Consider the following 144,179-nt stretch of genomic DNA (forward strand, 5'->3'; position numbering starts at 1 on the left):
AGTTAGTTTTACTTCCTGACTAAAACATGCATTTTAGAATTTGGCTTTTTTATTTAAAGTGAAAAATGAAATGTTTTATTATCACCAAAATAAGGCAGCATACTTGATACCAAACCAATGTGATTTAAAGTTTCAGATGGTTCCAGTTAATCATTTCTACTTTTGGCAGCATTCTGGTGAGGGTGGTTTGATATTACTATAATTAAGACTGTATCTGAAGATGGATGGTCACTGAAATTTCAGGCCTACCTGTTTGCCAACAGGTACATGAAAAATAACTTCAGCTAATCGTGGGTATCTGACCAGAGTGATCCAGATATTCAGCTTCTAAAATCGTTACCAGGAAGTTACATCCAATTTTTTTCTAATCAACATGCAGTGCCATGGCTGGAATCTAACAGGGGAATAAATGTGAATATGACAGAGATATAACTTCAGGAAACTGACATCCTTGAATAGATGCAATAAACTCTGGAAAGAAGAAGCAGATTTCCTGAATAGTTCTCACTTGACTGAAGGGGTGGGGGATATATAAATCACTAAAAATAGCCAAATATCCTTTTCTGCATAAATTGGCTCTTGTTCTGAGTTGTTTGGAACTCATCACTCCTTCTCTCATTCAAACATCCTGAATAGGGCCATCCAGAAAAAGGATTGGCAGTTGGGGAGAGAAGAGAGGAAAACACTGAGATGTCCATTTTTTTCAATCTTATAGCTATTTCTCTGAACCTCTTTATTGTGACTTACAGTAGGAACTATTATAACAGGAACATGCTTTTGTACTGTGTTATCTGGGTGGAGCAACATAAAGACACAATCAATAGAAATGATTACTTTGATATTTAAATTTGAGGGGAGACTAAAAGACATGATTGAAATATACAAAATCTTGAATCATCTAGATGCTGAGTCAGTTAATCGTATGTATTGAGCGCTTACTATGTGCAGTATAACAGACACATTCTCTGCCCACAACAAATGTAGAGGCTAAAGGGGGTAGACAGACATCAATATATAAAAATAAATGAATAAGTAAATAAATGTAGATATTAATGAATAAATTACAGAAGTGCTGTTGGGCTGGGGATGAATAACAACAATAACAATGGCATTTATTAAGTGCTTACTGTATGCAAAGCACCGTTCTGAGTGCTGGTGACGTTACAAGGTGATCAGGTTGTCCCACAGGGGCCTCACAGTCTTAATCCCCATTTTACAGATGAGGTAACTGAGGCACAGAGAAGTGAAGTGACTTGCTGCATCTCTAAGTAAATCATAAAGGGAGCAGGCAGAGTGACACAGAAGGGAGTGGAACAAAAGGAAAAGAGAGCTTAGGGATGGCCTCTTGGAGGAGATGTGCCTTCAATAAAGTTTGAAGGTGGGGAGAGTAATTGCTTAGTGTAGTGCTCTGCACACAGTAACAATAATATTATTGCTGTAATTGTGGTATTTGTTAAGCACTTATCTTGTGCCCAGCAAGCACTGTACTAAGCTGTGTTGTAGACACACGATAATCATGTGTTACACAGGTTTTACATAGGGCTTACAGTCTTCACATGTATTCCCATTTTGCAGATGAGGGAACTGTGACCCAGAGAAGTGAATGACTTGCCTAAGGTCACATTAAACAAGTGGCAGGTAGGGAATTAGAATCCAGGTCCTCTGACTCTCAAGCCCATGCTCTTTTCACTAGGTCACGCTGCTTAGCTCCAAATAAACGTTGACTATTGACTGATTGATCAGGACAAGGAGCTTAAGAAATTGTTGTCCAACAAATTACAGATCAGGATAAATGAACATTCGTTGTAATTTGACAGTAGTGCAGTCCAAACAAACTAAAGGAAAGACTTTACACAGTAGGCAGAAATAATATTGTTTTTATTACCACAGAAAATCATTCAGGTTGAAATTATTAGCAGGCTGAAGGGTGTTGGTTTATATCAATCCATGCATGAACAGCACTGAAGGTGTTGCAATTAGGAATGTTAGAAGGTGGAAAGACCAAAACATTAGATGGGATGTTAAAGTGAGCAACTATTACAAAACATTATATTTGACCCAAAGTAGAATGCAAATCTGCCATGTAGGGGGGTAATTTAATAAAGGAAGGGGTATAGTTTGTATCAACTTTAGAAAGGTATGTTTGAAGGGCTTCCCTACAAAGCCCTACTGAGAGCTCACCCCCTCCAGGATGCCTTCCCAGACTGAGCCCCCTCCTTCCCCTCCACCTCCTCCCCCTCCCCATCCCCTCACCTTACCTCCTTCCCCTCCCCACAACACCTGTATATATGTATATATGTTTGTACGTATTTATTACTCTATTCATTTTACTTGTACATATTTATTCTATTTATTTTATTTTGTTAATATGTTTTGTTTTGTTGTCTGTCTCCCCCTTCTAGACTGTGAGCCCGCTGTTAGGTAGGGACCATTTGTATATGTTGCCAACTTGTACTTCCCAAGCACTTAGTACAGTGCTCTGCACACAGTAAGCGCTCAATAAATACGATTGAATGAATGAATGAAAAGGTATGGAATAAAGCAGGTCAATAACCCCAACAACTTAATTCTGCTCTAGTCAAACTTCAATTTGAGTCTTGTGCCTAATTTTGGTCACTGCCCCTCAAAACTAAGTTGGAGAAACTAAAGAGATCCCAGAGAAAAGTGACAAAAATGATTGAAGGGTACAGGAATTATGGTTGTTTAGGTTAGAGAGGGTGAGGGGTGATTTAAGACTTTCTCCAACTATATGGGGAGTTGACAATACTGGACAGCTTTCTGGGTCTTCTGAGAAATGGACAAAATGGAATGGTTTAAAATTAAAACAAGAGACTTTGGTGTGACATAAGAATATATGCCTTCCCAATCAGGAGCATTGAAAGGGGGTTTTCCAGATCAGATGAAGTATATAACTTTCCCTAGACATCTCTAACAAAAGAATAAACACCCACCTTCTTTGATTTATTTAGTTAACACTTTACTGGAGTCAGAGGCAAGATTATTTGAGGTCCTTTTTAGCTCTATGTTTCTACACTATATCACTGAATTTATTTCTCTTATTCTTTTGCAATGTCTCCCATTCTAATTCTCCATACCACAACCAATTTGATACCCTGTGGCAAGGAGTTTTTCTCATGTGGTTCCCATGACAGAGCTGTGTTGGAAAAAGCATTGCTCCTTTGTTGGCTTGCTGTTTCCGAATCTTGTTCTTTGTCATTGGCAGTGTCAGGACTTTTCTTAGTATTAGTTGTCTTAGACTTTCATTCTCAGGAGGTACATGTAACATGGCAATTTTTGACCTGCAGTCCATCAATCAGTCAATCAATCACATTTATTGAGCACTCACCATGTGCAGAGAACTATACTGAGCTGTTGGGAGAGTAAAGCACTTGGAAATGTACAATCAGTAGTATTGTATAGTACCATACTTTCCCGAACAGTACAGTGGAATTGGTAGACATGACTGTACCTCACTGTGAGCAGGGACTGCGACTACAACTCTTTCATACTGTACTCTCCCAAGTGCTCAGCACATAGTGCTCAATAAATACCATCGATGATGGTGATGATCCCTGCTCACAAGGAGCTTACAATTTCCAATATTATAAGTGTGTGCAAGAGACAATTTGGACTACTAGTTTCCCAGGGGGCTTTTAGCCACACTTGCCTCCAGAGGTAAACTTCACATCTAGTGGTGTCATTTGTAAACATTCATTCATTCATTCATTCATTTGATCATATTTATTGAGCGCTTACTGTGTGCAGAGCACTGTACTAAGCACTTGGAAAGTGCAATTTGGCAACAGAGAAGGCCAATCATGCACTGAAAGTCATGCCGACCACCTTAATCTAGTTTCCTAGTTTGCCTAGCTGTACCTCATTTGAGAGTTTCTTACCTAGGTAGCAAAATCTGAAGATGCCAACGAAATGTGTAGTTTTTTTTTTTCCATTGTTTTCCCTTTTTCCCCCCCATTGGATCCAAACTGAAGCTCATTTGCAGCACAGTCATAAAGTAGAATCAGTCAGTCTGTATTCAGGACTACCAAAGGAAGGCATGGAATCAGGAACTCCAGCCAGGATCCAGTTGAAAGTTCTGTGTAGATCCATGTTCCTCTTTGAACCTAACTCCCAAATCAGGTGAGACTGAAGCTAGGATTTAATTAATAACATAGTGGGCAAGGATCGTAAAGAAGATACTAAAATAAAAGACTGCAAAATAATGTTAACAGACACAAAGATTAATGATGGTTAGAATAGATTTAGATTTGATTAATAGAAATCAAAGGCATGTACTAAGCCAAGGGCTACACTTTTAGAAAAGGTTTGGAAACAGGATTTAATCTAAAATAATCCCCAAATAAAGAGGATGACCAAATCAACCTGTTAGATTTCTGTTTACCCCAGAGGAGCTTGAGTAGAAAGAAATATATTAACATAAGATCTCTTCTGTGCTGAGCTTCAAGGAGGGGAGGTAGGGGTACATAAAGCAGCTAATCAATGACAGTTACTTAGCATTTACTATGTGCCCAGAACTGTACTTTGCGCTCGGGAGAGTACAATACAATAGAGTTAGTAGGCACAAACCCGGCCTTTGAGAAAGTTACAGTGAAGTATTCTACGTCCCAAATGATAGCTGTCTCCAACTCCCTCACTTCCCTCTCCACTATTTCTGAAAGAACACGAAGCCATTCCCAGAGGTAGACCTTTCTCCCTACTGGCTAGGTTGTCAGTTCACTTCTAGAATATTCCAAATTGCCCTGGGGTGGATATCTGACCCACTTGTCAAATCCGTGATCTTGCTAACCAAGAGCAAGTTATTTCAAAGCCTTCATCTTTCATTTAATTGTTCTCCATAATTATTTGATGATTCTGCAAAAGAATTCATGATAATTAATAAACCTCGGTGGTATGTTTCTGAACAGTCATTAGCATGTGGCGGTTCCTGATAGACTGATCTGAAGATTTTTAATAAGGCTCTTGTTTTACCGAATTTAAAGAGTTTCCTTAAGAAATAGAATTATATTCTACCGTTACTTTCATGATCTTTTTTTGTCAGTAGTTGATCAATAGCATTTGTAGAGCACTTTCTCATCATCATCAATCGTATTTATTGAGCGCTTACTGTGTGCAGAGCATTGTACTAAGCGCTTGGGAAGTACAAGTTGGCAACATATAGAGACAGTCCCTACCCAACAGTGGGCTCACAGTCTAAAAGGGGGAGACAGAGAACAAAACCAAACATACTAAAAAAATAAAATAAATAGAATAGATATGTACAAGTAAAATAAATAAATAAATAGAGTAACAAATGTGTACAAACATATATACTTAACTTTCTGGGTGCAGAGCACTGTGCTAAGCATATGGGAAGCCCGTGGGAAAATATAGGAAAGTCGAGTTGGTACAATAGAGTTGACAGATACGATCGCTTCCCTAAAGGAGCTTATGCTCTAGCTGGGGATAAGTAGCAGAGTTTAAAGATATGTACATAAATGCTATGGGGTTGGGGGTGACATGAGAAAAGCAATGTTGCCTGATGGATAGAGCATGGTTCTGGGGGTCAGAAGGATATGGGTTCTAATCCTGGCTCCACCACATTCATTCATTCAGTTGTATTTATTGAGTGCTTACTGTGTGCAGAACACTGTACTAAGTGCTTGGGAAAGTGCAATATAACAATAAACAGTGACATTCCCTGCCCACAATGAGCTCACAGTCTATACTGGGAGAGACAGACATAAGTACAAATAAAGAAAATTACAGATATGTAAAAGTGCTTTGGGGCTGGGAGGGGGGTAGAGCAAAGGGATAAATGAAATTATAGATATATACATAAGTGCTTTGAGGTTGGGAGGGGGGAAGAGCAAAGGGAGCAAGTTAGGGTGCCGCAGAAGAGTAGGAAATGATTAAAGGTGGGGCTTAGTCTGGGAGGGCCTCTTGGAGGAGATGTGCCTTCAATAAGACTTTGAAGCAGGGGGATAGTGGTTGTCTATAGTCAGCTGTGTGACCTTGGGCAAGTCACTTAACTTCTCTGGGTCTCAGTTACCTCATCTGTAAAAAGGGGATTAAAACTGTGAGCCCCCTGTGGGACAACCTGATCACCTTGTAACCTCCTCAGTGCTTAGAACAGTGCTTTGCACATACTAAGCGCTTAACAAATACCATTATTATTATTATTATTATTAGAGTAGAGAGGGTGTTCCAGGCCAGAGGCAGGACAAGGCCTATGAGTCAGCAGTGAAAGAGATGAGATGGAGGCACAGTGAGAAGGTTAGCACTAGAGGAGTGAAGAGTGTGGGCTGGTTGTAGGAGGAGAGAAGCGAGGTGAGGTAGGAGGGGGCAAGGTGGTGGACTGTTTTAAAGCCAATGGAGAGGAGTTTTTGTTTGATATGGAGGTGAATGGTCAACCATTGGAGTTTTTTGAGGAGCAGAATGATGTGTCTGGAATGTTTCCGTAGAAAAATGATCCAAGCAGCAGAGTGAAGTGTGGATTGGAGCGAGGATAGGCAGGACGCTGGGAGGTCAGCTTGGAGGCTGATGTAGTAATCCCGGTGAAATAGGATAATAATAATAATAATAATGATGGCATTTATTAAGCGCTTACTATGTGCAAAGCACTGTTCTAAGCTCTGGGGAGGTTACAAGGTGATCAGGTTGTCCCTCGTGGGGCTCACAGATTTAATCCCCATTTTACAGATGAGGGAACTGAGGCCCGGAGAAGTTAAGTGACTTGCCCAAAGTCACACAGCTGACAATTGGTGGAGCCGGGATTTGAACCCATTACCTCTGACTTATTTTATTTTGTTGGTATGTTTGGTTCTGTTCTCTGTCTCCCCCTTTTAGACTGTGAGCCCACTATCGGGTAGGGACTGTCTCTATGTGATGCCAATTTGTACTTCCCAAGCGCTTAGTACAGTGCTCTGCACATAGTAAGCGCTCAATAAATACGATTGATTGATTGATTGATTGACTCCAAAGCCCGTGCTCTTTCCTACTGAGCCACGCTGCTTCTAGTGATTGTATTAATGTGGTAGCAGTACGGATGGGAAGGAAAGAGCATATTTTAGCAATGTTGTCAAGGTGGGACTGAGAGAATTTGGTGACGGACTGAAGATGTAGGTTGGATGAGAGAGAGAGTCAAGGATAATGCCAAGATTACAGGCTTGTGAGACAGGAAGGATGGTAGTGCCATCTACAGTGATGAGATTGTCTGCTGTGTGACCTTGGGCAAGTCACCTAACTTCTCTGTGCCTCAGTTACCTGATCTGTAAAATGGAGATTAAGATTGCAAGCCCCATATGAAATAGGGACGGTGTCCAAACCGATTTGCTTATATCCGCCCCAGCACTTAGAACAGTGCCAGGCACATAGTAAGTACTTCAACACCATAATAATCTTTATTATTATTATGAATATCAAAGAGCTTAAGGGGTACAGGCCCAAGTGGGTAGGTGTTGCAGAAGGAGGGAGAATAGGGTGGGGAAATAGGAGGTACTGAAAGATTAAAAAACAAAAATCACTGTGAAGTCAAGTTTGTCTTCCTTCCCTCACATCTCCCTGAAAGCAAGCAGCCTTTCAGTAAGGGAAGGGAATGGCAAGTTGCCTTGGAAGACTGTGGCGTAATGGGGATGGGGCAGGCTCCTGACTCCACCCCTTCCCTGCTTTGTGTCCTTGGGCAAATCACTTAACTGCTCTGTGCCTTATATTCCCCAGCTGTGAAATGAGTACAGGATACCTGTTCTACCTCCCCTTTGACTGTGCACCCCATGTGGGAAAGAGACTGAGCCTGATATGATTGTATTGTATCTACTCCAGTGTTTAGCACAATACTTGGCAAATACTATTTTTGAGAGGCTTAACCCCTCCATAATAATGATGATAATGATAATAATAATAATAATAATAATAATGTTTGTTATTCGCTTACTGTGTGCCAAGCACTGTTTTAAATACTGGGTAGACACAAGATAATTGGGTTGGACACAGGTCCTGTCATTCATTCATTCAATCATATTTATTGAGCGCTTACCATGTGCAGATCACTGTACTAAGTGCTTGGGAGACGCAGTGAGGCTCGGTGTAAGGAGCACGGGCTTTGGAGTCAGAGTTCATGGGTTTAAATCTACACTCACTCCCTTGGTGACCTCATTCGCTCCCACGGCTTCAACTATCATCTCTACGCTGATGACACCCAGATCTACATCTCTGCCCCTGCTCTCTCCCCCTCCCTCCAGGCTCGCATCTCCTCCTGCCTTCAGGACATCTCCATCTGGATGTCCGCCCGCCACCTAAAGCTCAACATGTCGAAGACTGAGCTCCTTGTCTTCCCTCCCAAACCTTGTCCTCTCCCTGACTTTCCCATCTCTGTTGACGGCACTACCATCCTTCCCGTCTCACAAGCCCGCAACCTTGGTGTCATCCTCGACTCCGCTCTCTCATTCACCCCTCACATCCAAGCCGTCACCAAAACCTGCCGGTCTCAGCTCCGCAACATTGCCAAGATCCGCCCTTTCCTCTCCATCCAAACCGCTACCCTGCTAATTCAAGCTCTCATCCTATCCCGTCTGGACTACTGCACTAGCCTTCTCTCTGATCTCCCATCCTCGTGTCTCTCTCCACTTCAATCCATACTTCATGCTGCTGCCCGGATTATCTTTGTCCAGAAACGCTCTGGACATATTACTCCCCTCCTCAAAAACCTCCAGTGGCTACCGATCAATCTGCGCATCAGGCAGAAACTCCTCACCCTGGGCTTCAAGGCTCTCCATCACCTCGCCCCCTCCTACCTCACCTCCCTCCTCTCCTTCTACTGCCCAGCCCACACCCTCCGCTCCTCCACCACTAATCTCCTCACTGTACCTCGCTCTCGCCTGTCCCGCCATCGACCCCCGGCCCACGTCATCCCCCGGGCCTGGAATGCCCTCCCTCTGCCCATCCTCCAAGCTAGCTCTCTTCCTCCCTTCAAGGCCCTGCTGAGAGCTCACCTCCTCCAGGAGGCCTTCCCAGACTGAGCCCCTTCTTTCCTCTCCCCCTCGTCCCCCTCTCCATCCCCCCGTCTTACCTCCTTCCCTTCCCCACAGCACCTGTATATATGTATATATGGTTGTACATATTTATTACTCTATTTATTTATTTATTTATTTTACTTGTACATTTCTATCCTACTTATTTTATTTTGTTGGTATGTTTGGTTCTGTTCTCTGTCTCCCCCTTTTAGACTGTGAGCCCACTGTTGGGTAGGGACTGTCTCTATGTGATGCCAATTTGTACTTCCCAAGCGCTTAGTACAGTGCTCTGCACATAGTAAGTGCTCAATAAATACGATTGATTGATTGATTGATTACCTGGAGAGTTTCTGGTACTCTACCAGTCTCGACTACTGGAGGGATGGTCAAACAGAGGCATACCCATTCCATTTCTAGCTTGGGCAGTGACTAGAGAACGGAAGACAATCTACAACAAGTCAAAACTCCCTGTGCTGGGTAGCAGCGACATGGGAGAGAGTCAAGCATGGAGATTTAGGTTTACTGTACAGAAGGAGACAGTGGTAAACCACTTCTGTATCTTTACCAAGAAAACTCTATGGATACACTACCATAATGATTGCAAATGGGCGTGGGATGTTCGGGAGAGATGTGCCCATGGTGTCACTATGGGTCAGAGATGACTCAACAGCATAAGACAACACAAAGAGAATTAACATTTCTACGTCATTATATGACTAAGACTGTGTAACAGGAATATGAAGACACATAATGTTAATGATGGATGCTCTCAGATATTTGCTGCAGTTCCACTGTCACTGGGTTTGCCTTTTGCCAGTTGTCCGGACTACAGTAAAATAGGGGCTGGGGAACATGATTTCAGAACTTGAGGTTCAGTAGAGTGTAAACTCCTTGTAGAAGAGTCAATTATTTGTTTAGTACTTCCTATTTGGTTAGTGATGCATCATTGACTGAGGTGCTTTTTCCTGTGTCCTGGTATTTCTACTACTGCAAGGTGCCGCTCTGCTAAATTACCCTCAGGACGGAAATGTACCACTGAAACTCTTTAGCCTCCCATTGCTGTTAGTCCTGGTCATTATCAGTGTATCTGAGTTTTGTTTCCCTTGATGAAAGTGACACAGAACTAGCTCTCTAATTAACTCTGGATAGGTAATTGCACTCAAGAAGACCATGAAAAGGTGAACCAGAAATTTATATTGATTTTATTTATTATGGTATTTTCAAGTATTTATTATGTGTTTAGAACTGTTCTAACCTCTGGGGTAGATTCATAATAATAATAATAATAATGATGATATTTCTTAAGCACTTACTATGTACCAAGCACTGTTCTAAGTGCTAGGAGAGATACAAGGTAATCAGGTTGTCCCACGTGGGGCTCACAGCCTTAATCCCCATTTTACAGGTGAGGTAACTGAGGCACAGAGAAGTTAAGTGACTTGCCCAAAGTCACACAAAAGACAAGTGGCGGAGCCAGGATTAGAGCCCATGACCTCTGACCCCCAAGCCCGGGCTCTTTCCACTGAGCCATGCTACTTCTCTAATGATGATGATAGCATTTATTAAGTGCTTACTATGTGCAAAGCACTGTTCTAAGCACTGGGGGGATACAAAGTGATGAGGTTGTCCCATGTGGGGCTCACAGTCTTCATCCCCATTTTACAGACAAGGGAACTGAGGCCCAGAGAAGTGAAGTGACTTGCCCAAAGTCACACAGCTGACAAGTGGTGGGGCCGGGATTTGAACCCATGACCTCTGACTCCAAAGCCCGTGCTCTTTCCCAATGAGCCACGCTGCTTCTCTAATCATGTTAAGTTGGTCAGAGACACTGTTTTAAGTAGGAGGGAGAATGGATATTGATTCCCCATTTCATATTTTAGGCTGTGAGCCCACTGTTGGGTAGGGACTGTCTCTATATGTTGCCAATTTGTACTTCCCAAGCACTTAGTACAGTGCTCTGCACATAGTAAGCGCTCAATAAATACTATTTATGATGATGATGACATTTGAGGAAACCGAAGCACAGAGAAGTTACGTGACTTGCCCAAGTTCTCACAACAATCATCTGGCGGAGCAGGGCTTAAAAACCCATATCCTCTGGCTCCAGACCCATGCTCTTTCCACTAGGACATGGTGATTCCCAGGAACAATATAAGAAGTTATTAGGCTAACTTTACTTTCGTATCTTTACTTTCTTGAATATAACTGATTTTGAGGATGGTGTAGCAATTTCATACAGTGAAATTACCATATTATTGATGAGTTTCATATTAAATTACATAATGAAATTAGTACAAATATGGCAGAGTGAAAGAATATTTGTCCTAAATAGCTTTCTTTTTTGATGATAAAATTTTCAAATGGATCCTCTAATCCAAAGATGAATAGCCTTTTTGTTACTGAAATCCAGTGAAATTCAGTGAAAAACAGTACTGGATGTGTCTGAGCTAAGACACCAAAGTTACAAATGAGGGCAAAAATATGAATGATGTGGAAAGGAAAAGAAAGATCTCTCCTATCTACACTGCAGAAGAAAATCCTTGATACAAAAACCTCATAAAAACGCTAACTGTTGCCTATCTTTTTCAAATGCTCCGATTTAGCACAAAAAGTTCATTTTGGTAAAATTGCATAAAGAGTATTCTCCTCATATTCCCTTTAATCTGTGCTTCTCAGTGTGAACTTGGAACCAATAAAACTAATCTATAAAAAGACACTGAATTCTCTAGCAAATATGATATTTGGAGAAGGATGTGATGTGGGGGAGAAAATAGCTTGTTTTCCTTATTTCTCAGTAGTGAAATCAAATGTACACATTTTCCCCACCCCATATGCATCCATTTCTTAATTCTGTGAATGCTCTCAAGCAGCAGAGTAATGCGAGAGATGCTGAGAATATGATGGTAAGAGATGGCAGTACTGAATGTCCCTTGATCATTTTCCATCCTTTGCTTGCCACTCAGGCTCTTCCGAACCTTTCTTGAGAAACCAGATAGGAAGGATTGATTTTTCTAATTGTGAACCTGATGTGACCCATTCCTCCTGTACAGGCGAGGGACCGGGATTTGTTTAGGTGAACAAACAGGGGCTTGCGCACCAAGCCACTGAATCTCAGACTCGAGTCCAGGCATTTACATTTAGACTAGGAATACCTGTTCGTTTGAGGAATTTAACTGCATTGACTGAAGTCAAAAAACATGATGCAAAGTAATCAAAGACACATAATTAACTCTGAAGCAAGGGAAAGCCATGAGATAATTTATATTGATTCTTAGCAGTAAGCCTTTCTCAAGATAACAAGCATTGTCTTGTTCCCTGAGATGGAGGGAGATCAACTAATCCACAATTACCCTATTCATTTTAGTATATTTGAACATAAGTAGCGTGTAAAAATCCAACTGCCCTTATCTATCTCTAACTTGCAAGGACTGGTGTGAACACTAATGAAAAGCAGCTGTTTGATATTTTGGAACATGTTTTTATCTAAGCTTTTTTTTTTTAAAGACCTGCCAACAACTGTCTAAAAACCATAAATATAAAAGATAAGAATGCTAATTCATAGAGAAGATTATGAAGTCTACCGTACTGAAATATTAATTGCAGGACACTTTACGTTTTATATCCCAATTTCTGTCCTTCTTGGTGCCAAATTCTTATAAAATGGCTAGTACCAAACTTCTTTTGCAATTAACATAGGTGATTTTTGTCAAGATTCCAAAGCCACCAGAAGTGAGCAGATTTATATCTCATCCTCAGCCTCTAGAGAGTGTACTTGATTTGGATGTCATTTTAGATATCCAATTTGTATAAGATTTTTCTCTCTGTGTATAATACTCAGGTAGATAAAATCCCTGGAATTGAAGTTATTGTGTGATTGGGTCTATCTGAAAATGGAGAGAGCTTTGGGAAAAAGATTTCAGTGGGAGTCGGAAGAACCTGAGTTATAATCCCAGCTCTGCCACTTTGCCTGCTGTTTGACCTTGGGGAAATCACCTAACTTCTCTGTGCCTCAGTTACCTCATCTGTAAAACGGAGATGAAGAGAGTGAGCCCTATGTGGGACATGGACTGTGACCAAACTGATTACATTGTACCTTCTCCAGCTCTTAGAACAGTGCTTGGCACAAAGAAAGTACTTAAATACCAAAAAACAAAACAAAACCTTCTATTTAAAACCAATCTGGAGAGCTAGATTTCTGAGCATTGAGACACATGCACTGTACACATAAAAACAGACTTTATTGACATTTCTGGAAGTGGAAATCATGATCTCTGAAACTATATGTCATCCAGCGTTTAAATTATCCTATTGTTCTGCTCAGTATTATTTGATGGTCTATCTAAAGGCAACCCTTGAAGCAAGTGCATAGTGGAAGAAGCATCAAAGCCTAAAGATAAGGAAGGACTGGAAAGCATGGCCTATCATCAGAGTATCTGGGTGAATTTCTCAACACCTGGGAACTCTGTATCGGTATCAAGACAAGCAGCTAAAATAACAGAATGATTTCCACATGGCTCTAACCAACGATTGTTATGGCATTGCACCATTTCTCAACTACTTCTTAGAGCTACATATTGGCATTGTGCCATTATGCCATTAAAGAGAGAATTTCTTCATTTTCTTAATGCTGGGATTAAGACATTGGAATCCAACAACAGTGGGTTAGATAACAGAGCTGCTTTCAGACACATAGATTCCATAAGCCCACTTCAAATCCTAGATAATTCTAGTAGCCCTAAGATGGGCCCTGAAATTCTATTCTAAGAGTTGGGGTGTGAATATAAGGGTAGTTCCTCAAACATCCCAGAAGAACTCTGTTGCGGCGAGATAAAGAGTTAATGTTCAAGAGACTGCATGATCAACGTGGGTAGGCATTGCGTCTTTTCCATTGTTACATACCCTAATTCAGGGGATGGCCATTTTTTTTCTGCAGAAGAGCCCAAAGAAATGAAATATCTGAACTGTTGGTAGCTATAGAGTTGGGAAGCAGCATGGTCTAGTGGAAAGAGCATTCATTCATTCAGTTGTATTCATTGAACGCCTACTGTGCGCAGAGAACTATACAAATACTTGGGAGAGTACAATACAATAATAAACAGACACATTAACTGCCCACAATGAGCTTGCAGACTAGAGACAGATGACAGGCTTCAGAGCCGGAGGACCTGAGTTCTAATCCAGTCTCTAAGTGTCCGCAGTGTGACCTGAGCAAGAACTTATCTTCTCTGTGACCCAATCTCCTATACTGTAAAATCTTCTCCCTCCTACTTAGACTGTGAACCCAATGTGGGATAGGGGCTGTGTCCAACCTGATTAACTTGGACCTACCCCAGCTCTTAGAATGCTGATACACAGTAAGCACATAATAAGTGATAAATAAGGACACAGTTGGAGCAGGATGCTGTAAAATTATTTCAAACGTGGATGGCAAGAGTGCAAGAGGATTGGGGAGGTAAGGGAAAATGGCACTGAGCTGGTTTCACCTACACTGCCCAGAAACTATAGAGATATTCTGGGAGATGACTGACTTAGTCTGGGTTCTAGTCCTAGTTCTGCTACTTGCTTTCTGGTGACCTTGGGCATGTCACAACCTCTCTGTATCAGCTTCCTCATATGTGCATACTTCATCAATCAGTGGTACTTACTGACGGCTTACTACATGGAAAGCACTGTACTAAGTAATGGAAATAGCAAAATACAACAGAGTTGGTAGACACATTCCCTGCTCACAAGAAGCTTACAATCTAGAGGGGGAGACGGAAATTAAAGTGAATTACAAATATGTACATAAGTGCTATGGTGCTGAGGTTGGGGTGAATATCAAGTGCTCAAAAGGTACAGATCCAAGTGTATAGGTGAAGCAGAAGGAAGAGGAAGTAGGAGGAATTGAAGGCTGTCAGAGAAAGCCGGTTGGAGGAGATGTGATTTTAATAGGGTTTAGAAGGTGAGGAGAGTGATGGTCTGCCAAATATGAAGAGTGTGAGAGTTCCATGTCACAGTGGGATTCATTCATTCAATCGTATTGAGTGATTACTGTGCGCAGAACACTGTACTAAGCACTTGGGAAGTACAAGTTGGCAACATATAGAGACTGTCCCTACCCAACAGTGGGTTCACAGTCTAGAAGGGGGACACAGACAACAAAACAAAACATGTAGACAAGTGTCAAAATAGTCAGAACAAATAAAATTAAAGCCATATGCATATCATTAACAAAATAAATAGTAAATATGTACAAGTAAAATAGAGTAATAAATCTGTACAAATATGTAAACAGGTGCAGTGGGGAGGGGAAGAAGGTAGAGCCGGGGGATTGGGGGAGGGAGAGGACAAAGGGGGCTCAGTCTGGGAAGGCCTCCTGGAGGAAGTGAGCTTTCAGTAGGGGATGTGAACAAATGATCAGCAGCAAGACAAACAAGATTGAGATATAGCGAGTATGTTGGTGTTAGAGGAGTAAAGTGTGCAGATTGTTTTGTAGTAGGAAATTAGGAATTTTTAAGATAAATGATCCAGACAGCAGAGGGAAGGATAGACTGGTGTGAAAGAGAAAAGAGGCAGAAACAGTCAGCAGTGTGACCTAATGTATAGAGCATGGGCCAGAGAATCAGAGGGACCTGGGTTCTAATCCCAGCTACAACACTTAATAATTGCGGTATTTTTTAAACACTTACTATATGCCAAGCACTATACCGAGCACTGGAATGAATACAAGCAAATTAGGTTAGAATTGCCTTGGGCATGTCACCAAATATCTCTGTTTATCAGTTCTCAACTGTAAAATGGGGGTTAGGACTGTGTGCTCTATATGGAATAGGGACTGTGTCCAAGCTGATTAGTTTGTATCTACCCCAGTGCTTAGTCATGCCTGGCACATAACACTTGAAACATACCATAAAATAAAAGGGGGGATTTCAGTGAGGAGGCTGATGCTGTTGTTGAGGCTGGATATAATACAGTCTCGGTTCAGGGTAGTAGCAGTTTGGATGAGGATGAAAGGAAAACTTTTAGCAATGTTGTGAAAGTAGCACTAACAAGATTTATTGACAGTTTGAATGTATGGTTTGAATGAGAGAAAATAGTCAAGAATAATGTCAAAGGTATTGGATTGTGAGACTAAAAGGATAGCGGTGTTATGTACAGTGATGGGAAAGACAGAGGAAGGACATGATTTGGATAGGAAGCTGAGGAATTCTGTTTTGGACTTGTTTGGCTTGTGGTGTCAGTGAGACATCCATGAAAAATAGCCTGGAGGAAGGAGGAAATGTGAGAATTGAGAGGAGATAGGTCAGTCCTGGAGTGATAGATTTGGGAAATATCTGGGAAGTAAATAATCGTCGAAGCCATGAAAGTGAATGAGTTCTCTAAGGGAGTAGGTGTAGAAGGACAATATAAGGGAAGCCAGAACTGAGCCTTGAGGGATTCATACAATTAGAAGATGGAGGCAGAGGAGGAACCTGTGAAAGAGATTGAAGATGAACTCCCAGACATATAGGAGGAGAACTAGGAGAGGCACTATCAGAGAAGCCAAGGTTAAATCATGTGTCTAGGAGAAGGAGTTCACACAGTCAAAGGCAGCTGAGAAGTCAGGAGGGATTAGGAAGGAATAGAGGCAGTTGGATTTGGCAAGCAGGAGATAATGACCTTTGGGAAGGCAGTTTTCATGGAATGAAGGGGATGGAAACTAGATTGGAGAGGATCAAGGAGAGAACTGGAGGTGTCAGATGTGGACAATGAGCTCCAGGGGTTTAGAGAGGAATGGTAGGAGGGAAATGGAGCAAAATCCAAAGGGAGGATTTTGTGGCATCAAGGGAGGTTGTTTGTTGTTCTTTTTTAGGTTAGGGGTTGCATGAGTCTGTTTGAAAGCAGTGGAGTAGAAGCCATCGTAAAATGACTGTTGAAGGTAGAGGTCAGGGGAGAAAGAAAGGAAGGGGACAAGTATCCCAGCTCTGCCGCTCATCTGCTGTGTGACCTTGGGCTAGTCACTTCACTTCTCTATGCCTCGGTTACCTCATCTGTAAAATGGGGATTGAGATTGTGAGCCCCACGTGGATCAGACACACACACACACACACACACACACACACACACACACACACACACATATTGTACTCTCCCAAACACTTAGTACAGTGCTTTGCACACAGTAAGTGCTCAATAAATATGATTGAATGAATGAATATATTATATTCTAGACTGTAAACCCAGTGTGGGCAGGGATTGTCTCTATTGCCGAATTGTACTTCCGAAGCGCTTATTATAGTGCTCTGCACACAGTAAGCACTCAATAAATATGATTTAATAAATGAATATATAAATATATATGAGCATATATATATATATATATATATATATATATACAATCTCTCTTAGTAATATGTTCCACTGTTTGCAAAAGCAGACACATTTTAGTTTCTGAATATCCACAATCGAGTGTTGGAGAAAATAAAGCAGTCAAATAATAAAGACCCTTACTTCAGGGCTTTTGGATCTTTCCCTAAAATTAGCTCTATTTCTTAAGAACTAGATCTGATATGCAAAATATGTGATCCCTGGAGTCAACAAATAATTCTCAAATGAGAAACCGAGCTATGGGTGATGATGACTTTAAGCCATGCCTGGAATTGACAATGTAGGGAAAAGAGCTTTTTTTAGAAATTTGCATGCTTGGGAGAAAAAATAGCAAAAGTAAAAAGGCCATAAAGAACCTTCAGGTTGAGCAATTCACCCGGGTACAGGTGTACATCAGGGTGCTTTGTAATCCTTATTTCTGTACCCGGGCATAAGTCCTGCCTCCCTTGCCCCCCTCCTATATTGTGAAATCTCACTGGGTTAGGAGTGGTGACTGAATCGATGTCCTTATAATTTCTCTCCAGTGCTTAGTAGGAATGACATTCACTTAGTGAATGTCACACTTAGTGTCACACTATAAATACTAAGTGAATGTCATCCCTACTAATACAATTACAACTATTACTACCACTGTGACTATTTTATCATGATGAGGGTACATGATAGGAGTGTGAAGTGCCGAAACCATTTTTGATTGGATTTTGGATATCCCTGAGCACCCCTTTCTGATCTTCCTCTACTCAGTTGAAAGGGTTGACTTACAACACGGTTATGAGTTGCATCCTTCCATTCACTGCTGCAGGCAGGATCTGATTCATTTGGAACAACTGCCAAACATGTAATGAAGTCCAATGCAGATGATTGTCAGGGAGGAGTACTGAAGCTTTCTAGCAATCCTCCCTATTCCCAAGTAATACTGAAATCGTAGTGAGACATAGAGACTGAAACAGAGATAGAGATTGCTTTTGTGGAGAGTCAGAAGGTCATGCTTTTGGGCCTTGGAGTCAGAAGGTCATGAGGTCTAATCCCAGCCCCACCATTTGTCCGCTACGTGATGTTGGACAAGTCACTTCATTTCCCTGGGCCTCAGTGCTTTCATCAGTAAAATGAGGATTGAGACTGTGAGCACCAAATGGGACAGGGACTGTGTCCAACCTGATTTGCTTGTATCTATCTCAGCGCTTAGAACAGTGCCTGGCACACAGTAAGCACTTAACAAATACCATAATTATTATTATTTTTCTGAAATATCAAAATCACTAACCTTCCCTCTCCCTGTTGCACCTGCTGTGGGAAGAGTGGGAATTCGGTTCATTATAATAATTACGGTATTTGTTAAACGCTGCCAAGCACTGTTCTAAGCACCAGTGTAGATACAAAGTAATCAGGTTGTCCCACATGGGGCTCACAGTCTTAATCCCTATTTTACAGATTAGGTAACTGAGGTACTGAGAAGTTAATAGCTTTCCCAAGGTCACCCAGCAGACAAGTGGTGGAGCTGGGATTTGAACCCACCATCCTCCGACTCCTAAGCCTGTACTCTTTCCACTATGCCATGCTGCTTCTCTAATTATTCATTAATTCATTAATTCATAGCATTCATTAATGCTATGTTTGCATGAACCCGCATCCTCCGACTCCTAAGCCTGTACTCTTTCCACTATGCCACGCTGCTTCTCTAATTATTCATTAATTCATTAATTCATAGCATTCATTAATGCTATGTTTGCAGCTGCCCATTTCCTTGGAATACAGTACCACCGAAGATGGGTAGAGAAAAGGAGGCAGGAGGCTTCAGGAAAGGTAGAAATGCCACTTATCCAATGTCCTATCTCCCTCTTCCCAGGCTCCACTCCCTTGTCTCTCAGTCAGCGACTACATAGTTTAAACCACTTAGTGGTTGAGACACGAGATATTATACAGCTTATCCATTCATTTTGGAGGACTTCATCAAATAAATGGCTCATAGTTCAAAATGTTGATAATCATTTGTGGAACCCCTGATGATACTGAGGAGGAAAGCACTACTACTACTTCATCATCATCATCATCAATCGTATTTATTGAGCGCTTACTATGTGCAGAGCACTGTACTAAGCGCTTGGGAAGTACAAATTGGCAACACATAGAGACAGTCCCTACCCAACAGTGGGCTCACAGTCTAAAAGGGGGAGACAGAGAACAAAACCAAACATACCAACAAAATAAAATAAATAGAATAGATATGTACAAATAAAATAAATAAATAAATAAATAGAAAATACTTGAGAAAATAGATATGAAAAAGAGTGCGCTTGGGAGAGAACCCAAAGAATCACCTGCCACACGAAGCGTAGATACCCCATCAGATACAAAGGGTGACAAGTATGAAACTTCTGAGTTTCTAACCTCTTCCTTTTGTCATTTCCAATCTTGGTTCTTGAACTGTCACCTTTACCTGTCCCAAACTCACCTCTTTGATGAATCATAACTTTTTCAATCTGTCCTCAATTTTTTACTAAAATTAAACTGATTGGAAGTTTTTTTCTCTCTTTCCTTTATACCCAGAGCCCTAAATTGAGTGTGAAGGGTAGGAAGATTTATCCCCTGCTAAAATGGGAGATTTCTGATTGAGAGAAATTCATTTCTTTTGTTCAGGAAATGGAATTCTGCCTTTTTCATTGCAAAAAGGATATGTTTATTGGTGCCAATCCTAGATAGATTTCATAAATAACTTGCTAATACAGCAACATAATTCCTCACAGCGTAGCATCCTGTGGCCACTTGGGGTGAATACCAGATGCTGCAGAAAATGTAAGTAGGCTCTTACAAGCCGCTCTCCTAATGTGACATACTGTTGAAAGGATAAGCTTTCTCTGGGAGCGTACTTCACACAATGTTTATATGACCTCTCAGTGCATTAACGACAGCAGGTAAATTATCAGGTTTTGTCTAACAGATGCATTGACTTAAGGATGCAAAGAAAGTAGGTACTAAACACTGGGCTCGCCAGCTGCAACATAAACACACCTATAGTCAAACAAATGAGCTAAATACTTAATTAAGTTTCCTTCACCTTCCAAACAGTGGTGACTCCAAAACTACAATCAACCTAATCTGTTCAACTTTAATTTTTGTCAGCGTTCCCTGTGTTTGTTTTGTGTCAGACATCGGGCCGATATATTAACACTCCATTTCACCGCCCCTCATCCACCTGTCCTATCTTCCAAAGCTGCCAGCCAGCAGGCATTTACTGGTGTTTTCCAAGAGAATACCAATAAACCCGGTTTACCAGTCTTTTAATTGGAGGGCAGCACTAGGTAAATCCAAAGGCAGATCTTTGCATAAAGTTTTCTGAGGCTAGCAACAATGGAAATAATAATGGCAATATCTCCAGCAGGATTAGCAGCTGCTGTAGTTGCTATAGGCATTATTCCAGTCCTGAAGCAAACAAGACTAATATAAATATAATAATAGTGCCTTAAATGTAATTTTAAAGAGTTTCTGTTTGATATGGAGATGGGTGGGGAACCATAGGGATTTTTGAGGATTGGAATGAGGGCACAGAACAAATTTTAGAAAAATTATATGGCCAGCAGAGTGAAGAATAGACTGAAGGTAGGGAGAGCCTGGTAGGAAAGAAAGCTAGCAAGTTTATTTTGGGAAGCAACATGGCCTTGTTGAAAGAGTATGGTCTTGGGTGTCAGGGGATGTGGGTTCTAATCCCGGCTCCACCACATGACTGTTGTGTGACCTTGGTCAAATCACTTAACTTCTCTGTGCCTCCAATCAATCAATCAATCATATTTATTGAGCGCTTACTGTGTGCAGAGCACTGTACTAAGCGCTTGGGAAGTACAAGTTGGCAACATATAGAGACAGTCCCTACCTATCTGTAAAATGGGAATTAAGAAAGTGATCCCCACCTAGGTCTATGTCCTATCCAATTACCTTGTATTTACCCCAGCACTTAGAACAGTGCTTGACTCCTAGTAAATGATTAACAAATACCACAGTTATCATTGTTATTATTATTGCTATCAATTAAAGGTTCTAGTCCTAGCTCCAACACATGCCTGCTGAGTGACCTTGGGCAAGTCACTTCACTTATCTGGACCTCAGTTCTTTCATATAATAATAATAATGATAATAATAAAGGCCCATTGTTTTTTGTGAACTATGAAATTCAACCTTGCTGGGTAAACAATTCTCCTGGTTTGGGGATTTTGTTTAAGCCCCGAGGGTTCAGGAGAGGGTTCCAGGTTAGAGTGGCTAAGTAAATAAACATCTTTATGGACAACAAAATACAGTTTCACTGAGGTTTATTTCCAAATGGGTTAACTGCCAGATGATATAGTTATAGTAATGATGACGACATTTATTAAGCACTTACTATGTGCAAAGCACTGTTCTAAGCGTTGGGGAGATTACAAGCTGGTGAGGTTGTCCCACCTGGGGCTCACAGTCTTCATCCCCATTTTACAGATGAGGGAACTGAGGCACAGAGAAGTTAAGTGACTTGCCCAAAGTCACACAGCTGACAACTGACAGAGCCAGAATTTGAACCCGTGACCTCTGACTCCAAAGGCCTTGCTCTTTTCCACTGAGCCACACTGCTTCTCTAACCAACCTGACTTGAAAACCAAAGACATGTGGCAAATCTGACTACTCACTAAGCCTCTCCCCAATCAGACTACCTGTAGTGCTTTACAGCCATTGGTATTCATATGAGGCTAGTTAGTTCTTAGAAATTTCACCATCTCTTACCATATACGAAATTTGAATGAATAACAGATTGAAGTAAGTTTAATCCATCATTCTAGTTTTATTAGAATGGACATTTTGGTGAATAAACCATCTGTCAATACCAGGTCTGAGAGAGATATCTGATATTTTGTCTTTTCAAGTTCATCTAGCTTCTTTTGGTTTTTTTTCCCCCAGGCCAATCTTACAAATTCCTTTCTAAATACTGCTTTCTGAGATCCAGAACATGCCACATCTCTTTTTCTTTCCTATTAGATCTTTTCCTTCAAATAATTTACTCGCCTTAAGGCAGAGGACTGGACCAGATAATCTTCAAGGTCTCCAGGATTTTCTGGCATTCTAGGGAATGCAACAACAGCTGGCTTTGGTTTTCTAGGGTTCTTCCGCTGTTTTTATTTTTCATGCCCAAGGGATGTGATAATCTTTGCCTTGAATCATCTATTCCCTCCCTAATTTAAGAATTCTGGGGAATGAAATTACTGTCAAGTCCTGTTGTTTTACCTTAATATTCTTTGAGCTCAAGAGGTTATGGACAAATTTGCCTTCAATGAAGGTTCTATCATATGTCACGTTAATATCCCTGTCACTTCATCATCTGTTGCTGGAGTTACTCTACTGAAATTTTCAGAGTGGTTGGTTTGTAATTTTATGCAGTTCAAGAAAAAATTCTTAGTGACCTCGTGTCTAATTCAAGTCCATTTTCTCGGTACTGAATCCATAGCTTGACCCTTTGAATATGGCACCAATAGAGAACATAACTTCATGTTCATTCTTACAATAGTAAATTCGCATTTTTTTTCTAATGTGCAGAATGAAAAATAACATCTGTAGTGCAGGTTCCTGAAGAAATTTTCTTCCAGATTAAGTCATTTACTTTACATGCCTGAGCCTCACCTACAATTAAATTATGGTCACGATCCCATTTTGCTTTTTGAGGCTCAAAATAAGGAAATAAGGAAGCGCTATTGAGAAAATTGTTGTACACTGTACTTCACATGGCAATTTGCAACCTTCCATGACAAATTAGATAAGGTCACCTTCACTTCCATTAAAAACATTTGTATTTGTGAGCATGACTGAATACTTTCAATCTCACATCCTTTTTCTTTTCATTTCATAGGTGTCAAAGTTTGCAACCTCCAGCTTCACTAAAATATACAAGCTTGTAGCTAATATTGTTACATTATTCCCTTCGTGGTGATATTTGATGCACTGCTGGAGTTTACTGCATTGCCAAGTGCTCATTTTTCTATTCATAGAGCTATAAAAAGGAATGCATCGTGCTGAAGATGTCATAAAGTCATTTGGTAGCTTATATCTGATTTAAATTAGCAGTGTTACATAATTATTGGGATCTGGCATTCATGTTCTCCATTACACCATATGGAACAAAAACCTAACTTCAGCATTTTAGAGTAAAGTAGTATTGCTTCCAGTGAATACCCCTGAAAGCAGTTCGTCTGAAAATATACTGCTGTTTTTAGAAACAGTGCAGCCTGGTGGAAAGAACATGGGCCTGAGAGTTGGAGGACCTGGGTTCTAATCTCTGCTCTGTCACTTATCTGCTGTGTGACCTTGGACAAGTCACTTGACTTCACTGTGCCTCAGTTACATCATCTATAAAATGAGGATTAATACTGTGAGTCTTATATGGGGCAAGGACTCTGTCCAGCTTGATTACCTTGTCTCTATCCCGGTGCTTAGTATGGTGCCTAGCACATAGTAAGAGCTTAACAAATATCATTAAAAAGAGAATAATTAACTTGCATGACACAGTATGCACTCAATAAATATGATTAATGAATGATTAATATTCTGAGTCCAGTTTTCTCCCTCCACTTTAAGAGGACATGAGCCATGTTTCCTCTTGGGCCTAAAGTACAGAATAATGGATAAAAAAAGTGACATTCACTCCCTATGATAATTACCTGGATTTCATTCATTCATTCATTCAATCGTATTTATTGAGTGCTTACTGTGTGCAGAGCACTGTACTAAGCATTTGGGAAGTACAATTTGGCAACATATAGAGACAAGTACCACTCTTATTATCGCCATTATTATTATTATAATTACTAATAGGGAAGCAGCGTGGCTCAGTGGAAATAGCCCGGTCTTGGGAGTCACAGATCATGGGTTCAAATCTCAGCTCTGCCAATTGTCAGCCGTGTGACCCTGGGCAAGTCACTTAACCTCTCTGTGCCTCAGTTCCCTCATCTACAAAGTGGGGATGAAGACTGGGAGCCCCACGTGGGACAACCTTCATTCATTCATTCATTCAATCGTATTTATGAGCGCTTACTGTGTGCAGAGCACTGTACTAAGCATTTGGGAAGTACAATTTGGCAACATATAGAGACAAGTACCACTCTTATTATCGCCATTATTATTATTATAATTACTAATAGGGAAGCAGCGTGGCTCAGTGGAAATAGCCCGGTCTTGGGAGTCACAGATCATGGGTTCAAATCTCAGCTCTGCCAATTGTCAGCCGTGTGACCCTGGGCAAGTCACTTAACCTCTCTGTGCCTCAGTTCCCTCATCTACAAAGTGGGGATGAAGACTGGGAGCCCCACGTGGGACAACCTTCATTCATTCATTCATTCAATCGTATTTATGAGCGCTTACTGTGTGCAGAGCACTGTACTAAGCACTTGGGAAGTACAAGTTGGCAACATATGGAGACGGTCCCTACCCAACAGCGGGCTCACAGTCTAAAGGGAATCTAGTAATTCTAGAAGGGAATTTAGTAATCAAGGTAAACCTTGATTACCTTGTATCACCCCCAGCACTTAGAACAGTGCTTGGCACATAGTGTGCTTAACAAATACCAACATTATCATTATTATTATTATTATTATTATTAATAAGGGTTTCTGGTCCCTCAGGGGCCTGCCCTCCCCGAGACCCCCGGCCCCTCGCCCTCCCGCCAAGACCCCATCCCCAGCCGGTCCCTGGGTGTTTCCTTTCACTAGGATCCAGGCTTCTGAACTCTGGCTTTGATTATGTTTTAATGAGAATCAAAAAAAATCATATAAGCGGTAAATAATTCAACATAATATCTAGCCCATTCCATCCCTTTGGGCAGATGAATAACAAAGTCATTCAGTACCAATGGCTGTCTGTTGATGATGATGATGATGATGATGATGATAGTATTATTTACTGAGCACTTTGTGCCGAGCATTGTGCTAAGTATAGGATAGATTCAAGATAATTAGGTTTGACATAGCCATTGTCCCAAACAAGGTTTATTGTATTTGAGTAAGGGAAGACAGTAATAATAATTATGGAATCTGATATTCATTTACCGTGTGCCCAGCATGTTACTAAGTGCTGGGATAAATACCATATAAATAGATTAGACACAATCCCTGTTCCATATGGGACTCAGGCTAGGGGGAAGGAGAACAGGTGCTTAATCTTCATTTTACAGATTGGGAAACTAAGGTAGCGAGAAGTTAAATGACTTGCTCAAGGTCACAAACCGGCAAGTGGTAGACCCTGCCCTCTCCCTCACTTTCCCATCACTGTAGACAGCACCACCATCCTCCCTTCTCAGAACCCCATAATCTTGGCAATACACTGACCTCATCTCTCATTCAACCCACATATTCAATCCGTCATAAAGCCATGTCAGTTCAACCTCAACAACATTGCTAAAATCTATCCTTATGTCTCCATCCAAATTGCTACCTTTTTTATCCAAGCACTTATCCTATCCTGCCTTGATTACTGCATTAGCCTCTTGTCTCTCCCTGCTGCAGTCCATACTTCATCCTGCTGCACAGATCTACAAAAACATTCAGTCCAAGTTTTCCCACTCCTACAGAACCTCCGATGGTTGTCCATCCACTTCTGCCTCAAACAGAAACTCCTTACCATTGGTTTTAAAGGTCTCAGTCATCTTGCCCCCTTCTACCTTACCTCCCTGCTTTCATATTATGACCCAGCCCACATACTTTGCTCCCCTAATGCTTAACCTAATCACTCTACCTGGATCTCATCTATGTCACTACTTACCTCTTGCCCGTGTCCTGCCTATTTCCTGGAACGCCCTCCCTCTCCAGATCTGGCAAACAATTACTCTCCCTACCTTCAAAGCCTTATTAAAAGAGTATCTCTTCCAAGAGGGCTTCCCTGACTAGGACCTCATTTCCTCTTCTCCCAATCCCTTCTGCATCACCGTTGCACTTGCACTTATATTTGCATTTGTTGTTCACCCCTCCCTCAGCCCTGAAGCACTTAGGTACTTATCCATAATTTATTTTTATTAATATCTGTATCCCTCCGATTGTAAACTTGCTGTAATCAGGGAACGTGACTACCTATTCTGGTATATTGTCCTCTCCCAAGTGCTTATTACGGTGCTCTGCACACAAGTGCTCAGTAAATATGAAAAATGGATTGATCGATTGGACAAATCTACGTATCAAGTGATTGCCATGATCTGATTGGAGTGAAAACCTTCCCACACCAGGAACACAACCAGAGATCATGGGTACAGCCCCTTCTGTGTCTCGCTTTTCATGGAAGAAGAGAGTCTGTTTCCCAGATCCCCTGACTACAAATCCTGTGCTCTTTCTGTAGGGGAAGCAGCATGTCCTAGTGGAAAGAGCATGGACATGGGTTCTAATTCTGACTCTGCCACTTGTCTGCTATGCCCTTGGTCAAGACACTTAAATTCTGTGCCTCAGTTTCCTCAACTGTAAAATAGGAATTAAGACTGTGAGCCCTAAGTGGGACAGGGCCTCTGTCCAACCTGATTATCTTGTATCTACCTCAGTACTTAGTATAGTGCCTGGCACATAGAAAGCCCTTAACAAATACCACAATTATTATCATTACCACAAAATCATAGACTCTGGGACCCAGGGGCATGGGGGGAGGGTGAAGAGATCAGTTTGGATGCAGCCTCATGCTCTTGTGGCCTCCATAGCCCAGACTGGAACCCTGACTCTGTTCCTGGTCCCATAAGAGGTGAGGAGGAAGAGAAGGACTGGTCCAGAGTTCAGGAGGTCTCTGGAGGTTCCTCCAGAGAGGAGAAGCAAATTCACAGGGCTACAAGAGGTGCATTGACCTGAACCCCAGACTTCCCACACTGACTTGGCTGCAGAGGGAGTACCACATTGCCCGTATCCCTTTATCGTCCCCTTTTTTCTTAGTAGTGCCCAAACCAAGGCTTAATACACTTGAGAAAGGAAGTAGTCACTTCGAAAAGCACCTTGAAAAAGTAGTCAATATTTGTGGAATTTACTGAACAAGAGAAATACTGTCCTTGTGGATGACTTGGCTTTGTGGCACTCAGGAAAGTCGTGACTTAGGTTGAGGCTACGAAAGTTTAAAAAAGAAGAATCATTCAAACGTTCCCAGGGATAGGGATGACCTGTTCCCTGCCCTGAAACTTCCTTTGGGAACAGCATTAGCCATTAATTCCAGGAGGGAATGAGGACTAGCCTGGGAGACAATACAGAGTGTATGATTGTATAATCATCATCATCATCATCATCAATCATATTTATTGAGCGCTTACTATGTGCAGAGCACTGTACTAAGCGCTTGGGAAGTACAAGTTGGCAACATATAGAGACAGTCCCTACCCAACAGTGGGCTCACAGTCTAAAAGGGGGAGACAGAGAACAAAACCAAACATACTAACAAAATAAAATAAATAGGATAGATATGTACAAGTAAAACAAATAAATAAATAGAGTAATAAATATGTACAAACATATATACATATATACAGGTGCTGTGGGGAAGGGAAGGAGGTAAGAAGGGGGGATGGAGAGGGGGACGAGGGGGAAAGGAAGGAAGGGGCTCAGTCTAATGTTCTTCAACAACCCCTTCTCCTGGAAACATTATCTAATCTTGACTTCACTGACATTGTCCTCTCTTGGGTCATCTCCTACCTATATGGACGCTCATTTGCAGGCTTCTCCTCTGCCTCCCATCCTATAAATGTAGGAGTCCCTCAGAGCTCAATTTTGGGTCTCCTTCTATTTTCCATCTCCACCCACTCTCTTGGGGAACTCATTTGCTCCTATGGCTTCAACTACCCACTATATGTGGATGATTCCTTAAACTACCTGTTTAATAGATAGCCCTGATCTATCTGTTTTTCTGAAATCACGTTTCCTCCTGCTTTTAAGACATTTCTACTTGACTGTCATGCAGATACCTCAAACTTTACATGTCCAAAACAGAACTTCTCTTCCCTCCCAAACCTTGCCCTCCCCCAATATTCCCATCACTGTAGATAGCACCACCATCCTCCCTGTCTCACAAGCATGCAATCTTGACATTATTCTTGATTCATTTCTTTCATTCAATCTATCACCAAATCTTGTTGGTTCGACCTTCACAACACCACTAAAATCTTCCCTTTCCTCTCCATTTAAACTGCTAACTGCTATTAATCCTATCTTATTATCCGGTCCTGCCTTGATTAGTCCATCAGACCTCTTACTGACCTTCCTGCCTCCTGTATCCCCATTTCAGTTCATTTCAGTTAGGAGAAGCAGTGTGGCACAGTGGAAAGAGCATGGGCTTTGGAGTCAGAGGTCATGGGTTCAAATCCTGGCTCCGCCAACTGTCAGCTGTGTGGCTTTGGGCAAGCCACTTCATTTCTCTGTACCTCAGTTACCTCATCTGTAAAATGGGGATTAAAAACTGTGAGCCCCTGTGGGACAACCTGATCACCTCATAACCTCACAGCACTTAGAACAGTGCTTTGCCCAGAGTAAGCGCTTAACAAATACCATTATTATTATTATTATTATTATTGTTATTACTTCACTCTGCCACTCGGATCATTTATCTGCAAAACCATATTTCCCCACTCTTCAAGAACCTTCAGTGGTTGCCCATCCATCTTGGCATCAAACAGACACACCTTACCATTGGCTTTAAAGCACTCAATCACCTTGCTACCTCTTAACTTTTCTCCCTGATTTGATAATGATTCTACTTGTTAAACATTTTCTATGTGCCAAGCACTGTTATAAAATCTGAGTTGGTTACAGGTTAATCAGGTTGGACACACACTCCCTGTCCCTGTCTAACTAAGGGGGGAGTAGGATTAAATCCCCATTTTACAGATGAGGTAAATGAGTCATAAAGAAATTGTGATGTGCCCCAGGTCACAGAAGAGGCAAATGGTAGAATCAGTCCCATGTTGTTTCCAATGGCAATCAGCTTCCATGCTGATTTCTTACTTCCATACAGCCCGCATACTTTGTTCTTCTAAAGCCAACCTGCTCACTGTACCTAATTTTCTTCTTTGTCACCTCCAAGCCCTCAGCCATGTCCTGTTTCTGCACTGGAATTCCCTTTCCCTTAGTATATTACAGTCCATCACTCTCTCCATCTTTGAAGCCTTATTAAAAGCCCATCTCCCCCAAGAGGACTTCCTCAACTAAGCCCTCATTTCCTCTTTCCTCCTGCTTTGTACATCACCCATGCATTTGTATTTCCACACTTCGTTCACCCTACGCTCAGTCCCACAGCACTTATTTACATATCTGTAATTCATTTATATTAATTTCTGTCTCCCCCTCGAGACTTTAAGCTCCCTGAGGGCAGGGAACATGTCTACCAACTCTGTTGTATTCATTCATTCATTCAATCGTATTTATTGAGTGCTTACTGTATGCAGAGCACTGTACTAAGCGCTTGGGAAGTACAAGTTGGCAACATATAGAGACGGTCCCTACCCAACAGTGGGCTCACAGTCTAGAAGGGGGAGACAGAGAACAAAACAAAACATATTAACGAAATAAAATAAATAGAATATGTACAAATAAAATAAATAGAGTAATAAATACGTACAAACATATATACATATATACAGGTGCTGTGGGGAGAGGAAGGAGGTAAGGCGGGGGGGATGGGGAGGGGGATGAGGGGGAGAGGAAAGGAGGACTCAGTCTGGGGAGGCCTCCTGGAGGAGGTGAGTTCTTAGTAGGGCTTTGAAGGGAGGAAGAGAGCTAGCTTGGCAGATGGGCAGAGGGAGGGCATTCCAGGCCAGGGGGAGGACTTGGGCCGGGGGTCGACAGTGTGACAGGTGAGAACGAGGCACAGTGAGGAGATGAGTGGCAGAGGAGTGGAGGGTGTGGGCTGGGCTGGAGAAGGAGAGAAGGGAGGTGAGGTGATGGAGAGCCTTGAAGCCGAGCACTTAGTACAATGCTCTGCACACTGCAAACACTAAATAAATACCATTGGTTTGTGTGAAAATATGTGTTTGTGGAGTACAGATGTTTGAGAAGAATAAATGGGGTGAGAAATGCAGATAGCTACTTAGAAATATGGAAATATCACAAATAAGAAAATGTCATGTCCTGAGTCCTTACTGTCTGCAGAGCACCGTACTAAGCAGTTGGGAAGTACAAGACAACAATAAAGAGATACATTTGCTGCCCACAATGAGATTACAGTTTAGAAGGGGAGACAGACATTAAAATAAATGTTACAGATATGTACATATGCACATATGGTAATAATAATAATAATGGTATTTGTTAAGCACTTACCAAGTTCCAAGTGCTGTTCTAAGCGCTGGGGTAGATACAATGTATTCAGGTTGTCCCACATGGGGCTCACAGTCTGAATCCCCATTTTACAGATGAGGTAACTGAGGCACAGAGAAATTAAGTGACTTGCCCAAGGTCATACAGCAGATAAGTGGAGGCACAGGGTTTAGAAACCACATCCCCTGCCTGACTCGAAGTGTCCCTGTTGCCTCTCCAGAAACAACAACAAAAAAGAGTAGTGTTTTCACAGAATGAACTAAGTTAATAATAGTTTTGTGCATGAAGGATTAAAGCCAATCTTAATTTTCCTTTAGGATGTTGTGGCTTGATTTTGGTGCTCATTATCATTTTCAGTTAATTGTTAAAAAAAGATTAACACATAACCCAATTCATTAGATTGTAATGAGTGAATTAGACCCGGAATAAAGAGGTAAAATGAACTAATATACTTATCTTGAATTTGTGGAAAAATTTAACATTTTCTCTTGAGAAAAAAAATATTTGTTTTTATGTTTCTTGACTGCTCAGAAGCAGAATAATTCAATTCATCCCATTAGCCATCCCTCTGTACATCTATTATTTAGTTTTTTTTTTGTAGAGAGGGACTCAGTACAGTTTGAGTACTATGGTGAGATCCTGCAGAATCTCCTACCTCATGAAGGTTCATAATATCCTCTCCACCCAAACAAACAGATGGTTTTGAGAGGTTTCTGAGACTTGATGATATCAGGCTTATTCCCAGCATCTCTCTTTTCCTACAAGGGAAACCAGTTTCTCCTACCCTTCCTAATTGAAGACTGCCTGCTATCCAGTGATGAATTCATTGGGCTTACAACTAATGGTGCCACCAACCAATAAAAGTCCAGTTTCTCTTGCTTAATTGTTCATTTATAATACCAACACAATAATTTAATTATATCAGCTACAACATTCCCCACACTGCTCATTCTCCATGTACAAGAGGTTCTACAGGATTCACAGTGGTGTTCTGACTGATCTTGATCTACAATGTGACAAAATCATTCCAGTTTGTTCCAGCATTGGTTTAAGAGGACTTAGATTCTAATCCGGTCTCTGCCAGTTGCCTGCTGTGTGATTTTAGGAAAGTCACTTAACTTCACTGTGCCTCAGTATCCTCCACTATGAAACAGTTATTCAGTGCCTGTTCTCCCTCCTACTTAGAGACCCATGTGGGACAGAGAGTGATTGACGTGTACCTATGACAGCACTTAGAACAGTGCTTGATAAATAGGTGCTTAAAATTATCGTTAAAAAAGTGCATGTTGATTACATCCTTGGGTTTGGTTGTTTCATTTATAGATCGAGTCCTTAGTACATGTTTCCAACTCAGACAGGAAATTATTTTCAGTGAGATAATTTTAAAATTTATGTGGATTACTTGGATATTTTTTGTTTAATTTGATATGTTTATTTATATTTTTACCCACTGTGTGATGATGCCTAGAGTAAATTGTATATGAAACAAATGAACTACCTGGAAGAAGCAAAGGACATTTGCTACTAAAATGTAGCATCACTAAAGGATCACTTGCTACTAATACCCTTCCTAACCTGTGTGTGGGTGAGCGATAGTGAGAGTAGAAAAAGGAATTGGTTTGCATATCACTGTGAAAATGCAGGTGGAAGGAAATGGCCTCTGTGATACCTTGATGAGGGTATGGTGATAGGTACGGTCGAGGTGTGGCACGAAGTTTGAGAAGCAACATGACGTACTGGAAAGAGCACAAGCTTGGGAGTCAGAGGATGTGGGTTCTAATCCCTGCTCTGCTACATGTCTGCTGTGTGACCTTGGGCAAGCCACTTAACTTCTCAGTGCCTCAGTTACCTCATCTGTTAAAGGGGATTAAGACTGTGAGCCCCATGTGGAGACCTGATTATCTTTTATCTACCCCAGTGCTTAGAACAGTGCTGAACAAATAGCGTAATTTTTATTATTGTTATGTTCTTATTTTTTGAAGGACTAAATTTTTCGTGCAAAATATAGAGGGAACCTTAAGGACAAGAGCTCATTGTGGGCAGGGATATGTCTACCAACTCTGTTAATATTGTGTTCTCCCAAGTAAGCTTTCAGTATATACCATTGATTGATTTATGGAAAACATTCTGCTTCACTGAAGGAAAGATAAATCACTTCTAGTTGAATTCCCCTACTAGCACCCTAGTGTGAACAGGGAAGGCACAACAATAAAAGCTGATGACTCACTTCTGATAAGATCTTTATTTTAATAACATTTCTTTTGACTCGCCCACCTTTATTTTCCACACAGAACAACAGCTTTAACTGTAATACTGTTCAGAAAACCTTGTTTGGCTCCAGGTTTTGTTTTCCAAGATGTGCTATGGAAACAGATTTCCAGTCACCTACTGGCTTATGCCAAAGATTCAGCAACATGTTGTTTTAAACCACATACTTTCTGACTTTGATTTATAATCAAGTACTTGGTGCACTTTTGCCATTTCTATTGCAGAAGGTAAGCATAATCTGGTGACATGCTTCGTAGTTTTCACATGCCAAAGAATGCTGTTAAAGCAGCTGTTTAAACAGACTAGAGAGTTAGAAACAATCCAATGTTTTCTAAGAAAAGGAGATTGCAAATGGTTTTCATTTCTAGTAACAAGGTTACTAAACTGATACAGGATGATATAACAATTGCAGAAAAATTATCACATTAAGAAGAAAAGTCTCAGTTGCTGATTTTTGTAAGTTTTGGAAACAAGGAACACTGCAGTTTGTAAATTACAAGGCTCTTCTCTCAAACATCAGATCAATCAATCAATCAATCCATCATTTATTGAGCGCTAACTGTGTGCAGAACACTGTACTAAGCGCTTGGGAAGTGCAAGTTGGCAACATATAGAGACGGTCCCTACTTAACAATGGGCTCACAGTCTAGAAGGGGGAGACAGAGAACAAAACAAAACATTAACAAAATAAAATAAATAGAATAGATATGTACAAGTAAAATAAATAGAGTAATAAATACGTACAAACATATATACATATATACAGGTGCTGTGGGGAATCGAAGGAGGTAAGGCAGGGGGTGAGGAGGGGGAGAGGAAGGAGGGGGCTCAGTCTGGGAAGGCCTCCTGGAGGAGGTGAGCTCTCAGTCGGGCCTTGAAGGGAGGAAGAGAGCTAGCTTGGCAGATGTTGGGAGGGAGATCAGCTTCACTGTGTCGTAGTGTCTGACTCATGGAGGGAGGCTTGATTTTGTGGGTTTTCTTACAAGATTCAGACACCAGTTTAAGCCATGTCAATAAATGTATGCCTGCACATGGAATAAACACTTAGTACAGTGCTCTGCACACAGTAAGCGCTCAATAAATACAATTGATTGAATAGATTTCATTCTGAAGAATTTCCATTGCCTTTCAATGATGGTGTGTTATCACCCAAAGATGGGGTGATTTATTCCATGACCACAACCAACATGTGACTTGCAATGATCACTTGGTGTGCTATCCCTTAGCAGTGACCATGGCTCCATCTCCATGACCTAACTCTCACTCTCCAATCTCCCTGTTAATAGAAGTAAAATAATAATAATAATAATAATAATGATGATACTCGTTAAGCACTTACCATGTGCCAACCACTGTTCTAAGTTCTGGGGTAGATATAAGCTAATCAGGATGGACACAGTCCCTGTCCCTCATGGGACTCACAGTCTTAATCACCATTTTCCAGATGAGGTAACTGAGGCCCAGAGAAGGGAAGTGACTTACCCAAGGTCCCACAGCAGACAAGTGGCGGAGCAGGGATTAGAACCCATGACCTTTGAACCCCAGGCCTGTGTTCTATCCACTACACCATGATGCTTCTGGGAAGGTTGGTTTGTCTCTCATAGATTCCTAACAATGTTCATGAATCATCGGAGTGAACTGTTGGCTAAAGTTTCCCAGCACGCTGCCTGAAGCTGTCTCCAATTCCATTGCCATACAGTTATATGAAGATCTTCTTTCTATAGGAATAGATAGAAATTTGCTCCTGGTAAGGTTCTATAGGAAGTTAAAAAATACAGAAGAACGTTAGTGATTATCAAAGGTATATTTTTGCCTAGGAAAACCTGACTGAAATAAGGTTTAAAAACCGAAGCAGCGTGGCTCAGTGGAAAGAACCCGGGCTTTGGAGTCAAAGGTTATGGGTTCAAATCCCGGCTCCGCCACCTGTCCACTGTGTGACTTTGGGCAAGTCACTTAACTTCTCTGGGCCTCAGTTCCCTCATCTGGAAAATGGGGATTAAAACTGTGAGCCCCCCGTGGGACAACCTGATCACCTTGTATCCTCTCCAGCGCTTAGAACATTGCTTTGCACATAGTAAGCGCTTAATAAATGCCATTATTATTATTATTATTACACTGCCTGCCCAGATATTGTGAATACCTGCTCTGAGTCCCAGAATGTACATTCATTCATTCAATCGGATTAAGTGCTTACTGTGTGTAGGGCACTATATTAAATGCTAGGGAAAGTACAATACAACAGTAAACAGTTGTTGTATTGTACTTTCCCTAGCATTTAATATAGTGCCCTACACACAGTAAACAGTGACATTCCCTGCCCAGGACAGGCTCGCAGTCCAGAGCCGGGGAGACAGACATCAATACAAATAAATAAAATTACAGATAAACACATAAGTTTTGTGGGGCTGGTAGTGGGGAGGAAGAACAAAGGGAACAAGTCAGGGTGATGCATAAGGGAGTGGGTGATGAGGATAAGTGAGGCTTAGTCTGGGAAGACCTCTTGGAGGAAATGTGCATTAAATAAGGCTTTGAAGGTGGGGAGAGTGAATGTCGGATTTGAGGAGGGAGGGCATTCCAGGCCAGAGGCAGGATGTGGGCCAGGGGATAGCAGTGAGACAAGCTAGATGGAGACACAGTGAAAAGGTTAGCACCAGAGTAGCAAAGTATGCAGGCTGCATTGTAGAAAGAGAGAAGTGAGGTAGGAGGGAGCGAGTTGATCGAGTGTTTAAAGCCTATGGTGAGGAGGTTTTTGTTTTGATATGGAGGTGGATAAGTAAGCACTGGAGATTTTTGAGGAGGGGGGTGACGTGTCCTGAACATCTTTATAGAAAGATGATCCAGGCAGCAGAGGGAAGTATGGACTCGAGTGGGGAGAAACAGAAGGTTGAGAGGTCAAAAAGAAGGTTGATGCAGTAATCAAGGCAGGATAGGATGAATGATTGTCTTAACGGGGTAGCAGTTTGGATGGAGAGGAAAGGGCAGATTTTAATGATGTTAGGTGCGACTGACAGGGTTTGGTGACGGATTTAATATGTGGGTTGAATGAGAGGGGAGTCAAGGATAACACCAGGGTTATGGGCTTGTGAGACAGGAAGGATGGTGGTACTGAGGACTCTTACTTGCACTGCTTGGACAGGGAAGACATCTGTTTCAATCTCATCTTGTGGAATAAAAAATTATATAATCAGCTTCATATTCTTAAAATTTCTTCATATAATCATACATAAGCTATAGTGGAGTAGACTGTAAGGTCATTGTGGGCAGGCAACATATCTACCAATCATGTTGTATTGTACTCTCTCAAGCACTTTTTAAAGTTCTGTGCACACAATAAGTGCCGAGTTCTAATTCCAGCTCTGACACTTGTCTGTTGTGTGACTTTATGCAAGTCGCTCAGCTTCTCTGTACCTCAGTTCCCTCATCTGCAAAGCGGGGATTCAATACCTGTTCTCCCTCCCACTTAGACCATAAGCTTCATGTGGGACCTAATTATCTTGTATCTACCCCAATGCTTAGAACAGTGATTTCTTTTTTTTTATTCATTCATTCATTCCTTCAATCGTATTTATTGTGCGCTTACTGTGCGCAGAGCACTGTACTAAGAGCTTGGGAAGTACAAGTTGGCAACATATAGAGACGGTCCCTACCCAACAGCGGGCTCACAGTCTAGAAGGGAGAGACAAACAACAAAATGAAACATATTAACAAAATAGAATAAGTAGAATAAATATGTACAAGTAAAATAGAGTAATTAGTACGCACAAAGACGATCTGGGCAGCAGCGTGAAGTACAGATTGAAGTGGGGAGAGACAGGAGGATGGTAGATCAGAGAGGAGACCGATGAAGTAATCCAGTCGGGATAGGATGAGAGATTGAACAAGCAGGGTAGCAGTTTGGATGGAGAGGAAAGGGTGGATCTTGGCGATGTTGCGGAAGTGAGACCGGCAGGTTTTGGTGACGGATTGGATGTGAGTATTTTAGAGTATTTGTTAAGTGCTTACTATGTGCCAGGCACTGTACTAAGTTCTTGACATAGTAAGCACCTAACAGGTACCACAATTCTGCTTATTATCATTATTATTATCACCAAGTGGGCCCTCAATAAGGGTTACTGCTCTGACTGCTGATACTTGTCTAACGGAGAGGGAAGCTGGATGCCTTAGTGGGAAGAGCACAGGCTTTAGAGCAAGAGGACCCAAGTTCAGATTCCAGCTCTGTCATTTGCTGCTGTGTGAGATCTTGGGCAAATCACTTAACTTCTCTGTGCCTTAGTTCCCTCATCTGCAAAATGGGGATTCGTTACCTGTTATTCCTCCTTCTTATTCGGTGAGCCCCATGTAGGACCTGATTATCTTGTATTCCCCCTATACCCCCCACCCTTGTGCTTAGTTCAGTGCTTTCTTTTTTATGACATTTGTTAAGTGCTTACCTTGTGCCAAGCACTGTACTAAGCTCTTGACACATACTAGGTGCTTAACTAATAGCACAGTACTTATCATTATTATTATCATTTTTACTTGGTTGTTCTGAATTTTCCAAGCACCTTGTTCAGTGCACCACATAAAGTGGCCTCTCAAAAAGAGTTACTACTCTGATTGTTATTACTAGACTCATAGAGAGTGAAACTGAATGCTCTAGAGGAAAGAGCACAGTTCCTAGAACAAGAGGATCTGGGTTCTGATCCTACCATTTGCCTGCTGTGAGAGACCTTGGGCAAATCACTTAACTTCTCTATTTTTTTGTATGGTAATTGTTAAGTACTTACACACACAGTGTAATCACTGTACTAAGCGCTAGGGTAGATTCAAGATAATCTGGTTGAACACAGTCCATGTCCCACAGGAGGCTCGGACTTTTAATCCCCATTTTACAGATGAGGTAACTGAGGCACAAGTATTGAAGTGATTTCTCAAGGTACTTTGTACCTCGTACAAAGGTACCTTGTACCTTGTACAAAGGTAATTTGTACTTCCCAAGCGCTTAGTACAGTGCTCTGCACATAGTAACCGCTCAATAAATACGATTGATGATGAATGGCAGAGAAGAGCCGGGAGCCAGGATTAGAATCCAGGTCCTCCTGTCTCCCAGGCCCATGCTCTATCTCCTAGGTCATGCTGCTTCTCTGTGCCTCTGTTTCCCCATCTGTAAAACTACAAGCCCCATAGATTTTGAGCCCCATGTGGGACAGGGACTGTGTCCAACTTGATCATCTTGCATTTTCTCTAGTACTTAATACAGTGCTTGGTACAGAATAAGTGCTCAACAAATACAAATACCATGGTCATTTTTCTTATCATTATTTCAGATGCATATATATATGTATTTAGATTAGAGGTTACTTGTAAACCATGAATAGAATTTTCCAGAAATCAAGTATTGCATATTTTTGCCTGAAAAAGTTGGGTAAAATTTTGGACCCACTACATTAAACCTTGGAAATGGGTTTCTAATAGAAAAACCAATTGACCATTAGCTAGATTAATGCTAATAGTATCTGCTGCTATAATGATACATGTATAATGAATAACTGATTCACTCCTGCTGTGATTAAAGAGAGGTGACTAACCTCCATTTTTAGCCCCCTCTGGGGTCTTTGTGCACCATGTTTGTGGGTTATTATCAAGGGTTTCTATGAGCTGCAAAATCTTTAATCCAATGGTTTAATAAGTACATAGCCATACCCTCTCTCAAAGCAATGTTTCTATGACCTGTTTTACCATGGGATTCCAGAACATAACCATAGAAAAATCACAGCTTGGACTTTTACAAATAGCCTGCCTTTAAAGAACAAAAGGAAAGTCGGTTATAGCTCAAAATACTGAGTGAGACAGAACAGTATTTTAACTGGAAAGGAGGTTCAGTTTGATGGAGCAAACACTTAAAACTCCCAGTCACAAAACACAGCCAAGGGAGGAGAAAACGAAGAAATATCAACATCATATTTGGCAAGGAGGAAGTGGAGAATGAGACCAGCCTGGGGTTATCTCTTCTCACTCAGTGGAGCAGAAAGGAACCGATCCAAAACCGCCAGGTGTGTAAGGCTCCACCATCTGGGGTTCAAAAGGAGGAGAGAGGAGAAAGGGGTGAGCTGAAAATTTTTTCTCCCACTTCTTGCAGTTCTTCTCCTGAATGCTTATATAAATCAAAAAGCCGATGTAAATGGATCGAAGTGGTACCGTGGCCAGATGGTGACGCGAGGAAGGAGAGAAGAGCTTTCAGCTGGCAATCACTGCCATCCGACCATGACAGTACGACAATGCGGGGAGCCGTTGGAATGGAGAATGTTTTTTGGCTGCCATATGGAAATCCAAACATGGCGGCTGAAAGCCTTTCACAGTTTAGGGAAAATTTTCTCACTTTCGATGTGTTATATCTTTGGGTTTGTAAAAGCGACATGTTCTTCTACCAATTCCTTATAAAAATGAATGGCAACATATATGGTAAACTATACCAATAATTGTAATTATTAGCATCTATCTCTTTCCATACTTAGTGGCATCTGGTTGGGGGTATACTTAGTCAACTAGCTGCTATCCAATTCTCATAAAATTCAAATTATGCAGATAATGTCAATCATGAGCTAGTGGAAATGGCTCACGCCTGCAGGTTAGAGAAGCAGCGTGGCTCACTGGGAAAAGCACGGGATTTGGAGTCAGAGGTCATGGGTTCAAATCCCAGCTCTGCCAATTGTCAGCTGTGTGACTTTGGGGAAGTCACTTAACTTCTCTGGGCCTCAGTTCCCTCATCTGTAAAATGAGGATTAAGACCGAGAGCCCCACGGGGGACAACCTGATCACCTTGTAACCTCCCCTGCACTTAGAACAGTGCTTTGCACATAGTAAGCGCTTAAGAAATGTCATTATTATTATTATTATTAGGAGCCCTGTGTTCTAATCCTGGCTCTACTACTTGCCTATGTGTGACTTTGGGCAAGTGACTTACTTCTCTCTTTTTTATTTTTCTCATCTCTAAAATAGAGATTATAGTCCCTCTTCTCCCTACCCTTTAAATTATGAGCTATCTATGGGACAGGGACTGTGCTTAATCTGATTATCTTGTATCACCCCAGCATTCAGCATATTGCTTGGCACAAGCCAAGCCCTTAACAAGTACTACCATCATTATTATTGGTCCCAAATCACAGGAGTATTTGAGTGAACTACAATTCTTATGTGAACACTCAAACAAGTTTAAGTATTTACAGAACAACTCAACCTGGGCCTTGGAATTCTCCCATTGCATGGACCATTTTTAGATCTAAGATCTGCACTTGCTTTTATAACATTTCTTCCAATCTGCGTAGTCTTTTTCAGGCATTTTTTCCAAAGCATTTTCTCATTAACCACCACCCTATGTCCTCACAAGATCTCTATGAGCTAGGGAAAGACAGATGTGATTGCCCCCATTTTCAGATGAGGTAAATGAAGCTTGTCTGCTGTGTGACCTTGAGTAAATCACTTCACTTCTATGTGCCTCAGTTACCTCAGCTGTGAAAAATGGAGATGAAGAGTGTGAGCCCAATATGGGACAGGGAATATGTACAAGTAGATTAACTTGTATCTACCCCAGCACTTATAACAGTGCTTGGCATAACAAGTACCATAATTATCTATTATTATTATTATTATTGAGTGGTTAGGTGGCTGGCAAAATAGGAACTAGAAGCCAGGTCTCTTGACTCATTCATTCATTTATTCATTCACTCAATCATATTTATGGAGCACCTACTGAGTGCAAAGCTCTGTACTAAGTGCTTGGGAGAGGACAATACAACTCCTAGACCCATGTTTGTTCTGCTTCTCCTTGCACATACCATAGACTGGGAATGATATCATTCAATCAATTAGAAGTATTTCTTGAACATTTACCATGTGCGGAGCTCTGCAATAAGCACTTGGTCTCCCAGTACAATGGAATTGGTAGACATGTTTCCTCCCACAGCGAGCTTACAGTCTAGAGAGAGCTAACTGTCCAGAGTGCTATGGTATGTGACCCCAAAGACAGCCATGAAGGATGGGGGTAAGGAGAAAAGTAGAAGATGAGCTCACTCCTCTGGGGAATAGGAAAGGGAATAGGGAAGCCGCATTGTGTAGTGGAGAGCACAGGCCTGGGAGTTAGGTCATGGGTTCTAATCCCAGCTCCACTGTCTGTCTGCTGTGTGACCTTAGGCAAGTCACTTAACTTCTCTGGGCCTCAGTTACCTCATCTGTAACTGAGACTTTTTAGCCCCACGTGGGACACAGACTGTGTCCAACCCAGTTTACTTAAAGCCACCCCAGTGCTTAGTACGATTCCTGGTATATAGTAAGTGCTTAACAAATGCCATTATTATTATTATTATTATTAGCATAAGGTCAGTGTTGCACCTCTTTGCCAGAGCCAGATTGATCGTGGTCATTAAGCATTTGCTATGTGCTGGGCACTATAAGCTCTTTGTGGCAAGGGAATGTATCTGTTTATTGTTTCTAGACTGTAAACCTGTTGTTGGGTAGGGACCGTCTCTCTGTGTTGCCAACTTGTATTTCCCAAGTGCTCAGTACAGTGCTCTGCACACAGTAAGCACTCAATAAATACGATTGAATGAATGAATGAATTCTCCCAAGCACTTAGTACAGTGCTCTGCACACAGTAAGTTCTCAATAATTACAACTGAATGGATGAATGAATATTACTGTGCAATCAGATTGAGCACAGTCCCTGTTCCACCGTCAAAGAGGAAAGGAGATTAGCTATCAAATATCCACTTTACAGTTGAAACACAAAGGTGGTAAAGTGGCTTGCCCAAGGCATCACAGCAGGCAAGTAAGTGGTGGAGTTGGGATTAGAACCCAGTTCTCCAGACTCCCAGTCCTGTGCTTTTTCCACTAAGACATGCTATTTTTCTAACAGAATGTGTAATTTATGATACCGAATTTGGAGCCTAAGAACTCTGCCCATCCTGATATTTCCTTAGTTCCAATTCCTAGTCCAGGACCCCTTCTATCTTCAGAACCTTATTGTAAACATGCAACATGGTGACAATAAGGGAGCAGGGTATTTGCTCACATTAATCCCAACTTTCCCCAAAGTCGACATCCCAAACTGTGACTTTTGGAAAGCACTTATTATGGGCCAAGCCTTGCACTACAATCTGATAATAATTAACAGTGATAATTGTGGTATTTGCTAGGCACTTACTTTGTGCCAGGCACTGTACTAAGTGCTGCGGTGGATACAAGCTAATCAAGATTGGACACAGTCCCTGTCCCACATGGGGATCACAGTCTTCATCCCCATTTTACAGATAAGGTAACTGAGGCACAGAGATGTGAAGTGACTGTCCCAAGATCATGCAGCAGACAAGTGACGGAGCCAGGATTAGAGCTCAGGTCCTTCTGACTCAAAGGCCCAAGCTCTGTTCACTAGGCTACACTGCTTCTTGCACAGCTTATTAAATAAAAAAAGAAATAAACAAAGGAATCTTAGAACCAAGCATCCCTGTCAGGGTTGCACCTGTAGAGTTTCCAGTACTCTACCAGTCTCGGCTATGGGAGGGAGAATCAAGCAGAGACCTACCCATTCCATTCCTAACTTGGGTAGTGGCTAGCGAGTGGAAAGCAATCTGCTACAAGTCAAAACTCACCTGTGCTGGACAATAGCGGCACGGGAGAGAGTCGAGGGTGGAGACTTGAGTTTACTGTGCGGAAGGCAGCAACGGGAAACCCCTTCTGTATTTCTACCAAGGAAACTCTATGGATCCACTACCAGAACGATTGAAGATGGAGAGCGGGGCGTTTTGGGAGAGTTGTGTCCATGGTGACCCTATGGGTCAGAAATGACTCGATGGCATAAGACAAGACAAGAACCAAGTGACCGGCTGCTTCTGGAGACATAGCCAGGTTTGGACCATATGTCCAGCTAGCTTTATGGCAGAGATTTAAGCCACCTCTTATATTGTGAGCCCCCTAAGGGATAGGGACCATATCTAATTCTTAACTGTGTATTCTCTCCCAGCATATATAGTAAGCACTTAATGAATACCGTTACTACACCTCTGATCTTTCTATATTCAATCAATCATATTTATTGAGCACTTATTATGTGCAGAGCACTGCACTATGTAGTTGAGAGTGTACAACATTAGAGAGTTGGTAGGCACGTTCCCTGCCCGCAAGGAGTTTACAGTTTAGAGGGGGAGAAAAACACTAAAATAAATGACGGATATGTACACACCTGCTGTAGGGCTCATTGGAGTTACAAATCAAGTGCAAGGAGAGGCAAAAAAAGGGAGAGGAAGAAGAGGATTTCAATGTATAAATTACAACCATTATATGGGGGTGTCCAGAGAGTAATAATCTTTTTTTGTGGTAATGTTAAGCACTTACTATATGTCAAGTGCTGGGAAACATGCAAGCTAATCAGGTTGGACACAGGCCATTTCCCACATGGGGATTATTGCCTCAATCCCCATTTTACTGATGAGGGAACTGAAACACAGAGAAGTTAAGTGAGTTGCCCAAGGTCACACATTAGACAAGGGTGGAGCTGGAATTAGAATCCATCCTTCTGACTCCCGGGCCAGAGCTCTATCCACTAGACCATGTTGCTTCTCAATTAGCTTCGTTTTCTGGGTACTCATTCTTCTGGTATACTGTCAGCCCGTTGGTGGGTAGGGACCATCTCTATATGTTGCCGACTTGTACTTCCCAAGACCAGGCCAGAGCTCTATCCACTAGACCATGCTGCTTCTCAATTACCTTAGCTTCTTTTTCTGGGCACTCATTCTTCTGGTATACTGTGAGCCTGTTGGTGGGTAGGGACCATCTCTATATGTTGCTGACTTGTACTTCCCAAGAGCTTAGTATAGTGCTCTGCACACGTAAGTGCTCAATAAATATGATTGAATGAATGAATACTGTCATATAAACATAAAAGTACTGTTTTTGAGAAGTTTAAATTGGCCTTTAATATGTCTACTCTCTCCTAGTCTGGGCTCTGTAAGGGCTACACTGAGCTTTCCAATATTCTCTGTTCTCCCATACCATAGTGCTGTACTTGAGTCATCTGCATAGGAAAAGACCCCTTCCCTATGAAAAAAAATATTTTCCTTTTTCTGTTCTGCAGATAATAAATATCAGACCATTGAACATATAGCATAGCAATTAATTTTGTTTTGACCTAACATAAACCCCTGGTTTTCTTCTGAGAGAAGAAGAAAAAGAACATTTGAGAATCAGAAGATGGTACTTCAAAAGACTGAGGTTGGAGGAGTTTATTCAATTTACAACAAACTAAAATCATACACAAAAATAATATTGATTCCCCTACATTTAGAATAGTCCACTGAGACAGAACATCTATCTATTTTTGTTAATATCCTTTTGCTAAACAAAATCTTCCAATTCCCCGGAAAATAATAATAGCCAAAATGAAGATTTTAATGAATTTTAAAAATAGGAAAGAACACCAACACAAATATAAAAGGTTGAGATTTACACAGTGATATTTAGAGATATGGAGGTTTAAAGCTGCAAATACAAAATGTGATTGTCTGATTACCAAAGCTGCTCACCCCCTGTTTGGACACATCAGTCAGTCAATCAGTGGTATTTATAGAGTGCTTATGATGCACAGAGCACTGAACTAAGCACTTGGGAGAGTATAATACAACAGAATTACCAGACACATGGGCAGGGAATGTGTCTGTTTATTGTTGTGCTCCTCAAGTGCTTAGTTCAGTGCTCTGCACGCAGTAAGTGCTCAATAACAATAATAATGATAAAATAATAATTGTGGCATTCATTAAGCAATTACTAAGTGCCAGGCACTGTACTAAGCACTGGGGTAGATCCAAGCAAATTGGTTTGGATGCAGTCCCAGTCCACACATGGGGTTCACAGTTTTGATCCCCATTGTACAGATGAGGTAACTGAGATCAAGAGAAGTTAAGTGATTTGCCCAAGGTCACATAGCAGATAAGTGGCGGTGCCGGGTTTAGAACCCATGAGCTTTTGACTCCCAAATGATTGAATGAATGAATGAAAGTTCCCTGTTCATAAGAAGCTTACAGCCTAAAACGACTATCCAGATAATAGAGCGGGAAAACATCCACTGGAATTCAGAGCAATGCATCAGATTAGGAATTTTGTCATATTCTCCCTGTGGGAATCTCAGCATTCTCTGGAGGAGAAGAAGAGCTCTTCTGCTATTGACAAATTTCTTCCAATCAATCAATCAATCAATCAATTGTATTTATTGAGCGCTTACTGTGTGCAGAACACTGTACTAAGCGCTTGGGAAGTACAAGTTGGAGAATATTCCATTATTTTCTGTGAGGTATAGGCAAACACCAGCTCCTTTGTACCCTGGGTTTTGTAGTTTTCTTATCCTTTTCTCCACTGTAATAATCTTGCCAAACATGTATCCAATGTTGTTTGAAAGTTTTTTAAAGCACACTGCTAAATCTGTGACCTCAATGTTTAAAAGAGAGTATTTAAAATTTGATTACACTAATTAGCACTTGTTAATATCATTATTTTAATGCAACAGTGAGATACAATTAAACAGTAGGTTGAATCAATGGAATTAGTTGGGAAGATCATTCTCACCACTGAGAACGCATCTAAGAAATGTTGATTCAGCCAATGACTAAAATTACACATGTCGAAAGGAAGACAACTTTAGAATGTAAAAATAATATGGTCACATCGTGTCATTACTTCTTGTGGATGATACAATAGTATATAGATTTTCCTTTTCTTCTTAGTATGCTTGCTTTATTGAAGTGTAACTTGATTATTTTTATAATACATCAAATTGGCATTTTACTGGTCTAGATGCTATGTTATGTTATAGTGCTTAAATGAAAACGTTGTGTGCTTGGTTTTACTGGATTTGCATCATTTTAACTGATGTAAAACAAGTCTTAATACTGATAAACTCCTTTTTAAAAATTGCATTGGTGTTTATAAAATGTTTTCTATGGGGGCTTTTAGACTTTTAGACATTTTCCCCCTTTTAGACTGTGAGCCCACTGTTGGGTAGGGACTGTCTCTATATGTTGCCAGTTTGTACTTCCCAAGCGCTTAGTACAGTGCTCTGCACATACTAAGCGCTCAATAAATACGATTGATGATGATGATGATGATGGGGGAAAGTACCTGTGCTAAAAGCTGAGAGATATGCAAGTTAATCAGCTTTGGTCCACTGTGTCCTACACTGAGCTCAATATACAGGAAGCAGAGAGAACAGACATGATCTAGATTATGCAGATAAAAAGATTAAGGTTCAAAGGTTCACAAGATTCTCATCTTTAAAATGAGTAAACAGAATCCCAGACATATTAAGTGATTTACTCAAAAGTCACACACAGCAGTCCAGTGACAGAATTAGATCTCGAGCCTAGATCTCCTGATTCCCAATCAATGGTATTTATTGAGCACTTTCTGTGTGTGGAGCACTGGCTTAGTGGAAAGAGCACAGGCTTGGGAGTCAGAGGTCATGGGTTCTAATCCCAGTTCCACCACTTGTCAGCTGTGTGACTTTGAACGAGTCTCTTAATTTCTCTGTGCCTCAGTTACCTCCTCTGTAAAATGGGGATTAAGACTGTGAGCCCCATATGGGACAACCTGCTAACCTTGTATCTTTCCCAGTGCTTAGAACAGTGCTTGGCACATGGTAAGCACTTAACAAATACAATCATTCTTCTTTACCAAGCACTTGTTCTTTAAAATAGGCAATACAGATTCAAATCACTTGATGGAAAAAGTAGTTATTTATAGAGGCAAATCAATCAATCAGTAGTATTGACAGCTGCGTTCAGAGTATTGTACAAAGTGCTTGGAAAGTACAGTACAGCAGGGTTGGTAGAAATGATCCCTTTCCACAACGAGTTTACAGTTTAGAAGGGCAGGTGGGCATTAATATAAATCAATCAATCAATCAATCAATCAATCAATCGTATTTATTGAGCGCTTACTATGTGCAGAGCACTGTACTAAGCACTTGGGAAGTACAAATTGGCAACATATAGAGACAGTCCCTACCCAACAGTGGGCTCACAGTCTAAAAGGGGGAGACAGAGAACAAAACCAAACATACTAACAAAATAAAATAAATAGGATAGATATGTACAAGTAAAATAAATAAATAGAGTAATAAATATGTACAAATATATATACATATATACAGGTGCTGTGGGGAAGGGAAGGAGGTAAGATGGGGGGGGATGGAGAGGGAGACGAGGGGGAGAGGAAGGAAGGGGCTCAGTCGGGGAAGGCCTCCTGGAGGAGGTGAGCTCTCAGCAGGTCCTTGAAAGGAGGAAGAGAGCTAATGTTATAACATAACATAACATATAAATGTTATGGCTATGTACATAGGTGATGAAGGGATAAGGGTGGAGTGACTATCAATTGACCAGAGGTCACAGATCCAAGTGCATAGGTGATATAGAAGGAGGAGGGAGTTGGGAAAAAGAAGACTTAATCAGGGAAAGCTTCTCGAAGGAGATGTGACCTTAAAAAAGCTTGGAAGGTGGAGAGAGTAGTGGTCTGGTAAGTATGGATGGGGAGGGAGTTCTAGACCAGAGGAAGGATGTGGAATAGAGTTTGGTGGTGAGAGAGATGAGATAAGGGGAACAGGGAATAAACAGGTGCTAGAGGAGCAGAGTATGCAGACTGGGTTGTAGTATGAGATTAGTGAGGTAAGATAGGTGGTGGCAAGCTGTTTGAGTGCTTTAAAGCCTGTGGGAAGAAATTTTTTATTTGATGTGGAGGTGGGTGGACTACCACTTGAGGTTCTTGAGGAGTGGGGAGATGAAAACAATTTTTTTTTAGAATAAGGATCTGAGCAGCAGAAGGAAGTGGACTGGAGTGGCAAGAGAAAGGAGGCAGAGTGGTTAGTGAGGAGGCAGATGCAATAGTCAAGGTGGGCTAGGATTGGAACAGTATAGTAGCACTTTTTATAGACAAGAAATGGTGGATTTTAGTGGTGCTGTGTAGGTAGAGCCAACAGCATTTGGTGACAGGTTGAATATGTGGGTTGAAAAGCCCTACTGAGAGCTCACCTCCTCCAAGAGGCCTTTCCAGACTGAGCCTCCTTTTTCTCTCCTCCTCCCCATGCCTCCCTGCCCTACCTCCTTCCTCACCCCACAGAATCTGTATATATGTTTGTACAGATTTATTACTCTATTCATTTTACTTGTACATATTTACTATTCTATTTATTTTGTTAATGATAATAATAATAATAATAATAATAATGATGGCATTTGTTAAGCACTTACTAGGTGCAAAGCACTGTTCTAAGCGCTGGGGGGGTTACAAGGTGATCAGGTTGTCCCACGGGGGGCTCACAGTCTTAATCCCCTTTTTACAGGTGAGGGAACTGAGGCTCAGAGAACTTAAGTGATTTGCCCAAGGTCACACAGCAGACATGTGGCAGAGCCGGGATTCAAACCCATGACCTCTGACTCCAAAGCCCGGGCTCTTTCCACTGAGCCACGCTGCTTCTCCGTGCATTTCTCTGTGCATGATGTGCATTTAGCTTTAATTATATTTATTCTGACTACTTGACACCTGTCAACATGTTTTGTTTTATTGTCTGTCTCCCCCTTCTAGACCGTGAGCCCGTTGCTGGGTAGAGACCGTCTCTATATATCACCAACGTGTACTTTCCAAGTGCTTAGTACAGTGCTCTGCACACAGTAAGCACTCAATAAATATGATTGAAGGAATGAAGGAATGAATGAATGAGAGAGATGAGCCCAATAAAGAACTAGGGTTACTGGATTGTAAAACAGGGAGGATGGTGGTGCTGTCTTCAGTGGTGAGAAAGTCAGGAGGAGGAGAGGGTTTGGTGGGAAAATCAGACCTTCTGTTTTGGATATGTTACATAGGTGTTGGGAGAAGATCCAAGAATAGATGTCCTGAAGGCAAGAGGAAGTATGAGACTGCAGAGAAGGAGAGTGATCAGGGTTGGAGTTGGCAGCTGAAGCCAAGGGAGTGGGCAAAGACAGAAAATAGAAGGGGATCCAGATCTGAACCCTGAGGGACTCCCTAAGTTAAAGAATGGGAAGCAGAGGCAGAGCCTGTGAAAGATACTGCAAATGAGCTACAAGAGAGGTAGGAGGAGAACCAGGAGAAGATAGTGTGAGTGAAGCCAAAGTTAAAGTTTCCAGGAGAAGGGGGAGGTCTCCAGTTGGAAGTGATTGCAAAGGATAAGGATAGAGTAGAGGCCATCGGATTTGGCAAGAAGGAGATTGTTCATGACCTATGAGAGGGCAGTTTCCATGGAGTGAAGGAAGTGGAAGCCATATTGGAAGGAATTAAGGAGAGAATTGAAGGAGAGGAAGGAAGTGGAGAAGGCTGTAGAAACCCTACTCAAAAAATTTTGAGAGGAATAGTAGGAGGGATATAGAACAATAACTTAGGGGAGCTGTCGGTTCCAGGGAGAGTTTTTATGATAGAAGATAAATAAGCATATTTTAAATCAGTGGGCAAGCCATTGGAAAATAAACAATTGAAGATGGCGGTCAGAAACGGAAGAAGGGAAAGGACAAGTATTTTGATAAGATGCGAAGGGATTGGGTCAGAGGTGCACGTGGTGGGGATTGATTTTGATAGGAGGCAGGAGATTTCTTGAGCTACTGCTGGGAAAGTTGGGAGAATTGCATAAGGGACAGAAGGAAAGAGGTACTGGAGAGGAGCAGGGACTATTTTAGGAGATTATTCAGTCAGTCAATTGCATTTATTGAGTGTTTACTGTGTTCAGAACCCTGTGCTTAGTGCTTGGGAGAGTTCAATATAACAATAAATACACACATTCACAGCCCACAACAGTATTGAGGTTACCTAGGATGGGGAGAGCTGATTGAGTGCCTTCTGCCAGTGGTGAGGAGTTTCTGTTTTATGCAGAAATGTGTCAGAAATTTTTGGAGGTTTTTGAGGAGTGGAATGACAAGAACTGAGGCCTCTTTTTAGAAAAAAAATATAAGGGCAGCAAGTAGAGAATGGACTGGAGAGGGAAGAAACTGGAGGCAGGGAGGTCAGCGAGGAGGCTAATAATAATGATGGTATTTGTTAGGTGCTTACTATGTGCCGAGCAGTGTTCTAAGTGCTGAAGAAAATTCTGGAATCCCACCCTTTTTTATTGGTGCTAGTGTGATCTGACTCATTAGGTAATTAATGAAAGGAGGTTTGACAGGAAGTACTTTTTGTTGTAGTTTGCACATGAGGTTGGGTTTATGAAGTCAAAGCAGGATTGCCATAGAATTATTTCCTTGTACATGATTCCCGAAAGGCCCTGAGTGGCACACAGCCCATAACTGATAATAATAATTATGGTATTTTGTTAAGTGCTTACTACGTACCCGGCACTGTACTAAGTGCTGGGGTGGATGCAAGCAAATCAGGTTGGACATGGTCCCTGTCCTACATGGGACTCACAGCCTCAATCTCCATTTTCCAGATGAGGAAACTGAGGTCTAGAGAAGTGAAGTGACATGCCCAAGGTCACACAGCAGACAAGTGGTGGATGAGAGATTAGAACCCATGACCTTCTGACTCACAGGCTCATGCTCTATCCACTAAGGCAGTAGTTAAGGCACTGTATGATGTGTGCAAAGAATTATAATTTCTGCCTTTTTCTGTTGAATTCTGCACCTGTAATTTTTCCCTTAAAACGAGAAAAGCGGTATTTTAAAATTAATGAAACTAATCCCGATCAGATGAAATATACAAGAACATTTGTACGTCACTGTTACTGTTTTTCATTTACAGTTGGTTGCTTAATAATATTTGGAATTGTATAATATATAAACTGTGCAGAAACAGTAGGGTTTTTTTGTTCAAGTAATCATTTTTCAGTGTTTCAGTTTATCTTATTTTATGGTTAAAAAGAACTTAGAACTCTTAGCATTACAGATCCATGATTATTCTCTTTCCATTCACTAGGGGACAACTTAGGTTTACACTTACATGGGAACATTTTAAACATGAATTTGATGCTAACAAAGAAGGAAAATGTCAAAGCATGAGCGGTTAACTGCTTGATGATCAACAGAAAGGCCGGGCTTTAAACTTAGATGCACAGACATATATTGTTTCCAGGGCTGGCATCATACAAGTGAGACTGCCTTTTTATTCCTTTGCTTTTCATTTCGGGCACCTTTGACTACAAAGTCCATTCATCACGTTCACCATTGTCTAGGACTTTAGAGATCTCACCACCAACAGGAGCAGCAGGAAATTCGGGTTGAGAAGAAACTTGTTTCAGAATCATTTTTATAGAAAGCGATCCATTTAACATTCTTTATATCTTATCTTGTTCTATATTAATCATATTACCAATAACACTATTGTAAATGTGCTCTGAATTCATACGTGTTTAGGGGGCTGCTTAGATATTTATCAGTTTGAAAGGTTAAGAGAGCTCATTTTCTTTTCCATTGCCGAAGGACTCTGAGGGTAGAAGGTTGTCTTCAACTCTTCAGCTCCCAATCTTCTTGAAAAAAATAGAATAGTCCATATCAAAGAGTTGAAATTCATCGTCACCATTTTACCTTACTATGGTTATCAAAGTCTGATTCCTGACAGGAATTTGAACAGATAATACCAAGAGACAGAGAGTTGTAAAGCCTCTGTTCAGAAAAGATCGGTGAGTAGAATTGTGAGCAGAAAGATGGACACAGGATAGTTGTCTCTTCAGGGCCTTTGCCTGTTTGTTGATCATCATTTCTCAGACATTTCTTGCTGTTCTGATGGATTGGGCTGGGATTAGAGAGGGAGAATATTTAATGAAACTACTCTTCCATCTGTGATCAAGGAAATAAGCCTATTCCCTTTCCCTCTAAAGGTGCAGCAATGAAAGTAATGGAAGTATTTATTCGGGATTTCTGGATCATGAAACTGATCCTGAAATGGTAGCATGGTCAAAGAGCTAGAGCTAGGTTAGAGACTTAAGGTAACCAACGACCTTATACTAGTCAAATCAGGTGGCTTCTCCTCCATACTAATCGTCCTAGATCTCTCAGCTGCCTTTGACATTGTAGGCCACCCACCTTGGCTTCAATGACATTGTCCTCTCTTGATTCTCTTCCCATTTCTCTATCCACTCCATCTCTGTCTCTTTTGCAGGCTTCTCCTCTGCCTCTCATCTGTAACTGTGGGAATCCCTCAAGGCTCAGTTCTGAGACCCCTCCTATTCTCCACCTACACCCACTCTCTTGGAGAACTCATTCACTCCCATGGCTTTAACTACCATCTCTATGCAGATGATTCCCAAGTCTATACCTCCAGCCCTGCTGACCCCTCTCCTTCTCTGCAGTTTCACATTTCCTCCTGCTTTCAGGATTTCTAATAATAATGATAATCATGGCATTTGTTAAATGCTTACTCTTCATTCATTCATTCATTCAATCATATTTATTGAGCTCTTACTATGTGCAGCTGTACTAAGCGCTTGGGAAGTACAAGTCAGCAACATATAGAGATGGTCCCTACCCAGCAACAGGCTCATAGTCTAGAAGTGGGGGACAGAAAACAAAACAAAACATGTGGACAGGTGTCAAAATAGTCAGAACAAATAGAATTAAAGCTATATGCACATCATTAACAAAATAAATAGTAAATATGTACAAATAAAATAGAGTAATAAACCTGTACAAACATATACACAGGTGCTGTGGGGAGGGGAAGGAGGTAGGGTGGGGAGCATGGAGACGAGGAGAGGAAAAAAGGGGCTCAGTCTGGGAAGGCCTCTTGGAGGAAGTGAGCTCTCAGTAGGGCTTTGAAGGGAGGATGAGAGCTAGCTTGGCGGATGTGTGGAGGGAGGGCATTCCAGGCCAGGGGAAGGATGTGGGCTGGGGGGTTGATGGTGGGACAGGCGAGAACGAGATACAGTGAGGAGGTTAGTGGCAGAGGAGCGGAGGGTGAGGGCTGGGCTGTAAAAGGAGAGAAGGGAGGTGAGGTAGAAGGGGACAAGGTGAAGAGAGCCTTGAAGCCAAGAGTGAGGAGTTTTTGCTACGTGCAGGCACTGTACAACATGGTTTAATGGAAAGAGCACAGGCTTGGAAGTGAGCGGTCATGGGTTCTAATCCCAGTTCCACCACTTTTATGCTGTGTGACCTTGGCCAAATCACTTCATTTCTCTGTGCCTCAGTTCCCTCAACTGTAAATTAGGGATTAAGATTGTGACCCCTCATGGGACAGTCTGATTACCTTGTATCTACCCCAGCACTTAGAACAGTGCCTGGTACATAATAAGCGCTTAACAAATACCATCATTAGTATTACTATTACTAAGCACTGGGCTGAATACAAGCAAATTGGGTTGGACACAGTCCCAGGCCCAATCTGGAGCACACAATCTCAACCCCCCTTTTACAGATGCAGTAACTGAGGCCCAGAGAAGTGAAGTGACTTTCCAAGAGCACACAGAAGACAAGTGGCAAAGCCAGGATTAGAGTCCATCCTGCCTCTGTCCTGGAATACCCTCCTTCCTCATATCCGACCATTACTCTCCCTCCCTTCAAAACCTTATCGAAGACACGTCTCCTCCAAAAGGCCTTCCCTAAGCTCCACTTTTCCTCATCTCCCACTCTCTTCTACGTCATCCTGACTCACTCCCTTTACTCTTCCCCCCTTCCCAGTCCCACAACACTCATGTACATAACTGCTATTTCAGTTATTTGTAGTGATGTCTGTTTCCCCCACTCTAGCCCACTGTGGGCAGGGAATGTGATTGTTTATTGTTGTATTGTACTCTTCCAAGTGCTTAGAGAAGCAGCATGGCTTAGTGGAAAGAGTACGGGCTTTGGAGTCAGAGGTCATGGGTTCAAATCCCAGCTCCACCAATTGTCAGCTGTGTGACTTTGGGCAAGTCAATTAACTTCTCTGTGCCTCAGTTACCTCATCTGTAAAATGGGGATTAAGACTGTGAGGCCCTCATGGGACAACCTGATCACCTTGTAAGCTCCCCAGCACTTGGAACAGTGCTTTGCACATAGTAAGTGCTTAATGATTGCCATTATTATTATTATTAGTAGTAGTAGTATTAGTACAGTGCTTTACACACAGTAAGTGCTTAATAAATACAATTGAATGAATGAATGATGAATGAATGAATGGACCTATGATTTTCTGCCTCATAGGCCCCTTGCCCTATCTATTGCAACTGGCTGCTTCTCTTTCTGGGTATCCCTTCAATATCTCAAAGTAAACATGTCCAAAGCAGAACTTGTTTTCTTCACACACAAACCCTATCCTCCCTCTGTTTTTCCCCTCACCGTAGACAAATACCAATAACCTGCCTATCTCACTAGCCTATCCTTGGCATTGTCGTCTACTCATCCATCTCATTTGACCCACATATTCAGTCCATCGCCAAATGCTCTGAACTGCTACTATGATGATCCAAGCACTTATACTATCAAGCCATGACTACCGTGACAGTTTTCTCCCTCACCACTCTTCCTCCTGCTACTCCTCACTCTAATCCATACTTCCCTCTGCTGCATGGATCATTTTTCTAAAAAAAAAAAAGTTCAGTCCATTTCTCCCCGTTCCTCAGTAACTTCCAGTAGTTGTCCATCCACATCCACATCAAATAGAATCTCTTTATCTCTGACTTTAAGGCAATCAGTCAGCTTGCCTCCTCCTACCTTACTTCATTCACATTTATTAAGCGCTCACTGTGTGCAGAGCATGCATCACCTTTATCGACTACCTCATCTACCTGATCTAGAAAACCTGAGCCTACACACTTTGCTCCTCTAGGGCCAGTTGCTCACTTTGTCTCAATCTCATCTATCTCTTTGCTGACCCTTTCCCACCTCCTCCCTCTGACCTAGAACTCCATCCCTTTCCTTATATGCCAGACCATCACTCTCCCCACCTAAAAGATTTTTTTAAGGTGACATTGCCACCAAGAAGCCTTCCCTAATTAAGCCCTCTTTCTCCAGATCCCTCTCCATTCTATATTGTCTTTGCACTTAGATCTGTTCTTGAGCATTTGATATTCATCCCCCTCCTCAGCCCCACAGCATGTATGCACATGTCTATAAATTATATATTATAAATTATTTATTTATATTGATGTCTGTCTCTCTCTCTAGATTGTAATCTTACTGTGAGCAGAGAACTTGTCTAGCAACTCTGTAGACCCTTTCAACTCTCGCAAGCATATAGTGTGGTGCTTTCCACTATAGAGAAGCAGCGTGGCTCAGTGGAAAGAGCACGGGCTTGGGATTCAGGGGTCATGATTTCCAATCCCAACTCTCCCACATGTCTGCTGTGTGACCTTGGGCAAGTCACTTAACTTTTCTGAGCCTCAGTTATTGTAAATGGGGATTAAGACTGTGAGCCCCACGTGGGACAATGTGATCACTTGTATCCCCTCAGCACTTAGAACAGTGCTTTGCACCTAGTAAGTGCTTAAATACCATTATTGTTATTATTCTTCTTCTTCTTCTTCTTCTTATTATTATTATTATTATTATTCCACATGGTAAGTAATCCATAAATACCACTTATGATGACAATGATTTGGGTTGGTTTTTTAGCCTGAATCATCTCATTTGACATTTTTCTGGCTCTGACAAGGAATTCATTCATTCATTAAATTGCATTTGTTGAGCACTTAACTGTGTGCACAGCACTGTTTTAAGTGTTTGGGAAAATACAGTACAACAATGAGCAGTGACCTTCCCTGCCTACAACAAGCTTACAGCTTTGAGATGGGGAGGCAGACATCAATACAAATAAATAAAATTACGGATAAAAATGTGGCCTAGTGGAAAGAGGAAAGGCTTGGGAGTTAGATGACCTGTGTTCTAATCCTGCTGTAGGACGTCAAGCAAGTAGCATAAGTATTCTGTGCTTTGTTTACATCATATGTAAAATAGGAATAAGTATCGTACTCCTCTCATAGATTTTGAGTCCCACACTGGACAGTGATGGTGTCTAATCTTATTCTTTTGTACCTGCTCCAGTGCTCAGTACAGTGCTTGGCACATAACAAATGCTTAAAAATGCCACAAATTTTATCATTATTGTTATTATCATTGTCATCATTGTTATTTTTAATATTAATCAGGTACTTGTTCTACCCTTTGCTTTGAAGCTGTAGGGCTTTTTTACATTGGGGTGAGAATCTGCCCTTTATTTTTCCCACTTTATTAGAGGTTGTAGTAATGAAAGGCCACCTCTCTCCCAACATCATCACAATTAAAGCCACCTCTCTCCCAGCATCATCATGATTAAGACCTCTGGACAAATCATTTATTTCCTATCAGAAGAAACAGTCCACCATATTTTGTTATTAGCCAAACTGTGTATAGCATGGTGGCCTGCCATCCAATTCCATTGCTAAAGTTGTCTGTAAAGAAGGATTTCCTCTTTACAGCTCTGCTCAGCAGGAACTATTTTGTCACTTCATGTGTGCATCTCAGCTCTCCTGAATATATAGGATGTTAAAATGCCAAATACATCAGTGCGGAAAAGGTTAATCGTTTTTATGACAGTCACGGGTTGGTCTCTTTACCACAAATGGGTGAGGTTCACCATGAATGTTATGCTAGGGGAGGCAGCATGGTGTAGTTGGAAGAGCATCAGTCTGGAAGCCAGAGGACTCAGGTTCAAATCCAAGCTTGGCCACAGGCCTGCTGTGTGACCTTGGACATGTCACTTAACCTCTTTGTACCTCAATTTCCTCATCTGGAGGTACAAATGGAGGTAATAATACCTATCTTCATATCTACCTCACAGGATATTTTTGAGGGCAAAAATGAGATTAAAGTAATGCAAGAACAGTTACGTAATTAAAACATTATAAAAAAGTTTTCACTTCTCTTCTCTCTCCTTCTCTGTCTCTGAAAAGTTGAAAAAGAGTTCTATTCTAGGAAATGAAAATAAATGATTATTTAAATCAGATATACTGGTTATGAATCAATCGGTGGTACTTATTGAGTGCTTACTCTATGCAGTGACCTGTACAAAGTGCTTGGGAGAATAAATAGTGTAGGTAATAATAATAATTATGGCATTTATTAAGTGCTTACTATGTGCAAAGCACTGTTCTAAGCGCTGGTGAGGATACAAGGAAATCAGGTTGTCCCACGAAGGGCTCACAGTCTTAATCCCCATTTTACGGACGAGGTCACTGAGGCCCAGAGAAGTTAAGTGACTTGCCCAAAGTCACACAGCTGACAATTGGCAGAGCCGGGATTTGAACCCAAGACTTCAGACGCCAAAGCCCGTGCTTTTTCCACTGAGCCACGCTGGTAGAAACGATCCCTCTCAGGATTGCATCTGGAGAGTTTCCAGTACTCTTCCAATCTCGGCTACAGGAGGGAGAGTCAAGTAGCGGAATACCCATTCCATTCCTAGCTTGGACAGTGGCTAGAGAGTGGAAGGCAATCTGCAACAAGTCAAAACTCACCTGTGCTGGGCAGCGGCATGAGAGAGCATCAAGGGTGGAGATTCATGTTTACCACGTGGAACAAGACAATGGTAAAACACTTTAGTATTTTTACCAAGAAAACTCTTTGGATCCACTACCAGAATGATTGCAGATGGAGGTGGGGCGTTCTGGGAGAGATATGTCCAAAGAGTCGCTATGGGTTGGAGGCGACTAGACAGCATAAGACAAGACAAGGTAATAATAATAATAATAATAATAATAATAATAATAATAATAATAATGGTATTTGTTAAGCACTTACTATGGGTGCAAAGCACTGTTCATTCATTCATTCATTCAATCATATTTATTGAGCGCTTACTGTGTGCAGAGCATTGTACTAAGCGATTGGGAAGTACAAGTTGGCAACATATAGAGATGGTCCCTAGCCAACAGCGGGCTCACAGTCTAGAAGCGGGCTCACAGTCACTGTTCTAAGCGCTGGGGAGGTTACAAGGTGATCAGTTTGTCCCACGGGGGGCTCACAGTTTTAATCCCCATTTTACAGATGAGGTAACCGAGGCTCAGATAAGTTAAGTGACTTTGCCAAAGGCAAAGGCAAGACAATTGGCAGAGTCAGGATTTGAACCCATGATCTCTGACTCCAAAGCCCATGCTCTTTCCACTGAGCCACGCTGCTTCTCCATGTAGACATTAAGCCTGCCTTAAGTGGTTTACAGTCTACTTCACTGACACGAAGTCAAGAAATCTTTGGAGGATAAATGAATGAAATGATAAATTTGATTTGTGGATAGTGAGTTATAAACAGGTAGAAATTGGAATTCATGATGGGAAAGTGACCCTGATGCCAAACATTCAGCAACAGCTGTACTCGCTCTGCCCATTTCATTGCTAGAAATAAGAGCATCTAGTACACCGAATAGAATGTACAAAGTAGGAGGTGAAAAGTATTTTACTGGCTCATTTGAAGACCAGAACACTCATTAATCAATTTTGATAGCGATAATAATCCAGTTTATGAAGACCTACCTTCCCATTAAATTCAGAGTCAAATGTTATCACCCATTCGTCAATCCTTCCTAATGAACTTCCACTGACATTAAATATAATGAGAAACAGCCTTAACTGCCCACTTGAACCATCTTAAAACAGATTAGCCGGGCTTAGGTAACCAAACTTTGTCTGCTAAACTGAACTGAAATGGTGCCTATTCCCATTTTTTGCTGTCTACCTAGCTAGAAAATCCTATGAATGAGTCAATTGGTGCTTACAGGCAACCTATGCAATATTATTTTAAGTGAAAATCCTACTGGATCTTGCGTGATTTTGAAATCAATAACAGAGTTTACTAGATCCATGATCAATGATCCATGATCTAGATCCATGACCCCTTGGCATTTCTAGATAATTATGATGGTATTTGTTAAGCGCTTACTATGTGTGAAGCACTGTTCTAAGTGCAGGGATAGATACAGAGTAATCAGGTTGTCCCACGTGGGGCTCACGTTTTTAATCCCCATTTTAGAGATGAGGTAACTGAGGTACAGAGAAGTTAAGTGACTTGCCCACGGCCACGCAGCAGACAAGTGGTGGAAATGGAATTAGAACTCACATCCTCTGACTCCCAAGACCGTGTTCTTTCCGCTAAGCCACACTGAACTGAGGTTGGATCATCTTTCCAAGAAGAGAAGGTGATCCACAGGGGTGAAGGCAGCCCAAGAGGTCGAGGAGAATTAGGATGCAGTAGTGGCAGTTGAGTACATAGCAAGTGTTTAGCAAAGAACCACAGTTATTATAACTATTCTTATATCTAGATTCATTCAATTGTATTTATTGAGCACTTACTGTGTGCAGAGCACTGTCAGTCGAGGATGCTTCAGAATCTGGATCTAATGTGTCAGCACCAGAATGTTCTTGGGACTCCTGAATCAAAAATAATGACAGTCTATCATCATCAATCGTATTTATTGAGCACTTACTATGTGCAGAGCACTGTACTAAGCGCTTGAGCACTGTACTAAGCTCAGTCTATGTGGACAGAGCACTGAACTAAGTACTTGGGAGATTAGTAGGCATGATCTTTGCTCTCATGGAGCTTGCAGTCTAGCAGAGGAGACACACTAAGTGGCAGATCATCATCATCATCATCAACTGTATTTATTGAGCGCTTACTATGTGCAGAGCACTGTACTAAGCGCTTGGGAAGTACAAATTGGCAACATATAGAGACAGTCCCTCAGAGGAAGTAAGTAAGGAGGATGGCGTAGCCTGGTGAAAAGAGCATTAGATTGGGAGACATGTAGCCCAAATTAAATTCCAGCTCTGCCACTGATCTATTGCATGACCTTGGCCAAGTCATTTAACTTCTCTGGCCATCAGTTTCAGAATATGTTTAATCGGATTAAGGCAGATTGTAAATTCCAAGATGAACAGGGATTGTGTTCCATATGATAACCATGAATCAGTGTGGCCTGGCGGAAAGACCATAGATCTAGGAGTCACAGGTCCTGGGCTCTAATAATAACAACAATAATAATAATAATGGTATTTGTTAAGTGCTTACTATGTGCCCAGAACTGGTTTAAGCACTGGGATAGATACAAGGTAATGAGGTTGTCCCACGTGGGGCTCACAGTCTTAATTCCCACTTTACAGATGAGGGAACTGAGGCACCAGCTCTGCCACTTACCTGCTGTGTGATCTTGGGCAAATCACCAACTTCTCTGTGCCTGAGTTATTTCATCTGTAAAAAGGGGATTCCCTTTTTCCCTCCGTGAGCCCTATGTGGAACCTGATTATCTTGTATCTATCCCATAACTTAGTACTACACTTGGCATACAGTAAGTGCTTAAAACGTAGTTTCACTGTAGAAGCAGCATGGCTCAGTGGAAAGAGCACGGGCTTTGGAGTTAGAGGTCATGGGTTCAAATCCCAGCTCGGCCAACTGTCAGCTGTGTGACTTTGGGCAAAGTCACTTAACTTCTCTGTGCCTCAGTTACCTCATCTGTAAAATGGAGATTAAAACTGTGAGCCCCCAGTGGGACAACCTAATCACCTTGTAACCTCCCCAGTACTTAGAACAGTGCTTTGCATATAATAAGTGCTTAACAAATACCATTAGAGAAGCAGCTGTGGCTCAGTAGGAAAGAGCACTGGCTTTGGAGTCAGAGGTCAGGGGTTCAAATCCTGGCTCTGCCAATTGTCAGCTGTGGGACTTTGGGCAAGTCACTTAACTTCTCTGTGCCTCAGAGACCTCATCTGTAAGATGGGGATTAAGACTGTGAGCCCCACGAGGGACAACCCGATCACCTTGTAACCTTCCCAGTGCTTAGAACAGTGCTTTGCACATAGTAAGCACTTAATAAATGCCATTATTAAAATGTACTACAACCATCATTGTCATCTAATTTCCATTTTATTATTATTCCAAGTGGTGTGGAAGTGTTATTATTCAGGTGGGGTGGAAGTGCAGAAGTGCCAGTGGTGGATTAAAAGTTGGTGAAATTAGCAATTGGGGGAGGCTTCCCAGAGAACATATGATTTGAGAAGGGCTTTCAAAATGGGGAGAACAGCTATCCATCAAATGTGAAATAGGAGGGACATAAAGGCTGGAGATAAGGCATGAGAAAGAGGTAGAAGAGACAGGAACAAGGAACAATGAATACTTTAGATTGGGAGACGTGAAGAGCATGTGCTGGAATAAAATGGGAAAAGAAAGTGAATAAATAGGACGTGGAGAGCCGATTGAGCACCTTTAAAGACTAAGGTCAGGAGTTTCTGCGTGATGCAGAGTGGAAAGGGAAAGCAATTATTGGTTTTGAGGAGTGGGGCTATGTCTGCAGAATTATGTTTGAAAAAAAACGATCCAGGTGGCCAAGTGACTCATCAACTGGAGAGAGGCAACGCTGTAGGTAGATCAGCAGGGAGACTAATAGAAAAAGTTTAGCTGGTATATGTAAGATGGGGACTGTGTCCAACCTGATTTAGCTTGCATCTATCCCAGTGCTTTAAATAGTTCCAGGCACATAGTAAGCACTTAACAATATATATATTGTTATATATTTATATGGGATTAGGTAATAAGCACCAGGTGTTCTATAGGTACAGCCAAAACAAAGTAATAACCCAAGATCTTAGAAATGATGTCATGATCTCAATATTCATAGAGAAAAGTAAGAGAGCTGAGTATAGAAAATGTTGTAGCACCTCACTGCTCTCACCTTTGGCTCGATGTTCTAGCTTCCAAAGAACATTAACCATACACTCTCAATGATCACAATGAGCCTTTATAATATAACGGGGTTTTTGGCATCTCATTCAATATAGTCAGGTTATCATGCACCCCAGTTTAGGTGGAACAGTCCTAGCCATTTGCAGGCTGTTCTGGGAATTTTTAGAAAAATACACAAATGTCCCAGAATTGAAACTACCCCAGCTGAACTGACTGACATTTCTTGAAACAGTCAGCAGCTGTTTCTGCTCATTTTAAATACTTGAACTTCCACTCCGAGGCAGAAGCAGGCTTAGTTTATATCCTGAAACATTTTGGAACTCAGCATAGATATCCCAGAATATTATGAGGGGCTTTAACCCAACTCTTTTCTTCTCTAATATGCCTTTTATACCCCTTGCTGAGGAAGCATGTACCCTGTTTAACAAATATATATATGTATATATATATATATATATATATATATATGTATATATATATATATATATATATATATATATATATTTCTGCTGAATATTCAGCAGAAATAATATGGTCAACCTAAATATTTGAGCAGTATAAGCACTTCATGAGGATAGCTGAAGCTGCAAGTCAGTCAATCAATCATATTTATTGAATGTTTACTCTGTGCAGAGCACTGTACTGTTTGGGAGAGTAAAGCACAGCGATATAACAGACATTCCCTGCCCACAATGAGCTTATGGTCTAGAGGGGGAGATGGACTTTAATAGAAATAAATAAAAATGTACAGATGTTATACAGATATGTACATAAGGGCTGTGGGGATTGGAGGCAGAGTGAATAAAGGGAGAAAGGGCAGAAGGGAGTGAAAGAAAAGGAAAACAGGCCTTAGGGAAAGCCTCTTGGAGAGATGTGCTTTCAATAAGTCTTTTTAGATGGGATGAGTAATTGTCTGTCGGGTTTGAGGAGGGAGGGCATTCCAGGCCAGAGGCAGGATGTGGAGAAGAGGTTAGCGGCAAGATAGAGATCGAGGTACAGTGAGAAGGTGAGCATTAAAGGAGTCAGGTGTAAGGGCTGGGTTGTAGTGGGAGACTGGAGAGGTGTAGTAGGAGTGGGAAATGTGATTGAGTGCTTTAAAGTTGATGGTAAGGAGTGTCTGATGTGGAGGTGGATGGGCAACCCTGGAGTTTCTTGAGAAGAGGGGGAACACGGTCTGAAAGTTTTTCTAGAAAAATGTTGCGGGCGGCAGAGCGAAGTATGGACTGGAGTGGATAGATACAGGAGGCAGGGAAGTCAGCAAGGAGGCTGATTCAGTAATCCAGGCACGGTAGAATAAGTGATTGGATTAATGTGGAAACAGTTTGGTTAGAAAAGAAAGGGTGGATTTGAGCAGTGTTGTGAAGATCAAACTGACAGGATTTAGTGATGGATGGACTATGTGGGTTGAATGAGAGAGAGGAGTCAAGGGTAATGCCAAGGTTATGGGCCTGTGAGAAGAAAAGATGGTGGTGCTGTCTACAGTGATGGGAAAGTCAGGGGGAGGACAGGGTTTAGGTGGGAAGATAAGGAGTTCTGTTTTAAACATGAGGTGATGACATAACATCGAAGTAGAGTTGTCTTGAGGGCAGGAGGAAATGTGAGACTGCAGAGAGGGAAAGGGATCAGTACTTGGCTTCAAGGCTCTCCATCACCTTGCCCCCTTCCTCACCTCCCTTCTCTCCTCTACAGCACAGCCCGCACCCTCGGCTCCTATGCCGCTAACCTCCTCACTGTGCCTCGTTCTAGCCTGTTCCGCCGTTGACCCACATCCTTCCCCTGGCTTGGAATGCCCTCCCTCCACACATCTGCCAAGCTAGCTCCTCTTCAAAGCCCTACTGAGAGCTCACCACCTCCAGGAGGCCTTCCCACACTGAGCCCCCTTTTTCCTCTCCTCCTCCCCATCCCCCCCACTCTACCTCCTTCCCCTCCCCACAGCACTAGTATATATTTGTACAGATTTATTACTCTATTTATTTTACTTGTATATATTGACCATTTTATTTATTTTGTTAATGCTTATTTTGTTAATGATGTCATAATAATAGAGCTTTAAAATTCTCTGAATTCTGAATTCTCTGAAATTTTCAGAAAAATTCTATTCTGACGATTTTGACACCTATCTACATGTTTTCTTTTGTTGTCTCTCTCCCCCTTCTAGACTGTGAGCCTATTGTTGGGTAGGGACTGTATATGTTGCTGACTTGTACTTCCCAAGCGCTTAGTGCAGTGCTCTGCACAGGGTAAGTGCTCAATAAATATGATTGAATGAATGAATGAATGACTAGAGATGTAGATTTGGGAGCCATCTGCACAGAGGTGGTAGTTGAAGCCATGTGAGTGAATGAGTTCTCCAAGGGAGTGGATGTAGATGTAGAATAGAAGGGGTTACAAAATTGAACCTTTAGGGACACCCACAGTTATGGAGTTTAGGGGTGGTGGGCAGAGGAAAACCCAGCAAAAGAGACTGACATCAAGACTTGTCCTCTAGAAGCATATCTTCTTTCTCAGAACCCAGGTCAAACCAACTCTGAGAAGCAGCATGTCCTAGTGGAAAAAGCATGGGCCTGGGCATCAGAGAACGTGGATTCTAATCTGATTTTGCCACTTGTCTGCTATGTGACTTGGGACAAGTCACTTAGCTTATCTGTGCCTCAGGTACATCAGCTGTAAAATGGGGATTAAAAACTATAAATCCTATGTGGGGCAGGGACTGTGTCCAACACAGTCATCTTGTATCTATCCCAGCGCTCAGCCATTTTGTGCCTGACAGATGGTGATTTTATATTAAAAAAACCCACTGTATCCACTTGACTAACCTCAAATGCAGTCGTTCATTTCTTCTGATACATCCATTTTGTCTGTGGCAAAGGAGATTAATTTTCTTAAATAGAATTTTATTTCTTAATAAGCTCTCTTTTCTTCTTGTTAGATCTAAATACTTCAACTCTACTTTTTCCTGACAGCATAACTGATGCAATTATCATCCCTAATTGCAGTTACTGAAGCAACAGAGAATGTTCCACTGTCAGTTGGAGCCAACTGGGAAGAACCTGGGTCAAAATGTCTGGAGGTCCATAGGTTCAAAACCCACTCGGGCTTCAGAGTGTTGACTCTCCTATGTGAACTCAACCTCTGAGATTGTTTACTCTTGACAGGATTCATCTTCATTTTAAGAAACCCAGCTTTAAAAAGACATGAAAAGGCATTTAGAAAACGGACCGTAGACTTTGTAGATATGAATTAGTGTTTTAAAAAAGGGCATTTATTTTAATTATATATGACTGGATCAGGAACACACAGACTGGATATTTATAAATATATGTTGTTCATGTACCTAAGGAGAAATGGGAATGGTAAGTGGGCTAGGGTTTTTTTCTGAAACCCACAGTCCAGGTCTATGCAATTTGAATCAACCAATGGCAATCAGTCAGTGGTATTGATTGAGCACCTACTATGTGCTGAGCACTGTACTAAGCACTCTGATGAGTACAATACAACAGAATTAGCAGTCATGTTCCCTGTCCATGATGAGCTTAGGAAAGTTAGTAGTCATCTGGAAAACTGTGGTTAGGGAGACTGCTAACATGGAAGATTACCAAGTCTTACTTAACTAAAAGTACTGGTACTGGTCATGTGTTCTAATCCTGGCTTCACCGCTTGTCTGCTGTGTGACCTTGGGCAAGTCATTTCACTTCTCTGGACCTCATATGTAAAATGGGGATTGAAACTGTGAGCCCCACGTGGGACAGGGACTGTGTCCAACCCAATTTGTTTGTATCCACCCCAGTTCTTAGTACAGTGCCTGGCACATAGTAATAACTTAAATACCATCATTATTATAATTATTATTATCATTATTATTATTATTACCCGGAACCTGTATGGGCTCAGGAACAACTGACTGTCTCTTCAATTGCTTTTCTTTAGGCCATAAAGTTGCCACCACATATGTGATTTCTCCCCTATGGCCACTTTGGCACTTCCTTGTCACCTATGCACTTGATTTTTCACCACCCCCATCTCTGCCCATAGTAGCAATTATGTATGTATTTCTACACTTCATTCATTCAATCATATTATTAAGCACTTACTGTGTGAAGAGTGGAAAAGAGCACGGGCTTTGGAGTCAGAGGTCATGGGTTCAAATCCCTGCTCCACCAATTGTCAGCTGTGTGACATTGGGCAAGTCACTTCACTTCTCTGGGCCTCAGTTACCTCACCTGTAAAATGGGGATTAAGACTGTGAGCCCCACGTGGGACAACCAGATCACCTTGTAACTTCCCCAGCACTTAGAACAGTGCTTTGTACATAGTAAGCGCTTAATAATCAATCAATCAATCAATCAATCGTATTTATTGAGCACTTACTGTGTGCAGAGCACTGTACTAAGCGCTTGGGAAGTACAAGTTGGCAACATATAGAGATAGTCCCTACCCAACAGTGGGCTCACAGTCTTAAAAAATGACAAATAAATACATTTATATAATAATGTAATATAATACATTTAGAATAATAAATACATTTATTTATAAATAAATTCATAATTTAAAATCTTAATTTAAATTTATTAATTAATTTAAGTATTAATTTAAAATAATTTAAAATAAATGTATAAATAAATCAATGTGTTTATTTATAAATTTATTTTAAATTATTTTAAATTAATATTTCAATTAGTTAATAAATTTAAATTAATATTTTAAACTATAAATTTATTTATAAATAAATTTATTTATTATTCTTTATTTATATAATAAATGACATTATTATTATTATTATTATTGGGAAAGTATAATACAACAATAAACAGTGACAATCCCTCCCTGCAATGAGCTCACAGTTAAGTGCGGGGGGGGAGACAGATATCAATACAATAAATAAAAATACAGATATATACGTAAGTGCTGTGGGCCTGGGGCTGGGGGAAGAGGAAAGGGAGCAAGTCAGGGTGACACAGAAGGGAGTGGGCGATGAGGAAAAGTGGGGCTTAGTTGGCAAAGGCCTGTTGGAGGAGATGTGCCTTCAATAAGGCTTTGAAATCATCATCATCAATCATCAATCGTATTTATTGAGCGCTTACTGTGTGCAGAGCACTGTATTAAGCGCTTGGGAAGTACAAGTTGGTAACATATAGAGACAGTCCCTACCCAGCAGTGGGCTCACAGTCTAACAGAATCAGGATCGGAAGGAGTAATTGTCTGGTGGATTTGAGGAGATAGGGCATTCCAAGCCAGAGGCGGGATATGGGCCAGGGGTTGGCAGCCAGAAAGGTGAGATCAAGGCACAGTGAGAAGGTTAGCACCAGAGGAGCAAAATATGTGAGCTGGGTTGTTTAAGGAGAAAAGTGAGGTGAGGTCGGAGGGTGCAAGCTGATGGAATGTTTTAAAGCTAGTAGTGAGGAGTTTTGAATAATAATAATAATAATGATGGCATTTGTTAAGCACTTACTATGTGCAAAGCACTGTAAGCGCTGGGGAGGACACAAGTTGATCAGGTTGTCCCACGTGGGGCTCACAGTTTTAATCCCTATTTTACAGATGAGGTGACTGAGGCACAGAGAAATTAAGTGACTTGTCCAAAGTCACACAGCTGACAATTGGAGGAGCCGGGACTTGAACCCATGACCTCTGATTCCCAAGCCTGTGCTCTTTCCACTGAGCCACGCTGCTTCTCTGTTTTTGTTTTTGTTTGATATGGAGGTGGATAGGCAACCACTGGAGATTTTTAAGGAGGGGGATGACGTGCCCTGATCATTTCTGTAGGAAGATGATCTGGGCAGTAGAGTGAAGTATGGACTGGAATGGGGAGAGGCAGGAGGTTGGGAGGTCAGCAAGGAAAATAATGAATTAATCTAGGTAGGATAGGATTGTATTAATGTGGTAGCAGTTTGGGTGGAGAAGAAAGGGCAGATTTTAGCAATGTTGCTTCCACTCCATCTGACGTTTATTTTAATGTCCGTCTCCCCCACTGGATTGTAGACATTTTGAGGGCAGGGATCACGGTTCAACTGCACTCTTTCAAGTGCTTAGCACAGTGCTCTGCATAGAGTAAGTGCTCAATAAATACTGTTGATTGTTTGATTTGTAAAGTATCTGGATTGGTTGTATTTACAGTCCAAATTCAATCAATCAGTGTTATTTATTGAGCACTTACTGTGTGCAGTAAGCACTGTACTAAGCACCTGGGAGAGTACAACTTCTAGACTTTAAGCTCATTGTGGGCAGGCAATGTGTCTACCAACTCTGGTATAGTGTACTCTCCCAAGCACTCTAAACAAAGTAAGTGCTCAGTAAATAACACTGATTGATTACAACCAAATAAAGCACCTATTTTTGGTGTGAAATTTGTTTGCTTCAGTCATTTTCAGGGAGTACTCTCCCTGAATATTTGTGGTTTAAAACCTAAGTATGTCACTAAGCTAATTGTTCTGATTATTGTGTTTCATTTTCATGTTCAGATGAAGCACTCTAATCTCAATCCTTTAAACTGTAGTTGCGGCTATTTGATTGTTTACTCAAAACATGAACAATATGAATGAATTTAAATGTTTTAATTTTTGATTGTCAACAATATGAAGAATGCTGCGAGAAATATGTTTCATAAATGAGGTAAAAATGGCACCATTTAAAGGTTTCTTCTAAACCATTTTCCCTATTCCATGGTATATAGTGTCAATTAGAAGATATACTGCTAAAAGGAAATGTCCCAAGTTTTCTTTAAATATATTTGTATTATTGTATTTTTTAGTCTTTGCAATTAGCAGACTCTATTCTGCTACAATGCATGTTTGCCATGTGTTTTGGCTAGTGTTTGTTCCATAACACAGGGCCCCTTGGAGTTCACCATGTCGTATCACAGTAATGTATTTATCAAGCACTGTGCTGAGCACTGGGGTAGATATATGATAATCGGATCAGACAGAATCATGCAAAAAACTACTCGAATTAATAATAGTTGTGGTATTTGTTTAGCATTTTATATATGCCAAGCACTGCACTAAGCACTGGGATCTTTTCAAGATGATCAGATTGGACACAGTCCGTGCGTGCCAGATGTAGTTTGCAGTCTAAGGAGGAAGGAGAGCAAGTATTTAATACCCCATTTGAAGATGATGGAATTGAGGCACAGAAAAATTAAGCAATTTGCCCAAGGTCACACAGCAGGAAAGTGGAGGTTCTCTGACTCCCCAGGCCTGTGATCTTTCCACTGGGCAACACTGTTTGAACAGGTAGGTATTGGAGTACAAGTTTTTTCATACTAGTCTTTCCTTTATTGACCCAATTTTAAACCAACATCGCAGGTTTAGACTCTCCCCTACCTGAGACAGAAAGTATCTTAGGATTCTTTACTGCTCAGTGATTTGATGGCAGAAGTCATAATAGTATTTATTGACCCCCTTAATGGCTGCAGAGCAGTGCACTAAGCACTTAAAGTAAATCAGAAGGAAAAGAGAATACACTCTATTTGGAAATATTTTTGTGCTGCTCTCCACTGTTAAGAGTGATCAGAATAAAAAATTGAGTGTACAACTGAATGTACACATATATCTAAATGCTGAGGCTGGACATAAAGAAATATGTAAGTGATGAAGTAGCCATTTTGTTGATATGAATAAAAGTGTTAGGAATTAATTCAGAAGGTTTGTCAGAGGAGGCATGATTTTAGGAGGGTCTTTAACATGGGAATAGCCATGGTCTGCTGGATCTTGAGAATTCTAGGCTGGTGAAACCACAGGAGTGAGGAAACAGAAGTGGGAGAGTAAATTTTGAGGCACAGTCAGTACACTCACATGTAAACATAGACCCACATGCAGACACATCTATGGACACGCATAAGCATACACATGGTCATGTATGCTCCTGAAATGCACAGACATTTGTTTACCCTTGCAAGGAGCTGGTCAAAGACAGAAAAAACAAATCCACATAAAGATCCATTTTTAAATACTAACACATTCCCAGAGGAAAATCAGGAAAAATACCAATTAAAGGACCACAAATCCTAAATACAGATAGAGAAACAATTGAATTGTATCAGCACTGTTTTGAGTGCCTAATATGCATTGACTCGATTCATAATAGAGTGCTTTCCAAGAAGCGAACTAAAGTGTCACACAAGGTTTAAATATATTTAGTGTTTTACAGGACTTATCACTGCTACCAATCATATTTTTCATAGGTGGCAAGTACTATTGGTAAGCCTGTTTTTAGAAAGGGGAAAATGTTATCAGTGAATTGGACCAAGGAATTAAGAACCAGTCAATGAAGCATTATTTAAGTCTAGAACAGAAATCTCCTGCCTTCTTCTTTGTTCATGGAGCTTTGGGTAGATGTGGCAGAGGAGGGGGGAATAATTCATTATTATTATTATTGCTATTATTACTGTTGTTGTTATTATCAAAATTAGTAGCCATGGTAGTAGTATTTAGTGAGTGGCCACTGGTCCAGTGCATTATACTAAGCCAATGGGAAGAACAAAACTAGCAAGTGACATATTACTTACCCATGAGGAGATTAAACTCTAAACTCTAAGGAGGCAAAAATGAAGGTATTTATAGACAGAGGAATCAAAATAAAATCTTGAATGTAAAATCAAATAGATATGTATATGTAAGTACAGAGTTGAATGAGGCTTCATTCATTCATTCATTCAATCGTATTCATTGAGTGCTTACTGTGTGCAGAGCACTGTACTAAGCGCTTGGGAAGCACAAGTTGGCAACGTATAGAGACGGTCCCTACACTTCAAAATGGTTCTATTTAGTCATGAAGTTTGTAAATGGATAATCTTATCAATAGATAAGGTAGAGTTTGTCAGGATCTTTGTGGTTATTTTGTTCATTCTCATGTTTACTAGCCCAAAATTTACTAGGGTCTGGCTTCCTCCTAAGCATTGCAACAAATCTACTCCTTGCTTCAGTTGTGGTGTCTTGATTTAGGGATTCTCTCTGATGAAATGTTAAATGGAACTACAGTGTGTCCATAGTGCAGTTAAAAGCATTTATAAAACCTACAGAAGGTAGCCTCAGTAACTGGGCCATATACTTTTTCAATAAATGATGTAATTTCTGAGTCAAGTAATTCATTTTCTCTTAGTTATTGCAATTATTGACCGTTTGATTACAAGTGTGTTTTGCCTTAAGTGGAACCTTTCTTTGAGGAGCTGAAACACAAATAATTTAGATTTCCTACATCCTATTGATTCTTTCACACACTGTATCAAGTCCTTAAGCTGCCATTTCAATACCTGACTGAGAAGCTGGGCAAATGCAATTCAGACTCACAAAGCCATTTAAAGTAAATATGCAGTAAAACATTGGCCCTGTAGAATGTGAATAAAATAGTCCTTTCTTTCATGAAGCCCTTTCAGTGACACACTGTTATTAACTTTCTCCAAAGAGCAAAAAGGAAGATAAAAAGGAGAGGGTAGGGTGACAGGATATAAATAGAGAGAAGATTGGGGAAAAAGAAGAAATGGAGAAAAGGTGACTTTTCCTCTCACAGCTCAATCAACTGGCACTTTTATGCTTTAATCACTTTGTTTTACAAAAGCATGACTTAATTTTACAGGATTAAAACACATGAAAATGTCTCAGAGATCCTCTGTGGAAAAGTGAGAAAGTAAGGGAAGGGATGTGGAAGGAAAGAAGAAATGGAAAAATGGGAAAAAACTAAAAAAAGAGAATGTATTGATTTGGGGAAAAGGAGGTAAAAATGTTTCTTTCTTAGTTGAATGTAAAATTTAAGCCCAGATAAGCAGGTTGGAAAGGAAAGTGGAGGAAATTGGTTTATGAGGCATGCTTGGAAGCCTTCAAGAGAAGGAGCATGGCTTACTGGAAAGGGCATGTGCTCGGGAGTCAGATGTCATGAGTTCTAATCCTGACCCCACCACTGATCAGCTGTGTGACTTTGGGCAAGTCACTTGACTTCACTGTGCCTCATTTACCTCATCTGTAAAATGGGGATGAAGACTGTGAGCCCCACATGGACAACCTGATTACCTTGTCTCTACTACGGTGCTTAGAACAGTACTCGGCACATAGTAAGCACTTAACAAATGCCATAATCATCATCATCATTCAAGGATACTTTGTTGACCTCAAATGGGTGAAGGTCACCAGTAACCATGCTCTCCCTTACCTCCTGAGAACACTATGAAGAATGACTAATACATTGTTGAGAAAAACCTAGAAATAAAAAATGTTAAAAGGTAAATTCATATCCTGAATTATCATATTAGAATTACTTAATAATATGTAGTAACCAAATTGAATTTTCTGGAAATTGAGAAGACAGCTCTTTGAATGGATGAGAAACAATCGGAACTCACTAATTCAAGAAGTGAAGGAAATGGCTGTATGGCTTCTGTGTGTTTGTAAGAGTGTGGCGGTGGGGGGAAAGGGGGCTGGTGTGCATCTCTCTCATCAAACCAGAATTATTTTGGTGGGTCAAGAGGTTAGATGTTTGTATTTGTTTGTTTATGAACTTTTGTTGATTTATGTTGTCTGCGGGCGTTAGCCCAAAGCACAATTGAATAATCAGCTGATATTCCATAATGAAAATGAAGCAATTCTATGCACGATAATTTTTTGATTTTAAGGAATGTCCTTGTTTTATTACGGTATTTAATATCTGTTTGAAATGAATTCATTAAATTTATTTATTATTTATTTATACATTTATTAAATCATATTGAAACATCAATATGATTGAATTTATTAAATCATATTGAAACATTTTTTCACACCTCAATTGCTCATAATAATAATAATGGTATTTGTTAAGTGCTTATTATGTGCAAAGCATTGTTCAAAGCACTGAGGAGGTTACAAGGTGATCAGGTTGTCCCATGGGGGGCTCACAGTTTTAATCCCCATTTTACAGATGAGGTAACTGAGGCACAGAGAAGTTAAGTGACTTGCCCAAAGTAACACAGCTGACAGTTGACAGAGCTGAGATTTGAACCCGTGACCTCTGACTCCAAAGCCCGTGTGCTTTCCACTGAGCCACGCTGCTTCTATTGTTCATTTACGGTAAATTAATAGTTATGGAAGTGTAGCTCCTTGAGGGTAGGGATTGTATCTATCAACTTTACTTTTCTTTCCCAAGTTCTTAGTGGAGTGCTCCACTTGTAGTAAATGGTCAGTAAATACTGCTGATTAATTGAGGTGCCTCAATTTGTTTGAAGAAAAATCAGTTCATGCCCTTCCAAAGGTCAAAGGAATAGAAAGCCAGAAGTGGTAAATCAAAATACATTCTGGGAGAAGAGGCCCTGATATAAATGCAGAACCAAGTAGCAGAAAAGCTTGTTGACTAGCTAACCATGTACAGTTATGGAAAGCCTTCAATCCAATCAGTCCTTCAAATTCTGAACTTTCATTTCCTCAGACTTGATTATGCAATAGAAAATTAGGCTCGGTGAGTTAATATGCAGATAAAAGTGAAGTGAGCAGAAGGAACCTTAAATGGCTCTTCCAATCAGCATGGTTTATTGACTACAAGAAACACCAGCTGGAGATAGTCTATGGTTATTACATGTAGTTGTAAGATTAGTTTAGGAAGAGAGGTATCATTTATGTAGCCCATGAAACAAAGGGATCTAGTTGATATAGTGATGTGCCCTAAACCATCTTATAGCCAGGTTGCAAAGGATTAGAGGTGACAGCTATCTTTTCAGTCACATTCACACAGATAAATTAACACCCTGTCTAATTCATTGCTAGCTCAGATGATATCACAGAATGATTTAGATGCGTTGTTCCTAATGAGGATGGGTTCAACTGAAATCTTCAAAAACTATGGTCTGTCATTCCTAATATGAGCACATATAGGAGTAGTCTTTTATAATAGGATTCACTGAGTTGCTATCTGCGTGTTTATGATCTGTGGATAAGATTGCTTTCTTCCCACTTTCTGAAGAGATTAAGCGTATCCAGAGCACTTCTCTAAATGGTTGTGATCTGAATATTGATAAACTAGAAACAGGGTGTTTCTCAGGGCAATTTTGCACTCCGCTGACTCCAACAGCTGGGCTGTTGCCCAAGTTCTGAGTTGACATTTGGGACAAGGGACATGAATTTTCAATTTTCATTTTCTAGATTTTTAATAAAAAACTATTACTACTTACTTGAGGCCTGCCCAGAATTTGATAATATTTCATGGATGGATAGAATCTTTTACATCCAAGATTTAGACATTTTAAAAGTCACTTTTTAACTTTTACTCTGGTATTAGGGTCTACCCAGCCTAAGTTAAGATGGAAGCCAGTTTCATAGGTAATCCTCTCACAAGACATGGAGCAATATCTGTTTTTCTTTATAAAAGTTAAAAAAAAATCAACATTCCTAAACATATTGTACTTAAGAATGACAGATCTGCTCAATTTTTTTTCTCCAAAAATATTGAATATTAAGCCCATGGATATCTCTCAGAGGAAACAGGATTTAATCGAGGCACCATATTTTTAAAGTTAAAGTTAAAGACAAGGCTTTAATCTATGGAATACATGATTAAAATTTAATTCCATAATATTTGAAGTGGAACCCAAATATTCATACTAAGATATAACTGCATATTCTATAAATTCTGCTAGCAGGTCATATTTGCGGCTAATTTTTTTAGACATTTTTAGGACAAGGGAGCTTTAAAATTTTTTTGTCAGCAGTTACTTGTTGAGAAGACACTAACACAAGTTTTGATATATAGGATCAATGCACTAATAGAATGATTAGTCATTTGGAAGTGGAGATGTATCAGAAAATCTATGACATAACTATTTCATCCAAATATAGTAGATAAGACTTGATTTAGAAAACAGAAATTTTATAATTCTAGACTCTGAGCCCATTGTTGGGTAAGAACCATCTCTATATGTTGCCGACTTGTACTTCCCAAGTGCTTAGCACAGTGCTCTACACACAGTAAGGGCTCAATAAATACGAACGAATGAATGGTCTTTTTTTTTCCAAGAGTCTTCATTGAACATAAAATAATGATTACCTGAATTGAGTTCAGAAATAATTCAAGTAACACTTCTATTATCAATATGATAATATGGCTCATTTGGGAAAGCATCTTCCATATATATTTTGTTTGGTTGACCTGGGGCAAAAATGAATTCAGATCTCCTTCCAGACGAGCAGTTTGAATGGGAAAATAGGCCAGAGTGGAAAGTCCAGTCAACCTGATTGCTCCAGCTCCCTGGAGTATTAGTAGGAGTAATAATAGTAGTTATTAAGTGCATATTGAGTGCAGCACATTGTACTAAATCCTGGGAAAAAAATGCAAAGGTGAGAGTTAAACAGAGTCTCTGGCCCTCCAGAGGCTCACATTCTAAAAATAGGAGGTTGAGGCTGCAGATACAATAAAATGATGAAATAATATCAATACAAAGCAACATAAAAGACAACATAAAAGTAGCCAGTTCCATGAATCCAGTGGTAAAAGGGACCTGTAGGGGCCTTTTACAATTTGTAGATGTGGCAGACTACTGCTGCATAAATCCCAGCCGTCCCACGCACACAGGGCATGTCGGGAATACCACTTAAATACCTCCTTGAATATTATGGGTAGGTGCTTCTGCTGTGTGTACTTATATTTATTTTAAAGCCTAGGCATGACAGTGCATAGCCCTGCTGTTGGTCCAATGGAAAGAGTATGCCTCTGAGAATCAGGAAACCTGGCTTCTAGTCTCAGTTCTGAAAGTGAGAAAATGCCTGCTGGACTATGTCATCAGTGATTAAGGTTTCTGACTAAAGAATCACCTACAGTATCCCTCAAACTTTTCCCTATAATCAGTCAATCAATCATATTTCTTGAATGCTGACTATGTGCACAGGGCTGTACTAAGAGCTTGAAAGAATACAGTATAGCACAGTTGATAGACCCATTCCCTTTTCACCTGGAAAATGGGGATTAAGACTGTGAGCCCCCTGTGGGACAACCTGATCACCTTGTAACCTTTCCAGCACTTAGAACAGTGCTTTGCACATAGTAAGTGCTTAATAAATGCCATTGTTTTTATTACCTGCCCTTAGTGAGTTTACAGTCTAGAGGGGTAGAAAGACATTAATAAATTAATTAAGGATATTTTCATACGTTCTGTGGAACTGAAGGGAGGGATGAATAAACAGTGCAAATCCAAATGCAGGTGTAGCGCAGAAGGGAATGGGAGAAAAGAAAATGAGGATTTAGTCAGAAAAGGCTTCTTGGAGGAGATGTGCCTTCAACTAGGCTTTGAGGGTAGAGAGAGTTATTGTCTGGCAGATATGTAGAGAGAAGGTGTTCCAGGCCAAAGGCAGGACTTGGGCAAGAGGTCTACTTTGAGATAGATGAGATGGAAGTTCAGTGCCATTAGAGAAGTGAAGTGTGTGGACGGGCTTGTAGGAGGACATCAGGGACATAAATTAGGAGGGAGAAAGGTAATCTAGTGCTATAAATCTGATGGTAAGGCACTTCTGTTCGATGTTTCTGCCTCAATTACTCTTCCCATCTTCAAAGTCTTATTGAAGGCATATCTCCTCCAAGAGGCCTTCCCTAACTAAGCCTTCATTTCCTCTTTTCATTCATTCATTCATTCATTCATATTTATTGAGCACTTACTGTGTGCAGAGCACTGTACTGAGCGCTTGGGAGGTACAAATTGGCAACATGTAGAGATGGTCCCTACCCAACAACGGCCTCACACTCCCTTCTGTGTCATCCTGACTTGCTCCCTTTATTCACTCTCCGACTCAAGCCCCATAGCACTTGTGAACATATGTGTAATTTACTTACTCATATTAATGTCTGTCTTCTGCTCTAGAATGGAAGCTTGTTGTGGACAGGTATTGTGTCTGTGATACTGTTTGTTGCACTCTCCCAAGTGTTTACTGCACTGCTCTGCACACAGTAAGCTCTCAATAAATGTGACTGATTGATTGAGGTAGATAGGCAACTCCTGCTGGTTCTTGAGGAGTTAGGAAACATGGAATTAATGTTTTTGTAGAAAAATGATCTGGGCAGCAGAGTTAAGTATGGACTGGAGTCAGCAGAGACAGGAGGCAGGGAAGTCAGCAAGGAGGATGATATAGTAATCAAGATGGGATAGGATAAGTGCTCGTATTAACATGGTAGCAGATTGGATAGAGAGGAACGGGTGGATGGACAGGTTGAATATTGGGTTAAATCAGAGAGGAGTCAAGTATAATGCCAAGATTATGGGCTTGTGAGAAAGGAAAGGTTGTGGTGCTGTCTACAGTGATGGGAAAGTTGGTGGGAGGACAGGGTTTGGATGGGAAGATATGGACTTCTGTTTTGAACGTTTGGCCTTATATAGTGGGCATTGTGAACACTACGGAATGTGCTCCACTCATGCCCCGCTGTCCATTCACACTCCAGTAGGAACATGACTTATGGTAATGAAAGCATACAAGTGGCATTGTGCAAACCACTAAGGGGTATGCATTAACAAAATAGTGGGGATGTAGTTTTATACATTTTAAGGCAGGGAAAGGAGAGGATGGAAGACAGTAGGTCAGGTGTAAGACAAAAAGCTACTTTAAAAGAATAAAAGACTCCACAGGGAGCATGGAAGCAAGAGCCCTAGACAAAACTGGTTGAGAGCGGAGATGGAAGGGCCCACAGAGAGGACTGTTCCTGAGTCCCCCTAAACTAACAAATCACAGAAGGATGTAGGTGGAGAGGAGGAGCAATAGCAGAAAACACTACAGCGGGCCTGAGGGAGGGTGTATTAAGCTGATAGATTGTCATGCATAGTCAATGTGACTCTTTTTGGTTGATGTTGTCCCTGGTAAAGATCACCCTTTTGATCTGGACTGGTGTGGCAGCCCTCCTTGATGGGGTAGAATCGCAGCTTTTGAGCACCTCCTTGTTGTAGCATTGCAGTACCCCATCCCCATCACGAAAGAATTAATTTGCTTCTTAGTGTTTCTGATGACCTCCTCGCTGTAGCCTTGAAGCTCCACCCAACCAGCAGAGAATGAAGTGGCTTCTTGCCACTTCTGGGCACTTTCTCAGTGTGGCTTCGCAGCATCGACCCTTGGGGAAAATATCACCCAGGACTGACAACTACTATCACTACAACTAATTCTTCATTCAACCAAACTGGGTTGAACACAATCCCTGTTCCACGTGGGGCTCAGAGTCTCAATCCCAATTTTATAGATGAGGTAACCAAGGCACAGAGAAATGAAGTGACTTTTCCAAGGCCACACAGCAGACAAGTGGCTAATAATAATAATAATGATGGCATTTATTAAGTGCTTACTATGTGCAAAGCACTGCTCTAAGCGCTAAGGAGGTTACAAGGTGATCAGGTTGTCCCACGGGGGGCTCACAGTCTTAATCCCCATTTTATAGATAAGGTAACTGAGGTCCAGAGAAGTTAAGTGACTTGCCCAAAGTCACACAGCTGACAATTGGTGGAGCCGTGATTTGAACCCATGACCTCTGATTCCAAAGCTCGGACTCTTTCCACTGAGCTACACTGCTTCTCAGATTAGAATCCATGACCAATCCATTGTGCATTGGATACTTGCTTTTTATATCTACTTTTATTTGTTGTAAGATTTGTGTTAATCTGGCTTCTACCATTAGACCATGAAGTCTCTGAGGACTTCATGTTCTTCCTTTATATTCTCACCACAGTGTAAACTCACGGAGTGAAAACATGAAATACTGTTAATTGATAAAATTTGTTTTGCCTCACTACACTTGAAGGTGAACATAGGCTTAGAAATTAAATCAGTATGGGTATTTTTTGTAATTAAAATGAGTTAAATAGTTGGTGGCATCTGAGTTGGAAGTATTTGAAAAACGACATTGTCAAAGATCTTTAATAAGGAATGGATAACAGCTATAAGTGAATATAATTTGCTCTCTCTTCAGAATAATCATTCACATATCTGTCAGAATGGATCAGTCATTATCAAATGACCAAATGAAGAAACTGATTATTTGATCCCTCTTGATTTCTACACTCTGCTATAACATAAGCTATATTTTCACCACTGAACCTTTCAAATTGTAAAAATTTTCTCATGTCTAAACAATTGTGAAGATGACAAAATGACTTACTTTTCACAGGTTTCCAGTAAAACATTTAGATGAAAATAAAATTCAAAGGTCACCTTTTCAGTTTCCCATGGTATTCATCATGTCTCTTTCAGCTGTTCAGACTTTTTTGAATGATTTATGTAGTAAAAATGAAATCAATAAAACGTGAATTTTTTTCCCATACCTCATGTTTGGTAAAATCTGTGTGTAGTAATTAAAATGTTGAATGAAACATATATAGAACATGGTGTAGAGGAAAGAAATGAATATCAGTTGTTTATTGTTAGTGATCTGGTATTTTATACTATTGATGTTCATCTTTAGAAGGAAAGTTGTTTTCAAAGTAATTTTATCAAAGCATTTTACAAACTGTAGCAGTTTTACCATGTGTTAGTGATTCTTATTTGCAGCAGATTATTCATAGATATCCTAAATCCCTAAATCAAATTCACTGGATTATAAAAGAAGAAAAATAAATTTTGATAACAGAGAATATTACTTTTTCTCCTTAAAGTATAACAGTTTATCTTCCCGCTATACACTGCAGTACAAACTGTGAATCAAAAACTCTTTGCATCGACTTTGAGGATGAAGGTAGACCAGCTCCTGGAGGTTCCACTGAAGGAAGGCATCCTCTTCTTTCATCTGATGGTTGACTTGTCCAGCTAGAACCTCATCTCCCAGCTCCCATTCCTATTCAAACTCTTAGAGCAGGTGGTACACACACATTCCCTTCGTTTTGTCTCTGCCAACTCTCTTCTTGACCTCTCTAATCAGGTTCTCAGCCCCCATGCTCCACTAAAATGGCAATCTCAAAGGACTCCAGTGACATGCTTATAGCTAAGCCAAATGGGTTCTACTGAGTCCTAATCCTTCTAAGCCTCTCAACTGCTTTTGATTCTGAGTACACCACCTTCCCCCCAAAACGTTGATCTTGTCAACTCAATTTTCACCAGAATCTCCTCCTGTCTAGACTAGACTTCTAATCCACTCACTGTGGCTGTACAAAATGCTGTGTTCTAATTTCCTACTCTTCTCCCATTCACCACAATCATTATCACAGAAAGCTCATTGCTTTATGTGGATTCCTCCTCATCTCTCCCTTCAACCAGATCTCTCATTAAACCTACAATTCCTCATTTCATCTTCTCTCCCACTTGGATATCCCAGGAGCAAAATTCAGCAAATCTTAACCTACTCCTCTTCCAAACATTCTCATTTCTGGCAATAACATCATCACTGTCCCTGACCCAGTAGTCCTCGATGTTATTCTGGATTAACATTTTACCAGCAGTATCTTCAGAGGCGATCTCCTCCCTCCTCTCAAGTGCCACTCCCTCCACCTGTGCTTCGTACCCCATTCCCTCTCACCTTATAAAAATTCTCACCCCTTCCCTCCTCCCCTCCTTTGCTTCCATCTTCAACCGCTCACTCTCCAATGGCTTCTTCCCCTCTGCCTTCAAACATACCCATGTCTCCCCCATAAAAAAAATCCTCTCTTGACCCCACTGCCCCCTCCAGTTATCACCCTATATCCCTCCTACACTCCCTTTCCAAATTCCTAGAGCAAGTCATCTACACTCGCTGTCTCGAATTCCTCAACTACAACGCTCTCCTGGACCCTCTCCAATTTGGCCACTGAAACTGCTGACTTTGACACTGTTTATCATCCTCTTCTCCTCAACACATTATCCAACCTTGGCTTCACGGACTCCGTCCTCTCCTGGTTCTCCTCTTATCTTTCTGGCCATTCATTTTAAGACTCCTTCGCGGGCTTCTACTTCCCCTCCCACACCCTAACTGTTGGGGTTCCTCAAGGGTCAGTTCTTGGTCCCCTTCTGTTCTCCATCGATACTCACTCCCTTGGTGAAGTCATTCTCTCTCATGGCTTGTCTCGAAGCAGATGACACCCAAATCTACATCTCCTCCCCGTTCTCTCTCCCTCCCTTCAGGCTCATATCTCCTCCTGCCTTCAAGACATCTCCACCTGGATGTCCGCCCACCACCTTCATTCATTCATTCACTCATTCAATCGTATTTATTGAGCACTTACTCTGTGCAGAGCACTGTACTAAGCGCTTGGGAAGTACAAGTTGGCAACATATAAACTCAACCTAAAACTCAACATGTCCAAAACTGAGCTCCTTATCTTCCCTCCCTGTCCTCTCCCTGACTTTCCCATCACTGTGGACAGCACTACCATACTTCCCATCTCACAAGCCCGCAACCTTGGTGTCATCGTTGACTCTGCTCTCTCATTCACTCCACATATCCAATCCATCACCAAAAACTGCCAGTCTTACCTTCACAACATTGCCAAGATCTGCCCTTTCCTCTACATCCAAATCACTACCTTGTTGTTACAATCTCTCATCATATCATATCATTACTGCAGCAGACTCCTTTCTGTTCTCCCATCCTCCTGTCTCTCCCTGCTTCAGTCTATACTTCACTCTGCTGACTGGATTATCTTTGTACAGAAATGCTGTGGGCATGTCACCCCTCTCCTCAAAAATCTACAGTGGCTGCCTATCAACGTTTGCATGAAACTAAAACTCATTATTGGCTTCAAAGCTCTTCATCACCTTGCCCCCTCCTACCTCACCTCCCTTCTCTCCTTCTACAGCCCAGCCTGCACACTCTGCTCCTCTGCTACTAACCTCCTCACTGTACCTCCTTCTTGCCTGTGCCACTGTGGACCCCAGGTCCATGTCCTTCTCTGGCCTGGAATGCCCTCCCTCCTCACATTCATTCATTCATTCATTCAATCACATTTATTGAGTGCTTACTGTGTGCAGAGCACTGCACTAAGCGCTTGGGAAGTACAAGTCAGCAACATATAGAGATGGTCCCTACCCAATAATGGGCCCACAGTCTAGAAGGGAGAGACAGACAACAAAACAAACCATGTAGACAGGCCAACATGCCAACACCATGCTGCCGAGACTTTTGGATTGCAGTCTAAGTAAGAGCACTGGGAAACCCAGCGAGAGGGCCATGGTCTCACACCCACCAAACTAGTTCTTTTCCTCCCTTCAAAGCCCTACTGAGAGCCCACCTCCTCCAGGAGGCCTTCCCAGACTGAGCCCCCTTTTTCCTCTGCTCCTCCTCCCCTCCCCATTGCCCCTACTCCCTCTGTCTGCTCTACCCCTTTCCCCTACCCACAGCACTTGTGTATATTTGTACATATTTATCATTCTATTTATTTTATTAATGATGTGTACATATCTATAATTCTATTTATTTATTTTGATACTATTGATGCCTGTCTATTTGTTTGGTTTTGTTGTCTTTCTCCCCCTTCTAGACTGTGAGCCCATTGTTGGGAAGGGATTGTCCCTATCTGTTGCCAAATTGTACTTTCCAAGCACTTAGTTCAGTGCTTTGCACACAGTAAGCACTCAATAAATTCAATTAAATGAATGAATGAATGAATACCATACTGTGTTACAGGTCTCACATGCAATCTACTGCTAACTCCTGCTAGTATTGTTTCTTTCTACACAATAATCCTACATCTGCTCCCTCTTGTCCACCAAACCAACTACTACCCACGCCCACGGTCTTGATGATAGATCTCTTTTCCCATTATTTTCCAGATTATATAATTTATTCCTCCTAAACTCACCTCTTAACTACGCTCTTCTACCAGTGAGAAGCAGCATGCCCTTGGAGGAAAATCCTGAGTCTGAAGCTAGGATTCCTGAGTTCTAATCTTGGCTCTTCCACTTGCCTCCTGTGTAATCTTAGGCCAACTTCTCTGAGCCACGATTTCCTCATCTATAAATTGGAGGTGAAATACCTGCCCTGCCTCCTTCTTAGACTGTGAGTCCTGGAAGGGACAGGGGCTGTGTCCAACTGGTGATTTGCCTCTACAAAAGTGGTTAGTACAGTGCTTGGCACACAGTAAGCACTTACCAAATACCACAATTATTGTCATTATTATTAATATGCCTCTCTTTTGGCTCTCCCACCTCTGCTTCTTTGCTTATGCTCTTCTACGGTCTAGAACCCCCTGCTGTCTTCGTCTTCAAAGCCAATCTAAACCCTCCTCCTCCAGGCTAACCTCCCCCTCCCCGACTCTAGGCTGTAAACCAATCATGGGCATGGAATATGCCTACCACCTCTGTTATACTGTTAAATTGCTCTCTTTCAAGCACTTAATACAGTGCTCTGCACATAGTAAATGCTCAATAAATATGATCGATTGTATATTTATTGAAGCCTTCTCTGAATTATTCACTACCATCTTCTCATGGCAAACTAATGCCCAACCTTACCAATTGTTTATTTTATTTTACTCCTTACTTTCAACTGAACTAGATTTTAATGGGCCTTGCAAAAATTGATTGAAAGAGAAATTCCAGGAAACTGGAAAGAAACTAACTTTCATTTCCTCCACATCAGGAGAAAAGCCAGCTTACATTTTGGTTAAGCTTGCTTTATGTGATGTACAGCTGGATGACCATATAATATTAAACATTATATATGTGAAAGGAACTTTTTAGCACACAGTTTCCCACTATATGGTGTTGCTTATTGTTTCTATGTGATCCGACAAGCTAAACTTTGTAAAATAAACCCAAATCTAGTTGCATTCGAGATGAGGTTGTCGCAATCATTTCAGTTCATATCCAGTTGATATTAAAAATACAGTTTTTCACCAGCTAAGCAACAAGAAAATTACATTTCCTGGATCTTGGTCCTGTACACAATGCCAAGTGATGTAGCATCAACATCAGGCAAGGAGCTTGATTTTATGACAGTGTTTACGAATATATTAGGGGTGAAATTTTCAGCATATTGAATGGGAATTGAGACACGTTTCTTGCTCATGATAAGCCTGGATGTTTGCCCACAGGTAAGTCTCAAAACAACATGATGAAAATGTGCCTGAAGTTCATTTTTGTTCTGCTGTTGTTTCAAACTGCCAATAAAAACGTTGATCTGAATAATATTTTAAGTGTCACTAGGACTCACTAATTAGATATTGCAGAGCGAATGTTCCTAAAAGGATGTCACATTTTTACAAAGCTTCAGAACAAAGTTGAATTTGAATCCTAAAACTCACCATATGCAACACAAAATAAATTATAGCAGCTCATCAAAAGCAAGGTAATAGTTCTCCATTGAAACTGACATTAAGATTTATAATTAAAATCCCAATCTCTTTCTTTCCTCTCCTTCTTTCTCCTATAAAGGCAGATTTCTGATTAGTGATGGGCAAACCACTAAGGGTTGGTGGTTTAGATAGTCCAAAGTTCAGATACTTATCAGACTGAACCTGTCTTCTTCTGAATCTCTTTCACTTCAAATATGTGCTGTGATTACCCAAGTGAAACAGTCCACGATATTTTCTCCACTGAATGCAAAACCAGTATGTGCAATGACATAGGGAAATTTTATTTGAAAAAGGACCGAGTTTCTTCAAAACTTCACCAAAGATTGAATGAGGAAATCATGTTGTCATCCTATGTGGTTCTGTTTCGTATACCACATAGTCAAAAGAGAAGATTGAGTCACCCTGAACAAAGTAGGGGTCACCAAGGAAATTAAAGATGCCTTGTTGGCACTCATTGGAAAATGCAGAACAATGGGGGAGGAGCCAGAGACATATCTCTACGATACAAGTGAAAATATAAGAAATGAAATACAAAACTGTATCTAGCTCTATTGAACAATCGAATTTTTAATTCTGATTCTACTCCTTTTAAATTTTTAACTTCTACCTTTCTGTGTCCTTCCCACTCTGGTAGCCCAGGACAGGATGGAAGTGAGACCCCAGGATGATATGGAGGGGAAGGAGTGGGGTGTTTTGAGTGATGCAAATTGCCCTTTAGGTGTGTTGGGAGGCTAATTTCAGTAAATACCATTAATTGATTGATTGCTTGATTGATTGACTGCCCTTCTCAGTCTGGCAAGGAGCTGGGATATCTGCAGTTTGTAGAATATCAAACTGTAAATCTGGGCCTTTTTCTTTTCTAGTCTACTGATTTTTGTTAGTTGTGTTTTACTATATCAAGTGTGATGTGTGACTCCTTGAATTCCAGTTCTGATTTGATGCTCCTATCAAATACTCAAGAATGACAGGGAATAGAGCAGGAGTAGTCAATATGTAGTGGTAATTCAGGATCTAAATGAACTAATTAAAAACAAATATTTGTCTGGAATGATGATTAGTATAGACTGTTGGCAAGTATCTATCTGGCTATACTTTTCAGGGTTCACTGCCTAGATTCTGTAGATTTTTTTTCAGGCAAAAGCATTGTTTACTATGGAATTTTATGTTAAAAAAGACACCATCTACATTCACCTTTCCATGTAGCAGTTTCTTAGAATGAGTGATACTTTACATGCATGCCCACGGATGTAGTAGTCTGTCAGTGACCCATGTTCACTTGTTAGAGTTCATATTTTCACATCAAGAAGCAGTCTGACAAGAAAGTTCTAACAATGTGTCATTCCCATAAGCTTTTCCTAGCCTTCTCGATTCCATGGATACCTTAAAATAATCAAATAAATTCAACATTTTCCATCTTTGAGCAAGGAGATAGCATTCACCCACAGTAAATAGTCTGCATCAAATCAGTCAGTAGTAGTACTTATTGAGTACCTACTGGGTGCAGCATTGTACTAAGCACTTGGGATAGTACAGGGGCATTAGTATACGTGATTCTTGCCCTCGAGGGGAAGAAGAGACCATCACTAAAATAAATAACAGATAGGCGAGTATACAGATATGTTCATCAGTGTTCTGGTGGGGTAAAAATGCAAAGAGTTATTCCTAAAGCTGTGGGCAGGGGTGGATGGGGGGCAATTTTCAGGATTCAGCACAACCCAGGGCTTTACCAGTGAACTTGATAGACTTGGGTGGCAGAGTTTGACACATGCAGCCCCAAAGCCCAGTGGGGAATGCCATTTGGTCACGCTTCAATCTAAATCTATCTTTTAGGTTTCTAATTTCAGGGCAATGGCCTGAAATGGACCATAGCTCTCCTGAGGTACTGGTGTTAGCTACAGCTTCGAACAATCTTGAACATTTTCAAAACACAAAACTGATTTACAAGTCTATTAGTATCATACGGTGGGCACGCTAGCTGGAATCTGGAACGAAATGTCGGTGATATTAAACAACTCACAGATTGCTTGTTAGTGTTAACATTTCAGCATGGAGGGAGGTGTGACTAACATAGTGCCAGAATAATCAATGGCTCCCTTTTGGTCTGTGTATAATGTAGCATTCACTTGTATTATCACTTTTAGGATTTCTGAGTGCATTTAAAATCTCTGAAAAGACGGATCTGAAGCAAACCTGCTAATGATAAAAGAAAACAAAGACTTTTTTTTTTAGAAAAGAGAAGGTTAAGGTGGAAGCTTGCAGTACAAAGATAACACATTTGAAGAGAGTGCTACAGTGCTATTTAAGTAATTATAACCCCTGAATAGGAATAAGAAAATAAGAAAGGCAGGCTGGGTGCTAAAGAATAAAATAAATCGTATTTTTAAACTCATATTTATGCAGGTATAATTTTTTTTTTATTCTTCACAATTTGAAGGCCTGGAGTGTTGACCCATGGGGCACGTGGGCCATGTGACTGGTTTCCCAGCTGTAGCACCTTTCATTTACTTCATTTATTATTATTATTATTATTAGTAGTAGTAGTAGTAGTAGTAGTAGTAGTAGTAGTAGTAGTAGTAATGATAATAATGGTATTTATTAAGTGTTTGCTATGTGCCAGGTACTGCACTAAGCACTGCAGTGGATTAAAGATCATCAGGTGGGGTACAAAGTCCCTGATCAATATAGAGCTCGCAGTCTTAATCCCCACTTTACAGATGTGGTAACTGAGACACAGAGAAGTTAAGTTACTTGCTCAGGGTCCCACAGCAGACAAGTGGTGGAGCTAGGACTAGACACAGGTCCTCTGATTTCTAAGCCCATGATCTTTCCATTAGGTCATGCTGCTTTAGTCTTCTTTGACTCACTCTCAGGTTTGGAGAAATAATGTGGGCTAGTGGTAAGAGCCCCTTACAGGACCACACTTAGAGAGTTTCCAGTCCTCTACCAGTCTCAGCTTTGGGAGGGAGGGTCAAGCAGGGACATACCTATTCCATTCCTAGTTTGGGCAGGGGCTAGCGAGTGGCAGGCAATCTGCTACAAGTCAAAACTCATCTGTGCTGGGCAACAGCGGCTGTGGGAGAGAGTCGAGGGTGAAAACTCAAGTTTACTGCGTGGAAGAAGGTGATGGTAAACCACTTCCACATTTTTACCAATAAAACTCTATGGATACACTACCAGATCCTCTAATGGCAATTGGAGGTTTGGCGTTCTGGGAGAGATGTGGATGTGTCCATGGAGTCACTATGGGTCGGCAATGACTTGACAGGATAAGACAAGACAAGTGGAAAGAGCATGTGCCTGAGAGTCAGAGGATCTGGGTTCAAATCCCAGTTCTGCCATTTGCTTTGTGACCATGGACAAGTCATTTCATTTCTCTGGTCCTAAATTTCCTCACCTGTGAAGAGAAAATTCAAAACCTTTTCTCTTTCCTCCATAGATTTTGAGACACGACTGGGAGAGGGACTCTGACCACATTATCTTCTATATACTTCAGCTCTTTATGCAGTGCTTGGTGCATAGTAAGTGTGCTTAACAAAATCACAATTCTCATTGTTATTATTCACAAGAAATCGAGCCAATCAAAGATGGTTTAAGCTTTTGTGAAGCAGCCCCACGTTCTCCTTTCTGCCTAGTGTATAAGGGTGCAGTGCACCAGGAGAGAAGGGGTCATCTGAAGCCAATGGAGATGGACTTGGTGCCAATCTGATCTGGCAACATAGATTAGACACCCCGAGGTCTGTGACTCTGGCTTGCATCCCGTGCAACCATCTAGAGCCAAGGGCAGCAATATTTGGAATTACAGTAATATAAAACAGCTTTTAAAAGGAGTTGAAATTGATTTGGAGAAAAGCCGTAAAGTGGCTGTTGTACCTTAAGGGTGGTGACAGAGAGGTGGATTTTCTGCCATGGTGCCAACCAAGGCAATTGTTGTAACGGTGAAAAATATGGACAGAAAAGATCTAAAGTAAATGCTCAAGTCGCTTGCTGCCTCAGATAGTCCCTTAGTTGAGGATTATGTGCTTACCCTCCACGTTCCTCTTAACCACTGGGGTTGTAGTTTCTGGTTCATCCCAGGAATAATAGAAAGATAATTTTCTAGCCTAGCAGCCAGTTAATAAGATGAGAAGTCTAGGGCTAGTATAAAGCTTGATCTTTACGAATTTGAAGTGGCATGTTCAGTTTAGACAGTTTAATTAAAGCACCCAGGTACAGGTTGTTATCATATTGAATTCACATCTTTTTGTATTAAGGTGCCTTAGATTGATAAAATGAGGTATTAATCCAGCGAGGTGCTAATTAAATGTAAATAAAGGCCATTATGAACTTTTCAAGGGTGCTCAATTGGCTGCATGGGACTAGATAAAAGTGGTGTCAATCAGTAGCATGGGTGGATGGTTTTACTTAATCATCTGCTAAAGGTCTTTATAGATGACTTCATTGACAAGATAATCTTAAATAATTTTAAAAAAACTACACTATTATTAGATTGCGTGATGTCCGATACTATGTATTACAGGAAATAGTGAAAATAATTCTTAAAAGATATTAAATTGTCAGAAAGTTTTATAAACTAAGAAAAGGATACTTTAAAGATTTCTGGAGCAAAATTGTAGTTAAGTTCTTTACCATTTTTCTTCCCTATTTATATATTATGCCCACTCTCTAAACCTTGATTGTCCACTGATTTTTCTCGTCATCTGTGCATTATCTGCCTCAGTGTAACAATGAAAGCACACACATGAACACACACACACACACACACACACACACAAACCCACACTCACACACCCCTGCATGTCTCTTGGTCAGAGACCCTTGGAGTTAAAACAGATTTTTGTATGCTGTTGTATATGTGTTTATTCAATTGTACATTCAATTATTTATTTTTGAGTATTCTAGTTGTATTTCTTTGTCCATGTAAGTTTCTTGTGGGCAGGAAAAGTGCAACTTCTTTATTGCGTATTTCCCAAACATCCAGTACAGTGCAGTACACCAAGTGAGTATTTAAGACTCACTTGAGTCTTACTGGACAAAGTCCCTGTTCTATGGGGGGCTCACAGTCTATCATAGCTCCAGTTTTTGCGTGAGGAAACTGAGACCCAGTGAGGTTAAGTGACTTGTCCAAGATCACACAGTAGGCCAGTGGTAGACCTGGGACTCAAACTTAATACAACTACTACTTGAAAATCCATATTTGTTATGTGAGGATGAAATTAGTGTTTCTTTCTAGATCCTAAGCACTTGCTGCATCATCATCATCGAGAAGCAGCATGGCTCAGTGGAAAGAGGATAGGCTTGGGAGTCAGAGGTCATGGGTTCAAATCTCAGCTCCGCCATTCATCAACTGTGTGACTTTGGGCAAGTCATTTAACTTCTTTGTGTCTCAGTTATCTCATTTGTAAAATGGGGATTAAGACTGTGAGTCCCACGTGGGACAACTTGATCACCTTGTATCCTCCCCAGTGCTTAGAACAGTGCTTTGCTCATAGTAAGCACTTAACAAATGGCGTTATTATTATTATTATAATTATCTCTTTCCCCATCTGGGCTCATAGCCTAGGGTACCATGCAGGAATGAAAGGCTGGGAAAATGGTCCTGCTATAGATTTACCCATTTGGTTCCCATCCATTACCACTAGTTCTAATAGTGGACTGAAATATCTTGGTTGATTTTGAGGTTTCCTGGGCTCCGGGCCATCAGATTTGGAATTGTAAAAGCAAATTAAATAATTGATTTCTAACTTTCAAACCCACTTCCAAAACAGGCATTAAAGTGGATCTGGCAGTCCACAACTCAGTCACATATCACTGATACTTGAATCAGGTCTCTCCAGACTCATTGTCAGTTCACAGAACATATTGATTCTGAAAACTGTGCAGCTTTCTCATACAAAATGAGGCATTAACTAAGCACTCCTTACCTATTTAAGCTTACAACAAGATTATTAGACTGGACAAAGTCCCTGTTCTATAGGGGGCTCACAATCTATCATATCTCCGGTTTTTGCGTGAGGAAACCGAGACCCATTGAGGCTAAGTGACTTGCCCAAGATCACACAGTAGGCCAGTGCCAGACCTGGGACTCAAATCAGAGACTACTGATTTCTGAACATGTGCTCTTTCCACTAGATTTCAAGTTTTCCTCCACACTGTAAGCTCCTTGTGGGTAGTGATCATTTCAACCAATTCTATTGTATTGTACTGACCCAAGCAGTTAGTACAGAGCTCTGCACACAGTAAATGCTCAATAAATACCTCGATTGATTGATAGGCCATATTTTTTAATCTTTGCAGATTCTGAAAAGTTTGAAGTTTCTGCCTAACTTCTTGTATTTGTATGTATGGTACAAAGTCATCAGCATCTAGAAGCTCTTGTCTGACTGATTCAGATTTTGATGATGCTCTTGGTTCATTGAGTTGGAAGGAATTTTCAAAATACTGTATTCTGACAACAGCTTTCAGGCTCCATCATGTCCAAGCACTAGTCATCTCTCAGTACACTACTACTTCTGTTTCATGCTTGACATTTATTGAGCACTTACTATGTGCAGAACATTGTACTAAGCACTTGGGAGAGTACAATACATGTTCCCTGTCCCCAATGAGCTCTTTGCCTTCACTCTTTCTCTTCTCCACTTGATACTTTCCTCTGCTACTCTTATCGTTTTTCTAAAGCAACTCCCTACATGTCTCCCGGCTTCTCAAGAATTTCAATGATTCGATCACAATGCATTTCATTTCTCTCTGCAATAAGCAACACAGTCCTGACTGTTGGCTCTAGGCATTATCAAATAAGTTTACCTAAAAGTGGGGATTGTCAAGAATGCAACTCCCACATTATAGACAATTGAATGTATTTTTATTTAGGAACTACAGTAGTAATTACAGTAGAAATTAAATTGACTGAGTACTCACTGAGTACAATGCACTGTACTAAGGACTTGAGGCAGTCAAAGTGAAGAAGTGACACATGAGAAGCACCATTGCCTAGTTAGTGGAAAGAACATTAGTTTGGGAGTCAGAGGACCTGGGTTCTAATCCCAGCTATGTCAGTTGCTTGCTGTATGACCTTGGGCAAGTTATTCAATTTATCCATGCCTCAGTTTCCTTATCTTAAAAATGGCAATACTCAGTCTCCCTCCTACTTAGACTATGAGCAGGAAAGATACCAGAATCAAGTGACTAGCAAGGAGCTGGTGCAAAGGTTTAGCCTTATGCTTAGATTTTGTACTAGAATTGAAGCAGCATGAATGGAGAGAAATCAATCAATCAATGAATCAATCCATAAGTCTTATTTATTGAGCCCTTACTGTGAACTGAGTGCTGTACTCAGCACTTGGGAAAATACTATACAACAGAGTTGGTAGAGCTTACAGTCTGGAAGGGGATACTGACACTGATATAAATAAATCTATTAAGGATATGTACCTGAGTGCTGTGAAACCGAAGGAGGAATGAATAAAGGGTACAAATTCAAGTGCAAGGGCAAAGCAGGAGGGAGTAGAAGAAGAGGAAATGAGGGCCTATTTGGGGTAGGACTCTTGGAGGTGATGCAACTTCAATAAAATGGGTAGAGTGATTTTCTGTCAAATATGTAGAGGAAGAGCACTCCAGACCAGAGGCAGAACATGGGTGAGAGGTTGGGGGTGGGATAGATGAGATTGAGGAAAAGTGAGTAGGTTAGCACTACAAGAGTGAAGTAGGAAATCAGGCAGGGATGGTAAGAGGGTGTAAGGTTATTGAGAACTTTAAAGCCGATCATCATCATCATCATCATCAATCGTATTTATTGAGCGCTTACTATGTGCAGAGCACTGTACTAAGCGCTTGGGAAGTACAAATTGGCAACATATAGAGCCAGTCCCTACCCAACAGTGGGCTCACAGTCTAAAAAGGGGAGACAGAGAACAAAACCAAACATACTAACAAAATAAAATAAATAGAATAGATATGTACAAATAAAATAAATAAATAGAGTAAAAAATATGTACAAACATATATACATATATACAGGTGCTGTGGGGAAGGGAAGGAGGTAAGATGGGGGGGATGGAGAGGGGGACGACGGGGAGAGGAAGGAAGGGGCTCAGTCTGGGAAGGCCTCCTGGAGGAGGTGAGCTCTCAGCAGGGCCTTGAAGGGAAGAAGAGAGCTAGCTTGGCGGATGGGCAGAGGACGGGCATTCCAGGCCCGGCGGATGACGTGGGCCGGGGGTCGATGGCGGGACAAGACGATGGCAAGGAGTTTTTGTTCGATATGGAGGTATAGGTATAGGAGGCATAGGAGTTTCAGAATCGGGAAATCATGGACTGAATGGTTTTGTAGAAAAGTGATCCAAGCAGCATTGTGAAGTGTGGACTGGAGTGGGGAGAGACAAGAGGCAGGGAGGTCAACAGGGAGACTGATGCAGAAATCAAGGCAGGGTAGGATAAATCCTTGGAGAATGTGGTAAAACTTTGGATGCATAGGAAAGGGTAAATTTTAACTGTGTTGGGGTGGTGGAACTGACATGATTTGGAGACAGATTGAATATGTGGGTTGAATGAGAGAGATGAGTTGAGAGTAATGCCAAGGGTAAGGGCTTGTGAGATAGCAAGGATGGTGCTGCTGTCTATGGTGATAGGAAAGTCAAGGGGTGAATAGGATTTTAATGGGAAGATAAGGAGTTCTATTTTTTACATGTTAAGTTTGAGGTGTTAGAGGTACATCGAAGTACAGATGTCCTGAAGGCAGGAGGAAATTGGAGACTGCAAAGAAGGAGAGAGATCAGGGATGGAGATGGAGATTTGTGAATCATCTGAACAGAGTTGGTAGTGGTAGCCATGCAAGCAAATGAGTTCTCCAAGGGAGTGGGTGTAGATGGAGAATAGAAGTAACCTAGAACTGAATGTTAAGGGAGTTCCACAGTTAGGGGGTGGGAAGCAGAGGAGAAACCCATGAAAGGGACTGAGAATGAGCAGCCAGAGAGGTAGGAAGAGAGCCAGGTGATAGTGTCAGTGAAGCCAAGGTTGGATAATGTTTCCAGGAGAAGAAAGTGGTTGAGAGTGTCAAAGGAAGCAGAGGGTTTGAGGAGAATTGGCATGGAGAAGGGACCACGAGATTTCTGACCTGTGACAGGGCAGCTTCTGTAGAATGAAGGAGAAAGAAGGCAGATTAGAGGGTGTCAAGGAGAGAATTGGAGGAGAGAAAATGGAGACAGCAGGTGCAGACAACTTGCTCAAGGAGTTTGGGGAGCGGTGGGATGAGAGAGATAGGGCAATAACTAGTGGGGTCAAGGGAAGATTTTTTTTAGACTAGGGGAGAAAAGGGCATGTTCAAAGGCAAAAGGGAAGAAACCATTGGAGAGTAAACAGTTGAAGATAGTGATCAGGTAGGGAAGAAGGGAGAGGACAAATGCTTTTATGAAGTGAAAAAGGTCAGAGGAGCAGGGGAGATTTTAAAGTATAAAGTATTTGGCCAGGTTAGTAGGGGCAAGAGTTGGGGAAGGGCAGGGGACAGAAGGTTTGAGAAAGTAGTTATGTGTGTGAAACAACTTGCAAGGGGAATGGGCATTGGAGTAAATAATGATGGAGAAATAACGTTGCTGGGCAGAGGGGAGGACAGAGTTAAGGCAGGCAAGAATAAACTTAAGGTGGGTGAGGTCAGCCTTATATCTGGATTTCCAACAGTAGCGTTCTGCTATTTGTGCACAAAAGCGGAGGAAGTGGACAGTGGAGGTGATCTAGGACTGTGGGTTAGTGGTACAAAATCAACAAAGAGATAGGGGAGCGAGTAAATTGAGTTTAGTAGAGATGTGGTGGTGAGAGCATCAATTTGTTCACGGGAAGGTAGTTTTGAGTATGGAGACTAAGTGGGTTATGATTACTTGAGATTAAGAGGTGAATCAGAGAGATGGTATTTAGGATGAACTAGTAGGATTTGGCAACTGATTGAATTCAAGAGTTAAAGGATATCCTCCTGGATTACAAAGTCCTTGAGGGCAGGAATGCCTAGTGCAGTGCCCTGCACACAATAAGCACTCAACAAATACCACGGATTGATGGTTTGATTGAAGAGTCAAGGATAACAACAAAGTTGTGGACTTCTGGGAAAGAAAGAATGGTGGAGTTATTGACTGTGATGGAGCAGCTGAGTGATGGGCACTTATGAAATCAATGTAAAGTTGAAGGCTTCTAGTGCAACAGTAATAAGCCTAAAGATTAATTTTGCTTTGAATCCTATGTTCTAAGTATGCAAATGGAAGGCAGTCCTATAATTCTGTGAAATGCAATAAATAATTTAGATCCAGAGAGCCAGGTTTTCCTAACTTTCCTGTTATAAAAAGGATATCTGTTTTACCCGTTCTCTGGGACAGTCACTTTATTCCACAATGGGAGAGTGCATTGCTTAGTGGAAAAAGTAGGCCTGAGAATTAGAGAATCCTAGATTTTAATCCAATCACTTAACTTCTTTGGACATCAGCTTCCTCATTTAAAAACTGGAGGTTCAATACTTTTTCTCCCTCCTACCCACTCTTCACCACTTGTCTGTCTGCTCTGTGTCCTTAGGCAAGCCACTTCACTTCTCTGTGCCTCAGTAACCTCTGTAAAATAGAGGTGAAGACTCTGAGCCCTATGCGGGACAGGGACTGTCTCCAAACTGATTTGCTTGTATCCACCCCAGCACTTAGTAAGGTGCCTGGCACATAGTAAGCACGTAACAAACCATAATTAATTAGTCTGTGAGCCCCATGTGGGAGAGGGACTGTGTTTGTCTTGATTATTTTGTATCCTCCCCAGAACTTAGAACAGGACATGACATAGTAAGTACTTAACAAACATAATAATAATGGAAAAATTAAGAAGAGGAGTGTGTGTAGGGGGGAAGATGAGTAATTTTATTTTAATCATATTGTTTGAGGGACCAGATGGGCTTCAGAGTGTGAAGCCCTTGAGTCAAGATGTAGTACAATTATTTTGTTTGCCCTGTTTGTAAATGCTTTTACATCTGTCTCCCCAGTAGAGTGTTAGCTCCTTGTGGACAAGGAATGTATCACCCAAGTTCTTAGTGCAGTGTACGCAATGGGTGTTCGACAAATACTAGTATTATCTCTACTACTAGATGAGAAGTCATAATTGGAGAGGTAGATTTGGGAGTCATTAATGTATTTGACATTCAACTGACGGAATGGTTTAGAAATTACTCTGTGAAATGGTTGGTTTCATTAGTCATAAAAGGTTGAACCGGATCAAACATGGGTAATGATGTTTAGAGAGGCGGTTCAATTTTTCAGCTCTTATTTGGGAACAATGGGAACAATGAGGTAGTAAGGTACCACAGTTTAGCTCTGCCTAATTTGCCTTATGTGGAAGGTTACATACTGTTTTGGTGATTACTATCTGATGTTTAGCACACCAGAGAGGAGGAGGCTAGTGCTGATTATCTTTCCAGTCCCGTGTCGATGAATGATTTGTCTCCACTTTTCAGCATCACTGCCTACACATGCATTGGAATCTCCCATGACATTCAACATGCTTGATATTGACCCTGCTCAGATGAATCTATCTAAATCTTTATAAACGCTATCTTTCTCTTCATTGGCATCAAACACAGTGGGGTGTGTACACTAATGAGTGTGGTTTAGTGCTTTACAGCCCAAGTGAAGCCGATTATTTTTTACAATTGAGTTCAGGCATGTGAGTGAGGACCAATGCATTCTTAGAGCTACTTTCTACTTTAAATCCACACTGGGTATTACCATCTGCTGAAATGCAACAGAGAATTGAGGCAAAAACACTAGTATTTTTTTTGCCTGAATTATTTGGATAATTCTTTCATTCTCTGCTTCACCAAGATGGTGAAACTGAGCCCCTTTAAGTTTTAGCACACTTTAGCAGGTCATTTCCTGCCTGAATCACTGCCTTTAAATAGCACCAATAAAATCACCAGAAACTTCATTCTGGATATTGATCATGACAGTGCTATTTAAAAATTCATTTGGTACATTTCCAGTCATATATACATTCCATTTTTTAAGGAGGAGGATGACCTCTTTTGACATCTTTCTTCTTTGGAAGCAGAACTAATTATCTATATGCACAGGTCTTAGAACAAATGTAATAACAGCATGCCTTAGGCCTGTCTTGTTATTGGAGCTGAGTTTCAAAAGAGGAAACAAATATAAAGGCTAGTTCTCTTTGACTAATACTGCCAAGATAAATCTGTGTTCAGTTAGTCTATTGTTTGTAGGATTTGAAGTAATGTTATTTTTTGCTGTTAGTGCTAAAATCTGGCTTCTATATTTGCTGTATTAACTAGGCCAGGAGAGATGAAATTCTGAATATTCTCTTTGCCATACAATTTCAAGCCTTTTCTCAGAGACATAGACTTTGATTTCTACCAGAACCGTAGAAAACATCCATGGTGAAATCGCAAACCAAGGCAAATAAAACTGTCATAGAAAAGCTTTCAAATATCTCTGGCTTTCATTCTCAAAGATGAGGGTTATATTTTCTCTATTGTTTACTTTTAAAACCTCTAGGCATCCCTTAACCAGGCCTAAATAGCTCCATCAGACTAAGGCTTTGGATAGCTAATTCCTGGCCAAATTTATTTTCCCTAGTCAGGAAATTCTTTATTCAGTAGTGGTATTTCAGTGAATATTGAATTGCTCTTCCTTCTAAGATGGTGAGTCCCATATGGTACAGGAACTGTGCTTCTCTACTTAGCCAGCTGCTTAACAGTTGTTTGGGCTATGGTTAATGTTTAATAAATGCTATAATAATTCTGTAGAATGCCATAGTGAATATTAATCAAAAATAGTATATAATAGCAATAAATGATATACTAAATATAATGTATATTAAATGTATAAAATATTATATAATTATAATAATAGAGAAGCAGTGTGGCTCAGTGGAAAGAGCATGGGCTTTGGAGTCAGAGGTCATGGGTTCAAATTCCGGCTCCGCCAATTGTCAGCTGTGTGACCTTGGGCAAGTCACTTCACTTCTCTGTGCCTCAGAGATTAAGACTGTGAGCCCCCCGTGGGGTGGCCAGATCACCATGTAACCTCCCCAGCACTTCATTCATTCATTCATACATTCAATCGTATTTATTGAGCGCTTACTGTGTGCAGTGCACTGTACTAAGCGCTTGGGAAGTATAAATTGGCAACATATAGAGATGGTCCCTAACCAACAGTGGGCTCACAGTCTGGAAGGGGGAGACAGAGGACAAAACAAAACATATTAACAAAATAAAATAATTAGAATAAATATGTACAAATAAAATAAATAAATAGAGTAATAAATGCGTACAAGCATATATACATATATACAGGTACTGTGGGGAGGGGAAGAAGGTAAGGCGGGGGGTTGGGGAGGGGGAGGATGGAAAAGCACTTAGAACAGTGCTTTGCACATAGTAAGTGCTTGATAAATGCCATCATTATTATTATTTATAATAATAGTGGAATTTGTTAAGCACTTATTCTGTTTGTGAGACTCACTGTTGTGTTTGTGAGACTCACTCAAACTCACTGTTTGTGAGACTACAATATAACAGTTGGTAGATATGTTCTGAACCCACAGTGAGCTTAATGGTAATAATAATAATAACTGTGACATTTAAGTGCTTACTATATGGCAAGCACTGTACTAAGTGCTTGGGTAGGTACAAACAAATCAGGTTGGACACAGTCTTATAACTTATGGTCTAGAGGGGAGAGAGATATTAAAATATGAATTAATTTTGAATGTAAGTGTCGTGGGACTGAGGGTAAGAATAAGTGCCCAAAAAGTTCAGATCCAAATGCAATGCAGAACGGAGATGTTGCCAGGGAAAAGAAGGCTTAATCAGAAAAGGTCTCTTGGAGGAGATGCGACCTTAATATTGCTACCCATCTCTCTTCATTTATCAATCAATCAATCAATCAGTCGTATATATTGAGCGCTTACTGTGTGCAGAGCACTGTACTAAGCGCTTGGGAAGTACAAGTTGGCAACATATAGAAACAGTCCCTACCCAACAGTGGGCTCACAGTCTAAAAGGGGGAGATGGAGAACAAAACCAAACATACTAAAAAATAAAATAAATAGAATAGATATGTACAAGTAAAATAAATAAATATAAATAAATAAAGTAATAAATATGTACAAACATATATACATATATACAGGTGCTGTGGGGAAGGGAAGGAGGTAAGATGGGGAGGATGGAGAGGGGGACGAGGGGGAGAGGAAGGAAGGGGCTTAGTCTGGGAAGGCCTCCTGGAGGAGGTGAACTCTCAGTGGTGGAATCATGATTAAATCCAAAGATATAGAATAATCATCTTTTCATCTCTAGATTATATAGTGCCAATTTGCTTTATATCAGAGAACCATTCATTTAGAGTTCAGTCGTCATTTTACCCCTATTTCCATAAGGATGTGATTGGTTAACTGATCCTGTACATACATCGAAATTTTGATGAATCAACAGCCAATTCTGCTTTCTACTTGAAAAAGCAGCTTTAAGGTCAGAAGATAATAAACTATGAGGGAGTTATTAGGAAACAAGAGGAGCTGAGTTTCCAAGAACTTGGTCTTTAGTCAGCCCCACTGTTTCTTTCCCCTCAAGATGCTTTAGGCATGCTAGCTCCCAATGGCAGTCTTTCACAAGACTCGTACTATGCAGACACTAGTAGACTTGCAATTAATCAATTAATTAATAAATCAATCAATTCACTAAATGCTTACTGTGCCCAGATCACCATACTAGAATTTACAATACAGTTGTACACTGTACAATATAAAAAAGAGTCGGTAGACAGGATCCTTGCCTTCAAGGAGATTACGATCTATTATTGGAGTTTGTCACCTGTTTTCATTGTGGCAAACCCAATCATTGTGTGGGGTTTGATCAATCATTCAAGCAATAGTGTGTATCAAGCCCTTATTCCATGCACAGCATAACATTAAGCCCTTGAGAGAGTATAAGAGAGTCTGTAGATATTATCTCTGCCCTCAAGAAAAAGCAGCATGACCTAGTGGATAGAGCACAGGCCTGAGAGTCAAAGGAGTACAAAGACCCAAGTTCTAATTCCAGCTCCACCTCTAGTCTAGTATGTGACTTAGGGCAAGTCACTTCACTTCTCTGTGACTCAGTTACCTCATCTGGACTGTGAGTCTACATATCTATCCTATTTATCCTATTTATCCTATTTATTTTATTTTGTTAGTATGTTTGGTTTTGTTCTCTGTCTCCCCCTTTTAGACTGTGAACCCACTGTTGGGTAGGGACTGTCTCTATGTGTTGCCAATTTGTACTTCCCAAGTGCTTAGTACAGTGCTCTGCACATAGTAAGCGCTCAATAAATACGATTGATGATGATGATGATGTGAGACATGGAATATGTCCAACTTAATTAACTTATATCTTACTCCAGAGTATTACTACAGTGCCTGGTACAAAATAGGCACCTATCAATCAATCAATCAATTATATCATATTTATTGAGTCCTTACTGTGTGCAGAACACTGTACTAAATGCTTGGAAGAGTACAATATAACAATATAACAGACACATTCCTTGTCCACAGCAGGCTTACAGTTTAAAGAGGGAGACAGACATTGATATAAAAAAATTATGGAAATGTTCATAAATGCTATGAAGATGAGGAGGAATGATGAGTAATAAATAGAGTAATAAATATGTACAAACATATATATATGTATATACAGGTGCTGTGGGGAGGGGAAGGAGGTAATGTGGGGGGGGGGGAGGAGGCGGAGAGGAAGGAGGGGGCTCAGTCTGGGAAGGCCTCCTGGAGGAGCGACCTCTCAGTTAGGGCTTTGAAGGGAAGAGAGAGCTAGCTTGGTGAATGTGCAGAGGGAGGGCAATCCAGGCCAGGGGGAGGACGTGGGCCAGGGGTCGACGGTGGGACAGGTGAGAACGAGGCTCAGTGAGGACGTTAGCAGCAGAGGAGCGGAAGGTGCGGGCTGAGCTGTCCCATCACTGTTGACGGCACTACCATCCTTCCCGTCTCACAAGCCCGCAACCTTGGTGTCATCCTCGACTCCGCTCTCTCGTTCACCCCTCACATCCAATCCATCACCAAAACCTGCCAATCTCACCTCCGTAACATCGCCAAGATCCGTCCTTTCCTCTCCATCCTATCCACTACCCTGCTGGTTCAATCTCTCATCCTATCCCGACTAGATTACTACATCAGCCTCCTCTCTGATCTCCCATCCTCCTGTCTCTCCCCACTTCAGTCTGCACTTCACGCTGCTGCCCAGATCGTCTTAGTGCAGAAACGTTCTGGGCATGTTACTCCCCTCCTCAAAAATCTCCATTGTCTACCAATCAACCTATGCATCAGGCAAAAACTCCTCACACTCGGCGTCAAGGCTGTCCATCACATCGCCCCCTCCTACCTCACCTCCCTTCTTTCCTTCTACAGCCCAGCCCACACCCCCGGCTCCTCTGCCACTAACCTCCTCACTGTGCCTTGTATAGTATGTATGTATGTATGTATGTAACATGTATGTATGTTTGTACCTATTTATTACTCCATTTATTTTACTTGTACATATTTATTCTATTTATTTTATTTTGTTAATTTGTTTTGTTGTCAGTCTCCCCCTTCTAGACTGTGAGCCCGCTGTTGGGTAGGGACCATCTCTATATGTTGCCAACTTGTACTTCCCAAACGCTTAGTACAGTGCTCTGCACACAGTAAGCGCTCAATAAATACGATTGAATGAATGAATGAATGATGAATAAGAGGAGCAAGTCAGGGCAAAGCAGATGGCAGTGGAAGAAAAGGAAAGGGCTTAGTCAAGGAAGGCTTCTTGGAGGAGTTGTACCTTCAATAAAGCTTCGAAATGGAAAAGAGTTTATTGCCAAATATGAAGAGGGCAGTTGGTTGTGAGTTAGATTGAGATTGAGGTACAGTAAAGTAGGGTTAGCATTAGAGGAGAGAAGTGTGTGGGCTGGATTGTGCTAGGAGAGTAGATAGATGTGGGAGGATGGGACAAGGTTGATTGACGTATTTTAAAGCCAATAGTAAGGAGGTCTCCAATGCAGAGGTGGAGGGCAGTTACTGAAGGTTTCTTAAGGAGTGGACAAGCATGGACTGAATGTTTTTGTAGAAAAATGATCTGAGCAGCAGAGTGAACTATGGATTGGAGTTGGGAGAAGCAGAAGGTAGAAAGTTCAGCAAGGAGGCTGATAGTAAATCAAGCAGATAGGGATAAGTGCTTGTATTAACATTGTAGCAGTTTGGTTGGAGAGGAAAGGACATATTTAGTGATGTTGTGGAAGTTGAAACCAACAGGATTTAGTGATAGGTTTGAATGTGTGGATTGGAATGAGAGAGAGAGGAGTCAAGGATAATACCCACAGTTACAGGCTTGTGAGACAGGAAGGAATGGTGCGTGCTGTCTACAGTGTTAGGAGAGTCATGGAAGGGCAGATTTTGGGTGGGAAGATAAGTTCTTTTCTGAAATACCATAAAAAAGGAGCTTTGCAATCCAGTGGAAATAGCTTAGACTAGGGTCCTTGTATTTGCGGATGAATGCAAGAAAAAATGATATATATATAGATGTCTCTTTTGAGAAATGGAATGCAGCAAAGACCATTCATTCAAACATTCAATCATATTTATTGAGCATTTACTGTGTGCAGAGTACCGTACTGAGCACTTGGAAAGTACAATTTGGCAACAGATAGAGAATTCCTACCCAAAAGCGGGCTCACAGTCTAGAAGGGGGGAGACAGACAACAAAACAAAACAAGTAGACAGGCATCATCATCATCATCATCATCATCAATCGTATTTATTGAGTGCTTACTCTGTGCAGAGCACTGTACTAAGCGCTTGGGAAGTACAAATTGGCAACATATAGAGACAGTCCCTACCCAACAGTGGGCTCACAGTCTAAAAGGGGGAGACAGAGAACAAAACCAAACTTACTAACAAAATAAAATAAATAGAATAGATATGTACAAGTAAAATAAATAAATAAATAAAATAGAGTAAATAAATATGTACAAACATATATACATATATACAGGTGCTGTGGGGGAAGGGAAGGAGATAAGATGGGAGGATGGAGAGGGGGATCGAAGGGGGAGAGGAAGGAAGGGGCTCAGTCTGGGAAGGCCTCCTGGAGGAGGTGAGCTCTCAGCAGGGCTTGAAGGGAGGAAGAGAGCGAGCTTGGCAGATGGGGCAGAGGGAGGGGCATTCCAGGCCTGGGGGATGACATGGGCCGGGGGTCGACGGCGGGACAGGCGAGAATGAGGTACGGTGAGGAGATTAGCGGCGGAGGAGCGGAGGGTGCGGGCTGGGCTGTAGAAGGAGAGAAGGGAGGTGAGGTAGGAGGGGGCGAGGGGATGGACAGCCTTGAAGCCGAGGGTGAGGAGTTTTTGCCTGATGCATAGGTTGACCTGGAAGCTTTAACTTCAATAGCACCAAAATAAATAAATAGAATTAGAGATATATACACATCACTAATAAAGTAAATAGAATAATAAATAAATATGTACATATATACACAAGTGCTGTGGAGCAGGGAGTGTAGTAGAGCTGAGGGAGGAGTAGGGGTGATGGAGAAGGGAGGAGGAGAAGAGGAAAATGGGGGATCAGTCTGGGAAGGCCTCCTGGAGGAGGTGAGCTTTAAGTAGGGCTTTGAAGAGGGGAAATGTGCTATTTTGGCAGATGTGAGGAGGGAGGGCCTTCCAGGCCAGAGGTAGGATGTGGGCCAAGGGTCGACAGCAGGACAGGCGAGAATGAGGCACAGTGGGGAGGTTTAGTGGCAGAGGGAGCGGAGTTGTTGTGACCTGGGTTGTAGTAGGAGAGAAGGGAGGTGAAGGTGGGGGGGGCAAGGTGATGGAGAGCTTTGAAGCCAATAGTGAGCAGTTTTTGCTTCATACAAAGGTTGATAGGCAACCACTGGAGATTTTTGAGGAGAGGCGTGACATGTCCAGTACGTTTTCTGTAGAAAGATAATCCGATCAGCAGAGTGAAGTATAGACTGAAGTGGGGAGAGACAGGAGGCTGGGAGATCAGAAAGGATGCTGATGCACTTTGTGGTTGAGTGGAACCAAGAAGTTCCTCACTGAAGCATAAGTGCATCTCTTAGCTCATAGCAGAAACAAGGCAGTACCTGCCTGACTGAACATTGGACATAAGTAGAGTACAATAAAACTGAGAGACCCCTCAGTCACCAGCAATTCACCTTGAAACGATACAGGTAAAAGACATTCCCCTATGGAGGATCATCAAGAAGCACCTGGTAGAAAGTTTCTTTCTGCCACACTTTGATGGAGATTCATTTTATTTCTAGGCCAATTTAACATCACCCTGAGAATATTCATAATTATTCTGACTAATAGCATTTAAACCCAGGAGAAAGGACAAACATCTCATCTCTTTCTGGAATCTCACCTTGAGTTTTGGTTGCCTGCTGGGTTATATCTGCAATTTATTCACAGACTATTTGACACATTCTTTTGTTGCTATAAGAAACCCACACAAGGTCCTTGTTTGCAGACTTTACTTTTCACATATTTTATCGAATATGCATAACAAAGTCGGCATTAAAACTAAAATTATGTGTTCATTATTGTTTGCTTGAAAATCTCAGGTGTTGACATAGCAAGTTGTACTGTATAGCTTGTCTGTCAGGCACAGTCAATATGTAAATCTCATTCTGGTGTTTTTGAGTACTGACTAAAACCAGGGTTACTTCATTTTAAAGTTGTTAACTTTATGGAGCTTTTTAATTTTTGATTCCCAATTCCAGTGTGGAAGTCATCCCTTAATTGTATTCTGTCCAACAGACTTTCAGGAGCTAGTAAAATAAATTGGTGGTCTCAATTAGGTTCAGAATTATAATCTTTAGTCCACATTTTATGACAGATTTCTCCAGCTATTTGAGAGCCTTTTCAACCACATTGTTGGTAATACCGAGGCTTGTGTAGTTGATTATGATAAAATGAAGAAAACCAAGATTGCCGTTCATAACGAGGAAACTCTGAGGGACAAATAAAGATTTTCACTGACATCACACAAATATTACTGCTGCCACTGACCAAGGCAGTACCCTGACCAATTCATTCATTCATTCAATTGTATTTATTTCTTCATTCATTCATTCAATCATATTTATTGAGTGCTTACTGTGTGCAGAGCACTGTACTAAGCACTTGGGAAGTACAAATTGGCAATATATAGAGATGGTCCCTACCCAACAACGGGCTCACAGTCTAGAAGGGGGAGAACAGACAACAAAACAAAACATGTGGACAGGTGTCAGTCGTCAGAACAAATAGAATTAAAGCTAAATGCACATCATTAACAAAATAAATAGAATAGTAATCATCTGACCAATGATACCTTTTTAGGCAGCAAAGTAGGAAGCAATCTCAAAGCTCAGTATTGCTTTTGGCATCTGTACAGTTTGGTGATAAAAGGAAGTCAAACACCATCCCTAGTAATAATCTGTCAGCTCTTCCATACATTCAACTCCCTTCTCAGGGCCCCCGGTTCCTCCCCCTCCTCCTTCCCCCACCCCAAAAGGATCAATGCTCTGCAGCTAATACACAGTGAAATACTAAATTATTGCCTTTACATCACTGTCCCATCAGCACATCGAACTCAACTCAAGCTCCCCCCCCCCGCAGCACCTGTATGTATGTATATATGTTTGTATGTATTTATTACTCTATTTTATTTGTTCATATGCATTCTATTTATTTTATTTTGTTATTATGTTTTGTTTTGTTCTCTCTCTCCCCCTTCTAGACTGTGAGCCCGCTGTTGGGTAGGGACCGTCTCTATATGTTGCCAACTTGTACTTCCCAAGTGCTTAGTACAGTGCTCTGCACACGTTGAGCTCAATAAATATGATTGAATGAATGAATGAACATAACTGAAACTGAGCTCCACATCCTCCCTCCCAAATCCTCACCTCAAACTAACTCTCCTATCCTACTTGATAAAATCACTATCCTCCCCATCTCTGCTACCCACAACGTTGGCTTAACCCAATCATTTTGGTTTCCCCACTCAAACATTTCCTGGATCCATTCCTTCTTCATACAATAGTCACCCTGTACATACCTCCTCAGTGGTTTCCCTGCCTCCAGTCTCTCCTCTATCCAGTCCATATTTTACTCTGCTGCCTGGATCATTTTTTTTTTCTCTAAATCACTCTTGCTCTCTTGTGTCCCCAGTCCTCAAAATCCACGCTAGTTACCCATTCTTGTCATATCAAGTTCCTGATCATTGACTTTAAGGTCCTCAATTGTGTTTCTCTTACTCATTTTCTCTTTTCTCCCGCTACATTCCAACTCTCACTTTTCATTTCTCTCAAGTTAACCCAGTCACTGAGCCTGGTTCTCACTTCCACTACCCTGATCTCTTACTTACACCTTCTCCCACACCTAGATTTTTCTACTTCATATCAAACTTTACCTCTCTGATCTTCAAAAGGCTTATGAAATCAAATCCAAAGAAAGAGTTTCTCCTCAACTGGTTTTGAATATCTCCAGCTTATATCCCCAAGCTTCCATTCCCACACATTCCCGCCACATAAGTACTTCATTCATTCATTCATTCATTCATTCGTATTTATTGAGCACTTACTGTATGCAGGGCACTATACTAAGTGCTTGGGAAGTACAAGTTGGCAACATATAGAGATGGTCCCTACCCAACAGAGGGCTCACAGTCTAGAAGCGGGAGACAGAGAACTAAACAAAACATATTAACAAAATAAAATAAATAGAATAAATATGTACAAATAAACTAAATAGAGTAATAAATGCATACAAACATATATACATATATACAGGTGCTGTGGAGAGGGGAAGGAGGCAAGGCTGGGGGGATGGAGAGGGAGAGTAGGGGGAGAGGAAGGAGGGGGCTCAGTCTGGGAAGGCCTCCTGGAGGAGGTGAAGGCACTCATGTCCCTTTTCAGCTGTTATCACTGTAGATGACACCACCACACCACTATCCTTCCTGTCTCAAAAGCCTGTAACCTTGGTGTTATCCTTGACCCATCTCTCTCATTCAACCCACGTATTCAACCCATCACTAAATCCTCTCTGCCCCACCTTCACAACATCACTAAAATCTCCCTTTCCTCTCTGTCCAAACTGCTACCACGTTAATACAATCCATTACCCTATCATGCCTGAGTTACTGCATCAGCCTCCTGCCTTCACCCACTTCAGTCTAAATGTCACTCTGCTGTCTGGATCATTTTTCTACAAGAAATTTCAGGACATTTCACCTGGCTCCTTAAAAAACTCCAGTGGCTGCCCATCCACTACTGCATCAAACAAAAACTCCTTACCAACTGGCTTTAAGGCACTCAGTCACCTTGTACCCCCTACCTCACCTCACTACTTTCCTACAACAACCCAGCCCATGTAATTTCCTCCTCTAATGCTAACCTTTTTACTGTGCCTCAATATCTCCTATCTTACCACCAACCCCTTGCCCACATCCTGCTTTTGGCCTGGAATGCCCTTCCTATTAAAGTCTGCCAGATAATAACTCTCCCCTCTTTACAATCCTTATTGAAGGTACATCTCATCCAAGCAGCCTTCCCTGATTAAATACCCCCTTTCCTCTTCTCCCACTCTCTCTTCTCCCAGTCCCTCTGCCATGTCCTGACTTGCTCCCTTTTTCTCCCCTTCCCAGCTCCACAGCACTTAGGTACATATTTGTAATATATTTATTCATATTAATGTCCGTCTCCCCTGCTGTAGACTCTAAGCTTGTGGTGGGCAGGGAATGAATCTGTTTATTGTTCTATTGTACTTTCCCAAGTGCTTAGTACAGTGCTCTACAACTAGTAAGTGCTCATTAAATGTGATTAAATGAATGAAATGCAATTGAATGAATGAATGAAGTATTTTTATTACTTCCTCTATTCTGCAGTTCATTTTAGTGCCTGCCCCCAAAAGGGCTATGTGTTACCCCTTGAAAGCAAAGACATTTATGTATAATAATGATGGTATGTGTTAAGTGCTTACTATGCGCCAAGCATTGGGGTAGATACAAAGTAATCATGTTGTCCCATGTGGTGCTCACAGTCTTAATCCCCATTTTCCAGATGAGGTAACTGAGGCACGGATAAGTTAAGTGATTTGCCCAAGGTCACTCAGCAGACAGGTGGCAAAACTGGGATTAGAACCTATGACCTCTGACTGCCAAGCCCATGCTCTTTCCACTAAGCCACACTGCTTCTCTAATTCATTCATTCATTCATTCAATCGTATTTATTGAGCACTTACTGTGTGCAGAGCACTGTACTAAGCGCTTGGGAAGTACAAGTTGGCAACATCTAGAGACGGTCCCTTCAACAGTGGGCTCACAGTCTAGAAGGGGTTTTTCTAGAAGGCTTCAATTTTAAAATTTCAATTTTAATTTTAAGCCTCTTTCGGGTGAACTGTATCGTCCTTTTTTAAAAAAATGGAATTGATTAAGCCCTTACTAGGTCCAACCTGATTTATCTGTATCCACCCCAGGGCTTGGCACATAGTGAGTGCTTAACCAGTACCACAGATATTATTCTTCCATGCCATGCACTGTTTTAAGCACTGGGGTAGATACAAGATGATCAGTTTGGACCCAGTCCCCTGTCCCACATGGCACTCACAGTCTACGTAATAATAATAATGATAGTAATTCATTCAATCATATTTATTGAGCGCTTATTGTGTGCAGAGCACTGTAATGATAATAATGGCATTTGTTAAGCACTTACTAGGTGCCAAGCACTGTTCCAAGCACTGGGTTAGATCCAAGGTGATCAGGTAAATAACCTCTAATTTCTCTAATAACTCTAATAACTCTACTGTGACTCTCCCCAAGGGCTCTACACAGACCTTTACACACGGTAGATCCTGAATCTGGGTCTCCTGAATGATTGATTAGTAAAGTGAGCCCCATGTGGGCAACCTAATTATCCTTGGTATCTCCCCCAGCTCTTAGAACAGTGCTTGGCACTTAAGAAATGCCATCATCGTCATTATTATTATTGATTGACGTCCCAGCCCACCATTTGTCCTCAACCTTCAAGACTGTGAGCCCGTTGTTGGGTAGGGACTGCCTCTATATGTTGCCAACTTGTACTTCCCAAGCACTTAGTACAGTGCTCTGCACACAGTAAGTGCTCAATAAATATGATTGGATGAATGAGGGACTGTCTCTATATGTTGCCATTTTGTACTTCCCAAGTGCTTAGTACAGTGCTCTGCACATAGTAAGCGCTCAATAAATACGATTGATGATGATGATGAATAAATAATGATTGGGATGAATGAATGATACTATGCCCTCCCTGGTCTCCCCAGTACAGCAGGGATGAGTCTTGCAGTGGTAGCCCAGGGCCTGGACTTCTATACTGACTTTCAAAATAAAGTTCAGTAGTCTAGAATAATTTGTGGTATTTGTGAAATGCTTACTGTGTGGGGCACTGTACTAAGCGTTGGTGTAGATTCATTCATTCATTCATTCATTCAATCATATTTATTGAGTGCTTACTGTGTGCAGAGCACTGTACTAAGCGCTTAGGAAGTACAAGTTGGCAACATACAGAGACAGTCCCTACCCAACAGTGGGCTCACAGTCTAGAAGATAAATAGAGTGATAAATATGTACAAAGATATATACAGGTGGCAGGCACTGTACTAAGCACTGGGATAAAAACAAGCTAATGGGATTAGACACAGTCCCTGTTCTACATGGGGATCACAGTCTGTGGGGATCACAGTCTGTAAACTCCCCATTTTACCGATGAGGGAACTGAGGTGGAGAGAAGCGAAGCGACTGGCCCAAAGATACACAGTGGACAAGTGGTGGAGCTGGAATTCGAACCCAGGTCCTTCTGACCCCTAGGCCTGGGCGCTATCCACTAACTCACTCTGCTTCTCCAGCGCTTCCAATTCAAAGTAATCGGGTTGAACACAGTCCCTGTCTCACGAGAGTCTTACAGTCCTAATCCCCATTTTACAGATGAGCTAACTGAGGCCCAAAGAAGTGAAGTAATATGTAATAATGGCATTTGTTAAGCACTTACTATGTGCAAAGCACTGTTCTAAGCGCTGGGGGGGATACAAGGTGATCAGGTTGTCCCACGTGGGGCTCACAGTCTTAATCCCCATTTTACAGATGAGGGAACTGAGGCTCGGAGAAGTTAAGTGACTTGCCCAAGGTCACACAGCAGACATGTGGCAGAGCCGGGATTCGAACCCAAGACCTCTGACTCCCAAGCCCGGGCTCTATCCACTGAGCCACGCCGCTTCTCTAGCCACGCTGCTTGTCCGAGGTCGTACAGCAGAACCCAAGCCTTCTGATTCCCGAGGCCCATGCTCTATCCAGTAGGACCTCGAGTCTTAAAGATAGGGAGTAATAAATATGTAAGTGCTTAAGGTGACTTATAGGAATATAAGAAGTGCTATATTTTTGGGTCAGGCTACTAGTGCATCTAACCCAGTAGTGTCTAATGATGATAATAAGTAATAATTTATTATTATTATGGTATTTGTTAAGCTCTTACTATGTGCTAAGCAGGCACAGAGTAAGCACTGGTGTGGATACAAGGCAAATTGGGTTGGACTTAGTTTCCTGACCTTGTAGAGGGCTCACAGTCTTAATGCCCATTTTACAGATGATTTAACTGAGGCTCAGAGAAGTCATCTTACTCGCCCAAGGTCACACAGCAGACAAGTGGAGGAGCCAGAATTAGAAATCATGACCTTCAGAGAAGCAGCGTGGCTCAGTGGAAAAGAGCCCGGGCTTTGGAGTCAGAGGTCATGGGTTCAAATCCCGGCTCCGCCACTTGTCGGCTGTGTGACTTTGGGCGAGTCACTTCACTTCTCTGGGCCTCAGTTCCCTCATCTGTAAAACGGGGGATGAAACTGTGAGCCCCCCCGGGGACAACCTGATCACCATTGTAACCCTCCCCAGCGCTTAGAACAGTGCTTTGCACATAGTAAGCGCTTAATAAATGCCATTATTATTATTATTATTATTATTATTATTATTATTATTATTATTCAGACTCCTAGGCCTGGGCCCGTGCTTCCCTGCTTCTTAAGGTTTTAGCTCCTCTAAAAGGCCTTCCCTGATTAAGCCTTCTTTTCCCCAGCTCCTTCTCCATTCTGCATCATCTCTGTACTTGGATGTGTGCCCTTTGGGCACACTTATCCCCGCAGCTCTTATATGATCTATAATCTATAAATTATTAATTTCTACTAATGTCTACCTCCTCCTATAGACTGTAAGACATTATGGGCAGGGAACACACCTACCAACTCTGTTGTAATGTCCTCTCCCAAGCGCTTAGTACAGTGCCCCTGCACGCAGTAAGTGCTTAATGAATACTATTGATTGATTGATTGTTTCTTTTTCCCACACATCAATCAATCAATCAATTGTATTTATTGAGCGCTTACTGTGTGCAGAGCACTGTACTAACCACTGAGGCAAGGTGAGAATAAAGTGTCAGTGTGAGGCCTTCTGAACTTTTAGAAATTTGAGGTTGGGTCACCCTTGCATTTGAATTTGCACCCTTTAATCACTCCACCTAACCCCTACAGTGCATATGCCTATATTCATAAATTATTTAATCATAGAAGCAGTGTGGCTCAGTAGAAAGATTCTGGGCTTTGGAGTCAGAGGTCATGGGTTCGAATCCTGGCTCCACCACATGTCTGCTGTGTGACCTTGGGTAAGTCACTTAATTTCTCTGAGCCTCAGTTACCTCACCTGTAAAATGGGGATGATTACTGTGAGCCCCACGTGGGACAACCTGATCACCTTGTATCCCCCCCGGCGCTTAGAACAGTGCTCTGCACATAGTAAGTGCTTAACAAATGCCATCATTATTATTATTATTATGTCTATCTCCCCCTTTAACTGTAAGTTGGCTGTGGGCAGGGAACACGTCTTTCAACTCTGTTATATTGCTTTCTCCCAAACATGAGTACAGTGCTCTGTACACAGTAAGTGCTTAATAAATATAATTGATTAATTGATTGATTGGGCGGCTGTGACTGTAGCAGTTGTCACAGTTGGGCTCTGAACAGCCTTGTCTATGCTATAGCTCCTATGGTAACTACTCTTGACTTACTGTTGTTCTGTTTCACATTTTTTCACATTTCCCTACTGTCCACCTCCAGCCTTTCCCCGTCCCCTTAATCTTATATTGTGGTCCCTTCAAGTCCCAGAGAACATGTATAATTTTCATCCTTGTATATTTCACCATTACCTTGTGCAATGCTTTGAAAACAATAGGTGAGTAATAAATACTATGACTACTTCTACTACTTCTAAGACATTTGAGGAAAATGAATGATAACAGGATATCCAATGACTGCTATTTATGGTGAATTGAATGGGAATATAAAGGCAGGAAGACAGAATAGATTCCTAAAGACTGGAAAATGATGATTAAAAATATCTGCCTTCTCATTCTATGGGAAATATTCTGAGAACAATGTGATAACTGCTCAGCCTATAAACTGGTAGGAAACGTGCATACAATCTCTTTTGCATTGTACTTTCCCAAGCACTTAGTACAGTGCTTTCTACACATTAAGCACTCAGTAAATGCCATTAATCGATTCTCCTTCCGTTGCATTCATGCGATCAATCATACTTATTGAGGGCTTACTGTGTGCAGAGTACTGTATTAAACGCTTGGGAGAGTACAGTGTAACAGAGTTAGTAGACATGTTCCTTGCCCACAACCAGCCTTGAGTATTCACTGAATGCTATGCACCGTACCTAGGTTCTTGGAAGAGTGTTACAACTGTAACAAGCCACATGTATCCTTTCCTCAAAATTACACTCTAATGGTTTGCTTACAATTGATAGAAAATGGAAGTGGAATTTTGAAACAATTTGTCCTTCAGGGCTCTGGAAAGGTATGGGGGGAAAGGAGCTTCACTGTTCTTTTTCCCCCCGATCCAGTGATCCAAGGACACATTTGACTCAGACGTTGAGTTGCCGTATCAGAACAGCCCTAACTGAGGCTAAGTATTATGTGTCCCATATTCCCACCCCCATACTAGGTCATCAGGTCACTAAGTGCTTTCGTCATCTGTATCCCCATTGGATTCCATTTTCCAATGGAGGCCCCAGTGGATTCCTTATTAATAATAATAACAATAATAATAACGGCATTTATTAAACACTTACTACGTGCAAAGCACTGTTCTAAGCGCTGGGGATGTTACAAGGTGATCAGGTTGTCCCACGGGGGGCTCACAGTCTTAATCCCCATTTCACAGATGAGGTAACTGAAGCACAGAGAAGTTAAGTGACTTGCCCAAAGTCACACAACTGACAATTGGCGGAGCCGGGATTTGAACCCATGACCTCTGACTCCAAAGCCCAGGCTCTTTCCACTGATCCACGCAGCTTCTCAAGTCTAACACCTGCCATTTTGTCTCAGTGCAAGACCAAAACCCGATCTCTGTCAGTGGAGGTTTGAAACCAAAGCGGCGATAACTCACTTTCCTCAGGGAATTTAATGGCCATCGCTGCTGGGGCTAGGAGATGGTCCTGGATAACCTGTAAGGCCTCCCTCTGGCATTACGATTTTATGTGCAATTCCAAACCTGACAGGGCCACTTTTCTATTTAATTAGCAAGACTTCCAGCAAGTTTTTAATTTGTTTATGTTAATTTGAGGCGAACATCATTCTTCTGACCTCAGGGATTGACGGAGCTTGGCAAGTGCCAAGCATAATGTAAGCAGTCCACCGTTGTCCAGCTTCCCTCGGGCAACTCCACCAACGGGTAACAGCCCCGACCCATGCCTCCTGTCACATTTCCAGGTCTTTGCCCTTTCTTAAATAGAGACTTGCCAAGTGGTCCTCATTGGGCCCGACTGCACTTTGTGAAAATATCCACCACCTACTGGATCGGAATTTGAGCATGTTAAATGTTATTTATGGCTTAGTGATGAGGCTATCCTATAAACCCCTACTAGCAAATAAACTCTCTTTCTCTATAGACTGTAAGCGCCTTGTGGGCAGGGATTATGTCTACCAGTTCTATTGTATTGGGCTCTCCCAAGGGCTGAGTACAATTCTCTGCATTAAGAAAATTCTCAGTACACTATATATTGATTGATTCTTTAGTTCTCTTTTTCCCTTTTACTTTTACTTCTTCCTTTATTCCTTTAATAATAATACTCATATTAATGGTATCTGAGTGCTTGCTTTTTTGTGAACACTACCCAGTGTGCTGAGGCGAATACAAAATGAGTAAATTCAGCCACGGTCCCTGACCCACAAGGGGCTAATGCTGTAGGTGATGAGGACAAGCATTTAATATAGAGAAATGAATTCTAGACAAGACTCAGGCAATAGCTCTTTTTCCTCTCTTTTTCTATCCCATCCTTTTCCCTCTCTCCCACTTCACCTCTTTTTCTTTCCCTATCGTTTAAACTCAAGGAAACTGGAAAATCACCAACCTGAGGTGTTAGTTAAAAATTCTGTTTACCACAGTAGTTTATTCAAAGGTGATTGCTTGGATTTCACTGCTGATATCAGTTGTTGATCCTTCTTAGAGAACTCTTCGAGTTGTGAGATTCCTACAGTGTTTATCAGGGAAGGATTTACTGACCTAAGTTAGGTATCACAGCTCTGATTTAGTTAAAAAGTTCAGTTCTGACAAAATAGAGATTTCATTTAGGCCATTGGAAGTTAGCTATAGACCTGTCATTTTAAAAAATGTACCTGCATAACAGCTTCCTCTTTGATAGTTCTTTGAGGGATTTCCTCTTCTGAGCTGCATAGAAGCAGGGCAAATAGTATTTTTTTTTAAAAAAGATAGGTCTAAAGGATTAGTATTCTGAGTGGAATCATGCTTTAAGCTTAAGCTCCAAACTAATACTGGGAACAGAGACAAAAGGCTCTAGACTCCAACCCTTTCAAACAAAATTATATCAAGTTGCAAAATTTAGCCACCGAAAGAATAATGTGTAGACTGGAATTTTAACTGTGGCTATTATCCCCAAAATGATAGAAACGTGAAAAAAAATTCACCCATATACTGGTCATTGTTTGCCAGTTTATAACTTTGAGGTTCCACAGTTCTGCAGGTGGAAGGTGTGAAGGCAGAAGTCCTGCAATTTCTGAGTTTGAACATTGTGTACTATCTGCTTAATTCCTATTTCAGTTGGACTTGGGTTAACTGAACATTATTCATTTGATTGTATTTATTGAGCGCTTACTGTGTGCAAAGCAAAGTACTAAGCATTTAATCATTATTATCAAGTGCCAATGAGTCGTTTCCGATTCACAGCGACTGCAAGGACGTATTTTCTTCAAAGCCTCCTATATTCTGCAATAATCCTTAACCTTGCCAACAATTCTTCCATTATCGCTGTTATGGTTTCTATCCATATAGCTGCGGGTCTGTCTCATCCACGTTTTCCATGGACTTTTCTTAACGTTAGTGTCTTCTCCAGGGAATTAGTCCTCATGAGTCCAAAATATTCATTCATTCAATCGTATTTATTGAGCACTTACTGTGTACAGAGCACTGAACTAAGCACTTGAGAAGTACAAGTTGGCAACATATAGAGATGGTCCCTACCTAACAATGGGCTCACAGTCTAGAAGGGGGAGACAGACAACAAAACAAAACATGTGGACAGTTGTCAAGTCATCAGAATAAGTAGAAATAAAGCTAGATGCACTTCATTAACAAAATAAATAGAATAGTAAATATGTACAAGTAAAATAAATAGATATGCTAGTCTAAGTCGAGACATTGGCCTTGCAAAGACCACATTGGCTTAATTTGCTCCCAAACCAATTTGTTTGTTTTTTGGGCAAAAGCCTTCTCCAATACCATAGTTGAAAAGAGTGGATGCTCTTTTTATCCTGTTCTTTCATTGTCCAGCTTTTGGATCCATATACTCTCAGTAGAAACACAATAGAATTGACAATACCTGGAATATATCATCATCATCATCATCATCATCAATCGTATTTATTGAGTGCTTACTATGTGCAGAGCACTGTACTAAGCACTTGGGAAGTACAAATTGGAAACATATAGAAACAGTCCCTACCCAGCAGTGGGCTCACAGTCTAAAAGGGGGAGACAGAGAACAAACCAAACATACTAACAAAATAAAATAAATAGAATAGATATGTACAAGTAAAATAAATAAATAAATAAATAGAGTAATAAATATGTACAAACATACATATATACAGGTGCTGTGGGGAAGGGAATGAGGTAAGATGGGGGGATGGAGAGAGGGAAGACGGGGAGAGGGAGAAAGGGGCTCAGTCTGGGAAGGCCTCCTGGAGGAGGTGAGCTCTCAGCAGGGCCTTGAAGGGAGGAAGAGAGCTAGCTTGGTGGATGGGCAGAGGGAGGGCATTCCAGGCCCGGGGGATGACGTGGGCCGGGGGTCGATGGCGGGACAGGCGAGAGCGAGGTACGGTGAGGAGATTAGTGGTGGAGGAGTGGAGGGTGCGGGGTGGGCTGGAGAAGGAGAGAAGGGAGGTGAGGTAGGAGGGGGAGAGGTGATGGACAGCCTTGAAGCCCAGGGTGAGGAGTTTCTTCCTGATGTGCAGAAACTAGGCAGAGAGAATGAAAAGGGGAGAAAGTCGTTCCTGTCTGATAATTTCATTTTTCGCTTCTGACAGGGTTATACAGGCCAAGGGAATGCTGGGAAATCTTAATAAGCTGGTGCTTGGCTAAACCGATATAGGCCTCATGAGATCAAGTAGTTCATGGAAATTCATTTCCTTCAGTTGGGAAGCTCCAACTAGCTCTAAGCCCCTCAAGAAGAGATACGTTTGGTGAAGCAAAGGAAGTTCTGCTCCTCCAACTCTCCCATTCTACCCCAATTACTCACTTCCCCATTGCAGTGTTCTTACCAGGAAGTACTGCAGAGAATATTGGAGCCAATCTGCCTTTGAAATCTACTGAACTGGGGAATGGGAAAGGAGGAAGAAGCCACAGGACTGGGAAAACTGCTTACCTCCCCAGGTCCAACAAACCCCCTCTAAAACATCAAAATCTTCTGCTATTCCCAAGGGGGAAGTGAACACTGGATGTTCCTCACCTGCGTTGTCTCTGCTATGCTCACAGCAGCAAGGGAGTGATGAAGGAGGAAGACCAGGGGAACAACTTCTGTGGGGCAATCTCTTTGCAGATTGTTAACGGTGTCAGAAGCAGCGATCAGGAAGTCTTATCAACAAGTTCCCTCTCCTTGATCTGGTCTTCTTTTTGTTTCAAAACTAGGGAAGGTGCTTGGGATGAGGACAAAGGGTCCCATTTTCTTTGGGTTCCACATATACTCTCCACTCTGCTACAAAGGAAGAGGCATTTATCTGTTGACATAACACCAGTATGACCATTATAGTCCAGTAGGTATCGACCTTCCTCTCTCCTAGGTTTTGCACTGCTTGGATAATTGGATAACTTTTGCACTAGGTAGGTCTTGCACTGCTTGGATAATTGAATCTCCCAAAGTGTCTTAGTGTCCCTTCCTACCCTCAACTCTAAAATAAAAAAAATGAAAGCCATTTTCAAGTGGTGAGACAGGAACAAAAATTAGGCAGCCTGATATACAGTTGAGTAAGGAGGCCATTCATTCATCCATCCATTCATTCATTCATTTAGTCAACCATTCATTAATTAATTCATTCATTATGCATATCCACTAAGTGCAGAGTACTATGCTTTGTGCTGTGGAACTGCGGGCTGGAGGATAAATTAGACATGACACTAGCCCACCTAGAGGTTCACAATCCCAAAATGTGAAGCATGGGTTTGAGGTAAGAGACACAGTGGGAAAGTTTGTTATAAGGAAAACAGCAATAAATTAAGGATGGGTCTTAAAACCAAAAATTACCTAGTGCATGATGGTCACAAAGCAGTCATCAGACTCTTCAGAGATCCACCAGGCTGGCTCAGGCCTACTGCTCCAAATGTTTTAAATGTTTGTATGATGCACAGCCATGGCTGGATCTGCTGATCTAGTGATAGGTCTTTAAGTGGGAGAATGGGGAAAGGAACCCCTTCATGGAGCTACCTGGCAAGGGAGTGGTCAATGGCATTGCAATCTCTGCTGACATTGCTTTACCTAATAGCAGACCTAATAAATAATCAGTAGTTCCTAACAAATAAATAAAGAGAGGTAATGGGAACTAGTGGAAAGAGCACATGACTGGGAGGCAGAAGACCTGATTTTCCCTTCCTTCAAAGCCTTATTGAAGACACATCTCCTCCAAGTGGCCTTCTCTGTCTAAGCCCTCCTTTCTCCTTCTCTCACTCCCTTCTGCGTTGCCTTGACTTGTTCCCTTTATTCATCTCCTCTCCAGCCCCACAGCACTTATGCACATATCTGTAATTTTATTTATTCATATTAATGTCTGTCTCCCCTTTTAGACCGTAAGCTCATTGTGGGCATGGAATGTTATATTGTTATATTGTAGTCTTCCAAGTGCTTAGTTCAATGCTCTGCACTTAGTAAGTTCTCAATAAATATGATTGACTGACTGACTGACCTGGATTCCAGTCCCAGCTCTGCTACTTCCTTGCTATGTGACCTTGAGTAAAACACATAACTTCTCTGTGCCTCTCTTTTGTCATCTCTAAAATAGTGATTAAATATCTGTTCTCCCTCATCCTTAGACTGTGAGCCCCATGTAGGGCATGGGACTAAGCAATATGATTAGTTAACATTTTCTCCTGTGTTTAACACAGTGCATGACACATAGTAAGTGCTTAACAAATGGGACAATTATTGCTCAATCAGTCAGTTATATCATTGAGCACTTACTATGTGCAGAACACTGTACTAAGTGCCTGGGAGAGTACAACATATCAATATAACAGAGTTGGTAGAGACCTTCCCTGCACACAATGAGCTTCTACTATCATTATCATTATTATTATTCACAAATCCTTTAGGATAAATGAATGAACTCACACTTCTGACTTTCTGCCCCTGGTATATTTATTCTTTCCTTGTGACAGCCAAGTCCTTTTCCTTTCTAATTCATACCCCCTACTTCTCCTTCTGTTTTCCTTACCTTCACTCATCCCTTGATTTTTTTTTTTTTATCCTGGTATTCAGTTCTCCATGACTTTGGTTCCCCAGTTAATCAGACTTAATAGATGGAAAAAGGTAGTGTCATCTCCTGAGAAATCAGGTGCTCTTTAACATGGATGACCAAGAGAGGGAGAGATGCTTTAGAGGGGCTAGGAGAGACAAATTAGGAAGGAAAAATAGGAGCAGGTGTAGACAAGAAAATAAAGGAAAGAAAAGGAATGTTCTGATCCTGGAAATGTTTTCTTTATTGAAGTGCCAATTTTATGATATAAAGAAAACATTCACTTTAAATTCAGCAAATTATTTCCCTTACTCTATGCTAATAAGGAATAAGGACAATAAAGATAAAGTAAATCCCCAAATACCCAGTAAACCTTAGTCATTAACTACAAAACTGACACCACCAAGCCTTTTGCCAAAGCTTTTAGGGTGAGGATTATGTTCAGTTTCACTTCCTTTCCTTTGACATGCAGTTATGAATATAGAAACACTTATATGTATAAACAGCTGGGCATAGTTTACATGAGAAATATTACTGCAATATTACTGACTTGAACTGTAAGCTTGTAATGGACAGGGCATGTGTCTGCTAATCTGATTATACTGTATTCTCCCAAGAGCTTAGTACAGTGCTTTATGCTGATTGATTGATTGATTAAACACACACACACACACACACAGGCTCACAGCTTTCCATTTCAAAGATGATGCTAATCTACTAACTCTGTTACATTGTACTCTCCCAAATGCTTAGTACAGTGCTCTGCACATATGACTGATTGATTGATTGACTCATTGAAATGTAGGAAGCAGTATGGTCTAGTGAAAAGACCACAGGCCTGGGAATCAGAAGACCTGTATCTTAATCCCAGCTCCAGCAGCTATCCGCTGTGTAACCTCAGGCCAATCACTTCACTTCTCTGTGATTCAGTTACCTCATCTACAAAATGGGGATTTAAAATCTATTCTCCTATTTAAACTGTGAGCCCTATGTTGGACCTGATTATCTGGTATCTGCCCCGGTTCTAAGTACTCTGTTTGTTATATAATAAGTGGGTAACAAATACAACTAGTTTCATTATTATTAATAGTAATAATAATGCTAATATTTTATTAGCATTATTATTATACTCATGGTTTAGTATGAAAGAAATGATCATACCCAGACAAGTGGGATGTTGCCTACACCGTTCACTCAGAAGATTGTCTTGGGCTTCATGATTGTAGTTTTTGTTTGTGATTTCTGCTTTGATTTTCACTTCTGCCCCTTTTTTTTTATGGCATTTGTTACGAGCTTACTATGTGTCCCCTTAACTGCCAGCCAAACTGCAAGTTTACTGGGCATAAATCATATCTGCTAATTGCTCTTGTATTGTACTTTCCCAAGCGCTTAGCATATGCTCTGCACATATTAAGTGCTGAAAAAAATACCATTGATTGATTGACTATGTACCAGACACCGTTCTAAATCCTGGGGTAGATAGAAGGCAATCAGGTTAGACACCGTCCATGTCCAACATGGGGCTCACAGTCTTAATCCCAAATTTATAGTGAGGTAATTTAGGCTTAGAGAAGCAAAGTGATTTGCCCAAGGTCACACAGCAGACATGTGGCAGAGCCAGAATTAGACCCCAGGTCCTTCAGACTCCAAGGCCCTTGCTCTATCCATTAGGCAACACTGCTTCTTGAGATTCGTTTCTCTGTAAAATGGGGATTGAGACTGTGTGTTCCACGTGGGACAGGCACCGTGTCCAAGATGATTTGCTTGTATCTACCCCAGTGCTTAGTACAGTGCCTGGCACGTAATAAGTGCTTAACAAGTACCATTATTATTATTATTCTTGTCATTCAAACCTCCCAAATCCTCTCCTTCCAAAGACTCATCCCATTCTTAATTACTGCTGCCCAAGCAAGAACGATGCAGTGAGAGCTTACGTCACTGTAAGCGCTCAATAAATACGATTGATTGATTGATTGATTGACCTGAGTTCTAAATCCGGCTCCACCACATGTCTGCTGGGTGACTTTGGGCAAGTCACTTCACTTTTCTAAGCACTTAGTAAAGTGTTTAGCATACAGTAAGTGCTCAATAAATACGATTGAACTATTGAATGAATGGACCTCAGTTACCTCATCTGTAAAATGGGGATTAAGTCTGTGAGCCCTCAAGTGGGACAGGGACTGTATCCAACTGAATTACCTTGAATCTACCCCAGTGCTTAGCACAGTGCCTGGCACTCAGTAAGTGCTTAACAAATACCACAATAATTATTATTTATTGAGTGCTTACTGTGTGCAGCGCACAGTACTAAGCACTTGGAAGAGAACAATACAAAAAAAAAATTTAAATGTGCTCTTAGTGTTTCATTTCATCTCTTTTTATGTCACCCTTTTCCCCTTCTCATTTTTAGACTGCGGTACCCATATCTAGTTCCCACATGGGTGTCCTTCCCCAGCATCTAGTATAGTCCTTTACATACAGTCCTTTACAACTTACATATAGTCCTTTACAACTTGTACTTCCCAAGTGCTTAGTACAGTGCTCTGAACACAGTAAGCGCTCAATAAATACGATTGATGATGATGATACAGGAAGCACTTAAGGAATCATCATCTTCTTCTCCTCCTCCTCAATTAATAATAACTGTGATATTTTCTAAAAACTTACTTTGTGCCAGGCATTGTGCTAAGCCTTGGGATAGATGAAAGATAATCAGGTTGGACACAGTCCCTGCTCCACAAACGGCTTACCATCTCAATCCCTACTTTACATATGAGGTAACTGAGGCACAGAGAAGTTGTTATTTGTCCAAGGTAACACAGTAGACAAATGGGGGAGTTGGGAGTAGAACCCAGGTCCTTCTGACTCTCAGGCCCATAATCTATCCGTTAGGCCATGCTGCTTCTCCTCCTTTTCTTTCTTTATCTTCCTTGTTGAATCCCCAAAGTAATTCATAACAATGAGCATGTCTCCTAGTTGCCATCCTACTTCCAGTGCACAGTCAGCAGAAGTATTTGCTTTTTGGTGCCAAAGTCGGTAAGTTGGAAGAGTTTCCTAGAGGAACAAACTGCAATCTAACACCAGATCCTAGATTTCTCACTGTGCTTTCCAGTATAGCATTGAACAGCTTGAATAAACCTGGAGGATTTAAATGACCAAGAGACGGACATCAAAATGGAAAAGGCGAAGCAAAGAACTAAATCGTCTGGAAACTGGATAATTGACCCTAATTTTCCTAAAACACTGGTAAACAATCTGTTATAAAAAAAAGACTTGAGGTGGTTGAAGATTTTAGTTGGGAAAAGATCAATCTGTTGCAGGCTGGATGCCTATCCTGAGAATGGAGTCTCCTTTTCAGGGTGTTTTCCCTCGTCCTGTTATCATCCATGTTAGAAATGTCCTTGTCACTACCTGGCAGCCTTCAGACAAATGGAGATTCAAATAAATGCTGAAGTTGGTTGCATCTCAACCAAGTTTCCAGTTGTGGCTCTTTCCAATTTTCGAGTATGTGATCTTGCCATTCCTTTCCATTATAAACCAGTTTTCCTAGGACATGTTCAAATGATACATAAATACATAAATGATCTTGCATATCAAAATATACAATTGGGCTTTTCTAACACATAGAAAGGTTTTTGAAATTGCTGGATCTGAAAGTCTTTAGAACGCATAACCATGCCTTTGCCTTGAAACATTTATATAACCGCTTCAGGACAGTTCTACCAGAACTATTATCCTGTATTAAAAAGTCATCCCGGCAAATCCTTTGCAAATAACTATTTTAGTGTTCAGGTATGATTTATGATGACAAAATGTTTCCGCTGCAGCAGGATTACAAGTAGACCTTATATCTGTGGATGAACAGGAGGCCAGGATCTATAGCATAATATTTTAATTCAAGACAAGAGTTCCCTAGAGTTTCAGGAATAATGAGCATTTATGCAGAATATTGCATACAATTAAATGAATTTTTTTTTTTTCTTTCTAGAAAAAAAAGTGTTGGAAAAGTGGCATTTAAGTAAAGTTTTGCATTTTGAACAAGTAATAAAAATAAAATTAAAGGTTACATTTCTTCTAGGTATGATTGATAACAATTGCACAGTTTAACTGCATTTTATAGGTTATGTAAGCAGTTTAAATTAAAAAGTGACCTATACAAACATGCAATCTTCAAAGGAATGAAAGGTAATGACTTTTATTTGCAACTCTAAGAAGCCTAATGGGATTTTGAATTTCTGCTGAGATTTGAAAGATACATTGTACAGCTCCTTGGTCAACATGTTTGGGGATTCGTATTTCTTGGGATAATGTTTCTGTTTTGATTACTAAAGCAGCCCCTTGGATTTTGCACCACGTTTAAAATATACTTTATTACAATCAGTTGCATTATAAAGCACCAGAGATAACAGTCACTGAAAGTCTCTAAGGACCGGATTTAAAATACCCTTTCAGTTTATGGCTTAGCTGAAATTAACAATTCCACAAGGAAGTCACCTGGTTACCTCAATTAGGAGAACTAGTGATGATGATATGATACCTCCAAGCCATATAAGTAAACGCAGGGACTTAGATACCTTTTTGTATTTTATTTTTTTTAATCCAAAGAGGTTGTGTATACTACTGAAGATCATAAGAACATGTTCATTTTGCAAAGAGTTTTCAAAATAGTCTAGACTGGTTCTAAACCATGGGCTCGGGAATTAGAGCACCTGGCTTTTATCCCTGGCTCTGTCACTTGTCTGCTGTGTGGCCTTGGGCAAGATACTTAAATTCTCTGTGCCTCAGTCAACTCATCTATAAAATGGGGGTTAAGTGGTGAGCCCTATGTGGAACAGGCTGGGCATCTGACCCAGTTATCTTGTATCAACCCTAATGCTTACTAGAGTGCTTCACACACAAATACACACACACACACATAATGGTATTTGTTAAGCACTTACTATGTGCAAAGCACAGTTCTAAGCACTGGGGAGGATACAAGGTGAGCAGGTTGTCCCACGTGGGGCTCACAGTCTTATTCCCCATTTTACAGGTGAGGTAACTGAGGCCCAGAGAAGTAGTGACTTGTCCAAAGTCACACAACAGACAAGTGGCAGAGCTGGGATTAGAACCCATGACCTCTGACTCCCAAACCCGTGCTCTTTCCACTGAGCCACTCTGCTTTCTCTAGTAAACATCTAACAGATAGGACTATCGTATTGTTATTAATATTGTTATTAATTATTATTTCAGTTCTTAGTCTTCCATATATGCATTAGCCTCGCCTACATTTGTCATCCATTTGTTCTCCTTATTTTGGATAATTTCAGTTCCTTATAGTTGTTTGAGATCGTAATACCTATATCAATGGTATTAATTGTGCACTTACTATGTACTAAGCACTTAGGAGAGTACAATAGATTTAGTAGATCTGATTCGTATCCTCAAGCAGCTTCCAAGTGAGCCGAGGAGACAGGGAAGCAGCGTGGCCGAGTGGATAGAGCACAAGCGTGGGAGTCAGAAGGACCAGGATTCTAATCCCAGCTCAAACACCTGTCTGCTGTGTGACCTTGGGCAAGTCACTTAACTTTTCTGTACTTCAGTTATCTCATATCCATTCATTCAATCATATTTATTGAGCGCTTACTGTGCAGAGCACTGTACTAAGTGCTTGGAAAGTACAGTTCAGCAACATATAGAGACAATCCCTGCCCACAACAGGCTCACAGTCTAGAAGGTGGGGGAGATGAAAATGAGGCTGAAGACTGTGAGCCCCATGTGGGACAGGGACTTTGTCCAACCTGATTAGCTTGTATCTATACCAGCGCTTAGAACCGTGCTTGACATATAGTAAATGCTTAACAAATACCATTATCATTATTAATATATTAAAATAAATTATATTGTAAATGCTTAACAAATACCATTATCATTATTGTTATATTAAAATAAATTATAGGTAGGAGTAGGCAATTAAGTGCAAATGAATCAATCAGTCAATCAGTGGTATTTATTGAGTACTGTTTGTGGTTGGGAGAGTGAAATAAAAAAGTGGTAGATGTGTTCCCTTTCCACAAGCAGCTTAACAATAATAATAATGATAATTATAATGATAATTATGGTATTTGTTGAGCACTTACTATGTGCCAGGCACTGTACTAAGTGCTGGCATGGATAGAAGTAAATAATAATAATGATTGTATTTGTTAAGTACTTACTATGTGCCACGCACTGCTCTAAGTGCTGGGGTAGATACAAGGTAATTGGATTGTCCCACGTGGGGCTCACAGTTTTGTTCCCCATTTTACAGATGAGGTAACTGAGGCACAGAGAAGTTAAGCGACTTGCTCAAAGTAATACAGCTGGCAAGTGGTGGAGCTGGGATTAGAACCCATGACCTCCAACTCCCAAGCCCATGCTCTTTCCTCTAAGCCACGCCGCAGTTGAGCACAGCCCCATCCCACGTGGGGCTCACAGTTTCAATCCCCATTTTACAGATGAGGTAACTGAGGCACAGAGAAGTCAAGTAATTTGCCCAAGGTCACAGAGCAAAGTGGCAGAGCCGGAATGAGAAGCCATGACCTTCTGACTCCCAAGTCCGTGCTATATCCACTACGCCATGCTGCTTCAGAGAGTGAAAAACCTTTACATAAGTGTTGTGGGGCTGGAGTGAATATCAAAGATGGAAATTGAAGCTACTTGAGGGGTACATGACAGTGGTGAGATTTGCAGAACAAGTTTTTGACTGGATTATGGCAGATCATGCCTACATATCCTATTATATGAAGCAGCGTGGCTATATTCATTCATTCAGTCATATTTATTGAGCACTTACTTTGTGCAGAGCACTGTACTAAGCATTTGGGAAGTACAAGTTGGCAACATATAGAGCCGGTCCCTACCCAACAGTGGGCTCACAGTCTAGAAGAGTGGGCTCACAGTCTTAAAGACTATATATATGAAGGCTATAAATATGAAGCAGCGTGGCTCAGTGGAAAGATCACGGGCTTTGGAGTCAGAGGTCATGGGTTCAAGTGCCGACTCCACCAATTGCCACCTGTGTGACTTTGGGCAAGTTGCTTAATCAATCAATCAATCAATCATATTTATTGAGTGCTTACTGTGTGCAGAGCACTGGACTAAGCGCTTGGGAAGTACAAGTTGGCAACATATAGAGATAGTCCCTACCCAACAGTGGGCTCACAGTCTAGAAGGGGAAGCGCTTAACTTCTCTGGACCTCAGTTACCTCATCTGTAAAATGGGGATTAAGACTGTGAGGCCCCCGGGGGACAACCTGATCACCTTGTAACCTCCCTGGCACTTAGAACTGTGCTTTGAACATAGTAAATGCTTAATAAATGCTATTATTATTATTATTATTGTTATTATTATACTCTCCTCAGTGCTCAGTACATTGCTCTGCACATTGCCAGTTAATCAAGCAAACAATCTATCAATCAATAATAATTAATGAGTGCTTACTGTGTTCAGAGCACTATTTTAAGTGCTGGGAGACAGTATAACACACTATGACAGTATAACAGAGTTGGTAGACAAGTTTCCTGCCTACAACAAGCTTACAGTCCTAGGGGGGAGACGTATAAATATAAATGAATAAACTACAGTTATGTATATACGTGCTATGGGTCTGAGGGAGCAAATTCAATTGCAAGGGTGATGTAGAGTGAAGTATGGAGTGGAGTTGGGGAGAAACGGGAGGCAGGGAGGTCAGCAAGGAGGGTGATGCAGTAATCAAGGAAGGATAGGATAAATGTTGGCATTAACTCCCTCTAGACTGTGAGCTTCCACTACACTGTGAGCTTGTTGTGGGCAGGAATGTGTCTGTTGTTATAGTGAACTCTCCCAAGCATTTAATACAGTGCTTTGCACACAGTAACTATTCAATAAATGCTATTGAATGAATGAATTAGTAGCAGTTTGGATGGGGAGGAAAGGAAGGATTTTAGTAATGTTGTAAAGGTTGAATTGACAGTATTTAGTGACCGATTAAATATGTGTGTTGACTGAGCGAGATAAAGCTAGGTTTGTAGGTGTAAATGCAATTAACTAATCAGTTCTTTGGAAGGGCAATGGTCTCTTGTCCCTAATGACCTGGCCACAGATTTTATTGACAAAATTAAAATGATCAATTGGAAGCTCCCCCCAATTTCCCCTTCTGCAATCCCTCACTCCTGCTGCCCCTTGTTTCACTCTCACATATTTCCCAGTAGTATATCAAGACGAGATCTCCACCTCTTCTCAAAATCCATCACCCAACCGATGCCTCTGACCCCATCCCTTCACACCTTATTAAAACGCTTGCCGGCATCCTGATCAGCATCTTCAACTGTTCATATGCCAATGGTTTCCTCCCCTTTGTTTCAAAACATTCTCCTGAGTCCCTTATCTTAAAAAAAAACTTCCCTAGATCCCACAGTTCCTACCAGTTACTGTCCCATCTCCCTCTTACCGTTCCTCTCCAAACTCCATGAGGGAGCTATCTACACCCACTGTCTCCACTTCCACAACCCCAATTCTCTTTCCTTAACCCCTTCCAGTCTGGCTTCTACCCCATTCGCTCCACCAAAACTTCCCTCTCACAGGTCACAGATTATCTCCTCCATGCCAAATCCAACAGCTTCTATTCCATCCTAATTCTCCTCAACCCTTCAGCTGCCTTTCGCACTGTCAACCACTCTTTTTTTCTAGAAAGCTAGTACAGTGCTCTGCACACAGTAAGCGCTCAATAAATAGATTGATTGATTGATAGAGTATGGGCCTTGAAGTCATGGGCTCTAATCCTGGCTCCATCACTTGTGTGCTATGTGACCTTGGGCATATCATTTCACTTCTCTGTGCCTCAATTATTTCATCTGTAAAATGGGGATTGAGTCTGTGAGTCCCTCATGGGACAGGGACTGTGTCCAACCTGACTTGCTTTACCTATTTGCTTGCTAGTACCATGCCTGGCACATAGTAAACACTTAACAAATACCATTATTATTATTATTCTCATTACTCATTCTCTTTCACAGTCACCTCCTCTGTCTGCCTCCCACCGCCTAACTGTGAGGGTCCCTCAAGGCTCAGTTCTGGATTCCCTTCTATTCTCTATCTACATCCACTCCCTTGGAGAACTCATTCATTTCCATGGCTTCAACTACCATCTCTAGAAGGATGATCCCCAAATCCGCATCTCCAGCCCTGGTCTCTCTCCTCTGCAGTCTTGAAATTCTTCCAGCCTTAAGTAATTCTCTTCTTGGAGGTCCCACCAACACCTCAAACTTTACATGTCCAAAACAGAACTCCTAATGTTCCCACCGAAATCCTTACCTCCCCATGACTTTCATTCATTCATTCATTCATTCAATCAATCGTATTTATTGAGCGCTTACTGTGTGCAGAGCACTGTACTAAGCGCTCGGGAAGTACAAGTTGGCAACATATAGAGACGGTCCCTACCTAACAGTGGGCTCACATTTATTGAGTGCTTACTGTATGGCGAGCAACTTTCCCACCACTATAGCCAGCACTACCATCCTCCCTGCCCCCTAAACCCATAACCTTGTCATTACCTCTCCAATTCAACTGAAATATTTGATCTGTCATCAAATCCTCAGTCATCAGTTCAACCTTCATATTATCACTAGTCTATTTCTTTTAGACTGTGAGCCCACTGTTGGGTAGGGACTGTCTCTTTATGTTGTCAATTTGTACTTCCCAAGTGCTTAGTACAGTGCTCTGCACATAGTAAGCGCTCAATAAATACGATTGATTGATTGATTGATCACTAAAATTGTCCTTTCTTCTCCAACCAAACTGCTACCGCATGTTAATCTGAACACTCATCCTATCCTACCTTGCTAAACTCCCTGCCTCCTGTCTCTCCCCACTTCAGTCCATACTTCAATCTGCTGACCAGATCATTGTTCTACAAAACCATTCAGTCAGTGTTTCCCCATTCCTACCTTGCTAAAGTCCCTGCCTCCTGTCTCTCCCCACTTCAGTCTATACTTCACTCTGCTGACCAGATCATTGTTCTGCAAAACCATTCAGTCGATGTTTCCCCATTCCTCAAGAACTTCCAGTAGTTGCCCATATACTTTCACATTCATTCATTCATTCATTCATTCATTCATTCATTCAATTGTATTTATTATTAAGCACTTACTATGTGCAGAACACTGTACTAAGTGCTTGGGAAGTACAGTAGTGCCTTATCATCAGCTTTAAAGCACTCAATCACCTTGCGCCCTCCTACCTTACCACCTTGAGCCTGTTGTTGGGTAGGGACCGTCTCTATATGTTGCCAACTTGTACTTCCCAAGTGCTTAGCACAGTGCTCTGCACACAGTAAGCGTTCAATAAATATGATTGCACATTGCGCTCCTCTAATACCAAGGTACTCACTGTACCTCAATATCATCTATCTTGTTTCTGACCCCTTGTCTACCTCCAACTTCTGGCATGGAATGCCCTTCCTCTTCATCTGCTGTGTAGAAACATATCTCCTCCAAGAGGCTTTCTTCTATTGAGCACTCATTTCCACTTCCCACATTCCCTTCTGCAACACCTTCGCAAGTCGATTTTTCACCTTTTATTCACTCCTCCCACAGCACCTATTCATTCATTCATTTAATCGTATTTATTGAGCACTTACTGTGTGCAGAGCACTGTACTAAGCGCTTGGGAAGTACAAGTCGGCAACATACAGAGATGGTCCCTACCCAACAACGGGCTCACAATCTAGAAGGGGGAGACAGAAAACAAAACAAAGCATGTAGACAGGTGTCAAAATTGTCAGAACAAATAGAATTATAACTGTATGCACATCATTAACAAAATAAATAGAATAGTAAATATGTACAAGTAAAATATACAAATAGGTAATTTATTTATTTAATATTGATGTCCATGTCTCCCTTCAGACTGTAAACTTATTGTAGGGAGGGAATGTATCTACCAAATCTGTTATATTTGCTCTCCCAAGTGCTTAGTTCAGTGCTGTTCACATAAGAAATGCTCAATAAATATGATTGATTGACTGCTGTAAAGGGGTGGGAGGGGAAGGGGTTAGGTGTGCTGGATGTGAAGTGACAGTGACTTCCAGGAAGAAGTGTTAGTGAATGTTTGGCATTGAGAGAGCTTAAAGATGTGATCTGGGGAGAGAAGAAAGATGTTTTTCAAAAGCAGATTTCCAGTAAAATCATCATCATCTTCATCATCATCTTCAGTCATGTTTATTGAGAACTTACTGTATGCAGAGCACTGTGTTAGTTGCTTGGGATAGTAAAGTACAACAGAGTTGGTAGACACGTTCACTGCCCACCGTGAAAATCAGAGCCATTTTTCATCTATGGAAAAAAAAGTGTAATAATTTAGTACTGTCCGAGGCCACCTCTCCCTACTTTTCTAATATTCATAGTGAAAGCTTAGTGAGATTTTGATGCCTGTTGCTCTTGGCAAACAAGGCTATGTAGAGCCTGGACTCAAATGCAGCTGCAAGAAGGCTAGGATTTGGAAGCAGCAGCTGACTCAGAACTTGAACAGAAATTCTAAAAAGAACTGGTTCATTCCCCCAGCCAAACAACACTCCCAATGTAAATCAAACCCAGGGGGATAGTGAGACAGCACATGTTGAATTTTCATGACCTTTGCATTCTGAATCTCACTAGCCCAACTTCCAGGTCCTCAGCAAACTGTCTTTGAATCAATTTAGACAAAAGAGAGTGTTTATGTTAATGGATGTATTAAGGCAAACTGTAGAAAGTTGGAAACTACTACAGATTTTCAGACTTTCAATTGGTTTCAACTTTGATGCCCAGTTATCACCCATTTCTATCTTCCAATAGCCAGCCTGCCTTTCTAAAGTTTGTCTTTTTTTACATCTATACTTGTATCATTGGATAAGGTAATGTAGTTATAGTGTAGTAATGGGTTACATTGAGGGCAGGGTGCTTATTTGAATGTATCACACTCAGGGGATGCTAAAACTATTACTATTACATTACAAGCACTTGCCTGAAAAGGACAGCTAAATACATCATCAAATTATATATCAAACATGAAACATATTGTTTACTTAAGTTAGAAAGTAGAAAAAAGAATGACTTTAGAGGAGCACTGAGTGATTGTAAACTTCACGGAGAACATGGGAGGTTTCTTTAAATATATATTGCAATGCAATATCAAATTATCTTCCAAAAGATGTATTTTTCTGGGTCACCTGAAAAATTGCATGTGGACAACATCAAGAAAAAAAAAAAAGGAGAGTGAAATTTCTATTGGTAGAGGAAGAGAGGTTTTTTTTTTTCTTTCCTGTTCTCATTTTGACAAAGAACTGGAGAAACTAGATCTTTTGAAGCAAAATACAGACTGTCATCTTTAAATCATCTCTTTTGAGGGAGGGCTAAATGTAGCCAGGCAAAGCGAGTCCCTCTTCCTCTTAACTAGACTGGATTTGTGTAGTCCCGATGATTGATCACATATTCCTCTATACGCTCACAACTGTGAGACCAAGATCAACTTGGAATATTCGCAAGGACATTGTTAAGAGGGAAATCAGTCCTTCCTTTTAATGGTTCTTCTTTTCAAGTCCTCTGGTTAAAATAGAGGTAGGGTTCCAGCAGAGGCAAGACTCTATCTTTTATCATGACGGAGTTGGCTTCCTGGAGACATTTCAAGGTTTTACAGAGAGGTGCATCTCTTTGGGAAGTTGGGTTCACATGCCTTCAGGTACCTAATTGGGCTGTCAGACCCAAACAAACAGCACGGGTTTGGGAGTCAGAGGACGTGGGTTCTAATCCAGTTCTGCCACTTGTCTACTGCGTGACCTTGGACAAGCTACTTAACCTCTCTGTGCCTCAGTTACCTCATATGTAAAATGGGGATTAAGACTGTGAGCCCCATGTGGGACAACCTGATTACCTTGTATCTACCCCAGTGCTTAGAACAGTGTTTGGCACATTTTTTGCACTTAAAAAAGTACCATAATTATTATTATTAAACTTGAACCATAAAGACAGCTTTCTCCAAGACCCATGGGATACCTCTCACACGGGAGATTATTCTTTAACTTGCACATACCTGTCATCTATAATTCAAGGAGCCTGACAGGTTATCAATCAGTCATATTTATTGAGTGTGTACTATGACAGGGAACTGTACTAAATACTTGGAATGTGTAATGCAACAGACACATTCTCTGTCCACAATGAGCTTATAGTCTATAGGTTCCTGTTAAAGTGTCCCCCTAATAATGATAGGGGATAAATACAATGACGTTGCCATATGTAGGAGAGATATGGACAGATATAAAGGAGAATGGGGCCCAACTGCATTTCCAAATGGTGCCATGAAAACAGATAGCCCCTTAGGCAATGTCTGAAATTTCCTAAACACTCTGGACTTTCCTTACCGAAGTGACAGTGGACATTAATTTCCCTTAATTTTTCTGGGCCTCAGTTACCTCATCTGTTAAATGGGGATTAAGAGTGTGAGTCCCATGTGGGACAGGTTCTGTGTCCAACCTGATTAACTTATATCTACCCTGAAGCTTAGAACAGTGCTTGCACATAGTAAGCAGTTAAAAAGTACTTTTAAAATAATAATAATAATTTTAGAGGAGACAGTTTTAGCAGTTTTTATTCTCAGGGCTTCATTGGTCAATTGACTATAGGCAATGATGATTTTTAGAGATTTGTGTGCCAAGACTCCTACCTAACCTTATTAAAATTTCAACCCAGTGTCAATCCCATCATGAGGAAGCTTTCCCAAGTGAGGAGAGTTAGGTGAGCAAATTGCTTTCAAACGGCCTTGCCCACCTATTTCTTTTCCCACATATTCAAGTCAGTGTGGATATCAGTCGGCTATCAAAATGAACATCATAATCCTAAACTATATAAAAAGGTCAGTAAATGGTTGAATGATTTTTGTATCATCATAAATCATATATACGTACAGAAAACTGGAAAATCTATAAGTACTACACAAATTACACCGCCTACACTGAACAGTAGGTGCTACATGCGAATTATGACATCATGGAATCTAAGAACCATGAGGACAAAGGCCATGTTTTTTTTCAAAGTCAGTTTTTTTATATAGATATTTGCAGGCTCTCAAAGTACAAGTATTAACTATTGAAAGACAAAGCAATGTAAACACTACTTAAACCTCACAGTCTTATTTGACCTTGCCTAGACCTTATCTTTGTTTCTAAAATAGAAAAGCTCAGTAGAACAAGAAATGTTTAGCTATTGAATAAATGGTGTAAAATCTAAGTCAGACACAAACAACTCTTTTAGGTTAGTTTAATTATCCAAATCAATATAAATGTAATTTATAATATGATTGTTTTCACTAATGCAAGCAAGATGGCTATTCTACTTAATACAAGTTCTAAAAGGTCCTTAAACGTGCATTTTTACGACAGATAAGAATGGTTATGCTATAATCAGGTAAACAATTTAGAGAAAGTCCCTCTGCATGTAGTTACACAATCATATAGATTATTGTACAAATTCCCAAATATATAATTGTATGCTGTGTTAATTTTAAGAAGCCCCAAGACACGTATTTGCAGTACAATATATAGATGTATAAACTACAATAATTACCAAAAGAGCTGTGGCACCATTTAAGGTAAATCATTTAAAGGAAAATAATTCTGGACTCTTGACAATTGTTTTCCTTTAAAAAATACAAGTAAAAATGTATATTTAGGTTTAGCTAGTTGAAAAAAATTAAAAGAATCCATCAATTGTAAAAGTTCCATGCAAATTGTGTTCATATCTCAGCCTAATGTTATCTCAAGGGAATATTTTTCTAGGGGCTTCAATCAATTAATCACTCGATGGTACTTACTGAGCTCGTACCATGGTCTAGTGGATAGAATATGGGCCTGGGAATCAGAAAGACCTGGGTTCTAATCCCAGCTCTATCACCTGTTTACTATGTGACCTGGGCAAGTCACTTAAATTCCCTCTGCCTCGGTTACCTCATCTGTGAAATTGGGATTAATACTGTAAGCCCCGTCTGGGACATAAACTGTGTCCAACCTGATTAACTTGTATCTAACCCAGCACTTAGTACAGTTCCTGGCACATAGTAAGCCATTAACAAATATTATGAAAAACAAGAAAAGACCTCATCAAATAGTCTATTTCCCCACATATCAATGTCTAATATTCTAAACTGAATATCAGACCCATCAGACCAATGACATGCTAAAATCACAAAAAAGATTGGACTGTCATTGTATCATAGTTGTATGTAACCAATGACATGGTAAAATCACAAAAATTGATTGGACTGTCATTGTATCATAGTTGTATGTAACTTCACACACTTTTCCCGAGGCCTCACAAAGTATATACTAATCCAATTCAAGCAAACGCACATACTAATATCACACAAACTCCACAGATTAGACTTTCTGAGTAGACCATACTACTTGCATCATCAAGTCCAAGCTAAAAGAAACCATGAGCCATTTTGAATATTAGATAAAGTGCTTAAGATAGTGTGTGTTCTCAATAATATAAAGCAATATTCTGGCTGTTACCCCTCGATTTTCATGAATGTCTTAGAGAGGAAGTTGGTCATTTTTATTCACTTTTCAATATGCTAAAAATGCAGGGAAAACATTCATAAATAAGAAAGTGTCACATACTGTATAATGTGGAGGGACACTAGTCTGAACCATTTTCCTACTATTCCCCTCGAGGATACTACTGGAATGCATTAATAAGAAAAAGATTTCCAAATAGGTTTCTTAATACGTTTCCTTAATATTGCCATTGTTACTGTTTAAATCTAATCTAATTGAATAATGAATTTAATTGCAGTAATTTCCTTTTCATCTGAAACAAAGAAAAATGAATTTGTTCAATTTACTATTCATGAAATAGAAACTTTCACTTTATTGAGGGGAAATCAACCATTTTTTGAAATATAGGTGGTTTCTTGTTTTGACATCTAAAAGAGCTTCAATATTCAAAGGTTTGATGGTCTACTAGTGAGTTTGAAAGGGGAAAGCACAAAACATTTATGGGCCCAATATATATAGATGTCAAAACATCCCAGTAGTGATGGATAAATCTGAATTGTTTAAATGTACTGTCATATAAAATTCTAGATGCACCCAACTTAATTTGAAACAGTTAACTCATGAATCTGAATGATGGAACACTTCTTTAAGGATGTAAATTAAAAATGAAGCATCAAAATTATGAAATCTGCCCCTTTTTTGTTCACTGAAAAAAATATTTACCAGACTCTTTGGAAAGCAAGGATAGAAAAGGTACTCGAAATACAAATGGGGCTTGTGAACTCTCACAATCCTTTTCAGTTAGTAATTAAATTTACACTTCTAGGAAAAATTACAATGATTAATTGTGATTACTATTAGTCACAGGGTTGAGTATTAGATAAATAGGTACATATTTTAATGCAAAATCATTATTGTTCCTTAGCAAATGGTTGAAATCACTATAAAGGGTTAACTATCTCTAAAGATGGCAATAATCCTTTTATTTGAGCATGTGTCTATAAGGTAAAGTTTCTACCAGGAAATCAAGGTTGACTCATTCATTCATTCAATCAATGGTATTTATTGAGTGCTTACTGTGTGCATGGGGTACAATAGTACATAAATGTAAAATAAATGATTCAAACTTGTTGGCAGTAATACTAATCTATAAATAATCAATCAAAATTGCAATTGTAAATTCCTAGAAGAAACATTTTGGCATAATAATTCCTTCATGAGGTAGAAAGGAGGAAACAAAAATAATCTCTCAATTTCATGTTTCTGTAAGTAATATGGACTGATTTGCTGCCTGTCCGCTTTGGTGCAAGGAGACAGAGCTACTGTGCCCTCACCCCATCCCTTATTATTTCCTATAAACACTGTACCCAATTTTATTCCCTTTTTATGGTATTTGTTAAGTACTTACTACGTGCCAAGCACTCTACTATGTTCTGTGGATGTTCATTCAATCATATTTATTGAGTGCTTACTGTGTGCAGAGCACTGTAATAAGCGCCTGGGAAGCACAAGTCGGCAACTTATAGAGACGGTCCCTACCCAACAACAGGCTCACAGTCTAGATGTAGTCCCTGCCCCACATGGGGCTCACAATCTATGTAGGAGGAAGTAGGATTTTCCATGCTGTGTGAACTTGGGCAAGTCACTTAACTTCTCTGAGACTCAATTTCCTCATCTGTGAAATGGGGATTTAATGTCTGTTTTCTCTCCTACTTTGACTGGGAGCCCATGTAGGACTTCAGAACAGTGCTTTCCATATATTAAATGCTTAACAAATACCACAATCATAAGCTGGTGTGAAGTGTTGAGATGGTAACTGGGTGGAAGGGGATCTAATCTGAGGAAAAGAGATCTAAATGGGGAAGGCTTCCTGTAAGAGATATGATATTAGTAGGAGTTTGAAGGTAAAGAGCAGTTGTCTGCTATATACTAAGGGGTAAGGAGTTCCAGGCATGAGGAATGATGCAAGCAAGAGGTTGGTGATGGGAGAAAGGAAAAAAGATAGGGTAAATAGGTTGCTTGGGAGGAATGAAGATTGTGACCAACACTGAACAATCAACCAATCAATGGTATTTATTCAAGCTTCTGCATGCCGAAGAGCATTGTACTAGGCATTTGGGAGAAAACAGTATAATAGAATTGGCAGAGATGTTTCATGCCCACAAGGAGTTTACAATCTAAAGGGAGAAAGAAATATTAAAATAAATGAATGAAAAGAGAATGGGAGAATATAAGGATATGGACATATTTAGTGTGGGGCTTGGAGTGGTACGAATATCAAATTCTTTAAGTGTACATACCCAGGTGCATAGGTTGTACAGCAGGTAGGGTGAATGGGTGAAATGAAGGCCTAGTCAGGGAAGGCTTCTTGGAGGAGATGTGGAGTTGGATTTTGAAGGTGGGTAGGGTGGTGGTGTTACAGAACTGAAGGGAAGAGGATGTGGGCAAGGGGTCAGTGGCAAAATAGATGTGATTAAGGTACTGTGAATAGGTTGGTGTTAGAGGAATGAAGTAATAATAATAATAGTGATGGTATTTGTTAAGTGCTTACTATGTGCCCGGCACTGTTCTAAGCACTGGGATAGATACAAGGTTTTCATGTTGTCCCATGTGGAGCTCACAGTCTTAATCCCCATTTTACAGATGAGGTAACTGAGGCACAGAGAAGGTAAGTGACTTGCCCACAGTCACACAGCTGACGAGTGGTGGAGTTGGAATTAGAACTCACGACCTCTGACTCCTAAACCCATGCTCATTCCACTAAGCCATGCTGCTTCATACAAGCAAATAGGGTTGGACCCAGTCCCTGCCCACATCGGACTCACAGTCTCAATCCTCTTTTTACAGATGAGGTAACTGGGGCACAAAGAAGTGAAGTGACTTAATAATAATAATAATGACATTTATTAAGTGCTCACTATGTGCAAAGCAATGTTCTAAGCACTGGGGAGGATACAAGGTGACCAGGTTGTCCCACGTGGGGCTCACAGTCTTAATCCCCATTTTACAGATGAGGTAACTGAGGCACAGAGAAGTTCAGTGACTTGCCCAAAGTGAAAAACAGCTGACAATTGGCAGAGCCGGGATTTGAACCCATGACTTCCGACTCCAAAGCCCGTGCTCTTTCCACAGAGCCACGCTGCTTACTACATGCTATTAGTGTGTGGGTTGGATGATGCGGTGGATAGAGCACAAACCTATGAGTCAAGAGGACATGGGTTCTAATCCCGGCTTACCCACTTGTCTGCTCTGTGACTCTGGGCAAGTTGCTTCAATCAATCAATCAATCAATCAATCAATCAATCGTATTTATTGAGCACTTACTGTGTGCAGAGCACTGTACTAAGCGCTTGGGAAGTACAAGTTGGCAACATATAGAGACAGTCCCTACCCAACAGTGGGCTCACAGTCTAAAAGGGGGAGACAGAGAACAAAACCAAACATACTAACAAAATAAAATAAATAGAATAGATATGTACAGGTAAAATAAATAAATAAATAAATAGAGTAATAAATATGTACAAACATATATACATATACACAGGTGCTGTGGGGAAGGGAAGGAGGTAATGGGATGGGGGGATGGAAAGGGGGACGAGGGGGAGAGGACTTCTCTGTGCCTTAGTTACCTCATCTATAAAAAGGGGATTAAGACTGTGAACCCCATATGGTAAAGAGACTGTGTCCAACCTGACTGGCTTGTGCTTAGTGTACTTAGTACATAGTATTTAGTACTTAGTGCTTAGTACAGTGCCTGACACATAGTAAGTGCTTAACAGATACTACAATCACTAGGAGGAAATCAGCAAGGTAATAGGTGGGAAAATTTGCTTGATTGCCTTACAGTCAATAGTAAGGAGTTTCTGTTTGGTTCAGAGGTGGATGGGTGGCTATTGGAGGTTCTTGGAGAGACAAGGACTGATTTTTATTTTAGACGAATGATCCAGGCAGCAGTGTAAAGTATGGACTGGAGAGGGAAGAGACAGAAGGCAAGAGAGTGTAGTGAAGAGGTTGATGCAGTAGTCCAGGTGGGGTACGATAAGAGCATAGATCCGTGTTGTACCTCTTTGGATAGAGAGGAAGGGGCAGATTCTAGAGATGTGAAAGTAGAACTTAATGGCATTTGGTGACAAATTGGATATACAGGTTATTGTCAAGTTCGTGGTTACGTGATACAGGGGTGAAGTTGTCTACAGCGCTGGGAAAATAGGACGGAGGACAAGGTTTGGGTGGGAAGATGAAAAGTTCTCTTTTGGGCACCTTAAATTTGAGATGTCAGTGGGACATTGGGATAGAGATATCCTGAAGGCAGGAGGATAAGCAAGAATGCAAGGCAGGAGAGATGTTCAGACTGGGGAGGAAGAATTAGCAGTGATCTATGTAGATATAGTAATTGAAACCAGGGGAACAAATGAGTTCTCCAAGGGAGTGGGTGTAGATAAGATATAGATATATAGATATATACTCTCCTCCTCAAATATCTACAGTGGCTGCCTGTCAACCTACGAATCAAGCAAAAAATCCTCACTCTCAGCTTCAAGGCTGTCCGTCTCCTCACCCCCTCCTACCTCACCCCCCTTCTCTCCTTCTACAGCCCAGCCTGCACCCTCCACTCCTCTGTCACTAACCTCCTCACTGTGCCTCGTTCTCGCCTATCCCGTCGTCGACCCCTGGCCCATGTCCTTCCCCTGGCCTGGAATGCCCTCCCTCCACACACCCGCCAAACTAACTCTCTTCCACCTTTCAAGGCCCTACTGAGAGCTTTCCTCCTCCAGAAGGCCTTCCCAGACTGAACCCCCTTTTTGTTCTCCTCCTCCCCAACCCCCCCACCCTACCTCCTTCGCCTCCCCACAACACTTGTACATATTTGTACAGATTTATTACCCTATTTACTTTACTTGTACATATCTACTATTCTATTTATTTTGTTAATGATGTGCATATTGCTTTAATTCTATTTGTTCTGATGATTTTGACACCTGTCTGTGTGTTTTGTTTTGTTGTCTGTCTCCCCCTTCTAGACTGTGAGCCCATTGTTGGGTAGGGACCATCACTATATGTTGCCGACTTATACTTCCCAAGTGCTTAGTACAGTGCTCTGCATACAGTAAGCACTCAGTAAATATGATTGAATGAATGAATGAATATAGAAGGGGACTGAGAACTGAGCCCTGAGGGACTCCCAAAGTAGGAAATGGGAGGCAGACTGGAAATAGAGAAAGCAGCTAGGAAGGGGATACAGCTTTATCTTCCCTATTATCTTTTCATTAAAGTGACTTCCTGTTTCTCTGGAAGGATCTAGAAATCCAACCCACCACTCCCTGTTGCCCTCTCCCTATGCCTTCCCTTTCTGATTCCGTTACTCAGTCGAGACCCTCCCTGCCTCTTTGTCCCAGAACATATTACCCCACCCTAATTCCTCCCTGTCTTATCTATCCTGCCTGGTGCCCTTTCTTCCACTAAGCCAAAGAGGCAGAAAATTTTCATTTTTGGTTCCAATATGTTTAAGGTCACTGTTTCCAGGGTGACAAAAGAAATTATCCTCTACCAAATACAAATCTTCCCCCAAAATAGTCTTTTCTCATTCAATTGAACACTAAATAAAATATTTACTAATTCAAATACCCCTTTCTAATCTGTTCTATTTAAATTCCAGAACCCAAAATGTATTAACTGGGTGAAAAAAAATGACTGACATTTTAAATTTAGGCAACCTCCAGTCTGAAATTTCCTGAGGGATATGCATTCCAGACTTTTATTTCCATTTTTTACTATAAAACAATTTTAGAAAAAGATCTCTGCAGGCTGTCTGGATAGAAATTCCTAATACACTTAAGGTTCCTACTCACCAAACTGAACAGACCACCAAAATACTTCTGGCTCTGTTATTGGGAAAACTCTCTTGCTGTTTCTATTCATTATGGAATCATAGGTCTGGAAGAAACCCTGAGAGATCATTTCTTTGTACTACTACCCAAATGAACTTTTTAAACTTTTTATTAAGTGTGAAACTAATTTTTCCATCTGCCATCTTCATTTCACCAAAGTTGTGTTTTAGTGAAGAACAGATTGGTGTGCAGCATTTTCTCCCCATCAAAACATGTTTCTCTGGCAGGGCGGTCTAGTGAAGTGTACTGTGGAAGCCAATATATTGGAGGTCGCTGAGAATATTTTGAACTTAACCACTCCAAGTCGTTACTTCTCTTTGAAAGGAGACTTTACTGAGCTTGCCAACTCTAACAGCTAATACCTGATGGACTTTCAACCTCGGCAGGGGCTAAGTGTAGAAGAGAAGAAAGCAAGTGGGGAATAGGGAAAATACAGTGATTTAATCAGAAAGAATCTGTAGCCTGCAAGGATTAAAGGGGAAGTCGAAGACCCTGGAGAAAGTATCTTCAACATGAATCAGTGTTTTAACTTCTTTTTCTGGAAGTGCACTTCCTGTGTTCATGCAGATATTTGTCATTCTATCCACTCTTCTTCCTTCCTCAACACTTTCTTACTCCTTTCCTTGATTCCAATTCCCCATCCCTCAACCTCAGTGTCAGAGCCTTTACCATCTTCTGTTGTCCATTTGTGGCTTTAATACTACTAATAATGGTGACGATGATACTTATTGAGTGCTTACTATTTTCCAAGCACTCTGGGAAAGGTACAAGAAAATCATCTTCCTGTAAGTGGTCCACAATAGTGCTGGACTTTTTCCCTATAATTCTATCGTTTTAGCTAAGTAAACATTGAATTGGAAAAAACTGGCTTCTGAGAAAAAACAATAGATCAAAAACATATATATATATATATGTTTTTATATTTATGTTTATATATAAACCAGGACCCTAAATGATGGGTCTGCCTTGGTAGACATAGTCACTATGTCTAAGTCTAAGTCTAATCTAGTTTTTGGCTGATTATTCACACTAGAGAAGAAAGTGCCCTTGATGGCCAAATTCCTTTTCATTTCAGTTTTGAAGTGTGATAGAAAAAAAGCCCTTTATTTATGAACCTTACAAAACATTCTTAGAACATCTGACACACAAATATTGATCCAGAAAGGTGTTACCTCCTGTGGTTACCCTGCAGGTTTTCCCTTTGAATTTCCATAGACCTCATGGTGAAATAGAAAACTAATGTCATATCTCCTGTCTGCTTTTTAATTCTGAGTCCTAAAGTCATACATTTTTGAAACGCACAATAACATATTCAGTCATCAACTGTCGTACATAAAGAGAAGCAGGATTAAAAAATAATTCCTGCCATTTTGAAGCATTTTTCAGAGCAGGAGGAAAAAGTCTACTATTAATGTATAAATGATTAATTAACATGATGGAAAATTGAATTGGACAAATGGTTTTCTATTTTACCAAAAAAATTCTATAGTAGTTGCTGAGGCCACCATCTTCTCCAGTGCTGAAGAGCTTTTTTTTTCTTGCAATCTGAAGATATAGAGCAGTGAGGAGAAGTGCAATATTTATGTTCGGAGTAAAGGATAGAAATAGCAAGCGATTTAATTTTTAAACTTGTGCCGATATCCGTTTGACAACCGCTTGGCCTTTGGCCATTTAGAGTTGAAACTGACATCAAGATTTGTCAAACTGGTTTAATTTTACTGCTGAAAAAAAGTGTATGTGTTGTTTTCCTTACTTTGGAGTTGGAGAACATAAAGAAAAGCAATAAGTATGAATAATGTGCTTTAAAAATTGAGAATCATAAATCTGGAGGGGTCTACCAGATGCCATCTAGTCTATCTTCAAGCCTATAGATAAGACAACACCTATAAACTATCCAAGACAGATGGCTGTCTATCCCACTCATAAAGATCTCCAGGGAAGGGGATTGTGGAATAATGTTAAATGGATTTCCATTGGCTGCAATAATGTATGTTTATGTCACTACAAGAAACAGAAATTATTCCAAGGGATTATATCATGAGTGAGAGCTCTTTGAGGACAGGGATAGTGTCTACCTACTATATTGTATTCTTCCAAACACTTACTACAGGACGTTTTATACACAGTGAAAGTTCAATAAATACCACTAGGTGTTTGCTTTTTCTAAAAAAATTCAAAAATACAAAACTCCTTACCATCAGCTTCAAGACTGTCCACAAACTTTCTCTGTCTTACAAATCAATTCTCTTCTCCCATTTAAAAGCATCTCATGCTCCATTTCTCTGTCTTTGATCCCCATATTCACACTGCTTCCCCCTCCTGGCACTCTTTCTCCCACAGAATGTACCAAACCACCATTCTCCCCATCTCTTTAAATTCCACTTCCTTCAGAAAGCATTTCCCGATTAATTTATCACAACCCAGTCATTCCAGCCCAACATCTAAATACAAAATACAATACAAAATAAAAATACGATACCACTCTTTTAATATTTTTGATATATTTTATACCATCTTGCTGATGACTGAGCTCCAATAACTCTATCAGTCACTGAAGTATATGGATTGAATGCCTATTATGGTAGAAGTAATAGTAGTAGTTATAATATTTATACTGAACATCTTCTAAATACAGTTCAGTCAATGTATTACATACTTAGGAAATACTACAGAAGTCCATGTTATGTTCTCTGTCCCAAAGGGACCTTACACCTGCATGGGGAAAATGGAAATGAACATTTTTAAATAATAATAATAATAATAACTGCATTTATTAAGTCCTTACTATTTGCAAAGCACTGTTATAAGCACTGGGGGCGTTACAAGGTGATCAGGTTGTCCCCCAGGGGGCTCACAGTCTTAATCCCCATTTTACAGATGAGGTAACTGAGGCACAGAGAAGCTAAGTGACTTTCCCAAAGTCACATAGCAGACAATTGGCGGAGCCGGAATTTGAATCCATGACCTCTGACTCCAATGCCCGGGCTCTTTCCACTGAGCCACGCTGCTTCTCTAAAAGCAACAAAAGTAGAATAAAGTTGGATGTTCACTCAGATACAATGCCAAGGATGGGTTGAATATAAGTGCAGAGGCTGCTGAAGGATGACAAGATTTGTGATGCTGATAATTAGTTGGGGAAGGATTGCAGGGGGCCGTTGAATTTAAGAAATTTGAAGGTGGAGAGTGTTGAGTTCAGATGGATTTGAGCAGCAAAGAAGTTCCAGGCTCTGGGGACAGTGGGAGTGAGGTGTAGGAAGTAGGAAGCAGCATGGCCTAGTGGAAAGCACTGGGGTAATTACACACTATTCAGTTTGGACAGAGTCCCTGTCCCAAATGGGGCTCACGGTCTTAATCCCCATTTTACAGATGTAGGAACTGAAATACCAAGTGAAGTGACTTGCCCAAGGCCACACAGCAGACAAGTAGCTGAGCCGGGTTGCAAACCCATGACCTTCTGACTCCCAGGATTATGCTCTATCAACTTCAGCATGCTGCTTCCCATTCATATTATTCATGCAATCGTATTTCTTGAGCACATACTTTGTGCAGAGTACTGTACTAAGCGTTTGGAAAGTACAAACTTTACTTTTTAGAGAAGCAGTGTGGCTCAGTGGAAAGAGCCCGGGCTTTGGAGTCAGAGGTCATGGGTTCAAATCCCAACTCCGCCAATTGCCAGCTGTGTGACTCTGGGCAAGTCACTTCACTTCTCTGTGCCTCAGTTACCTCATCTGTAAAATGGGGATTAAGACTGTGAGCCCCACGTGGGACAACCTGATCACGTTGTAACCTCCCCAGCGCTTAGAACATTGCTTTGCACATAGTAAGCACTTAATAAATGCTATTATTATTATTATTATTACAATACAACCATAAAGAAAGACAATCCCTGTCCGCAACGAACTCACAGTCTAGAGGGAGACAGACATCAATACAAGTAAACAGGAATCAATATAAATAAACAAAATTATGAATATATACATAAGGGCTGTGGGGTGAAGGGGGGGGGAGAGCAAAGGGAGTGAGTCAGGGTGACGAGGAAAGGAGTTGGGGGATGAGGAAAATTTGGACTTGATCTGGGAAGGCCTTTTGGAGGAGGTGCACCTTCAATGGGGCTTTGAAGAGCAGGAGAGTGATTGGTGGATTTGAGGAGGAATTCCAGGCCAGAGGTAGGACGTATGCCAGGGGTTTGTAGCAAGACAGGCAAGATCGAGGCAGTGATCTTGCAGTTAGCACCAGAGGAGTGAAGTGTGCAGCTTGAGATGTAGAAGATGAGAAGGGATATTTATGCTTGTCTCCCCCTTTAGACTATAAGCTCTCTGTGGGTAGAAAATGTGTCTGCCAACTGAGTCTTATTGTACTCTTCTAAGCACTTGATACAGTGCTCTGCACACTATAAGTATTCAATATTCATTCATTCATTCAATTGTATTTATTGAGCGCTTACTGTGTGCAGAGCACTGTACAAAGCACTTGGGAAGTACAAGTCGGCAACATATAGAGACAGTTCCTACCCAACAACTGGGTCACTTGGTATCACTGCTTGGTTGACTGTTTGAGTGGGCAAAGCATGATGAAGCCGTGATAGCAGCGTTGCCTAGTGGAAAAAGCTTGGGCCTGGGAGTGACGACCTGGGTTCCAATCCCTACTCTGCCAGTTATCTGTTACGTGGCCTTGAGCTTCACTTCTCTGGAACTCAGTTTCCTCAGCTGCAAAATATTCATTCATTCCTTCAATCGTATTTATTGAGCACTTACTGTGTGCAGAGAACTATACTAAACACTTAGGAAAGTACAACACAACAAGAAGTAGACACAATGCCTACCCAAAACAAGCTTACAGTCTAGAGGGGGAGACAGACATTAATATAAATTAGTAAATTACAGATATGCACTTAAGACAATGGGATTGGGAAGGGGGATGAATAAAGGGAGTAAGTCAGGGCGACGCAGAAGGGAGTGGGAGAAAAGGAAAGGAGGGCTTAGGTAAGGCTT

General features: G+C 41.0%; 1 non-coding gene across 1 annotated transcript; it reads left to right on the top strand.

Moving 5' to 3' along the window:
- The first annotated feature begins 57,160 nt into the window (after window positions 1-57,160).
- LOC119927691 lies at window positions 57,161-57,298 on the top strand. The gene has a single exon (XR_005450670.1). It is a non-coding gene; the product is annotated as a small nucleolar RNA SNORA7 (small nucleolar RNA).
- The last annotated feature ends 86,881 nt before the right edge of the window (window positions 57,299-144,179 follow it).

Source organism: Tachyglossus aculeatus, chromosome 4 (genome assembly GCF_015852505.1).
Source record: "Tachyglossus aculeatus isolate mTacAcu1 chromosome 4, mTacAcu1.pri, whole genome shotgun sequence".
Classification (NCBI taxonomy): Eukaryota; Metazoa; Chordata; class Mammalia; order Monotremata; family Tachyglossidae; genus Tachyglossus; species Tachyglossus aculeatus.